Source organism: Brachypodium distachyon, chromosome 1, assembly GCF_000005505.3.
Source record: "Brachypodium distachyon strain Bd21 chromosome 1, Brachypodium_distachyon_v3.0, whole genome shotgun sequence".
NCBI classification, from domain to species: Eukaryota; Viridiplantae; Streptophyta; class Magnoliopsida; order Poales; family Poaceae; genus Brachypodium; species Brachypodium distachyon.
In genome coordinates this window covers 23,329,933-23,459,312 of record NC_016131.3, presented here as the reverse complement: position 1 = coordinate 23,459,312, position 129,380 = coordinate 23,329,933, and the positions used below count along the sequence as shown (strand labels likewise).

Genomic DNA, 129,380 nt, shown 5'->3' with positions numbered 1-129,380 from the left:
CTCAAGCACGGATCTCCCTGAGTACGTGCGTACGGTAACTCCAGCCAACACGAGCAAATGGTTGACGATTTGAACTTCGTCGAAGAGCTTCGATGCCGGGCTGCTGTGCGAGCTGCGCGCTACCAGCAGGGACTCCGTCATTACCACGACAGGCGAGTCCGTCCCTGGGGGCTCGAGAACAGAGACCTTGTCCTGCGCCGGATACAAGGAATGAAGGCCGGGAACAAGTTGACTCCGAAATGGGAGGGGCCCTTCCGGGTAGTACAGGTGACCAGACCGGGGGTTGTCCGGTTGGAAACCGAAGATGGCTTGCCAGTGCAAAATACCTGGAATATTGAGCACTTGCGCAAGTTCTACCCGTGGAGCAGCGGAGCCCGACCCTCAGGTGATGCCGCCGATGCATACCTCTCGAACTAGTGTAGCCGGGCAACCCCCGTGTGTAAACCACTGGTTATTGCGAATAAAGATAAGTGCTTTTTCCCTAAGTTTTAAGATTGCTTCGTTTATTTGCATGGTCCTTCTTCTTTTGTCCCCTGCTTTGGGTACACAGAAGTGTCTTTCCATACTTGGTTGTGACTAGGGGCTACTGGAGCCTCGGAAATACAAACCCGTTGCCGGGTTACCCCGACACGGGGCATGCAGTTGCCGGTCTTCCCGCAACGTGCATCACGGGACATGAGTTTCCGGGCTTCCCACAACGTGCATCAGTGACGTGCGGTTGCTGGGTTCCACGCAACGTGCACCACGCAGTCGCTGCGTCTGGGAATGAAGTGCTCACATCCAAGTTTGGCATCGACCCTTCTTTGCCCGGGGGCTGGGAGGCAGGAGATTATCCATGTTGCTTTGAGTTTTTCGTGAATTTTGAATTTTTTTTGCAGCATCTCGGGCTTGGTAAGAATCTAACCTGCAGGGTAAAAGTGGATTCTTGCACACTCTAATGCTTGTGGACCGCCCACGGGTCGCGGCTTGTAGCGGCGCCGGGTGGTGCGGAGCGACCGCGTCACGAGGGACTCGCCGCACTTCGAGGCCCCTGATTCAAGAGGGAGCCGCCACGTGTGTCACAGCAACTTGGCGTGCGGAGTGGCGAAGACTGTACCGCACTTCAAGGGGCGGGGCGCCACGTATGCTGTGTTGACCCGGCGTGTGTGGTGGCAAGCCCCCCCCCCCCTCCGCGCCTATAAAAGGAGCATCCTAGCCATGGAACGGCTCAGAGCACAGCCAAGAGGCTGCAAAGGCGGGTGGTGCCGCAGAGACGCGATGGTAGTGCATGCCATCAGCGCCCAGCGTCGACGGGTGCACTGCCGTCGCGCCCTTGCCGCATTACCCCACCGAGCCCACTCCGAGGGGCGTCACAGAGACACGGTGGGGGTGCATCCCACCAGCGCTCGGCGCCGGCGGGTGCACGGCCGCCGTGTCCTTGCCACGTCTCCTCTAGCGAGCGGCTCCGGGGCAGGGCTGTCGCAGTGTCCCTGCCGCACGCTCCAGAGGCGAGGGTCGTAGCGAGGACGCTGTGATGGCGCCGGCGCCGGCGTTCGCCGTTTGCTCCGGCCCATCGCAACGTCCCTGCTGCGTCCCTCAGACAGATTTTTCCCCAAGCAGCGAGGGCTAGGGCGTCTTCGCCACCCGCGCTCGCCGGTGGCGGCGAGGAAGCCACGACGTCCCCGCCACACCCCTCGAGACAGGTTCCCCCGAAAGCAAGGGCTTTTCCAAAGACGAGGGTTGTTGTGGAGGCGCGGTGGGAGCATCGTCGTTGGCGCTTGTCACCGGCGACGATCCTGCCACGGCGTCTCCACCACATTCCTCCAGTAGGCTCTCTCAAGGGCAGTGTACCAGGCGCACATCACCGGCAAGCGTGCCGAGCACGAGACTGAACGAGAAGCTAAGTGCTTGAACCTGAATGATAAAATCTTTAAGAATTGAACATAACTGAACGCTGCCTCGCCAAGGGTGTCCCCGGAACCTGCGTGTGGCCAGGGTGTTAGAAGGACGCTTGCAGGGGGAGTGCGCTCCCCGTGCAGCTTCTGGGTCCGTCCCGGGAGGGCATGGCCTGGAGTAGTTACCCCGCAAGTGGAGTGGCTCGCTACTGCTGCTTGACCCCAGGTCGGCACCGTGGGTCCGTCCCGGGTCCCTAGTCTGGTCAAGAGTGAGGTGCGCGAGTCCCCGGCAACACAAAGCATAGTACACAAAGGCTAAGGAATCCACCCAGTGAGGCAGCCCTGGGAACAAGGAGCAAGCATTAAGCAGAACTAAAATGCTTGATTAATTAAGCAGCGAATGATTACATGGACTAATGAAAATGTAATTGTTCAAACGGCGCCAAGCGCCACACTTGCAGGGCGAAAACAAAAGAAGATAAACGGAAAGCAGCAGGGACCGGCAGGAGGCCACGGTAGCTAGTGGCCGGAGTCTTCCGCCGGGGGCTCCGGGGACGGCTCAGGGTCTGGCTTTCGCTACATCCGCTTGACCACCTCGTTGACGAACCCACGCACCGCCTTAGTGTGGGTGGGTTCGTTCTCGCTGTCCGACTAGGCGTCCAGCAGCGTCTCGAAGGGAAATGCCGGGTCCCGGAGGTGTATCCTCGGAAGGATCGTCCCGGCAACCTCACAGGCGCAGTTGGCAACCTCATTGGCGCCGTACAGGGTGATCCATACGTCGAGTGCCCCGAGCTTCCCCACCAGATCGTAAAAGAAGGGGATCAGCGTCGAGACATCCGTACCATCCACCGCCGCGGCTTGCAACTCGAACCGGGGCAGCAAGCCGCGCAACGCCTGGGCGATCTTGAGCAGCTTCTCGGTCTCTATCTGCAGCTGCGCGATCAGCGTGCCATGGTGGAGCCGGGCATCATGCGCAGCCTTCTTGGCCTTACGGAGGTTGTTCTCAAGCGTCACGAGCTTTGCTGTCTTCACCGCGTTGTCGTTGCCGGCCTTGGCGAGCTCCTCCCGGACGGTGGCCAGCTCGGTCTCAAGCTTGGCTGCTCTGTCCTTGGCAGAGCCGAGCTGGATCTCATGCCGGGCCGCCACTTCCACCGCGCTCTCGGTGGCCTTTACCTGCACCTCCAGCTTGACACGCAGGCCCTGGATCTCACCGCGGTAGTTGGCGATCAGATCGCTCTTGTCGTCAAGCCGGGCCTGGGCTGCCGCGAGCACCCCGGCGTGCTCCTTCTTGGTTTCCTCGAGGGTCGTCGCCAGTGAGTCCAGCGCCCCCTGGAGTTCGGCGCGCTGGGCTTCCAGCCACCGGTAGAGCTCTACTTCCGGGACGACCGGTTCGTTGGCGTCCTCTAGGGCTTCCCGGGCAAGGCGCGCCTCCTCTCTGGCGAGGCGCGTCTCCTCCCGCAGCCGGGAGAGCTCTTGCCGCTCCTTCTCCATGGCTTCCTGCACCTCACCAAGCTGGCTCTTGGCGATTGCATGGTGCTCCCTCACCTCGTTGAAAGATGTGACGAAGGCCAGTTGCTGGTCCTTGACGGCATCCAGGAACCGGTGCCCTCGCTCGAAGACGCTCGGATTCTAAGCCACCCCGGCAAGGGTGCTGAGGTCGGTGTCGAGGGAGGCGGCCGATGACGACGAAGCCCCCGCCGCCATTGTAGAGCTCAGCGGGGGGTCGTCTGCATGTGCCGGGGCATCCTGTCGCCCTTCACCCGTGCCCGGGGACTGCGGGGCTGGTGAGGCTAACGCGCCCCTGGCAGGGGCCGTCCCCTGCTGGGCAGCAGATGAATCCGCGCCAGCTTTGTCCGCGGCTGCTGGCGCGTCGCTGGGTGCCGTCCTGGCGGCGGCGACGGTCACCGCGCCACCGTGGCCGCCGTGGCAGGGCTTGGTGTGGGAGCCACTGCCGGCTGATCCGCTACCCCCGTGATCTCTACGTCGGAGTCGAGATCAACCACGGTAGCACCCGTTCCCGGGCGGGTGCACTTGGGCCTGTAGCGGCAAGAAGCGTGAGATGCCGCAAGCGAAAAAGTAGCCCAGAGGCAGACAAGGGGGCTGAGGGCGGTTACCGTGCAAGGCCGTCGGACTTGCGGGGGGAGCCTCCCCCTCCTCGTCCGCCCCGGCAGGGGGCTCCAAGAGGCTTCCCGCGGGTGAGGTGCCACCTACGGAAAAGGAAGGTACGGTTGTGTGATTAACTGACAATTGAAAATACAGCGAAGGAGGAAGGAAAGAGCCATACCTGTCGCCGGCGCCACCTCCGTTCGGGCTGGGTCGTCGGCAGGTGCGATGACGGCGCTGCTAGCCCCTGTGCCGGTCGAGTTGGCGGCGCCGCTGGCGTCCGCCCGTGCCCTCTTGCTCGGCGTGGCGGGCGGAGAGTCGCCCCTCCCCGTCTTGCTGGTGCTCGCAGGTGAATCGGTCCTCGGGGGGTTGCGCCGGAGCGCGAAGCCCTGAAAGACCCCCCGAGCAGGCGGCACCGTGGGCACCCGTGGGGTTGCCACAGCTTGGGGCGCCGCGGGAACCGACGATGAGGCTTCCGAGGTGTCGGAGGCTGCCCCCGGTGTAGATGCCGCCGCGGCCCCGGCAACTGCTGTTGAGGCAGCCGCCGCCGTGTCGCTGGCGGTCGCCGCCGGGTTGATCGTCGCCATGGCTCCGGTGAGCCCCACGGGTGTGGTCGCCGCCGAGGTACCGGCGGACGCCCCTAAGGCGGCTGCCACCGCAGAGCTGGTGGCCGCCGCTAGGGCGGGTGCCGCCGCAGCCGCCGTGGAGGTAGCCGCGGCCGCTGCGTACGCCCTTGATCTCCGCACGATCAGGGGCGCGTCATCACTCTTCTCATCGTCGTCGTCCACAGGGACGACTTCGTGGGACGCCGCAAGCTGGCCCGCCTCGTCATCTAGAGACTGGAGGGAGGGCCAGCTGATCTCTGACTCGCCCCCGCTCTCCTCAAGCACCTGCTTCCCGTGAGGTGCCGGCAGAGGAGCGCGCGGGGTCCGAGTGGGGGTATCGTCCATCAATCCCCACTCGTTGCAGGGTGGGAAGGCGCCGACGATGTCGTTGAGCCCCGCAACACCGGCATGGAGGGAGATGACTCCCGGCGGGAACCCCGTTGCGGGGAGGTCCTCACCGGAGATCCCCCTCACTCACACCTGGAGGGATTCCGAATCCACGCCTTCGCGGTGGAGGCGTGTCCTGTCCCCGGAACCCGTGTACATCCACGCAGGCCAGGAGCGCAGTTGGAGCGGCGCGACACGCCGGGTGATGATGGTACGCGCCATGTCGACGTCGGTAAGCCCCGCCAGCTGCAGAGCCTTGATCTTCTCCACGATGGGGAGGAGATCGGCGTCGTGGTGGTACCGGTCCCGCCAGCCGGCGTGGGGTTGTGGCAGCTCGATGGGCGGGAGGATGAACTCCTCGGGGTCTTCTACGCGGACCCAGTACCAGTCCCCGCGCCACTCCTTCTCGATCTTCTTCTCCGACCGGATGATGAACTCAGATTTCATCCGGTCGCGGGCACGGAACACCACCCCTGACGACATCGCATTCGCGTTATCGATCCGGGGGAAGAAGTAATGGCGGAAGAGCGCCACCAACGGCATCACCCCTACGAACGCTTCGCAGAGGAATTGGAAGATGGCGACGAGGTAGAGCGACGTGGGGTGGAGCTGCGCCACCCGCAGCAGGTATGACTCCATCAGCGCATGGAGGAACAGCGAGAATGGCGGCACCAGCCCGGTGAGGAGGAAGCACCCGAACACCCGGAAGTCATTTTCCTGGTGATCGGCGCCCGCGGGGAGGATCTGGGTCTCCCCGTGCTCGTTGAATCAGGAGGCGACGGCGTGCTGGATCTTGGCCAGCGCCTCGCCATTGTAGCCGGGCCGGTAGAAGGCTAGTGAGGCCCTCATCTCCCGCTTGCCGGAAGGAGAGGTTCCCGGGCGCAGGCTCCCGCCGTAAGGGCGGGGCCAAGCGAGCAGAGCAGCGGCGCCACGTGGGCCTGCGCTAGACGCCCCAATATGCAGACTTGCCAGAGCAACGAGTGAAGCGCACGGCGCATTAAATGAGCCGACGGGAGGGGAGTTACCCGTCTAGTCAGGCAAATAGTGGCTGTCCAATCATACTTGTTAGGCTCTAGACCCCTAGCAGCGGAGTTGGCATTCATGCATGCATACCAGCGCAACGAGGAGGAGTTGCCCTAGCTCCTTGCTCGCCACTTGTAAATCATGCACCATGGCCCCTGTGGTATCCCCTTGGCTATAAAAGGAGGACCCCCGCCCACGGTCAAAGGTTTCAGTTCTGGTTCCGGTTCAGTTCGGGTTCCCGTTCAGTTCGGGTTCCGGTTTCAGTTCGGGTTCCAGTTGAGTTCGGGTTCCCGTTCAGTCTAGGGTTGATTTCAGTGGTAGCCCAAAGTAGAAAAAAGCACTTAGCCAAAAAGAGATCGCCCCGGGGCTTTCCTCGGCAACCCTGTAAACAGCCGATTGCTCGGTAATATAAGCTCAGACAAGCAGGACGTAGGGTTTTACACCGCAAGGTGGCCCGAACCTGGGTAAAAAGCGTGTGCGTGTGCCCGTGAGTAGTGTCTAGGGTGCGTTTTTGCGCTTTGCATTGGTCCCGCCGGCGATCGCCAGAGCGATCCCCGTAGCCCACTGCCGAACCTAAAAAGGGGGTGCCGGCGCACCCCCGGTGTCGGAGCCCCGTGCGATGACACCTGCAGGCACTGGCACATCCTATGCAACTCGTCTTTGTACAGGTCCTTCCGTGCATTGGGTCCATCTTTCGTCTTCTCTGGAATGTTCATCAGCAACCCCAGCACGCTGTCGCATACAGTTTTCTCCACATGCATGACATCTAAGCTGTCGCGGCAATCTAATTGTGCCCAGTACTCTAGGTCCCAGAATATGGACCTCCTTTTCCACACGACGCCTTCAGGTTCTTTATATTTCTTCGCAGCAATCTTTCCGGCGAGCATTGATTCTTTCCGTGGCGTACATCCAAGAACGGTCCTTTGATCTACAACACAATCCATAAGAAAACACAAAGCAAAATAGTTAACAAGGGGATTAAGGTGTTAATTAACCAGGGTTAAGGGGCTAACTAAAAATTTGAAATTGGGGACATTCGGAGAGAAATTGGAGGCCGGCGAGAAAGATCAGGAGGGAGAGAGAGCTCGCAAGGGAGAGGAAAGTTTGGGGCTCGAAAAATGGAGCTCACCGGCCGCCGGCGGCCGGAGCTCCAGAAATGGAGCTCACCGGAGGCCGGCGGCAGAATCTGGAGATAGGGGCCAGCCGAGGGAGAGAGGAAGAAGGGAGAGGGAGGAAGGGGATACCTACAGCTGGGCTCGTCGGCCGCCATGGCAAAATTCGGCAGGGCTCCGCCGGATTTGGAGTAGGGGCCGCAGCTAGTCGGTGAAGACGCGCAGCACGACCAGCTGCGGCTCCGTCCAGCGTATTTAAACCGCGAAGGTCATCAGTGTTGGTCGTGACACCTGCGAGCGTTACTGATAACATGGGCGACATCAGTGACGGTCGCTGAATATCCGCCCGTTAGTGATGTACCACTCATCAGTAACGGTCGGGCCGCAAACGACCGTTACTGATATGCTCTGTGCATCAGTGGCGGGCCCGTTCGGGCGACCGTTACTGATGTATCACTCATCAGTAACGGTCGGCCATTCATCGACCGCCACTGATGACTCTTGCGGGGAATGATGGTACATCAGGGGCGGACGCCTCGCGCGACTGTCGCTGATGTATGGCTGGACGGGGACGGACAGACCCCCGTCTGTTCATCAGTGACGGTCGGGGCAGCGACCGACACTGATGTTATTCATCAGTAACGGTCGCGCCCGACCCGTTACTGATGGGCCGTGAGATATAAACCGTTTTGTAGCAATGTGGTAAGGAAAAATAGGACAATCCACTAGTACTTCAACTAATTAACCACGTCAACCTATAATAGGCTAGAGACCTTCGGACTATTCTTGATCTGATCTGAAGATATACATGTACTCTCTCCGTTCCAAATTAACTGACCTGAATCTGCATAAGAATCTATACAAATCCACGTCAGTTAATTTGGGACGGAGGGAATATAATTTTCCCGTGGTTTGCCGCGCAAATACCTTTTTTACCGTAGTTTACTATAGCTAGTTAGTGCACTCTAGCGCCTGTTTTTATTTATTTTTGCCGGTACTCTACCGTATGTCAGTTAAAGCTTATCAACAGTTAGCACTGAACCCATCGAGTCCCCTGACGTCGATAAGTGGCAGACTCAACTAGCTAGTGGGGGTTGACTTTGTTACAGTTACTTGTTTGATTGGCATGCTGAAAATATAACACTGCCAAGTCAACTACAATATATAGCTAGAAGATCGTGCTAATGCATGACGATTACCCCACCTGTCGATTGGCGTGCTGGCTTTCCATGTCTTTGGTCTTGACGAAGTTTGCTCTAAACACAGCTGAACTAGCTAGGCTGAGCTCAATTATTGGCATTTCGACGCAAAGTCAAAATACGAATTGTCAAATTTTGAAATGATAAGGAAAACTTTCACTCTCTTGGGCATGAAACCAATCAAAAGCACTAGGTTTGACACACATCAAATTGACCCCTCTACTAGTGGGACTAGAGAAGAGATAGAGAAAAGGTTTAGCTTTTGGATTAATTGATCACGCGCGGTTAGTGGCGTGCCGTACATAGTTGAGGTACTCACTACATCCACAAATAAATGTAATTATAGGTTCTGTTCTAAATCAAAGATATTAAATTTTGACAGATTTTATTGAAAAACATAACAACATTTATGACACTAAATTATTATCATTAGATCCGTTTTGATATTTAGTTCCATAATATACCGATTTGATGTCATATGTGTTGCTACTTTCTTTCAACTAAGTGGTCAAAACCTAATTTTTTTTGACTGAGGACAAAACTTAGAAGTACACTTATTTTTGGACGGAGTGAGTAGGAATGAGCCTCCATGCACACTGCATTGTCATCTACCAAAACACTATTACAGAAAACCCCATCCGTGATCCCCCTCTAGTGGCGGTTAAAACGGACCAAAAAACACACCGCCACTGGAGACCTCTCGAGGCATCCACGAGCGCCACCAATGGCGGTGATTATCACCGCCACTGGTGCCCCACCACCAATGGCGGTGAAATTTGTCCCGAAACAAGTCACCGCCACTGGTGGTCCATCACCAGTGGCGGTGTTTGTCACTGCCACTGGAAATAGCCATGGAAACCCTAACAACCACCAGTGGCGGCCGTAAAAAAGACCCGTCACTGGTAGGCCACCCGATACATGATGGTACTACTCAGTCTCAGTGACATTTCCTGAACCCCTTAAGCACCGCCCGATCATTCGTTTAGTACTCAACCGGAACGGGGAACGCACTGAGCACTGAGTAGTAACCACCGGTAAGTGGGGCGGCGGAATCCTTTTTATGCTGGTCGGAACTCATGTAAACTAGCGAGGTGGGACTAAAGAGGGGAAACTGGTGGGAGAGCACCAGTGGCGGGCCTCAGGTTACCCGCCACTGCTGAGGCCTCCAGTGGCAGTTTATTTTTTGGCCCGCCACTGGAGGTCACCAGTGGCGGTTTATCCGTACACCCGCCACTGGTGACCTTCCTATATATAAATACTGTGCGAGCCCGAAGTTGTTCGATCTCACGCGTCTGTCTTGGACCAGCTGCGGCTCTGGTCCTCACCGGCGGCGAAGCCCTGCCAAAATTGATGACGACGGCTCGAAGGTAGCTCTCCCCCCATCTCCTTCTTCTTTCTCTCCCTTCTTCCTCCGCTTCTTCTTCTTCAATTTGGCCAAAAAGCCATTAATGGCGCGGTGGCCGGTGGTAGCAAATCCGGCCCCGATCTCTCTCCGGCGGCTCTCTCGGGCTGCCCCCACTGTCTCTGGAGCTCCCCCTCACCCTAGTGAGGGCCCTCCCTCCCGGATCCCTCTCTCTCTCTCTCGCTTTAATTTTGCTCTGATAAGCTCCCTCTCTCTAGCTCTCTCTCTCTCTGCAGCTCTCTCTCTAGCTCTCTCTCTCTGCAGCTCTCTCTCTAGCTCTCTCTCTCTGGAGTCCATGGCCGCTGCTGCTTATGGGGGAGCTTAGCCCATGGGGGTTAGCCCTAGGGTAAAGCTTAACCTCGGGACCGATGAACGTGCATGTTAAGCATATTAAATGTGTGTTGACACCGGCCTTTGTGCCGTGTATTTCTTATGTGATGTGATACTGGCCGTCATGCCGATGTGGGTGGGGGTAATTTGTTTTTGATGCAGGCATTGAATTTCGTAGTGCAAAATGCTAAATTGTTTTAGCAAAGGTCACGCCGAAATTTTCCATTTTTGTCGATCAAGCTGATTTGTTTATTTTAAAAAAAAATTGTGTTGTAGCTCGATGCGCCATGCTTGGATGTACGAGGACAGGTTACGTGTTGAGTGGATAGAGCGGCTGAAGACTTTTGTCGATGCCGGCGTGGAAGATATGCATATGAAAAGGTGATAAGATGTGTTGTCCCTGTGTGAGATGTCGGAACAGCAAGCTGTACGAGCCAGAGGATGTCGAGATGCACTTGCTCAAGCGAGGATTTGTGTCTGGTTATTGAAGGTGGACTTCTCATGGGGAGGATGGCATTGAAATCGATGACGGCATTGAGATTGAAAACATGGAGTCTGATGACCAGCCTGGTGAAGAAGCATACCGTGGCGAGGATCCAGTACAGGACGTTCCAACTGGTAGGATGGTTGAAATGCTGGACGATCAGCATCTGCAGAATCAGTTGGATGACCCCGAGGATGAGAGGGTGTCCCGTAAGTTTGAGAAGCTGAGGGAGGATGCCGAGACACCGTTATATGAAAATGTCGGCGTGGATAACAGTGTGCTAGAAGTAACGCTCGAGCTTTTGCGTATAAAGGCAAAATACAACATCGTGGACTTGGAATTCACGGAGATTCAGAGTTACCTACGTACGGTACTTCCTCCGGGCAACAAGTTGCCTAAGAGCACGTATGAGGCGAAGAAAGTTGCATGCCCCCTCGGGTTAGAGGTCATCAGATACCATGTTTGTCCGCTGGACTGCATCATATATATAAGGGCGACTACAAAGACATGCACAGCTGTCCAGTATGCAAAACATCCCGATACAGGAAGAAAGACCCCAATCCTGACGGTGGCGAGGAGGAAGAATTGAAGCATGGTGCGGTGGCAAAGATGGTCTGGTATCTCCCGTGTGGCACCAGGCTGGAGCGTTGGTTCCAGAACAAGAAGGAGGCCAAGTGGTTCATCTACCACGATGCGACTCAGGCGGATATCGATCGTGAGGGCATGTACCGCAATGATGATGGACTCCTCGGACACCCCGCAGATGCGGCTCAATGGAGGACTCTGGACGACGAATTCCCCGAGTTCGGCACAGAGCCCAGGAACATCAGGTTTGGGATGAGTACGGATGGGATCAATACGTTCGAAAACTTGAGCAGCAAATACAGCACATGGCCGGTGATCCTGTTCATATTTGTCATGAAGAGGAAGTTCATCCACCTATCAATGCTCATACAGGGCCCTAAGCAGTTTGGAGCTGATGTAAACGTGTATCTGGAGCTGCTGAAGGATAAGCTCAAGGAGCTTTGGGAGAAGGGTTGAAAGGTTTAGGACGCTCATAAGGAGGAGTTCACCCTTCGAGCAGCTCTCCTGACATGTGTGCATGACTTCCTGACGAAAGGGAACTCATCGTGCCAGTCAACACATGGGTTCAAAGCATGCACAAAGTGCGGGGACGAGACAGAAGGGTTGTTCCTGCCAGAATCAAAAAAGATTGTGTACATGGGACACCGTAAGTGGCTGGAGAGGAAGGACCCGTGGAGGGATGATAAGAAAAACTTCAACGGGAGGGCAGAGAGGCGGCACAAACCGAGGGAACTGACTGGACACGAAGTATACGAAATTGTCAGGGACCTTTAAGTCATGGCCGGGAAAGCACAGCCAGCTGCTGGTCCAGATGGCGACCTTACGTACAAGAGGAGGTCCGTGTTCTGGGACCTGCCTTACTGGAGGTTCTTATAGAGCCGTCACACCATAGACGTCATGCATGTCGAGAAGAATGTGTGCGACAGCCTGTTGGGCTAGATGATGCACCACGCGGACAAGTCAAAAGATGGACCAAAGGCACGGAAGGACCTGCAGTGGATGGGGATAAGGGAGAAGCTGTGGCCGATAGAGGAAGAGGCACTGCAGGAAAACAAGGATGGTGAACGCACGATATATACGCGATGCAAACCTGCGTGTTACAGTTTGAGCAAAGCCGAGCTGCATAGAATGTGTGAGTGTCTCCATGGCATCAAAGTTCCATCGAACTACTCATCCAGCATCAAGAAACTCGTTGACATGAAGAGCCACAAGCTGGTTGGCATGAAGTCTCATGACTGTCACGTGATTCTCACGCAGCTACATCCGGTTGCAATAAGAGGCTGCATGGAGCCATGGGTGAGAGAGACGGTCATGAAGCTCTGTGACTTCTTCGACACGATCGGCCAGAAGTCCATCACGGTGGACCGTTGCTTGCAACTGAGGGACGCAATGATACATATATTGTGAGAATGTGAGATGTTCTTTCCCCCAACATTCTTCGACATTATGGTCCATCTGATGGTCCACGTCGCCGATGAGATCTTGTTGTTAGGGCCATCGTTCCTGCACAACATGTTTGGGCCCGAACAATACAACAGGGTGCTGAAATGATGTTCGTAACAGAGGGCGTCCTGAACGAAGCATCATGGAAGGCTATCATGCAGAAGAGTGCGTTGAGTTCTGCACTGATTGGTTGGCAGACCGCAAACCCATAGGGGTCCTCGAATCACGACATAAGGGGAAGCTAGAAGGTGAAGGTGGGCTTGGCCGGAAGGATCTTGATGTGCATGCCCGCCAAAGAATGGACAACTTTATAAGAGCACACACAATGGTGCTGCAACTCACGACAGAGGTCGAGCCGTTCATCGACATGCACATCGAAGAAATTCGAAACCTCAACCCTAACAGGAATGATGATTGGATCCAGCGAAAACACAATTCTACATTCGCCATGTGGCTCAAGAATCTTTGGTATCCGAGGTCTACGGCGAATGAAGATGAGAAGATTGTACAGAAGTTGTCACGGCTTCCCGACCGCAACGTCGTCACATACCAGTCGTACGCAATGAATGGGTATACGTACTACACCAAGGCTCAAGACCGTAAGAGTACGTACCAAAAAAGCTGTACAGTGCTCGTAGTTGAGACGGGGACCGACAGCGAAGGCCAGACAGAAGCGTACTACGGCGTGGTCGAAGAGATCTAGGAGCTTGACTACACCTTCACCACCATCGCCATGTTTCGCAACAGATGGGCACGCGATGTCAGGCATGAAGATCATAGGTTCACAACAATGATTCTGCCAAAAGAGGTTCCCCGTCATCAGGTGAACGTCAAAAGAATCTCGGCACTGCTTGAACCATGGCAGTTTGCTTCCAAATGCAAACAAGTCTTCCTCATAGAAGACCCGATAGCGAAAAACCGCGTAGTCGTGTGGAGAGGTAAAAGGAGCATTGTTGGGGTCGACGGAGTAACTTCACAACAAGACTATCAAAGTTTTCCCGATCCCATGACCAGGAAAGAAGAAGAGGTGGCAAGACGAACGATCCAGACAAGAAAAAAGTCAAAATTTTACCCACACAAGACGGGGCCTACGCCAGAAGCAGCCATGATGAGGTCCAAACGTATAAGAGGAAAGAGAAGACAACAAAGAAAAAAGACAAGATTGTCCAATAGTTCACTATTTCTGTAATTTTGATAAATATGCCCTTTGATGATTTTCAATGTAATTTAAATTCTAACGAGGTTCGAATTTTAACTTGTTCAAATTTGAAAACAAATGCCGTAAATTTGTTCGCAATATTTTTCTACTATGAATGCATATTTTATTTGCTTGTTTCAATTTCGAAAACAATTAAGAGATATGGATTTTTTTTAAATCTTATTACATGTTATTTTCAGCCCGTCCGGGTCAATTGAGCGTTTTGGGTTCGGGCCCAGCCAGGCGAACCCGGAAGCAGCCTACTACCTACTAGGCAAGAGCAGACATGGGCCCACGGGGCTGTAATCCGAGCCCACAAAAAATAGTACAGGTACTGGGCCCACGGCCCAGGTGAGGAGCACAGGAGACAGGCGAGAGGAATATTCGGAAGCTGAAGAGAGAAGGGAGGAAAGCCTTATATGCTGGTCGAATAGCTTGTAAACTAGCGAAGTGGGACTAAACTCCCACCTCGCCTCGCGCGGCAGCCCGTAGAAGGCCACCAGTGGCGGTGATTTCCTGAAACCCACCACTGGAAGGGGTACCAGTGGCGGTGATTACAGGGAAACCCGCCACCTGAAGCGGGCACCAGTGGCGGTGATTTTTGTGACACCCGCCACTGGTGTGTGCTACCAGAAAAGAAGGGAGAATAGTTTTTTTAGCCCGCCCGAGCAACTAGGCTGTTTCGGGTTCAGGCCCAGCCAGGCGAGAACCCGGGAGCTGCCTACTACCTATTAGGCCAGAAGAGCACGGGCCCACAGGGCATCCAAGCCCACCAGTGCACACATAGGGTACCGGGCCCACAGGCCAGGCGAACGGGAGTGGACGAGAGAGCGGCATTTGATTTTATTCAGAATCTGCAATGGGAGGGGAAGGAAGCTATTTATGCTGGTCGAAACGCTTGTAAACTAGCGAGGTGGGACTAAACTTCCACCTCGCCTCGCGCGGCAGCCCGCAGAAGGCCACCAGTGGTGGTGACGTCAGAGGAACCCGCCACTGGTGCCTTAAAGCATCAGTGGCGGTGATTACAGGGAAACCCGCCACCGGAAGTTGGCACCAGTGGCGGTGATTTTCCTGAAACCTACCCCTGGTGAATGCTATAGGACTTAGGGATTTCCCAAATCTTGTCCAACTCACCAGTGGCGGTGAGTTGTATGAAACCCGCCATTGGGAATGATTTCAGAATGCATTATTATAATCCTATTATATTCCCTACGTTTCCAAAAAATATAGCAGTTGTACTTTTGGGTGTATAATAATATTGTTTGTTCCCAATACAAGTTTTAGACATTAATTCACAGTATTTCACACAAATTTCTATGATTATGTGTGGCTTTGGTCCTAGTTTAATTCCATAAAATTCAATTTTCATCAAAATGAGCTGAAACTTGGCATGGGAACACCTCTCAGTCTAATGAAGCCACATGGAAAAAATCAAACCCAAGGTTGTTATAATGTTACAATTTGGATGTTGGCTTAGAAGGTATCAGAGATATCTACCAAATGATCTCAACTCCTGTTCCAATTACCAGTGGCGGGGTTTTCATATACCCGCCACTGGTGGGTCACCAATGGCGGGTATCCGGAAATCCCCGCCACCGGTGGTCTCCTGTACAAATAACCCTAGGAGGGGTCGCCAGTGGCGGGTATCCACGTAATACCCGCCACTGGTGATGTTCCCTATATATATTACAGAGCGGTACTTAGCCAAAAATTTCGTATCCGAAGCGCGAGTCTTCTCGATCAGCAGCGCTTCCTCGACCTCCCAAACGGTGAAGCGTTGCCCAAATCTCGCGCCGCCGCCGCCGCTGCCCTTCTCCCTCACCTCCCCTCCCCTCCCCTCCCTCGTGCCTCCCTCGCCGCCCCCCTTCTCCTCGCCTCCTCGCTGAAACACTAACCCTAGCCGCCGAGGGGGGGAGGGTCGCAACAGACGACGAGGAGCGGGAAGCCCTCGCCCCGCAGGCCCCGCCGCCGGCCGCCGGATCCGGATCCAGCGGCCCCGCCTTGCCGCCGCCCAGCCCGCATCGCCGGGGGCATGGCCCGGCCGCCTCGACGCCGCCGCCTCCCCCGGCCGCCCCGGCCCCGTCCACGACCTCGGCCCCGACCCCGACCCCGGCCCCGGCCCCGGCCCCGACCCTGGTACGCTATCTCTTTCTATCTCTCTCTCTCCCTTGCTCTTAGGTTAGGGTTAGGGTAGAATTTTTGAATTTCGAAGTTGAATCTTGCTGTTTAGCGTCCAATTAGGGTTTAATCTTGTTGTTTATGGTTAGTTGTAGTTAATTAGGGTTTAATCTAGCTATTTAGGGTTTAAATATTGTTGTTTAGGGTTTAATATTGCTGTTTAGGGTTTAGTATTGCTGTTTAGGATTTAAATCTTGTTGTTTAGGGTTTAATATTGCTGTTTATGGTTTCATTTGCCATTTAGGGTTTAAATCTTTATATTGCTGCTCTTGTTTAAATATTGTTGTTATTGCTGCTCTTGGTGCAAAGATTGATACATGCATGTGATTCCGACCATTGTGTCGGTTAATATGAGGAATGTGGGCCCGGCCATCGTGCCGGGTCGTTGAGAAGGGTCCGGCCATTGTGCCAAGAGGGTATATGTGGGTGGGAGTTTTTTTTATGCTGGTATAAAATTCTGGTAGACTCATTTGTTATTTTACAGCAATGGTCATGCCAAAATTTTCTTATTTTACAACATAGGTCATGCCAAATTTTTCCCATTTTTTTAAATTACTTTTATAAGTGTTGGATAGGAACCTCAAGCTCGCGTTGAAGAGGTGCCTGAGCAGCCACCGGTTGTGGAGGGAGAAGTCAAAGAAGAAGCGGAAATTGCCATGAGCGATGGCTTCGAGCATGGCGAAGAAGGAGCCGGGGAGCAGTTGTTCCTTGAAGGAGCCGAGGAGCAGCTAATGAGGAAGAAGCCCAGGGTGCGACGTCTCAGGCTACGGAGTCAACTACTCAGTCAAAGTCCAAGCGGGGAGCAAACAAGGTGCCAACGGAGTCGTGGGTCGTCACCAAGCTAAATAAAGAAAGCTACCTGGAGGAACCGGTGGAGGCTGCAGAAAGATTCTCGAACACATGCAACGCCATAGTACGGGTACGCGCTCGGATCTATCAAAGATGGAGCGACGTCCTGAAAGCTGTGATGCAGGACTGTTACGAGGCGGCATGGAAGCGGTTCGTGCCTGCCAATGATGAGATCAGGAGACGGTTGGAGTGGCGGATGCACCAAGTCATGAGGAAGGGCCAGAGCACGTGGCAATATAACTGCAGGAAGCTCATCGGCAAAGACTGGAAGACGGTGGTTAACAAGCACTGGAAGGGGATCTCGGAGGAGGACTGAGAGAGGTTCAAGGTGTGGGTCAGGTCAGATGAATTCAAGGCCAGCCAAAAATGGTACAAGGAGCTCCGTGAGAAAAAGCCATTCGACCACCGCCTCGGCAGTCGTGGACGCCCTGGAAAGGAGAAGGTATGGGCGAAGGAGGACGCGGCATTGGACCAAGCCGGTATACAGCCGAGGGTCCCAATTTTGCTTCGCGGTGAGCGCTCCAGCAAATGGCTGCGGTCGTCCATGACCGCAAATCAGTGGGCGGGCCTGGAGCCTATGTCAGAGAAGCAAGAGGCTGCACTCGTAAGGCCTCGTCCTGACATCTTCTTTTATCGGTTGGGCTTCTTATACTCACATATAAGATTAACACCGAGCATGTTGTTTTTTGTATACAGGGTACAATGGCAGAGTGGGAGTCGGATGGCTCCCACTCCTCTATCAACCAACAGTGGGATGATGCCATCAGCTACGCTCTGCAACAAAGTGAGCACGGGGGCCATATGCAAGGTGTCGGTTCCGGGCCCTTTCGCAGGCAGATGGCGAAAGAGCAAGGTTCCCGCAAACGCAGAAGGGCGTCCAGCAAAGAACAGAGCTCAGAGGAATTAGATGAGAAGATCCGGGTGTTGGCGAGGGAGGAGCTCAAGAAGCTCATGCGGCATGCAAGGGACCAGCGTGACGTCGACAACTTCTTTGATCACGATGTTTTCCCGCCGGCGCCCATCCAACCAACCCCGCCCACACCGGATCCGTCCCCGCTACCCAATAAGAGCACCTCATGCTCTGGCACCGAGTGCCAGCTTGACCTGCTTGGGCCACCCGACGAGAACCTCACGGTAAGCGTCTCCCCGCGCTACGAAACATAGTGAAATACCACTATCATGCTCCAATCTATTAATGATGTTGCCATGTTTGTCATGCGCAGAAGGGCATCAAATGCCAGCTACACATGCCGACGGTGGGGAATCCTCTGGGCGCATGCGGGTTGCTGATGCCGCGTACGGCCGTGGTGCACCACGTGACACTGCGAGACGACATGGTCAGGGTGCAGGTGGACTCCGTGCTCAAGGGCTTCGAGGACGAACCGGTCCCTTATCCACCGCACGAAGAGGCGACGACCCTAAGGGATTGCGTCAACTCCTACCTCATCTGGCCTAGGAGGTTGGTGGTCCTCGCTATGGAGCCTTCTCCGTCTCCATCTCCATCGCCCCGCCTCGGTCGTCTCCACCCGCCCGGCGCCTGACGTCTCCGTCGCCGCTTGGCGCCTCACCCGATCCTTTGGACTACGAGCCTGCAGAACGAGACTTCTCACCTGCGGCGGAGTGCAGCGACGACAATGGAGGCTAAAATCCTCCGTCGTTGCCCAAACCCGGAGCCCCGAAGCCATCCGCACCAAGACCCGTCCCTCAGATAGCCGCAGCACAATCGGCCCCGTTAGAGCCCCGTCCAAGTGCCCCATCTGGGATGCAGGTCCCCCATAAACCGGACAGTTCCGATTTCCTGAGACGCAGGAAAAACAAGAGGGGGACAGGCAGCTAGGCAAGCAAGGGCTCCTCCAAGGAGGGGAAAGAGTCGTCTTCTACGAGAAGACAACCAAAGACCGCGCCGCAGATAGAAGGGATTTGGGAAGAGCGACCAGACATTCTGAAGATGCCCACCCACCCCCGTGTTGGAGATAGATTGCCTGATGGATCTTATTTCGTGGACAGGTGATTCTTCCAATTTGGAAATGTGGCATCATCAGGCGTAGACCTAACAAATTTGGAAATTAGGGTTCGAGTGCCAAAGCACTATGGCTTCTTCGACTCCAATACGGGGGAAATCTAGAGAGAAAACGACGTTACCTTCGGCATTGACTTCCTCAACTTGTTTCACCTCTTCAACCGCAAGTGCCTCAACAACGTCATATTAAGATTGTGGTGTGTACACTACACGATGGGAGGCCTATAGGGTGAAGCAATACGGGATGGCCGTCGCCGACCCCCTTCTCTTCAACGCCACTTTGCTTGGTCCAGACCCATTGTTGGTCGAAAGTAGAACGTTGGCCATTGAATACCTCACTCAATTCATGTTGAAGCACAAAGACCGCCGTTTTGTATTGATATTGTACCATCTACAGTAAGTTGTTTTCAATTCGCGTGAATACATAAATCCTTTTCCGTCGGAAGACTTGCTTGTTATATTATTTGGCTAATACAATGTGCGTACTTTTGTGAAACAGCGGCCATTGGGTGACAATCGCCATCTGCCTCGATATGGGAGGGGCCACATATTTTGATCCACTGCGACGCAAGGGGAATGAACCACAACGCGACTTTGAGCCGATCAAATATGTCATCGACGCAGCCTATCGCGATGCGGTGAAATGGTACGGGATGCCTAGCTTCAGCCGCAATCATGACGCTCCCCTCAGGCACACTTTCAACTTCCCCTACGAGCAACAGCCTGAAGGATCCGTCTACTGTGGTTACTACTGTGTGCACACTATTCAGCAGATGATCAACGACTTCCAGTCGAAGGGGAAGAAGACCTTCGAAGAAGTGAGGAATTGGTTTCTAGCAAACGCCGAGTTAGGGCACAACTCATAAATTCTCGTGTACGAGATCCAGAAGGACATCGGCGAAATCCTCAACAAGGAGGTCCTCAAATCGAGCGGGGATTACTACGGCGGCGGGATTATCGCCAAAAGTGGCTAATTTGTATGGAACACTTCTATTTGTGGCTCATTCTTTCAAACACTTTGTATACATGCATGTGACTTGAATGTTTAACTCGTGTGGAACTTTGTAATATATTTCCTGCTATTCTGTTTCTTTGGTGCTGTATACTGTGCTACTGTATTTCTGCTATGTGCTGTATTCCTGCTATTTCTGTGCTACAGGAATATTTATTTTTATAAATAATTCATTTATTTATTTTGGGAAAAAACAGTACCAGTGATGGTTATACACCATCGCCACTGGAAAAGGTTCCAGTGGCGGTGGCAAAAGACCGCCACTAGAAATGTCCAGTGGCGGATAATTTGCCCGCCACTGATGTACTCCACGCACTTTTCGGGTGGTGCCGGAGGGATTTACAGTGGCGGTTTGTAGGTCTTCGGTGGCGGGTATTTAACCCACCATTGGTGATCTCGGTGCAACAGTGGTGGGTATTTTACCCGCCACCGATGCTAAAACCTCCGGTGACGATGTCAACGTGTTCATCGATCTAAACTTTTATTTCAGTGGTAGCCTAAAGCAGCATTTTAAAAACTTTGAGGTTAATTTAGCTCATGCAAGTTTGGTTTTCTGTACTTTTCTCGTCGGAACTTTGGAGAAATGTCGAGATGTAAAAGATCAGCCAGAGGCGATGACTTGAAATATTTTTTATGCAACTTTTAGTTTTATCATAAAGTTTATTGCTTGTGTGTGTTTCAGTTTCAATAAATCGGATCATTTGCTAAAAAAATAAAACTAAATTTGGTTAACCTAATGTAAACGGTAGACTGAGATTGCCATCCTATATATATCAAAAAGACACAAACTAAGACAAAATTTGGTACGGGGTGTCTTTCGTATACCTAATTAAAGGTATTTGGGGAGTTAATTTTGAGGTCAATAATTGGTACTATCCATGCATGTTTCGTACATCTATGAATATATATTGAAGTGTCAATTATCTAAAATTATATACTGAAATTTCAGAGGAGGATGCAAAATAAAGCATGCTTCATCCTAAAGGCCACAGCGACATGCGCGTATTGTTGTAGACAGGGAGAATTAATTGGTGTGAGACGGTGGTTAACGATGGGCAGAAAGTGATCATCAACGTTAAGATCAGGAGAGAAGAGAGGGAAACTAAAAGCCGGACTTGCAAAGCTAGCGATGATATACTGAAAAGCAAGTTCAAGCAAGTAGTGGAAAGAGATGTCACACGATTGCCTAATGGGCTAAGGTTGAGGTTGTGGGGAGCCACCACTCCCCATCACAATCCCATCTGGTCTCCTCAAGCAAAATGCCAAGTTTTTTTTTTGGCAAGATCAGTGATCGAGAGGGAGCTTATGATAATCCAAACTAACGGAGGTGTTAATTAATTATAACATGCACTAGCTATAAATTATTGGGAGGTGAACTCCTAGCAAGCATGCATTAAATTAATTAAGCGTGCCACTTTAATTAGGAGAGGGGTACGTCGGCCTTATGTGCATTGCGATTCACATTATTCAATTCAGGTGTTGACAAATTAGTCATGATTGTGTTGTGGTGGTTACATCATAGGAGTATGTATTATGTATTTAAGTTCGGCCACTTGTGAACCTAACCTATGATTGGTGCAGAAGGAATGTTCTTGACTTCTCGGTGTCTGGGAGAAGAACAATTTGGCGCTAGACCTAGCTATAGCCGGTTGTGGATGGAAACAAATTAAAAATGGTCATTATCTCTCACAGACCCCAACGATCTGAGTCTAATAACTAGCAACAAAGTAGATTAATTAACTAGTCAATGCATGCTCAAGTGATATAATCATCAACCCTGCGTACTCCCTCCGTCACTCTTTGCCAGGCGTTTTATTTGAGCAGCCTGGTCCATTTATAAAAAGCGTATTGATCTCTTGACATTAAAGTATCCAGCTTTCTCTCACACAACCTCATGCGATTGGCAGTGACTTGGGTGGGCACACTTCATTGGGTAGTTTGGTCAAAAAGCAGACTCCCGTGGCTCCCTTGGTATCGGTGACAAAACCAAAGCACCCCATAAAAATGGACAGAGGGAGTAGGGACTAGCTAGGCTAAGTTTTTTTCCCAAAAGGGGTGGAAACCCCAGCCTCTGCATTAATCGATGCACACAGTCATTTTTCTTGCAAAGTTATAAGGAGTAGGTCTTACAAGTCACCGACAAGCGCCGTGGATACAAAAATAAGCCAGCTAAAAATATCAATCATGACGAATTTATAATTGAAGGCGTCTAGTACACTGCCAGCTAGCCCAGTTGAAGATATCCCGAGATACCGTCTCCTTCCGGTTGCATCCAATATCCAGAAGTCCCCGCAGGTGCATAGGAAGCAGGAAAACTCAAAGACGGATCTAGTGCGTAGCTTTGAAGATAACCTGCAAAAAGTTGTAAACTCTGGATCGATTAAAAACCACATCATTCTTGCAATTCCAGATAGCCCAACAGAAAGCCGAAACTCCCATCCGCATATGAGCTTTAAGTTTTTTCTCTACCCCATAAAGCCAGTTACCAAACAAATTAGTAATTGATGTCAGGGGTGGAAGTTAAAAGTAATAAAAATGATACGGCAGATAATACGAGCAAGAGGACAGGAGAGAAAAAGATGTTGAATGCTCTCATCAGCATCACAGAAGCAACATTTTAAACTCCCTTGCCAATTCCGCTTCGCAAGATTGTCTTTAGTTAAAATAACATGCCGATCTAGGAACCACATAAGTATCACTATCGATCTCCATAACTACTCTAAGCATTGATCATTTTGTTTTTCTTCTTAACTTGGGAGGGCAGTCCGGCCACGAAATTGCCCTTGCAATCTAGAGATATACTGTATATGTGTAAGTATGCAATATATAACTGCTACAGAATAAGCTACAGATATATTGGTAAAACCTCTATGTTCCCTGAAAAAAAAAGCCTCATTTGTGATGATTTGACAAGAAATCTGTAGACTTTTGTCTGTGATATATATCAAGGTCATCATAGGACGAGAAACACCCATCACTGATGGAACTCGTCAAAGCCAGGTGTAGGATCAAAACCTTTGTCTCCTCCAAGCACCCTGTATATCGGAGCCCCCTAAAAATGTGGATCAGAAGCCCTAGGGTGCGAAACCTAGCGCGTTCTCACCATCGAGCCCCTGGCGACCACTCTGCGAATGTTGCCTCTATTTGGGGACCTTTCCTCGTCACCCTTCTTCTCCTATACCATTGCCACACATTCTGTACTCGGCATCGCTAGCTTGCTACCACCAATCTTGGTATGTCTTCACAAATCTATGACTTCCAAGCACTATTAGGCGGTTAGGAGGAGCACACACTCCAATAGTAACAAGAACTTGGCCTTGTCTTTGCCGAAGATATCTCGCTTGAGTTCTCGATGGGAATCCAACCCAATTTCCAAGAATCCCTCCATCAATATGAAATCACAAACACAAGAGGAAAGTTTACTAATTTAAGAGGCATGAAGTCAAAGACGGCCACAAGAGAGATGGAAGCACAAGCAAAACCAAGGGCCGGAGCTGTAATATATACGTAGGAGTCTCCAAAATGCTACATTACATTGTCAAAAGGACTATAATTCGGAGATATTGTACCAACACTAGTGGGGTACCGAAGTTTGAATCCAATAGCTACTTTCTTGAAATGCAGTACTTCAAGGTCCTTGTTCAGTGGTATTGAACAGTTCGGTCCTTTTCAAAATCAGCACCTAGAGGTGGTATGTATTTGAATTCATTTGGAGGTAATAAACTCTAAAAAAAGCTTCACCACCTCTATGTTGGAGCAAGTGTTTACTCAGAGGAACCACCGATAATTCACTCGCGTGACTATAATGGCCAAAGGCTTAATAAAAATGAGATTCTACGGTACCCCGAAATTAATTTAGACCGTTCCTTTTTTTTGATCCAAGGGCACAGATTAGTTGCTACTCCTAAATACTCCAATTTAGATCTATGGAGTATCCTGTCAGAACAAACGGAGTATTAAGAAAACAAGGGTAAAAATGTAACGGGGAGAAAAACGGCAACCGTGACTGGGAGGAGCGTGTGCGGGGGGCGGCCGGCTTGGGCGAGGACGGCGGCGGCCACGCCAGCGTGGGGAGGCGCATGGCCGCGTGTGCTCGGTGGCGGCCGGCACGGGCGAGGACGGCAGCGGCACTGCCAGCGCGGGGAGGAGCGTGTGCGGGGGGGGAGGGGGGGGGGAGGATGGGCGCGCATGGCCTCTTGTGCTCGGTGGTGGCCGGCGCGGGCGAGGACGGCGACGGCCCTGCCGGCGCGGGAGCGCGGGCGAGGGCAGCGGCGGCCACGCGGCCTGCTCGGTGGCAGCTGGCGCGGGGAGGCTCGTGGCCGCGTGTGCTCGGTGGCGGCCGTCGGGGGCGTGGACGGCGCTGACCCTGCCGGCGCCGGGAGGCACATGTGCTGGTGGCGGCCAACATGGGTGAGGACGGCGGCGGCCCTGGGTATTTTTTGTTTTAATTTTTACTAATCGTGAAAAGTCCATGACGCCCTTCTCTAATACTCCATCTAGTCCAAGGAAGTATTGGGTACCGTAGAATCTGCCTAATAAAATTGATAGACTACTAATTAATACCAACAAAATGCACCTTCTTTTTGGTAGCTCATCACCAAGCATGCTGAGAAGACCAGTCTTGGTAGTTGGAGACAATCTTGAGCCTAGAGGAGCCGATCGACATGAGGAATTACTACCCGGGCAGGGGATGGCTGGGGTGTTACAAATAAGTACCAGAGTTGACCCTTGCGGTTACACATGTTTGTGCGGGTTAGCAGCAGACATGGGGGACATGTGCCAAGAGGGTAAACATTCCTGGTTGATGTCAGCCCTCTAAGAGGGGGGTATGTAACAGCCTGACCCAAGTCTTAATATGATTTGTAGACTACCCATCCAATAAGATGTATTTTCTTTTCGGACAACCTTGAGCCTAAAGAGCTGCAAGGAGTAGCTACTACGTACCGGTGAAGGGGAGGATGGGTGTTACAGTAACCGAACAACAATCGAGAGAAACCCAATTTCTTTCGACGGTTCCGACGTAAATCTATCGGAGGAAGCCAGAGAACTTGTCCGACTCAGAAGTTCAAACACTACGGACTCCCAGTTCTGCACTGAAAAGGTCACCGCCTACGGACATTTCTCGTCAGGCCCGTCAACGGTGAGTGGTCACAAGTGTTGACCGGAGTCACCAAGCATGACAAATTAATGACTAATACCTCACGCGTCATATGTGAAGGTTCAAGACCCGTCGGTAATACATACATATGTAGTAGCGACTTCTGCCGTGCTATATGTAACTTTCCGCTTCTCCTTGCGACCTCGCGCTAATTTTTTTTTTCTGTTATGAATGTTTGGTAATCTGCGCCCTTTTTTCTATTTTTCTAGGTGGTTATGTACATACGTGCACTCTTAGTTAGTCCAGATAAAGCTTCTATTTGGTTACCAATAAACATGATCGATATGGCTCATTTGTTTTCACTTTATTGATCATCTCGGCCTGCAGCAGTAAGCAAAAACTCTTTCCTACGAAGACTTCAACCTCAGTAAAATCAGGTCGGAAAGAAGCCCGCTTGACACGTCCAGTCAAGCCGTTATGTGTCGCCCGCGCCAGAGTTTTTCAAACGCCAAATGAGATCGATCTCGTCTCGCTGCACGGAGGCTCGTAGCTAGCGCACGCGCCAACCAGAAAACCCGGCGGGGGAGCTAGCGAACCGTGGCTAGTGCTGGGTTGCTACGTCTGTCTCGACTTGAGCAAACAGTGAGGGGTCCGGAAAAGACTGTGACGAGATTCCATGGGATTTGCTGCTGCCGTTGCGGTTGGTGATTTTGACACTAGCAGCAGCAGCAGCTAGCGAGGGCAGATGGCCTTTCGTGTGCGTACATATCTGGGTCATGGACACTGACGCTGATGTGCTCCACCATAAAGAAACAAAGTTTTTTTTCTTTTCTTTTGAGAGATCCATAAAGAAACAAAGCTAACAGCACACCTTATATATTCACCCATCAGGGGCACGGGCTTTGTTTCTACGTGCTGCCGCTAGCTCGAGCGTGTTCCTTTTTTCTTCTCCATATGAATATGTAGTACTAGTTCGGTTGGCTTTGTTTGTTGTTACACATGATTCATATATATGCGTACTTCCTTCCTATGGTAACAGGAAAATTGCATTATTTGTGAGCGTGTAACCGAGATTTGCTTTCTAAGATTCTGATCCAGGCTTGCATCAAGGAAAAAGGTGGTCCTTTGGATCGTTGTAGGGGGGGGGGCGCAGTGTCGAGATGTTGTCAAACAGTGTGATGATTGATACACCACACGGACTCGCTTATTCAAGCGATTAACCACATTTTGAGTATTGGTTTATAAAGAGTTTTAATGTTCCAACGTTGACCACATATTTTTTGTCACGACGTGATGATTTTACACCACGTTTTAGAGATTTGACCGCTCTGCACCCTATTTCAGATTCTTATACAAATTCACGTCACTTATTTCGGAACGAAGGGAGCTAGTTCCGATCTATAAAATATGTACTTGGAGATTGGAATTCAGCTTTTAAACTACGGTGTAAACTGTAAAGTGATCAAAATTTCTAAATGTGCCGTGAACTGCCAACTCGTTACAAATAGGCCGATCACAAAATGGGAGTTAACTCGTTTACAGATACCGGTGTAAGCTATACACGCATACTTACATGACAACATGTATACATATGCACAGTGTTAACTGAAAACATCTCAAAACCTTATTCACAGGACCTATTAAAAACGAAAATATCTTTGCGACAACAGTAAGTCAACATGGAAATTTCTCGGGCCGGCGAATTTGCTTTTGGTGCATAGGACTTGAGTATACGTAAAGATTAATCTTGGATGTTAGCGTATAAGGTCAGATTTGACAGATTTTCTCCATCGCCACACAGCATTTTGAAGCCCCACATACACACTGAATATCGATATGGGTGGCTGCGCTGTGGTCGCTTTCAGATCATACTGCACATGTTTGCTACTTTGACATTCTTTGTCTGTGGTCTTACCCTTTAGTCAAAATCGCATCCATAGCACCCAAGACTTTTAGCCTGCAAAGATATAAAACACACCAAATATTTGCCAGCACACACATGTACGCACATCTAATTTCCTTGCGGAAGAAACATGTACATTAACTGTAAAATCACAAATACTAACTGTAAACAAATTGAGCAGTTCAGCTGTTGCATTAATAGGTTAAAAGAATTCTAACTAAGAGAAGCATCCTTTAAAGAAAATTAATTCACAAAAATTAATCGTGCATTGTGATAAAAAGGAGAACGGAAATGTCACGTGTACTTTTTTTTCCGAAAAGGGGGAGCTGCCCCTCTGCATGAAGCGCTTCACACAGCCATTGTCGGTCACTTGTACACTTAGCCATGCATTCTGTCCTTTAAGAAAAGAGGGGATTGGCAGGTTTCTTTGTATTTAAGGACATACCGTTTAACTACTGACACTTAAAAAGAAAATTAATTTCTCGGAGCAGAGAAATATTATGTATTACGGTTTTCTGATAATTATTCGAATTGACACACGACAGCGATATTTTCGGGTGACACACACAAATGCCAAACTGATCAAGGGAGATCGGCGGCTTTGTAAGACTTACTCGAAAACGCGTCTGAATTATTGGAGAACACACGATGACAAGCAATAGATGGCAATGTTGAAAAACCTTGTTAAGCTTGAAGTCTCCACTTGAGCCACTACCACACCAAGCAAAGCATGCATGCATGCTTCAACTCGATCACTTACCTTTCTTTTTCCTCTGCGCCTTTCACACTCCACTATAAGTTGATCCCCACAAAGGGAGGAAGAGAGGTCAAAATTTAGGTAAGTGTTCAAAACTTGAATAATCAGATTTCCGAAATCAGAGTAGATCCAAATCCAAATGCCTCTGCCTTGTGATGTGGACCACCACCATATGTTTTGACACGGTAAAGGGAAACTAAAAAGATATGTATGCTCACTGACTACCTAGCTAGCTGCTGAAGGAGATATTTACACGGATGGGTGGACCAAAGTTTACTCGCACTCGCATGATTGGCTCCATGACCAGCTTGTCTCTCAGGGAAGAAGTACGGAGGATGCATGGCTCCAGCCTTTGCATTATCGTACTGCTTTTTTATTTGGGTTCTGTTAGTTCAGGGTGCTAATTAATCCCTTTGAAATGGAAAACAGAGGTTAAAAAATCTTCTTCTGCAATTTTTTATTAAAAGAAAGGGTTCAGTAAAAGAAAAGGATAAAGTTAATTAATTACAAGTAGATGAAGAGATCTATCTAGCATTGTAGCATAATACAGGATAGCTAATTGGTCATAAGATAGTCTTAGGTTGACAGGCACATATATGGATTCCTCGAACAGTCAAATGCACATGATCGAGCAGGAGAAATTAAGCACGTGCACACAGGAAGGATAGCACCAAAAATCCTAGAATTATTAGTGATCTCTCTCTCTCTCTCTCTCTCTCAGACGTCACTTCGTGTATATCCCGGTGCAAGTTCAAAACTTATCTTTTGACATACGTACCCGATCCTTCAAAGTTGAGTACAACTGACAACTTATTAGCTCTTAATTTCTATGGAAATTGCTTTTAGAGATCAAGCTCCATGGAGCCCAAAATTTTGAAAAATTCAAAACCATATTTATCAGTGTCAAAAGATCTAAAAACAATATAAATTTAGATGATATGAATGTATATTATATTCCCATAAAACTTTATTGAAGAACACTTTCATTCGTACGCTACACAAAAACAGACAAACTCATAGATTTAAATTTATGAAAATTAAATAACCATAGGGGGAACTTTTTGGAAAGTAAAAATAAGTGTCCTACTTTCTTAAATAAATAAAAAAAATTATTTTTTTTGAAAAGTATACAAGAAAGATATGACTAATGGAGAAGTAGGGTCACCTTGAATTTTTATTTATTTGTGCCTCTTGAACCTTCGCAAATCTTTCATCATTAAAAAATTTCACTCCAAAAACAAGTTTATCTTTTGTTTGTTTTATGGGTTTTGTAATTAAGAAATTTACTTTAGCAAAAAAAAATGCCAGTTGGTTGGCTTTTGTCAATATCTGCTAGTGTTAGAATTTTGGCCTCTCACTGGAACGTGAGAAAATTTTAAAACTTTTACACAATGTGCATGTATGCGTCTTCTATTTCTACAAAAAAAAAATCAGATTTTTCAGACAAGTGCAGGTTCTGTTTTAAAATCAAGTTCTATCTAAAAACAGATATTATTTTGCGTGTTATTTCTTTTCTTTCATGGTTTATCCAACTGAAGTTTTTCTGTGGTACAAATACTGATTTTATATGCAAACCACTGCATCCCCCTTCTTCATCAACAATCTCCGATTTGATTATCTTAATTTGACCTAGAATGAGTTTTTCTTGTTTTCACTCTTGCTTCTTTTCTTGGTTTGAATTTAGCTTCCCTCTTTTTCTTGGTTTTTGCTTTAATTGGTTTTTGGTTTTAAATTAAGAACGAGGAAAATTGTTTTTGTTTTAAAATGTCTTCTGTTTTCTTTGGTTTTTGATTTAAAATATGGTGCCTAGTTTTACCCTTGACGTTTGTTTGATGTATGTGTTGCGCTTTCAAAAGTCATTGTATTTATTATCCTACATACTCGAGGACTAGTATGGATTAAGCATGGGGAGGATGATACAAATCAAACAAATCTATTACTCTTAAATTTTTAATCTTATAATCATTGAGTTTTTTTTACCATATTTTATCAAGTTTTAAGACTAAATTGCTATTGACCACTATTATAGATTTTCTCTATTTTTGTTTCCTGATTTCAAGAAGGGTAAAATGCACCTCTAGGGTCCTAATTCTTTTGAGAAGATGCCCATTTTGTTCTAAATGTTTGGAAATGTACGTCTAGGTCCTAAAACATTTTTTAGTAGTTCACTGTAGGTCCCAAATGTGTTTGCGCTTCCTAACTAGTTGGCGTGGTAGTTTGACTTATACCATGTAGGCCTAGACCCACCCGTCGGGTAAACTTTTGAAACGTAAACTTGCACATACCCATCGAGAAGGAGAGAGACATGACCGGGGAATGAAAGGTGGAGAAGGAGGAAGGGTCCTTTTAAATTAAGTTTCAGCCTGTTAACAGCCATGTGGGCCCAATGCGACGTGACGTCAGTCAAACCGCCACGCAAGCGGGTGGACCGCGTAGAAACGCACTTAGGACCTGCGATGAACCACTAATCAAAGGTTTAGGACCTAGACATATACATTTGAAAGAACGGCCATATTTTAAATAGAATTAGCTAGGACCGCAGATGTTTTTGTTTTCATAACCTTCCGAACCCATGGGCCAATGCACGTAATTCACAAATAAACCGAGCTCAAATAACTTGGCGAACCTGAGCCATGTTTTCCAGCCTTAGGGCATCTCCAAGGGAACCCCAAAATTCTCTCCATTTGTCCAAATCTGTACATAAGAACAAAATACACAACCCAATGGAAACCCTCATTTGTCCAAAAGTGGTCCACACTCTCATTTTTTCCCAAATTTGGGAAGAGTATGGGGACTCTTCATTTGTGCAAAACTCATCCAAACTTGTCTACTTGTTTTTTTCGCCCACATGTCAAAAACTCATGAAGAGATAAATGTGGTTTTACCATTAGATAACTTAATATTTTACACATCCTCATTTGTCCAAAGACCCCTCAAATGGACAACCCTTAACCCGCCTTGGTAGTTCGTACCATGCAGCACCACTTGCTACCAGCTAGCTATACAAACGGGGACGCTCGATCGTTGCTTAACGAGGTCCTGAAAAGGACGGAGGTGTCCAAAGACAGGGACTATTCGACCGAGAGCACGTGACATCACCCAAACGTAGCCCCATCCCATTCCCCTTTAAAAAGCTAGCTCCCGGCAGACACCCACGAACTCCTATCACCTCTCCTGAGAGAGCCGAGACAAAGCCAAATTCCTCTTCCCCCGGCCGCCACACGCCAAATTAAGATCGATCGAATTCCGCTCGCTCGCTTGCTTAATTGCTAGCCCTAGCTAGCCTTGCATGCGGTGCATGGCCCAGGAGGGCTCCGAGGCCTCCGTCGCGAGCTCGCCGCCGCCGCCGCACCCGCCCTCGTCTTCTTCCTCGGCGTCGGCGGGCGCCTCCTGGTGGCGCGGCGACATGCACCCTAATTACTCCTCCGCCACCCCGGCCTGGCCTCCGCCCTCTGCCGCCGCCGCCGGGCCACGCTGGCCACCGCTGCCGCTCGCCCACCACCAGCAACAACACCAGCAAAGGACGTCGTCCTCTGGCGCCGACGACGACATGTCGGCCTCCAACGCCACCATGCAGACCTCCTTCACCAGCCACCACTCCGGGATCAGCATCGACGAATCCTCCGCCGCCGCCGCCGCGGCAGCCGAGAGCCACCTCTGGAACCAAGTCCTCATGTGAGCATACTACCACCATACATGCAACAACAACACTCATGATCATACATCATACGAGCTAGCTAGACTAGCAATAGTACATGCATATTTGCATATTCGAGAGGTCGGGGAAGTGAAAAGACGGCATGCGTCCACTACCCCTTGTCCCAAAGATAAAGAAAGCGGCCTCGCTTTGCCTAGATTCTAATAATCTCGCCACGAATATATATTGTCTACCTCTATACCTTACGTAGCTAGCGCGCGCGTGACAAGTATAGATTTCGATTCATGCATCTAATCCTGCTGCTTAATTCTCATCGCTACGCTACCTAGCTAGACCTACATGCATGTACACAGCAAGGAATTGAAGAATTAAAAAATGGAACAAGAATATATGTGCAAAAGCATATATATCTTCTTTGTATGAATATGAATATATTGCATATATGAATATGCTAGGTTCTAGTAGTCTAGAGTACTCTAGCTAGAGACTCAGTGGCAGCACGCAGGGGAAAGTAGCACACAAGGGAGGAACAAAAGCAAAGGAGAGAGAGTAAAGAAGAGGACATAGCTTTTCAAACAGTGTGTGATATATCAAAGAGAGTTCTGACAATGCAAATCTAGATGCGACTTTCGGTGTAGGACATGGGTGCCTGGCGACAATTTTTTGTAGATATTGGAGATCATTGCCGGAATCTGCATTATGCGATGTGCACACCAGTTTTATTCAGACTGCCGATCGATATCAAAGCTAGCATTGGTGGTAAAATGTGCATAAAAGTTAGCAACAAATTAATGTCATTCTATCGCCAACATCGGCCTGAAATTCTGCCATCCCCAGCACGTACGATCATCTTTGTTACTGCTGCAATCTGCAATGGCAGCTGGGCCGGGTTACATGTGTATAGGCATCTACTGTGATTCTTCGGACACAAGGTTCTTCTGTCGCTTTCTTCGCTGGTAGCCACCGGCTAAGCTATATAGCTAGCTAGGTTCTTGCAGATTTAATTAATTTTAAGTAGACTTGCAAGTGAGGCTACTGGAATTCGAATCAGCATATAAGTAATTAAGATTGCTTGCTTGAAACAAAATTTTGTTTGTTCTTTACAGAATAAATTCCATGGTGTAATATATGCGTGCTTGCATAGTTTGCTAGGCTTTCGTTGGACCTAGGTAGATAACAATGCCAAGCTAGATAGGCCACCATTAGCACTTTACTAAGTGGATCAAGATGCAAGTAATTACTAAGATTTTCTTGTTTGGTACGGATCGCCAAAAAGTGGAACCATATCAAGCATCCATGTCCCTTTGCATGCTAGTAGTATACTTTAGTGTGTCCAATTCTCAAAGATGATCCCTCTTTACATTCTCTTCATCTCAAAGAGGCTTTCCACTGCACGCTTTAATCGATTGCCTAATGATAGACGACAAATATATAAGCAGGGGAGCTGCACTGCATCCATAAACTAAATAAATTAGCATGATTCCATGAATGCATGATTTGCTCTGTACATGTACAAGTCTTGTGTTGTTGGCCTCTTAATTAATTAAATCACCCCCTGTTAACTAATTGGAGCTTAATTAACTCAGGGGCGCCGGGGGCGCTGAGGTGGCGAGGAGCATGCAGGCGGTGCACGACGCTCACGGCGACGACGACAGCGAGAACTTCCTGGAGCTGCTTAACTCGCGGACGCTCGCCCCGGAGCTCTTCGCGGAGCCGCCGGCCTGCGACTACCTCAAGAAGATGGAGTACGGCGCATCATGGGCGCCGCCTCCGGACCACCAGTTCACGGCAGCGGCCACCAACATGGAGAAGCACCACCAGATGGACTACATTAACGCGCTCGCTCACCAGCAGCAGCAGCAGCAGCAGGAGCGTGGGCTGACGACGGCGAACCTGTCGGACCTGGTGAGCAACTGGTCCATCGCGCCGCCCAGCCCGTGCCACGGCGGCGGCGGCGGCGCCAAGGCCCTCTTCCTCGACTCCGGCGGCAACGTCAAGCACGAGATGGGCCACGGCCATGGCGCCGGGCCCGGGATGCTGCAACAGCAGGAAGCGGCTGGTGGGCCAGGGAGCAGCGGCCAGGACTTCGTGAGGCCCGTCGGTGGGATAGGGTCGTACAGCCCCATGCTAGGGCTCAGCAGCAGGATGTACGGCGGCTCCGGCGATTCCATGGTGGACGTGCAGTGGGCTGGGCCTGGGAGCAATGGTGACAGGACGACGAGCCTGTCGGACTTGATATCGTTCGGCGGGGCCATGGGGAAACCGGCCCCGGCTGCTGCGTCGCCGGGGAAGACTAGTTCGTCGGGGGAGTACAAGAAGATGTCGTCGCCGGTACGTGTAAGAAAAGCATTCAAGAATACTCATGGCCAGAGACGATCATCCATGGATCGATCCCTAATGCTTGCATGCATGTGCATTAATTCATTCACGGTATATAGCAGCTGTTATATAATTTGTGTGCGTATAGGCCAAGACGAGCAGTGGCGGCGGGGGCGGCAAGGGGAGCAGTGCGTCGTCAGGCGAGGGGAAGAAGAAGAGATCGGAGGAGCAGCAGCAGGGGTCAGAGGGGAGCGTGAAGAAGTCCAAGCAGCAGCAGCAGGAAGCCTCCTCGCCCACCTCGTCCCTCAAAGCGGTATGTGTATATATATGGCCGGTGTTGCACAGTTTGCATGCAAGCACTTGAATTAATCCGCATGCAATTCTCTCCTAAATAGATCAGCGCATGCTCAAATGCATGTTTGATTTCTTCTAATGAAGTAACTAATTTTTCAAACTCAAAGAAAACAAATATGCATGCATGCATGGATACTAGTTTGGTTAGTCTAAAACTCTAGAGAGTACGAGCATTTGAAATCCCAGGTGATTCTCTGTTTCCTTCACATGCATGTGCGAATTAAATCCTTGGAGAAATGAAGCATTAATTTACAAAAAAACTAGTTTAAGCTGTCAATTACATCAACTTCTACATTCGGTAATTAGCTCTTATATTATGACTTTTGAAAATATGAGCTCATGAACTATTCACCTCATGCATGCCGCCATATCACCCATATGTATATCAGTATATGCATGCTGCAACACAACGGAAAGAGGGAGTATATATAACTTCCTGTAATCAAGTTAAGATACCAATTTCCTCGGCCCAATCGAAACTAATTCTAGGTTCCTCCCAAAAAATTTTAATCAACAATCAGTTATATTGAATTTACTTGTGCTATTGGATAATTGATGTGCCTTAATTATGTAATACTTTCTCCATTCCTCAATATAAGAAGTACTAACTTTGTGCTAAGTCCAATTTTTTGATAAGTTTATAGAAAAATCTACTGAGATCTATAATATCGAACAAGTATACTATGAAAATATAATATAACATGATAATAATCATGGATTTAGTGAAACTTATTTGGAGTTGTAGATGTTTTTTTTAACAAACTTAGTCAAACTTGAAAAAGTTTGACTTAGAACAAAGGTAGGACTTTGGAGGTAGCATTTCGCAGCTTCTCTAAACCCTACCATCCAAATAGCGTGTTTTGTTTCCGATTGTTCCACATTTGTAATCCTTTTGGTTTGATTCTTTCCAACCATCTGTTTCATTAGAAAGAAAGAAAAAATAAGTACCCTTCTACTGCCTTCACGCATGCATGAGGGTAACATTGTTTTTAACAGGCGCAGGTGCCGAAAGTAAAACTAGGAGACAAGATAAACGCGCTGCAGCAGATCGTTTCACCGTTTGGGAAGGTACATCCAAACATATATAAGTGTATTTGATTGTTTCATTGCTTTTCTTTTTCATTTATACTTAATTACAGCCCAATGACAAAAGGCATGCTGCCATTGTTCCTCTTATGCATGATACAGACTGATACGGCATCAGTTCTATATGAGGCCATAAATTACATTAAGTGGTTGCATGAACAAGTGCAGGTAACTTGCTTAACATTTGTTTTCCCTCTTAAACACTATCAATTTTTAAGACGCATCGATCTTCTTTTAAAACCTTGTAAGCTAGAAATCCTAATCCTAAAAAAAGAGTATATAAGCTGTTTTAATTAGCTAATCTGGGGAATAATTTGGATAAGCATTAGAGTATGTCTCCCTTCATATAATGCATATGTTGTTGAGGGATTATTATTCAATCAACATGAGAAAAGGAATGTGGAAACCTTTCTGTCCTTATAGCACATTTTCATAATGGAGAGCTTTTTACAATCTTTTTCTGACTTTTTTGCAACATAACCAATGCAATTATTGATCTGTCAAAAAGGATGTTTTGCAAAAGGTGCTAATATTTATTTCGGGGCAAAAGCCAATCCTTAAGATATCAATTAGTTAGAAGGGAATGATACAGCAATTTATCCAACTACCGTGCGACACGTGTTGCCTGTTGGAGGGTCCCAGAGTAGGCTTCCTTTTGTTCGTATTTTGCACAACATGAGAGTCACTAGTGCTGCTGCTTTTGTGTAATGGAATGCATGGTCATGGCCCCGTAGCAGCCTCCTTTTGTAGTTTGGCTCTATCAGTTCATGATATGCGACATGGAAAACTTTCTCCCAATCTATCTGGGAAACCCACACTTTTTTTGTTTAATTTGACTCACTGTTTCTTGCCTGTTCCATATGCAGCTGCTGAGTGATCCTTACATGAAGTCAAGTAGTAGCAAGGTAAACCACAAAATTAAACTACATATAATGGAACTTCTTCGGATCCAATTACCATGCTAAAATTACAAGCTTATTCATCCGATCGACTTGCATATAACAAGCACATGGGTATATGTTGTTGTTGTTATCCTTGTCAGGATTACAACCCATGGGGAGGGTTGGATAGGAAGGAGAAGGCGGAGGCAGAGGCTGACCTGAGGAGTAGAGGGCTGTGCCTGGTGCCGGTCTCCTGCACGCCACAGGTGTACAGGGATAGCAACGGCCCGGATTACTGGACCCCGCCCTACAGGAGCTGCTTATACCGATGAATTCCATTGCCACGTGTTATTATTTCATTATTATAATATCATTATTGTTTACTGCACGGTGAATAATTTGTGGTGAAGATACATGTGGTTAGAGAAAAGACAAATGATAAGGTTAAATTTAGAGTTGTATTTGTGTGTGTACCTTAGGACCACAACTTATGTAACACCAACATGAAGTACTTTTAACTGTGCTGATTCTTTCTACTCCAGAGAACAGAGCTATAAGATCAGTTTTATCGAGGTGGTGATTTCATATGTACTGAATTTCTGCCCCGTCAGTTATTTATCGTCATCCTTTTTTTTGCGGGTAATTTATGGTCATCCTGACGCCACTTACACATATTGCGTTTCATCAGTTTCAGAAAACATCACAAGTCAAGAATGTAAAAGTGGATAATTGTTCATCCACTCGTAATTTGGAAAGGAGACAAGAAAGAGTTGCTACATCAAAGCACATTTAATTATTCTTATTCAATATTCATAGTGGAATTCCGTGGACCACAGAACACAGTTTGAATAATGACATTCCATTGTAAAATATCAATGCAATACAGTACCTCGTAAAAATCTTTACGTGGCCTTGCAACAACGAAAGCAGCGGCTGCTGCTTCTAATCTCACTTTTCCTGTACTTTAGAGTCGACCAGGGGTGGAGACAGGCCCAGGCAGCCAGGGCTGTGGCCTGGGGTGTGAGAAGTTTTTCCTTGGTATATTTGGAAGGATTTTGATTTTGGCCTGGGGCTTTCATATGTAATTTGTTATTTTTCAGGCTATTATGAATATTTGGCCTTGGTCTTCATCACATCTCGGCTCCGCCACTTGAGTCGACCCAACTCACGTTCTCGCAGCCAAATGAATATATAGACAACAACCCCTCAGGCCTCAGAATATTTCAAATAAAAACAAACACTCTACTTGAAGAAAAAGACACATAATTACTGGCTAATACTATATGAATAAGCTAATACTATGTATCCAAATGCCAAGGTTGATGAAAGCACCACCACCTCTGCCTTTATGCTCTTCTGAGGCGCCTATATATAGTTATCTTGATATCAGAACAACTTTAACAGCTCAAGCTGATTTGGAGAACCAAGATCCCTCCCAAGATTAAGATCACGTCTTGGTTCACTTGTCTTGGCAGATGTCTCACCGCGGATCGCTTGGCAGTCCGTAATATCCAACATAATCCAACATGTCAGCTTTCTTTCTGCCACCCAGAGACGGCCATCCATATTTTCTCGACTTGCACCTTCGCAAAGCAGGTGTGGAGCCTCTTACAACATCACCTCTCGCCTGCTCCTCTGATTGCCAATGCTTTGCCGGCCTGTTCGTTGCTTCAGTGGTGGAGCTCCTTGACTGACTCACTCATATCTAATGCCGACAAGGAGAACCTAAACAGGCTGATCATGATCTCTTGGTGGTTCATCTGGATTGAAAGAAATAACCATGTCTTCAATGCTACCGCGATGATCCCAACAAAATCGCCGATGCAATCTATGATGAAGTGAGGCTTTGCCAAGATGCCGGTCTCAAGGGTGTCATAAGACTATAATGGATCAAATCCGTTGGTTTCACTCGGTTCCTTTATGCTTTCTTCTAATTTCTTCTAGTCGCTCTAGCCTCTATATTCTACTCTCTTCTTGATGTTCTCCTCCTGTACTCGTCTTGTTTTTTTTTTCTGCACTTTCCAACCCTTAATTAATTGAATCGGCGCTGCCATTTTCGTCAAAAAAAACTTTGGCAACTTGTTTGGCATCCATCATTTGGGCCTAAAATTCAGGAATTCATTTTGAATTCCAGAAACCAACTTGTTTGGTTGGCACGACATTGGCCACAAGAATTTAAGCTCAAATTTCATGAAATCACAATATAATTAACCTTAATTCCTTTTTAAAATCCGTCATTTCTCTGGAATTGTCTCTCACTCTGCAAATTCACGTGGTAAACAAACATGACTTTTAAATCTAGAATTCAAATTCAACCGAATAAAATCCTATCACAAATTGGATTTCATTTCATTTCATTTCTACCAAATGTTGGATGCCAAACGAGCTGTAAGAGAGAAGCAGGCCACAACCCACAGCAACTTGCATTACCAACATGAATGAAATTGTTCGTTGATCGGTGTTGGTTGTTCATCACAAGTGAGTACTACTCCTATGTGAAAAGTTCAAGATACTCTGTAACGATGGAGCTGACTGCATGATGTATCAAAAGATTCCAGTGCAACGGGTGGAGCCAGGAGGGAAGTTGAGAGGGGGAACTTAAACATTCTTAAAAGGCTATAACTTAAATTAGAAGGGTCATCAATGATGAAAATCTAATATTTGTATCGGTATATCAAAATTAGGCAGGGGCATTGACCCTCATAGAGTGAGGGCTGGATCTGCCCACTAGCAAGGAAGACCAAAAGCAAGTAAGATCTGGAAGCAATTAAGGAAGAGAGAATAAAGGAAATCCCAAAATATATGCGCTTGGTAGTTGGCCAACTGATTATAAGACTAGGTTCCCGCTCCCATCTTTCCTGTTTTCTTGGTTACGGAGTGGCTGATTCTGTCCAAGTTTGGCTTATTGGACTTGATTGGAAGAAGCAAAGAGGGTCAGCTTCGGGCGGTCACCGACGGAAAATTGGAATCGCGTCAATTTTAGTAATTTGGTTATAATCGAAACCGAACATAAATTAAATGGTTATAACCGAAACCGAACATAAATTAAATGGTTATAACCGAAACCGAACACGATTTTTATACGAAACCGTATTAACTGAAGTATAAAACCAAACGCACACCCTGTGGTCTGCCCACTGAATACTGATCATAGGTAGATAACCATGGGTCAGGGTGGGCGTTCGGGTATACCCGAAAGTTCGGTTCGGTTCTTCGGGTTTTCATGAAATTCGGTTCTTCAAAATTGAGAACCGAAATCACCTTTTAATTTTTGAGAACAGAAATTTCGGTTAACCGAAAGTTCGGTTCGGTTCTCGATTCTGAACCGAACTAACCGAACATAATTGGTTGAGTAAAAATAGTACTGAAAACAGATTTAGCAAAATCACATAGGTTTAAGTCTTCCGTGACACAGACACACATAAATGGCATTAGCCAGCAAGTAACATCTAACATGCAATGAACACATAAATTTTGAAGATGGCAGCATGCCCCGACTGTAGGCGGTAGGTCTGCAGTGCACCAGTCCAACTCCAAGGTTCCAAGTTGTCTAGACTCCAGAAAATCGAAGACTCAAAAGCCAGCATCAAATCGCCAAAATGCTATAGCCTACAGGAAATAACTTGTCTAGACTAAAGCGTAGAACTAAATTTATAACCATGCAATTCTCACCATATAGTTTAAGAAGTAGGCTTGCTGGTCGTGGATTTGGTGGCAGGCTTGCTAGGCAGCCTAGCCTTGCTAGACTCAGAAGCTTTACCATCAATTTTTGCTTTGTCACGAAATTCCTTAATAAGTTCTGAAATACAATGAAGACAACATGAGACAAACAATTTATTTAATGAAACAACAAACAGTTACAAAATCTATATTTTTACCTTCTTTTAGCTTTGCCAATTCTTCGGTGTTCTCTTCAATGTTGATGGGAATTGTTCTCCTTAGCCAATCTTGAGTGCACACTAGTGCCTCAACCATGAAGGGGGTTAGAGAAGTTTTGAAATCGTCTAGCACATGCCCACCAGTACTGAACGCAGACTCGGAGGCCACCGAGGTTATTTGAATTGCTAGGACATCTCTAGCCAAGCACGACAAGATTGGAAACCTACTGGAGTTGGCCTTCACCAATTTAGGATGTCCAGCTTCTTGCCGTCATCTTCACAATCTTTTGCTAGGTACTTATCAAGTTCAGATTTACTGTTGCTACTCGCCGCCCCGCTATTTAGTTTCAACTTTTTAGCAATGAGAGACTTCATCAAGCTTGCATGGCCACCTCCACCTGATTCTTTACTTAGACGTTCATCAGTTGATTGAGGATTTGGTGTTCTGGGAGCATACAAAACCATGTACTCTTCAAACAAGTCCCGAACACAAGTGTTGACAGCAGACCACACTCTCCGTCCTGTTTCTTCACCAAACATTTCTTCAATTGCAAGCTGAGTGTAGTCAGATAACTTGTAACTTGGGTCAAGAGCAACAGCCACAAATATCAGCAAGTTCATGTTCTCCTTGGCCCTCCAAGTGCCCCAATATTTGTCATATTTTTCCTTCATCCTTGTGCCCATTGCAACCTGCAACTGATCATCACTTTGCATCCAATTTTTAATCAGCAAATTCACCTCTCCAATCGCATGGAAAAAATTGTGAACTGCGACCTGTTGTGAGGTCGATATGCAAACAGTAAGATCAGCAAAATGACCTAGGAAATCTGTTAGCTTTTTTGTATTTTCCCAATCAAACTCCTCTGGGACTCCAGTGCCTGGTACTCCAGGACTTTTCTCGCTAAGCAAATCAATAGAAAAGTTTAGTTCCTCCTCTGCATACCTTGCGAAAACCTTCTCATAACTGATAGCAGCCTTTAACATACGATGAACGGAGTTCCACCTAGTTGGGACATCAAGGGTCAAGAATGCTTTGCTATCTACCTCCTCTAACTCAGCACACTCCTTGAATTTAACCAATCTAGATGTACCATTCTTGACATATCGAACAGCAGCACGCACACGCCTAACCGAATTATCTACTTCCTTTAGCTCATCAGAAACTATCAAATTGACAATATGAGCAACACACCTCATATGAATAAATTTGCCTTCACTTATACTAGTTTTGGAGCTATTCAGTTGCTTTTTCATGTAAGCAATACCCCCATCATTAGAGCTAGCATTGTCAACTGTTATGATCATAACTTTATCTATTCCCCAATCCAGCAAGACTCTATGCAAGTGTTTACCAATATCATCCCCCTTATGTCCTTTCACCTTGAAAAAGCTAATGATTTTCTTGTGAAAATTTCACTCCTTATCAATAAAGTGTGCAGTTACAGTCATGTAGCTATCTTGCTGCTAGCTAGTCCAACAATCTGTTGTAAGAGAAACTCTCTGACATGATTCCTTGAAAACCTGTTTAAGTTTAGCTTTCTGCTCAAAGTAAATTCTCACAACATCTCTATGAAGCGATCCTCCCCCTTACTAGGGTTCGATCTCTGTGCTTACAGTGCTAGTCCCTGGATCGACTCGCTAGCACACACAGTTTCAAGATGTAATATCAAGATACAAAGGTCAAAAGTATATTACATCGCATTGATCCAGAACCTTACATATTGCATAACCTCGTGGGTTAACTCGGAAGAAGATAAAATCTTGCAGCGGAAAGCAGAAGATGTAGGAGCACCATAACAACTCCACAGTCGAAACATGTTGGAATGTAAACTCGCAACCCTAACAATTCGTACCTCACTCTTCACCTGGTTCACCTGTAACATTTAAACGTTGCAACCACTAGGGGGTCAATACATTTTATGTATTGGCAAGTTCACAAAAGGGTTATAACAGATCCTGTCAATTATATGCAGTATTTGGCTAGGTGGGGTTTGGCTAATTGCATAAAAGCATCAATGTAACATTCTATCATTTCATTAAATAGTTTTATCACTATTGGACATGGGGTAGAAACACCCATGCTCCTATTAACCTAGGCACATTGAGTAGAAACATCAATGCTCCTACCCAGTTCAAACCATTCATTTTATTAGGAAATTGGAATGAGTGAGACCTTCCTTACAGCCCCAATATCTACTTGCTCATAATTGTCCGTAACCGGGGACACGACTAAGTACTTAGTTTGACACTCTCGAGAGGTTGTACACTTTCCCCACAGAAATCGACGGGTTAATCCCTTGCTGTCCTCAGGGTAGAGTAGCAACGGCATCGATTACAGGAATTTTCAGACCATAATCACCCGGACCACCTGAGGGACCTACGTTCCCACCTAAACGGCTACATCTGCACAATCCCTCGGATCCAGGATCATATGTCTTACATCCATCCTGGTAGAGCCCATATTACCATGTGGTTGTACTGGAAGCTACTAAACAGGAAACTAGTACAGTCTCTAGTTACCCCGGGTGGCATCGCACATTGTGACGCAGGCGTTCTCCGAATCGCACGGGGAGACGACCATGGACACTCCCGAATCACACGGAGAGACGACTCAGCAGGCCCCATAGAAATGGACCTAACGTCACGACATCCGAATACTCAAAGCAGCCCACCCAGGACGGTTCATTGAATTACTTGTTTTGACATACACCAGGAAAATCATAAGATAATTCAATAGTATCACATTGTAATAACACCACCCTCGTATATTCTCATAGCATAGCATTTTACTACTACGATGGCAATTGGTGCTAAGGTCATGACAAAAGGTATCCTATACTACTAGGACAGATCATAGCTAGTATAGATACAGTAATAAATCCTAACAATGCAACTAATAAAAATCCAGTGCATAATAAAATAATGGAATGATGGTCAAAGTGAACTTGCCTTGATAGTAGTTGGTATTCAGACACTCTTCACAGTCACACAGTTCGCTCTCCGAGAAAATTATACAATCAGGCAAACATACACATACATAAACACACCATACAAGCAAAAGAATATGTATGCCATGATGCAATGCAAAACATGTGACATGAGTTTGGTTTATTTTATTTGGGTGATCTACTGATCCAAGGCCTTGAGAATTAAGCACATGCAATTAGGGTTTTTAAGCAAAAGCAAGGGTTAGGATTTAAATCCTAAAATGAGATTTTATTGGCATCAACCAAATAAATTAATTCAAAATATTTATTTATCTGTCTCATTGGACAGAGGACAATAAAAAATAATTTGGGCACTGGTTTCAATTAAAAAGGACTTCTAAATAATTAGTTATGAATTAAATGGCATAAAACTCTATTCTGCAATTTGAATGTGATTCAAATATTCAAATTTGAAATTGAACAGTGCCAAAAGGTTCTACATTTCGTAAGGATTCCAGAAAGGTGTGGTTCAATTTTTTTGGTCAAACGGTTTGAAAGTTATGATCATTTGAAAAGACGGGGGCTTTTCTGCAAAAGTGCTATTTGTATTTCGGCCGAAAAAGAAAAAGGAAAAAGCTCTGCCACGTGGCGCGTTGTGGTTGGTCGGGGGCTAGGGTTAGGGTTTTGTTTTTTTTTTTTACCAGGGAGCTGCCGGTCTTGGGGAAGATGACCGGTGGCGGCGGCGGTTGGCGGCGGCTCGGGCTCGGGCTCGCGGAGGCGGGCGGACGGCGGGGGCGGGTGCTCGGGGCAGCGGGCGTCGGGCGCGACGCGTGCCGTGCGGGGCGGAGGCGGGTCGCGGGTGGCGGCGCGACGCGGGGCGCGCGGGGCGGCGGGGAGCAGCTCGGGGTGGCGGGCGGCTCGGGGGCGCGAGGCGGAGACGGCTCCGCGGTCGGCGACGGACGGGCGGCGGGCGGCGGCGCGGATCCTTCACCGGAGCGGCGGTGACGGCGCGAGATCGGCGGCGACGCGAAGGAGCTCCGGCGAGCAATTCCGTGGCCTGGAGGCGAAATCGGGAGCGGGGAGAAGGGGAAAAGAGAAGAGGGGAGCGAGGGCTTTTAAGGGACGCGCTCGGGCTCCCGTTTAAAGGACAGGGCGAGGAGTTCTCGGCGGTGAATGCGCGGCTGGCGAGCATGGCAGGCGCGGGATCTTCGGCCGGAATTGGGGAAGGAGATGCTGACGCGTGGGCCCCGCGCGTCAGTGGCTCGGGCGCGCATGCGGCTGGTCGGGCCGGTCCGGCTCGGTCGGTTCGTGCGGGACGGGGCCGGTTCGGCCCAAAATGGCCGGTCGGGTCCGGTTTCCGCTTTTTTTTTTCTTTTTCCCTTTTTCTCATTTCTTCCATAACTTTTGATTTTGAACTCCAAATTGGTCCAAATAAATTCCAGAAAATTTGTAAAATCATGTTTTACCATGATTCAACTTTTGGGAGTAATTTCCCCTCAAAATAAAATACATAAAAATACATTTGACCTATAAATGCCTTTAGGGCTATATAACTATTTAAATAAAATACTTTTTCAACTCCAAATAATTATCCAAAAATTATGGGATAGCTTATACATGCACTAAACCCCTTTTATGCATAATCCCTATTGGTTTGAAAATCCAAAGCTCAAAACGGTGTAAACCAAATCTTTTAAAGCCTTTTGAGATTCAAAATTTGAATTCAAATATGCAATTGTGGCATGATGCTCATGGATGCAATGTACATGTAAAAGTTTGAAATTTTGGAATGTTACACTCTAGTAACTGTTCTCCTAGATGGGATATTAAAGCGTGGGCAAGCTTTAGACATGAATTTCTTAAAACCCGATTTCTCACCGAATGCAAATGGCAACTCATCCTCTATTATCATTTCAACAAATGCATTCCTAAGTGCTTCGGGATCAAACTTCCAAGTATTAGGATTATCACCCTTAGTTAATTGCAGAGTTCCTTGTTTGTTGTCCTTACTATTCTTATTGGGATTTTTCTTGCATGAATTAAAGTGCCTGTGTAAGGCAGACGTACCATTGTGAACAGGATGCGCTAGGATCTCAGTGCTGCAGTAGTTGCACTTCCCTCTCCGCAAGATACCATCGACCTTAATCTTCTCAAAGTATTGCCACACATCTGATCTTGCAGCTATGTCCTTCCTTGCATCCTTCTTCTCATCCTTTTTGTCACCGTCCTTGTCCTTCCCCTCATTAGCAGCAGCAGCGTCCTTGTCCTTCCCATTTGTAGCAGCAGCATCGTCCTTGTCCTTCCCCTCTGTAGCAGCAGCATCATCATCCTTCTCTCCATCCCCCTTGTCACTCTGCATGAGGTTCATCGATCCCGTGTTCTCTTCTAGTTCGGACATCTAACACAAGGAAGAGCCAAGAAGAAAATAAAAATAAGCAAAAAGACTTGAAGAATCCGATAGCAGTACAGAGATTCATAGTTCATAGAGTAGACTCAGTAGAGATTTACTTCGCAAAAAGAAAGACTCAGTAAAGATTTAGAGAGATTGAATACACTGGCAAGTTCGGTACAGTCACCTGGTTGCTAACTTGCTCTTGCTCGTTGTTATCGCGCCGCCGTCGTTGGCTTCTCAGTGCGCAAGGCAGACCAGGTCAGGATGAAGGCGTCAGCGGCCAGAAGAGGAGAACGGCTGTCGGACGCTCGCCGTCGGCCGGTGCGATGTGATGGGCTATGGCCGCCGAGCGTGGCGAGGGTTTGGGAGATAAAACGACGGAGTCGTGGAAGCCTGGAAGGCTATAACTTATCAGGACTAAGGAGGAGACAAAGTGTCTCGACTCGAAACTCGAGGTCTCGAGGAGACGAGGAGTCGGCCTGATGGTTTAGACGAGGAGATTAATTAGGAATCATGGGTAACGGTTGGGCTAGGGGCGGCCATTCGTGAATACTTCGGTTTTTTCAGGTGTCTGGCCGAAGTTTAATATGGTTCTTTGGTTTCGGTCTAATCGGCTTCGGTTCTCGGTTTTTCGGTGATCGGTCCCGGTTTCTCGGTTTTTTGGCCCACCCTGAACCATGGGAGGCATTTTCGGGTATTGCACAATGCACATCGGTTGATTTTAGGGAAACAAATCCGTCAGCAGGGGGCTCCGCAGGCGTTAAACCCCTCGTCACTCGTCTCCTTCCTTCCCTTCTGCTTTCGCTTGCTCGGGGCCAGCATGACTCTCACCCCTGCCTGCCCTCCGGCCGCCGGCTCCGCCGTCACCGGAGCCGGGAAGCTTCCGACTACCGGATCACACGCCAAGCTCCTCCCTCCTCACTCCGCAGCCGCGTGCCGTCTCCACCTTCCCCGTCTGGCCCCGCCGTCTCCCCTGTCGTGCAACAACCTTGCCCCCGTCCCCGCTACCACCTCCTCCACCGCTTCCAGGAACCCCACCAGCGCCGCCCTCTACCCCTCCCATCAGACCCTCGCGTCCATGTCCGTTCGCGAGCAGACAGCGCTCCTTTCGCGGCAGCGCCACTGGCGCCGCGCCCGCGACCTGTTCGACCGCGTGCGCGCGCTCCCGGGCTACGCCCCCAACCCCGTACACTACAGCGTACTCCTCCGCCACCTCGCCCGCGCCCGCAGGTGGTCCGAGCTCCGCCGCACCTGGCTCAGGATGGTCCGAGACGACGCTCTCACACCCACCAATCCGGCATACACCGCCCTCGCCGATGCGCTCGCCAAGGCCGGCTTGGCACAGGAATCCCTTCTGCTTCTCCTGCACATGCGCGCACAAGGTGTCGCCCCTGACGAGGTGTCCATGAACACCTTTGTCCGCATCCTCAAGGACGACGGCCGCTACTCAGACGCCCTCGCCCTCTTCAATAATTGGTGCGACGGCAGGTTTGATGTTGAATTTCTTCATCTTGACTACACAACGGTTTCTTGCCATGGACAGATGCAATTCTTGTTGGCTGACCTGTGTCATGACAAACTTGATTCTGCTGGCCCCTCTGGCGTTGAGGAAGTTCCTAGGAAGCCAAAGCTTGTTGTTACCTATAACACGTTGATCGCCCTTTATGGGAAGGCTGGGAGGCTCAAGGACGCGATGGAAATGTTTGTTGATATGCTGGTTTATCAGGTTGTGCCAGACATATATACTTTCAATACGATGATCAATGTATTTGGGTTGCATGGCCGCATGGAGGTGGCAGAGGCGCTGCTTGCTAACATGGTCATCAGGGGTGTCACTCCGGACATTAAGACGTACAATGTGATGATGACGGTGTTTGCTTCAATGGGAGATGTGGAGGGAGTTTTGAAGTACTACCATCAAATTGGGAGGACAGGGTTGTGTGCTGATGTCGTGAGCTATAGGGTTGTGTTGCAAGTGCTATGCGAGAGGAAAATGGTGCGAGAAGCAGAAGATGTGATCGAAGAGATTATGCAGTCTGGAACTTGTGTTCTTGGACAGTTCTTGCCAGTTGTCATGAAGATGTATATTGATCAAGGATTTCTTGATAAGGCACATGTGTTCTTTGAAAGGCATTTCAGAGCTCTGGAGGTTTCATCCAAGATTGTTGCTGCTATCATTGATGCTTTTGCAGAGAGGTGTCTATGGGAAGAAGCCGAGCATGTTTTCCACTATGCTAGGGGAGTTGGGGGCAAGAGGGACATTGTGGAATATAATGTGATGGTCAAGGCTTATGGTTTAGCCAAACGATATGACAGAGTCACTTCTCTACTTGAGAACATGAAGGAGTCTGGTATTTCACCAGATGAGTGTACTTACAATTCGTTAATACAAATGTTTTCTGCTGGTGGATTTCCACAGAGAGCTAACAAGCTGTTACGTAAAATGAAAGAGACAGGATTGAAACCATCGTGTGAGACATACTCTGCTATTATTAGAACTTACTCCCACAGTTTCTTGGCATCTGAAGCCATAGATCTGTACAATGAAATGAAGGCCTCAGATGTGGAGCCAAATGTTGTTGTTTACGGATTGCTGATTGATATGTTTGCAGAGACAGGACAAGTAGAAAAGGCACTTCACTATAGCAACTTGATGGAAGAATCTGGAATCACTCCAAACCATATTGTGTTAACTTCACTTATCAAGGCCTACAGCAAGGTTAACTGCTGGAAGGAAGCACAGGGTTTGTATGCAAGGATGGGGAACATGGATGGTGGCCCTGATACAATTGCCTCGAATTCCATGCTAAACCTTTATGCAAAACTTGGGTTGGTCATTGAAGCTAAGGCAATCTTTGACAATTTGAGGAGAAATAATCAGGCCGATCATGTTTCATACATAACCATGATGTTCCTCTACAGTAACATGTGCATGCTTAATGAGTCCATTAAGATAGCTCATGAATTACAAAATTCAAGTTTAATATCTGACCATGATTCATATAATGCTGTTATGGCATGTTATATGGCCAAGGGAAACTTAAGAGAATGTGCAGAATTGGTGCAGAAAATGTTGGAAGATAAAACCTTCCCAAATGCCTCAACTTTTAGAATGATATTTTCTGCAGTGAAAAATATCAATATTTTATCAGAGGAAGTTTTGCAGTTAGAATCAGCATATAGTGATGGCAGGAATTCTGCCAAGCAAGCTATAATTGCATTCTTGTTTTCCACGGCTGGCATGCATGCTGCTGCATTAAATATTTGTGAGCATTTTTTAAAGCCTGAGTTGACAATTGATCCCTGTGCATACAATGTTGCCTTCAAGGTGTACGCGTCCTGTGGAGAGGTGGACAAAGCTTTCAGTTTGTTCACTAAGATGCATGCTTCAGGGTTCAAACCGGACCCAGTAACCTACATCCATTTGTCAACTTGTTATGGGATATCTGGAATGTCAGAAGGCATGAGAAGGATAAACGGCCTTCTTGCATACAGAAACAACGAGTTTAGTAAATATTTGCATAAAACACAGGTTTCCTATAGAGAAACTGGAAGCAATAATCTTGCTGCTCAGTTAGTCAAGGAATGAGATGTTGAAATAGTTCACTCTGATAAGCTCCCGAAGAGATGATGACTTTGTTGTGGAATTTGAAGCTGGAGGTAATGTAATTGGTTATCTGAGATGAGTCATGCTTGCTTGAAGATAGAGAATGGGGATTGGAAATATTAGTGTCATCGATGATTGTTGAAGGTGAGTCCAATGCTCCAGTCAATCTTTTATACTGGTGGTTATTAGTGTTCTGTTTTCTCTATTGATTATTTATTTTTCAGCTGTATAATTCACTTATTATTCAGTGTATATGTGTGGGGCAAGGGGAGGAATATTTTCCATGTCATACTTTAAACAGGAGCCGCAACCCCTGTTTGTATAGCTGATACTGGCACAGTACCTCCTCTGTGGCTGCTGCCAGTTTCTGGTGCTGAATGGCCCAATAATGAAGTGTAACCACCTCCAGTCTGCTGTGCATTTCAGTGAGACCATTTCCTTAAAATATTTTGTATAGTTCCTTGAAATCTTTTCACAGTAATACTTTCATGCAGTTTCCTGTCCATACTGGTGGGACATCAAGGTGACTCATGTGTAACATGATAATTTCCTTCTGTGCAGTAAAGGGGTTGGGCATGCCCATGGCTCCATGTGAAGTGTGCACAGCTGCTGCTTGGAGACTGCAGCTATGTGGATCAAAATTCTGGCAGGTGATGGTTTTAGAGTATTTTTAACCAGTTTGTCTCTGGAGTCTGATAAGGGATTAGTAAATTTTGAGCAGCAAAAGCATCATTTTTTCCTTGACACGGTTATAATGTTCATTATGTGATCCATTATGACAGAACATCAAGATATGCTCACAATCGAGCTAAAGCTACTTGAAAGGTCAGGCGACCCTACCTGTGTGTCGGCCAACTTTCGGAGTGCCACTTGAGGTATGTTGACCTCCTTCGTCAAATTTCAAACCGATGTGCGGGTTTAGTCAAGAGCAGGGATGTCGCTCCCCCGGGTGTTCTAGTCCATCCCTACTTAACTGGAAGGGCGTAGCTATATCAGGGGCGGACCCAGAAAACAAAGTTAGGGGGCAAAAATGGATAAATGGGCTGAGTGGGGGCATATACATGGGCTGAGTAGGCCATTTTACTTGTAAATGGGCCATATGCTGCTGGGCCAAAAAACTCAAGTGGGGGCAGATGCCCCCATGGGCCATGACGTGGGTCCGCCCATGGCTATATCTCAGGCGCCTGATTTTTAAGAAAAAAATCTTAAATATCAGTCGACGCATCAGATCCGTTGGATTAAGATATAGATGCCATCCTCCCTCTTTCCTGTCACATATACTGCGGTAGATCCAATGGTCAAGCGTGTCGATTGATCTCTAACTAAAAAATAGGCGATTTTTCAATAGCAAAACCGTAATTGGAAATACTTTCTTCATCCTCACCTCTGTCGGGTTCGGAGCGTTAAAAATCTGAACACACATGATATTGTCAGAATCTTGTAATGTTACTTTTTTTTTACACATAACAAATATTTTCTTTGTATAACATATTGTGATAAAAGATAATAAAGTAGTTTCTACGATAAATGTATTATTAGTACATATCACGCTGCTAGACACATATGCTATCTTATACTCCCTCCGTCCCATATTAAGTGACTCAGATTTGTCTAAATATGAACGTATCTATATACTAAAATACGTCTAGATACATGTAATATTTCAGCACTTAATATGGGACGGAGGGAGTATATGAAATCATGCCAATTTTTAAGCATACAAGAGTATAACGGGTTATAGCTCCTCATATTAGCCGGCGGGATTATAATACCCCATACCCATCTCCTAATATATGAATTCCCCACGGATTTCCAGGGGCCCATTGCCATCCCTAGTCAAGAGAAAACCCCTGCGAAAATACTCTTCCAGTTTGACATCCAGTCACTTGCCACATCAGTCTAATAGGTTGGCCCATCATGTCTGAGCTGAGCAAATTAGTCAAATAGTGATAAAGATTGTAACAAGTTTGCAAAGGGGTAAAAGCATATTTAAAATGGGATAAACATTGTCATAAATTTACAAGTACGGCGTAAAATGTGATATTTGCAACTTCGAGACATCTCATGAACAACATTCTTGCTAAGCTATACATGGATAGATTCATAACTAAGCATATTTACAAGTATGCCATGTCGGATATTTGCAACTTCAAGACATCTCATGAACAACATTCTTGCTAAGCTATACATGGATAGATTCATAACTAAAATCACATAAGAATTTGTCCTAGTCTTAAGATTTAACGCTAGCTAGGCTAGTTGCTGGTTATTGGATGAGAACTAATATCCAATATTGTCGAGTCTACATGACTGAAAGAATCTGTGTGTATTCCATCGTGGCAAACAATCACATGCCCACTTATCTCTGATGTTTTGCTTTGTCTAAGTTTGCTTTCCTCCACTAAATGCAAACTTGACATAGTTGTCTCACTGGAAGCAACCTTAGTCCTTGATGGTGAACACCCTTCTTCCATGCTTGCTTCAGCATCAAAAGTACAACCATTACCTGCTTCATAATACTATGCTATTTGAAAATGAAGGAAATGTTATCTGCAGAGTTAAATGAAGTTATTTCAGTTACTAGTTACCTCCTTGCAGGAAAAATGCATTAACCGTTGAATCCGTTGTCGAATGCTTATCACTTCCCGATGGACTTGTATCATACACTGGATCAGCAATCTGGGTGTCATCAATGATCTCTAGTTCCTTGCCTAGAAAGAAGGAAATTATTGCTCAATAGTACTTGAGATCCATGACATAAATTCATAGAAATAAGTGATATTTCTGAGATTACCTGGTTCTTCATTTTTTTGAACTTCAAAAGGGTTAGTGCTTTCTGTTGATGATGACAGTAACTCAGGATCATCTGAATGCGGGGACATTTGATGGAAATCGTTGCTTGTCATCTCCATTTCTTGTGGGTATTCCATAACGCTAAGATCTTCCAACGGTATACTATGTGATGAATTCAAATTCTCGGTGTCTTGAGCTTCCTCCCAATCATTTATATGTCCACCAGGTAGTGACATGTCATCATCTGATGAATCGCTAATTAGTACCGGTGGCTCGATGTCAAGAGGACAAGGAATCTCTCTCATATTTTGGTCCAAAGGAGGTTCTTCATCTGTTTGACTGAATGAAGACACATGTCCTTGGTTTCGGCTATCCTCCAATAGCTCTTTCTGGACTCCTTGATCAGTAACTGAAGAAGTACTTTCCGAGTCATGAACAGAGCTATTTTCACTATTTTCTCCTTCAAGATTGGGAACCGCATGTCCGTCACTTGCCCTCTTTTCCATAACAAAATGTGGTCTAAACCGAGATGGCTGTAAATCTTGCCAGAAGTCACTGAGGAATGGTGCTCCTTCTGTGAAGCTCTCATGCCTCCTAAGTGCCATGCTTATATGTGGTTGAGATGGAACAAGAATAGGCTCGACATTACTTGAGTTATCTCCTGTAGTGGAGCTACCCTCATCTTCTTGCTCACATGTCTGATCAAACGTGCTTCTCATTTTCAACGGTGCGGATGGAGCAGAATCCGGGAAGTTTTCTTCATTGTAGGGAAGGTCAAAAGGATTTCTCCTAGGTGCAAAAACAGTTGGAATTTGAACATTGAACTTTGATAACTCCTCCACTGTTGGGATGGAATCACCACTACCAAAATCTATCAAGTTCCTATCTACGTCTTTCCTAACCCTATGCCTAGCAATCAACATCTCCAACCTTTGGTTTCTCTCTATCTCCAAACATCCAATTTTTAGTATGTTCTTCTGATCATCAGCGCTCCATGCCACAACTTTAACACCTTCCTCGTCATGTTCATTGTCAGCATTGACCTCTTCCTTCTCAGTTTCATCGTCAGTGCTACGTTCATTGGAATCGCCATCTTGAGATGACACTGATGAACTGGTGCCTGACCTAAGCTGATGAAATGTGTGGAGCATTGGATGGGTATCGGTTTCTGAGCCATCTGATGCAGCTGATCCTGATTCAGAAGAAGAGCATCCACCTTGAACTCCCTTCTGGATTTTCTGCTCTCTGTTGTTGTGTTTGGCCTCCTCACTAGATAGAATTCTTTGAAGAGATACACCCCCAGCTGATTTACCATTATCATGGATATTCCGACTTTTAACTTTTTGTATCTTTTTGTAGACATGATCATTTTCTGGATTGTTTGGTTCACCATAAGCTAGAATGATTCCAAGGAAGAAGCCAGTGAATAGGAAGATAGGTGATGCGGCCAAAAGGAGGGTAAACCAGCTGAAGAAGTACTTGTACAATATTACAAGAAAAAACAATAAGCAGAGAACTGAAGGATGGCGTTGAAGAAATCGGCCTGCAGGCCGTAAGGTTAATGCCTCCTTTAAAACCTTTCGCCATTTTGTTGCAAGATTTCCCATACTCTACGTGCAAGTCTGATAAGAATAAGAAACATAATGTAGGACAATCATCTTGTTATTGTAAATCCCAGATGTTGTGATTATGTACGAAGATAATAACTAATAAGCACCATTTGTTTTGGAAGAATCGATCTATATGCATTTTACTTAGCACTCCAACTTTCAAGAGATAATGGGCTTTAGACCCGAGTGGCCACATTCTTGTTGATTTTAAAGAGAGCACATTCCTGATTTTCATCCGAAACAATTTAGGTTATAGGTACATAAAGATATATTCAAGATTGCAACTCCCAGAAAATAATTGAGGTAGATTCTCTCTCCAATGAATTTCCTTTATCTATGATTTATGTCAACTTTCAACAATAGCAGGCCATGACTAGTCATGAAATCCAAATTGATATTAAATAAATATAAATTTTCCCTGGACCTCGAAACAAATTGGTACTTGTCATAAAAAGGAATATACATGAACGCAGGATCGCCATCTCCCCAAGACCGTCTTATGGATGTCTACTATTGGAACTTTGGAAGAACAACTCACATCCAGTAATTAGTTATTAGCCCATTCCTCTCCCCATAAAAATAAGACAACCCTCGTTGAAAGATAATAAGTGAGAATGTTCCAAAGAGGAGATAAACCGAGTACCTGAACGGGGATTAGGGGTTGCAATTTCTCTCCTCTTCTCTTCCTCGTTCTTCTCCTTGGATGGTGCTCCTCCCGCCTCTCCTTGCGAACAGAAACAAGAGCAAACCGATGTGATGGAGAAATAGGAGTGGCGGGTCTGGACCTATCACAGTTTTGATGAACGAGAATTTGGGAAATCTAATATGGGCACATGCCCAGATTAGCTTATTGTGTGGCATCTGCTTGCGCCAGATGATTTTCTCATCAAGGGTCAAGATAAACAAAAGGATATTACTTTCGCTCGCAACAAGATACCGCACAATGAATAAAGCGACGTATTAGGATATTACTGTCATCACATCTCAAACAAACCGAATTTTATGGACAAAAAAACTTGACCTCTAATCATGAGCTTCACCTAATGGGGATTTTTGATAAAATAAGTTTAAGTGCTTAGAAATTCCATCTCTCATCTGATCTGTTTTCAAGTTTTTACCGAATATAGATTTTCACATGATACATCCTCGATAATATGTTTGTTTGTTCAGGAATGGGAATGGCATTGATGCTAGATGACCTGCGAACCGCACCGTCGGTGCCTAAGGAGTTGGCAGTTGGTTTTGTTCCTCAATACTCGGTCAGCTCTCCAATTTTACTGTTTCATTTCATGAGCCCTCTCATTATTAAATAGCTTTATTTTCTTAATTTAGTATTTATCGCTTTCAGATTTCAACAACTCTATTTGCTCCAAAAGTCCCATTGGGGTTGTATTTATGTACAGGTGATGCCGCCGCCAGGATTTCTTTCATGCAACCTGCTGAACCTTCCAAATTCATTATGCTGCTGGATTGATTTTGGTTTCCTTTTGTCCTCGAGGTCTGCTTGCAATTCTTTCCTTTTGTTTAGAGATTGTCTAGCAGTTGAACTGAAAGGGAAATACTCGCTGCAGGCACAGAAAGAAACATTGTTACCTAGTCCCTCGGTACCATAACGAAATCACTATGCGTAAGACACTTCCGTGTCCGAACTTGGTACGACACAACGATGGATGGTTGTAGCCAGCCCAACTGATGCGATGGATGGCTAGTACTGATTGTCGTATGAAAATCGTACGCATGATGTCGGTACGTGTAGCAGTGTCGGTGCCATAATATGAGGCACGCACGTATTACTAGATCATCAATTTGATCAATTTGATCTATTAAATACGTATTTTTCTTAGCAAAAAATAAATCGTTAGATTCGGTATCGAAAGAACTTTCTAATGATATTTTTTTTAATTATTTAACTTATATTTAATTAGCTAAATCGACGATTTAGGAATACATGCGTGTCTCGTGTTATGGGACGGAGGAAGTAATCCTTTGCAGAAGTATTTAGCAAGCTAACTAGAAAAACATGTAACGTTAAGCTGGTCATATAGCAATCTGCATAGTGATTTGACGCTTTATTACATTACATATACATATGGTCAGTCACCGACGGACAGGATTAGCAGACCAGGCATGCAGGATCATGCTGCGATTTTGAAAAATCCTTAAAGCCCACATCTCCTAGTAGTTGTTAGTGGTAAAGGCACTGTCCATCGGACGAATTTTGGGGACAAAAACACTAAAATCGTCCACTCTATTGCCATTAAAACCTTCAGGCGCCATGCCCAGCCCCCAGCTCAGAGGCCCGAATGGTGTTCTAGACAATAGCCATGCCAGCAAGGCGGATATACTCTTGTAATTTTTAGATTATATCATTCACTGAGAACACGATTACTCTATTCTCCGAATGACTAAACTGCACTTGCCATATATGCATGAAGAACAAACAAGACCTTATATTTATTTCTAAGAGCAACATAAAAGCCCTAAGCGTTGATATAAATTAAGGGTGGTACATAAAGGGTAACAACGAGTGGCATGCTACTGTTTCAAAATAGCACACAACCAAGTCCGATTTATTAACATGATGAAAAAAGGGAAAATAATGGACCAAAACAAAATGGCCTGCACACGGGTACAACATGAGCAACTTAATTAATACCAATTCTTCATATATTGCGATCATCTCAACCAAACCGACATCTCCTTTGTATACCTCTCCATTGCTGGTTTTGGCAGTAAGAGAGATACAACAGTTGAGTCCTCACCGTCTTCATTCTTGCATCGTGTATGATAGCTTATTAATTTTGAAACAAGGTCCCCCGCAAGGGGTGTACCGGCAGCGATCAGCTCAGCCTTCCCGAGCCGAAGTGCATTGCCGCCCCCAATCCATTTCGTATCACTAACCTCATACACTCTGTCCATGCCAAAAGGTGGTTGCTCTCTCCATAATGCCATCAGATCCACCATAGACTCCATGCAATCCATCGTGGTGTCCAACTTAGCTTTGCGCATAAGCTCAAGTATATGAGCGAGTGGCTTTCCAGTCAACTCATCAACCGTGGCTTCAACCATAGGAGAGAAATGTGCATTCCCATAGTAACCACGTGGTAAGGGGGTATCACTATTTATGCTTCTTCCACGGGAATTTAGAGTAAACATGACACGCACTTTCTGACAAGACCCATAACCCAGTGCCAATGTGCGGCAACGCCACATGACAGCTGTAATCAGCTCAAACGTTGTGGCGGATTTGGAGAGTTGTCCTTGGATGTGGCTTCTTAGAGTTTCTATTTCTCTTGGACCAAAGAAGAAATATTGCACTACCATGTTTTCTGGTTGAGTTGATAGCATTACATCATCCCCCGTACGGTCCAACCCACAAAGAAAGGGTTTATATGCCGGGTAGATATGGTCCATGGATGGTGGGATTCGTGCTGTGTAAACATCTCTTTTCCACACCGGTAAAGTGGTAGGAACCAATTCACCACAAGCAAAATCAGCTATAGATTTGATAAATTGAAGAATACCAAATCCATCAGCAATGCAATGGCACATGTGAAGTCCAATGACAAATCCTCCACATTTGAGTTGTGTCACCTGGAAACATATATATGAAGTAAGTCACAAATCATAATGACATGCTGCCGCGATGATGATTTATGTATAGTTCAAATATTGATAGGCGACAAAAGGAACTAGAATAATTAAGATGATCAGATATAAGATTGGTTCACACCTCACCCCCTCTTTTCTTAATAAGTGTCTGACATTCTTCAGCGTCAAAGAGAACATATTGACACTTTTGTGCTAATTGAACTAATGAATATATGGAACAATAATAATAGGCAAGACTATTATGCATCACTTTTAACAACAATTGTATAATTTTGCAACTAGAAAGCTAGTTCAATTATCATTTTAGGTGCATCCAATCGAAGCACCAAATTTTGTAAAAAAAATCGAAGCTACTTATTAATTAATTTGAAGCAGGTTGAATACAATGTTAAACTGATGATTCCTTTTTTTTTGGTGAGAAACAGAAAACTGATCTGTGTAAAGTATGGAATGGAAAAGTTAGGGGTAAAAGTCTCAATTACCACTTACCTAACAAACTTGTCTTTATGATATGCGTCGCAATTTTAAGAAAATCTATATACTTCCTCCGTCTAACAAAAGATGTCTCAAGATTGTCAAAATTTGTATGTATGTAGACTAACTTAGTATATAGATGCATTCAAATTCGATCAAAGTTGAGACATTCTTTGTTGGATGGAGGGAGTATGTAATTTGGTGGTGAAACAATCATAAGTAAATCGGAGTGCATATATGATAATCCACAAGCCAAAAAAGGGGGGAAAAGGAAGTGAAATTAAAAACACTAGCTACCTGCATGTAGAGCAAAGGCTTGCCAACAACGTCTCTAGGGTCGCCAGCGTCTCCAAGGAACTCCTCGACGCACGGGTACGGCGGCAGCAACGGCTCGCCGAGCTCCTCCAGCCGCACGTCCGCGGCCGCCTCCACAAACACCACGCCTTCCGCAGTGCAGTCCACCGCCAGCTTGTTTCCTCCGGGGAGCTTCCGCAGGCGACCGGCGATGGGGTAATAGTGCGTCAGAGCCCCCGCAAGAGCCGCCTTGAGAGCCTTGGCCACGTTGTTGCCGCCGCCGGCGCCGGCTCTGTTTTCTTTTCCCGGTGGTGGGCTGCGGAAGAAGCCGACGACGGACTCGTAGAAGCGCAGCGTCCACTGGTCATCGAGGTCGGAGAGGAGCTTGGTCTCGCGTGGCGTCGGCCGTGCCGGTGCCACCAGCTCCGGCTCACTCCGGCGTGCCGTGAAACTCACCATGGCTTGCAGAAATGAGAGAGTATGTAGTTTTGTGTGTATGTGTGTATAGTGCTGAATTAAGGTGATGGAAACTCGAAGGTGCAGTGGTTTGCCGGAGCTGATGGAAATGTTTCTGTATATATAGGCATGCAACTGCTGCTAGGCGGGCGCGCCATGCAGGAAGCTGACTAGCTGAGAGTCGTTGAAAGATGGCAAATACGTACGCAGGTTTTGAGGCAACGGCAAAGCATTCGCCCGTTGTACAGAGTTGAAGGAGTGGGGCGGAGGATCGGACCGCTTGAAGGAACAAGCTAGTCGTGTGCAATCGGCCCATCAACTTTGATTCATTTATTGACGGTTAGCACATACCAGTCTGCAGCAGCTAGCACAAGCGTTGGTCTCCGTCTCCCCTGGCGGGCAGTTGCCATGATGCATCACCCGCCCTAAATTCCCTTTCCACAGGAATCAAAATCCTAGCTAGGTTTTCTTTTCCATTTGGTACGTCATCCGCTTCGGTCATTTCGTTTACGATCCGTGCTTTCTGTCTCTCATCGATCCAGCAGTGCTCCAAGCGAAAACCAACACGGCAAGGCGGAACGCTACCAGCCCGGTAGGACCATTTACGAAGGAAGAGACAACTAAAGCTCCCAGCCCTCTTTCTCTGAAAGACCAAATGGAACATTATCTGTCGCCTCAAAGATCAAGGCGGACTAGGCATTGAGCTTCTGGAGATAAAAAACAAATGCCTCTTTAGTAAATGGCTGTTTAAACTCCTTAACAAGGATGTAATGTGGCAAGAGCTGCTTCATAATAAGTATCTTAAAAATAGCACCCTTTCTCAGACAGAGGCTAAGCCAACTGATTCTTAGTTTTGGAAGGATCTTATGCGGGTTCACTACAACAAATGTGTTGATTTATGACATTTTCTTAGTGATGGTTGCTGAAATGGTCATAAAGTTATGACCATTCCGCATCAAATGGTCATAGACTGTTCGGAAGACCCCATATCCTAAATACTTATGACCATTTGCTTCAAAAAGGTCATAATTTCATCACACAAAATGGTCATAAAACAACAACGCGGTTTACGATGTTATTTCTAATTGATTGTGACCAATTTAAACCGTCATAACCTCATAAACTATGATGCATTAGTATGACTGGACCAGCCAACTCAGCAATTTCGTCCACTTGTCGCGTCTATGTGTCAATCCATGCTTGTTTGTCCAGCCTAGTGTTCCAATGACACGTGGGACCCATGGTCAAGAACCAACTATTGACATGTAGAGAAAAATTTGCCGACGACAGAACTCGAACGCAAGACCTAAATTGCATATCTCTACGACCAAGCCATTAGACCAACTAAATGTTAGTGTCTTGTACTACCGCGGGTACATTTTATCTTTACTTTGTCAGAACTACAGATGGGCTGGTTTAGCAATCCGCCAAGTTGGGCTGCCCTCCGGCCCGTTCGGGGTGGCAGGACCTAGCTATGTAAGCATCGTCCTAACCCTAACCCTTGGACACACCCTCTCATCTCCAGCCTCCTCTCCCCACCGCCATCTGCCTCCCTCCTCCATTCAACCTCACCGTCGTTTCTCCTCCCCGAACAACAGCATCACCTCCGACCTCCGTTTCTCCTCCCGACGCTCTCCCTTAACCATCTCTTTGTCCACCTGCAACTACGAGACACCCGACGGCGGAGGCGAGATTGTACTGCCGTCCATGGCCTCGTTGCCGCCGGATCCGGCCTCCCCTTACCTCGCTGCTGATCCAGCCATCCCCTGCCTCGCTGCGGCCGGATCCAGCCTCACTGCAGCTCGTCGACCTTCCCTCTCCCGTGGATTCATTCCGCTCCCCTAACGACGCGCCGGATCCGTGCCCGCCTCCTCAGACGCAGTGGTACATGAGCTCCAAGGAGCAGCAGGTCGGTCGCCGTTGAGGACCGCCCGTCTGACAGCAGAGCAGAGTATAGGGCTGTAGCTTTTCTCCACTCCCATGTCCTCGGCAGCATCTTCTCTTACCAACAGTATTTCACGGCTATGGTCCTCTGATCCCATCCCATGATTTTCGTGTTTTATCCTAATGAAGTACGTTGCAGGACGATGTGGATAATGGGTGGTTGGTTGGTTGCTGCAAGGGTGGAACGGCCGAGTATTCATAGTAGAAGGTAACGATACATTAACACATGTCCATGCTTTAATGTTACGAGCTGAAATCTATGGATGAACCAGCTGCTTGGGTTCAGTTTATAGTAAGTTCTCATTCCAAGATGGCTCAGTGTATGGTAGAAATAAGTAGTCACACAGTAGTGTCTTGTAATGTTTAGATGCCTAGAGATGCAGAGGAGAATTTATTGATTTTTTTTTATTTTTGTTAAATTGTTATAGAAGAATCGTTATGCCTGAAGCTGCTCAGTGTATGGTAGAAATAAGTAGCCAAGCAATTTTACAGATTACCTGTATTGATTTTTGATGCGTTAAAAGCTGTGTAACTTAACTATCTTCTTTATTGTCAAATTGTTATAGAAGAATCCTTATGCCTGAAGCATTTAACAGATGCTTGATCGAGCATTTTTTATGTGTTAAAAGTTATAATGGCTACAATTTCAATTTGTGCGCTGGACTCTTAAATAACATGCGCATTCAATAATTTGTGTTTTCTAGTGTGTTTTATCCTAGCATAGGTGTCTGGTTCTTTAGCAATCGCTGTTTTGAATTCCATCGGTCTTCTTTGTGTATCTTGAGAATCTTAGTTTATGCTCTCAAGAAACATTTCGCACTAACTCACCATCATCCTCTGTACTCCGCATACTCCTGGGTGTAGGCACCACCATCTGTTATTCTTATATTAGTTCTTATTTAATTCCATTTTGAAGTGAATATTAGAAATACTCTGCTGTTGGAGATACAAGGCAGAATTTTGAAAACTACATTAATGTTGGATAGCATTGTCATTATGTCATTATATTGTCTTTAGCAGGCAGATTAATTTACTTGAGTTGTCATAATAGAATATCATTATTTGCATCCAATGAACTATTAGAAATATGTCAGTTCTACTTCTGCATGATAAGTTTGATATAACATACTGTATAAGCACACATAATATTATGTGCATGAGGGCTTGATTGTTTTTTTTGTCATTTTTGTTTATTTTCATGTAAGTATACATGAGATTTTGTTTACATGTACACTTAGTCCACCTGAGCTTTATGCTTCATAAGTTTATACAACTAACTCTAATGCCAACATCATGCAGGAGGAATGTTGTACATGCGAGGGCGCCAAAATGATTTGTTGTAATCGAGCATTAAGAAGCGCAACGTCAGTCTTAGGCAGCCATCCTTGCAAGTCTTGCTACCAAGATATGCTAATAATATATATCAACTAAGACCATTCGAATTCTATGTCTGATGTACTTTGTCTCTGTGTACTTTGTCTGATGGGCTGAATCAACTGGATGTATATATTGGTTGAATGCATGTATTGGGCTAAAAGCGGGAGAGGCCCAAACATTATAGTACTAGGCTGATGTTTTTGCTGGAAGAATCAAGAATTTTAATACGTTTAATAACAAACAAAGTTTACTCGACCGATAAAAGGCCGTGTCCCAATTAATATTTGACTGAAATTGGAAAACAATGGCCGAAATCCAAAATTACGAAAAGATCTAGAGAAATAGATTTCTCGATTGTAAAAAGGCCGTGGCCCAAATGAAGTGTTGTGCTAGGCCCATTAACATGATCCGTATGGACTGGGCTGATTTCATATTATGACCATTTGATATCGTCACAAAGTTTGCCATGTCAGATTTCCAAGTAGGATCTGACGTGTCCAGGCCGGGTTGTTTGTGAAGAAATAAATTCGTCATAAATTTTATGACGATCCAATTTGGTCATAACCGTTTATGACCATTTAACCAAAAAGATCATAAAGTATCGTTAGTGACGGTCGCTTTTTGACGATTTGATTTTGGTCATACGAAGGTCATAAATGAAAACTAGTGACGATTTAGTGACGAAAATTGGGGGTCATAAATCAGCATATTTCTTGTAGTGGTTAAAGATGACTTTTTTAATCGCGGTAATTTTATCCTTGGGGATGGGACCGGAATTCGTTTCCAGGAAGATACCTGGCTTGGAGATTCGCCGCTTGCTCATCAATATCCATCCTTATTCCATATTGTGCAACATAAAAACGTTTTTGTTGCCATGGCTTTTGCGATGGTTCCTCTAAATATTCGTTTTGGACGGAATCTAACTGGTGCCAATTGGACGATATGGTTACATTTGGTACAATGCTTAATGATGGTTGATTTAACGACTGAACCCGATAGATTTGTCTGAAGTCTTACTTCCTCGGGCGTCTTTTTTGGAAAGTCTATGTATGCTGACTTTATGGAGGGGCAAACGGTTTTTCATCGGAAATACATTTGGAAGTTAAAAGTCCCATCCAAAGTCATTTTAACTAAGGATAATCTTGTAAAACGAAATTGGGTAGGGAGCCTAAAGTGTTGTTTTTGTGATGCTGATGAGAGCGTTCAACATCTTTTTCTCTTTTGCCCTCTCGCTCGTATTATTTGCTGCATCATTTTTGTTTCTTTCAACCTTCCACCTCCGAGTTCAGTCACTAATATGTTTGGTAACTGGCTTAATGGGATGGAAAAAAATTTTAAAAGCTCATGTTCGAATGGGAGTTTCGGCTTTCTGTTGGGCTATCTGGAATTGCAAAAATGATGTTATTTTTAATCAATCCAGAGTTCCTCATTTTTGCAGGTTATCTTCAAAGCCACACACTGGATTAGACTATGGGCTTTTCTGCTCCCTGCGCACCTGCGGGATCTTTTGGCTACTGGATGCAACCGGCTGGAGATGGTATCTCGGGATATCTTCAACCGGGCTGGCTGGCAGTGTACTAGACGCCTTGTAGCATAGAGTCGCTATGTTTATTTTTTTTTCGCTGGCTTATTCTTGTATCCACGATTGCCGATCGGTGACTTGAGATTTTAAACTCTGCAATAAAAGTTGGCTGTGTGCATCGATTGATGCAGAGGCCGGGGATCTTTTCCCCTTTTCAAAAAAAAAAAATCTGCAGACGTCCGATCGATTGTTCAGGAAATCGTTGGCTGTTCAATTCGCCTGGGCCTCACGCTAGCATTTTTATTTTTGCTGGGCCGGGCGCCGGTTGGTTAGCTGGGCCGGTTTCGCAGCCCACAACCCACAAGTATCCTGTGTACTTTCTAAAAAAATCAAGTATTCTGCATACTGACATAAAACAATAGTCTTTTTTTCGAAAAGGGGTTCTCCCCAGCATCTGCATCGAAACGATGCACACAGCCAATTTTATTGCAAAGTTATATCATCTTAGTACACAAATCAAGGATCACACAAAGTTGAAACAAAAATAAGACAAATAAAGCAAAGATCCTAAAAAAAATATCTATGCATCTTGCAATCTAGCAACAGGAAGCCATGGCTGACCGTATTCCGTGGGTATGGGACTTGTATTCCGCCATAGTAACAGTCACTTAGCCTAGAATCAAACAATTGGCCCATGTATTGCTATAGAGCAAGGAGCACATGACCTCCTTAACCATGGATTTCAATTGTACATCACCAAACAAGGACAGCAGCATTTATTATCTCCTCTCCCACCGGTCTTGTCCCAGTGAAATTGAGCGCGGCATCCTCCCTCCGTGCTCGTGCACGCATGCCGTATGCCCTGTGCCCTCAAGGGTGTGTAGATGCGGTGCTCCTGGTGCCACCTCCTCCACCTTCGGCACCAGTGCTCAATCAACTTCCTCGCTGGCTCGGAGGGGAGCGAAGGCTACGGCAACGGCCATGGCGTCGCGCTACCCTCGTCACGGCATCCGTTCTTACTCCAGCTCTGCCGCCGTTATCGCAAGGAGGATGCTCGATATCACCCATGAAGACTACCTGCAGCCCCCTCGGCTAGAGCAGCTGACCTCCTACACAGCGCCAACGAGTCCTCGTCTACGTCATCGTGCGGCCATTGAATGCGGTGGGGATGCCATCCCCGGCTTCTTCGACCTCATTGATTAGATCGTGTTAATTTTGTTGATTGGATCTTCGACCTCGACCGTCCGCATTTGTTATGTTCCTATCTTCGTGTTTCATGAGACCTGTTTTTGTAATTTAGTTCCTAATTCATCAATGTGCGCATGCAAAGCATGTTCTTGGTTTCATGAAGTGTTTTCTTAATTTATTTCCTAATTGATCCATGTCCGCATGCAAAGCATGTTCTTGGGTTTCGGTGTATTGTTGAGAACTTTTGAGGATTAGTTTTTGTTGGATAGGTTAACACAAGATTTGATTAATTCTGATCAACGGCAATTGTACCTGGATGTATCAACCTGTGCTCGAGTTTTTTGGTTTGTTTTCGACACAAATTTTGGGTTAGTTTTTGACAGAAGTTTTGATTAATTAGGATAAGTTGATATGAACAACTACGTCGCCAGTGCCATTTTTGAAATTCTTGCAAATGGCACATCTTACATCTCAATTGCCTAGTATAAACTACATAAATACCTCTACATGAACCAAAACAATACACATCATATGGACAGGGGATATCTAAAAACACAACACCCATGTAAAGCCCTCATCAGCCACCACTTTCAAAATAGTCGCGGGCCATTCTTCGGCGTAATTCGCTTTAGTGTTGGTCCTCCAGTCGCTTGTTATCCCAGACGAGTGCTCACCTAGGAATGCCCCCGTTTGGGCCCATGACTAACTGTATTATGTAGTTATTGAACTCGTAATACGCGCCCAGAACTAAACATTTGGCCAATGTGGTACTGCTATCCAGCAAGGACCATATGACTTCATTCAAGCCATCGATTTGGCCGAAGTGGACACCACTGAACAAGGACCGCACCATTTATTATCTCCCCTCCCAATTCCCCTCCCCGCTCCCCTCCCCATTCTTCCAGATCCACCGGGCGAGATTGAGCTCGGCGTCCTCCCTCCGCCGCTCGTGCTCACGCCATCCGCCGCACGCACTTGAGGGCGCGTAGATCCAGCGTGTCCCACGCCACCTCCTCCGTCTCTGGCTCCAACCGCCTTATCAACTTCCTCACCGGCTCGGAGGGGGGACGGGGACTAGGGAAACGGCCGCAGCGGTGCCCCGCCCTTGTTGCTGCATCTGTGCTCTTTCATCGTCGTCGTTGTCTTTAGGTGAGGAGGTTGCTCGACTTAACCACGACGACTAGCTGCATCCGCATCCTTCGGCTGGAGCAGCTGATCACTCGTCTGTGGCACCCGACGATTCCTCGTCTACATTGTCGTGGGCCCACTGAATGACGCTCTGTGTCTTCGGACTCATTGGTTAGATCGCCTCGACCTCAACCGTCCGCATTTGTTTTGTTTCATGTTCCATGAGATTTGTTTTATAATTTAATTCTTTAAGATCCATGTGCGTTACAAAGCATGTTCTTGGTTTCTTGATGTGGTTTCCTAATTTCATTCCTAATTGATCCATGCGTGTGTGCTTGGGTTTCTGTTATTGTCGAGAACCTTTAAGGATTAGTTTTTGTTGCAAAGGTTATAGATAATCGCACTATTGGCCCAACGAGTTGAGAGGTGGGAGCATTTTTGTCCATCTTCTTGTAAAATAAGAAAACCTTGTCCTAGTACCGGTTTAGGTGTGCACAGTAAGCCGGAGTGGTCCGAATTGGACTCGTGTTGTTCCCTCTGGCATTCCAGCTGGGTGCGGGGCAATTTTGTCGAAAAGCCTCTTGATCTATAATATTTCACGCTTAGGTCAGGCTGGTCTATGTGATTTTCTCAAAAGAGCCCTTGGAAACCGCGAGCTCTTCATTTCCACCCTCTCGAACACAATGTTTTTCTTGCTTATGATTCCTTTCAATCATCACGATACATAATTCTTTTCTATCCCTGGCTCTAATCTCTGGCCTACGACTCCTTTCAATCATTTTCTTCTCTTGCTTCCTCTTCTTGATCACCACTTTCAATTCAACCACTGTCTGCAGTAGCCTCAGATTCTCTTTCCAAAGCAGAAATCATGTTGCTGTACCGCCTCAAATTCAAAGTCAAATACTTCTTCACTTTATCAATCTGACCACTAACATTGCCCTAAAACATATCTTCAGTCCACTGAGCATTGCCAAGAACAGAGGACCCTCAAATTATTGCAAAACAAAGGGGAAGATTGTACCTTTTTGAAGATGCTCTAGGGTCCCAGTACGCCTTGCAGGTGACCTTAGCGCAAGCGCCGCCGCCCATTCACCTGCACTGCTCCTGCCACTCCGTCCCGCGCATCTACTACCTCTACCTTGTCCTTCCCTTCCTCTAGCTCTCACGCGCCGCTGCCTCTAGCCCTCGCTCGCCGGCTAGGGTTTAGGTCACTTGGGCATGGCGAAGAGTGGGGAGTGGAATGGATTTCATATGAAGGTGATGGATTGAAGAAATAGATTAGTTATCTATTTAGGGTTTTTTTTTGCAAATATGTCGAACCCCCATGTGTCAACATATTACTGGTCTGTATACGGTACGTTTTTTTGCAAGTACGTACTACTAACCAATTTGTATTACAAGTTTAGGACTAGTTTTTCCGGTTTTACAATAAGATGGACTAAAATGTTCCCACCTCTCAACTTGTTGGACCAGTGGTGCAATTACTTTCAAAGGGTTAGTATGAGATTTGATTAATTCTAATCCACGGCAATTGTACCTGGATGTATCAACCCGTACTTGAGTTTTTTGGTTAATTTTTTTAGAGAAATTTTGGGTTAGTTTTTGACAGAAGTTTTGATGTCACTAATTCCTCTGTAGTTTTGTTTTTAAGATATCAGAAAGTTTCGTCACATAAGCTTTGATTAATTGGGATAAGTTGATATGACCAGCTACGTTGACATCACTTGTGTCATTTTGAAATTCTTGTAAATGGCTCATCGTACCATCTCAATTGGCCTAGTATAAAACTACATAAATACCTTTACCTGGACCAAGACAATACACAAATCATCTGGACTGGGATTTCTAAAAACACACACCCATGTAAGGCCCGATATTCAACAGCCACGGCTTTCAAAATAGTCGCTAGGGATAGGTGTGGAGCACGAAACATGATGCATGATCCAATTGTTAGCATTGGTCTACCGAGATTTCCTGATTCTTAGTTCAGTGAGGCCTAGATAGACCCTAGAGTTTAATTATGGAATAAAGTTGGACGCTTTCCCTCTAAGAAAACAGAGTGATTTCCGTAATCTTTATCTTGTTAGGATTAATTTGGATTTGGTCGTCTCCTCGTCAGACTAGGACTAGAAGCCCGCAGGGTGATTTTTTTTTCTCTTTGCTAAATTATGAAGGAATTCAAATTTGGCCTGGGGTTTTCTTCTTAATTTCTTCAATTCAACTTTTGTAGAGTAAATTGGCCTGTTCTTCACTAAATCTTGTCTCCGACATTGGCTGCATCGGCATGGGCTTGTACTAATACAAGCTTACGTATTTCACGCTCCTCAGGTGTCCAATAGGTACTAGTGCAATGGTGAAGACGCGGAGTATGGCGGCGAAGAAGAGGAACTCAGGGCTTGACGCCGTGCTTCCTACTGAGCTCGTCGTCGAAATCGTCGGGATTGTCGCCGCAAGCTCTACGCAGCCCATGGCTGACCTCTGCAGCCTACGGTCCACGTAAGTCCGCATATACTCTGCTTAACTATTAACTAACGCAATACTCGTACTACATCGGTGGTAGAGACTACAAAGAACAGTATTTCACAGTACCTTAGAATTACTACGAGACGTTCATTTTCTTTGATCTGAAGGTTCAGATTAATCGATACTCTTTGATACAGTTCAGAAAACAAAAAAGTATTTTTTTTGGAAGGAAAAACAAAGGAGTATTAGAAAAACAAGGGTATAATCTTAATCTAATACAAAGATATTTAATAAGTAATCCGATCCAAATTAATCGTCGCAATTTTGTCTAGATACACATGTATCGAGACACATTTCTTTTTGGCGGAACAGAGAGCTTTTATTGGTTGGTGAATAACAGTGTTTACAGACAGCAAGCATGCAAGCAATTGCCGGTGGCACATGCCCCAACTAGAAATGATTTTGACCCAACACTCAAGCTACAACAGCTAACTCATGAGCTGCTTTGTTGCCCTCTCTCTCTCTTTCAATTTTTTCAACCTTGAAGAGGAGACATCTTTCCTGTATCGAGACGCATTTCAGTGTATAGATACATGCATATCTTGACAAAGTTGCGACAAGTAATTTAGATAGAAGGGAATATAGTTTTTGAGTATAGTAATAGTCGTATTCACATCGTACTAATTGGATTACAAGAAAAATCCCCATTAAAGATGTAAATTGCCTAAAACAATCCTACTTGATACTCCCTTCTAACTAGGAGTACTGGCACTTCAACTAAATCATGCGGTTTAAAGATGAAGGATCACCACCACCAGTTGAATCTATTGTATGAGTAGAGACGGTGGTGGACGCATCGCTATGGCAAGGTCCGGCATCCGCCACACCTAAAGGTGCAACATGGTGATCCTCAGGGTACCTTTTGATCCTCCTTAGTTTAAACAAATGAATTATTTTAAAAAAAAATCATGTCATTTTAAAACTTTAGTTCATTTGGTTGAACTAAGGAGGGTCAAAGGTACCCTGAGGGTCACAAAGTTGCTGCTCTAGCCACACCTAAAAAGTTGCAAAAAATCTCAACATATGTAGATATAATCCATATAACTTATGCCAATATTTTAATTTTTGAATTTTTACCCTATTTTAGTACACACAACAACATAGTATCTGGTGAGGTTCCAATGTATATGGTTTTCTCCTTATGTAAACACCGCCACGCCCAAGCTTTTTACCTGTCTCCGCTACTGAGTAAAGATATGTGTAACAAAACAAGATTTACCGCATCAGCATCCATTCTGAATAATATAGTAGATCGAGTAAATTATTACCGCTTGTCCGCAAAAAAACAAGAGAGAGAGTAAATTATTACTGCTGTTGGGACTATATTTGCTCTGTTTCATACTGCAGTTGCAAGACCATGTATGGTGTGTCCAAGGAACGACATGTCGGCAGACGCTTGGCATTGGAGAAGGAGGAGGGGATGATGTGGCATGACAACGAGCGCTACCTGGCTCTGCTCAAGCACCTGGACAACGCGGACAACCCGGAGGCCAACTTCATCGTCGGGCTCAAGCACATCTTCGCACACCACAACATAGAGCAAGGCCGCGAGTGCCTCGGCCGTGCGGCAGACGGCGGCCACAAGACGGCGGCTTACGTTCTCAGCGTGGTCCTGCATACACTCAACGACAAGCCAGACCTCGTGAAGCGGTACATCAGCCAGGTCGAGGGTGATGCTGTTGAGGACACAAAGAGGGCCAACAAGGAGTGCCAACAGCATCGACGGCTCGCCGCAAAGGCAATCCAAGACGCGACGTGGAAGCGAATGGGTGGCACCGGGCCGCTGGGCTGGGTGCCGGTGCTGCCACAGGACGGCGGTGGCCAGTGCACGAGCGCCGGCTGCGGCATGTCGGTTGGGTGGGCGGGGTATGACATCTTTTGTAGTGATGAATGCATGATTCGGCATGAGCGTGTCCAACTATTTGGCCAGGTGCTGCCTAACTACCACCCTTGACTGCATGTAGTAGCAACAGAGTAAATTTTTGTATGTCGGCTTCGTTTCGGTACAAGATGTATTGAAAACGAACTTCATAAATAATTTTAGACATTGTATTCTAGAAATAAATAAATAAATTGAGACATGGTGTTGCAACTTGAAAGCAATGGATAGAGTGAAACACACCCACGCTCCTCAAAGTTTTTGGCGTTGTCCGAACCCTGCACCCACATACCGTCACTATACGGGGTCAGACAGGAAGATTACGGAAACTAGGGAACCAGCACCCCATTCCTTAAATACGATGCATCACCAACTTGATCGCCTGATGCCCTGATCGCTCCTTGCTTTAATACCTCGACCCTTTTTGTATGTTGCACCAAGTATAGGAGATCCCTCCCTAAGCATCGCCTGGAACAGATCGATTGTCGGGAAATATCTAGCCTTCAGGACTAGCACACAGAGAATCTGGCACATTAATGAACCGAGCCTAACTTAGATGGTGTGGTTTCTTGTGGCGGAAACAACCCAATCATGTTCAAGTCATGTACTTAACATGGGTTTCACATTTTTTTTGGATTATTATTTCAGAATTTATCCGGCGCTTTTTTTTCAGTGACAGAGGACATACCTGTAAACAGGCGTCTGCCGGCTCAGTTTTTTGGAGGTGCTCGTTGGGTAGAGTGTGTGCGCGTGTTTACAAGTGTGAGTGTAAGCGAATGCCGTAAGCGTTTGCGTTGTACTGTGTTACTAAAAAAAATCTGGGACATCAAGGAGATACCAACCCTTGCAAGCATCAAATCCCGCTTCAACCATTGCATCTTATTCTCTTTTTCTTACTGCGCCCACCAATACAGACAAATATTCATGCTCATATCGTCGTCTTCGTTGGATCAAAACAAGACATAGCGAAAGTCGGGATAGCTTTTATAGCCTCGTAGAACAGCTGTCCATTCCAACCTTGTATTTCCTGGATCCTATCCTTCGGATAGCTGAAAGTTTTAGTTTTCGATCTTCCCACATGCACCAGAACCCGCAAGTACCACTCACTTCAGGACTCTCCCCTAAGTCTAAGAGCAACTCTAACGGTTACCGAAAAATCTGACCCGAAAAAAAGCTGATTCGGTCTACCAAATCGGTGTTTTTCGGATCCGCGTTTCCGCGGCCAGAACAGAATCCGAAAACTAACCCGAAAACGAGGTATGCGGTATCTGTTCTGCCCGAGTCCGCAATAAACCGAAATAGGTACCGAAATGTAAATCGATAGTTCGTCAGATAGAAATCGTCAGTTCGTAAGAAACTGGAAACCACAGTTCGACAGATACAATCCTCCAAATTGCGCAACAAAATAGTAAGGATAAATCAATCAAGGATGTAATTCATCGCCTTGGCCATCCTCATTCGCGACGGCATCTCCATTTCCACCATCGCCGCCATGTCTGGCTCCGGCAGCGGCTGCCGCTGCCGCCTTCTACTTCTCGGCAGTAGCTTCACGATGATGCTAGAAGATGTCCTTTTTTGGAGCTCCCACCACTCCTTTGCAAGTGGATCAAGGCCGGTCGGATCTATGAGCATTATCTTGTTCTCCTCCGCAAGCACTAGCTCCGCTGCCTTTTCCTCCTCAATTTTGGCCTTGCGCGCGTCGACATTGCTCTTTTAGAGCTCCACCTCATGAATAGCTTACAGTTTTTGTCCATGCTTCTTCTCGGCATTGATCTTTTTGACCTCCAATTTGGCAGCCGAAGCGATCTCTTTGGACTTCGTCAATTCATCAAACTTGGAATTCAAACTTGAGGACTCGGCTGTCTTCTTAATCTTCTCTTTCTCCTTCTTCCTTCCATCCGGCTTCTTGCGGTCACGCCCACCCTTCGGTGCATCATTTTCTTCATCATCATCATCATCATCATTATCATCATCCAATTGGACGAATGCCCCTTTCTTCGGTGCTGCTTCTTTGTCCCTCAAACGCCATTTCTCACTAAACTCCAACACCTTCCAACAATGTTGAAGTGTAAATGGCCTTTCCTTGGAACCCGGCATGGCTTTGTACCTTTCCATTGCAACAATGAACAATTGAATCGACAATTGAACCAAGTAGACTTGCAATTTCAGCCTAATTGAACTCACATAATCATAATGGTGCATCCACTCGGCGAGGCATTCCTCACTTGCTCCAAACATCCACTCCAACAGCTACACCAAGATTTGATCGTCTCGAATCTACCTTGTACTGACCTTAAAGTGCACGAGGAAAAATTTGGCGGCATCAGCCGGAAAAATTTGTCCTCAGTTCGCTTCCAATACTTCTTTCCGGTCTGATCATTGCCGGTCACGGCATCGAGTGAGACGCTCTCTCATGCCCGGACCAAAGTGACGTCTTCTAGGTCACTGTAACTGGTTCCCTTCTTGGTTATTTTTTTGGGATCCATTGAACACGCCCTTATCAATTTCTTCCAAACTGTTTTATTCTTCCCCCTCCGCACCCATGCCGGCATCAAAATCCTCTAGCGGTGTCGAATCAATGTTGGCCGCATTCTCGGCCAACAATTCTGCATACAATGAGGGAAGCAAATCATAATCAAAGCTACAAGAATGGAAGGGAAAGCAATTTCATCAAACCATCCTAAATTTCGCCGGAATCGAGTCTGAGGGCTGAAAATTTAACCTCTCGAGCGTATCGTCGAATAGTTGTGGGGCGACCGACTGCTAGGTCGGAATGGCGGCCGCCGGAGCAGGTGGACGAGGGGGTGCGCCTCGGGCTGCCGCCATCTTCCTTTGCCGCCTGACCGTCATCTTCACCCGCCCTTCGTTCGCCTCGGGCATGGCAGAGGGAGCAGCGGCAGCTGCAGGCGCTTGACACGGGACGGAAGGTGCCCTTGCGGTCGGGGCTTGTCCCTGGCCCGTCTGGTTTCCCTACCTCTTCCGTTTGGAAGCAACCAACACACGGTTGCCAACAGAGGAGGAGGGAAGGCGCCGCGCCGCCGCAGGAAGCCGCGGGATGAAGATTAGCCGTGGGAGGGTTGGCACCGCCGTGGTACCGCAGTAGGACGCTTTGGGGTACTCCATGCCGGACTTTGTGGGACGGTGCTTGGCCGGATGGAGCTCGGGAGAGTAGATCGGTGGCAGCGACGGCGGGTGGTGGAGCTCGAGCGTGCAGCGGAAATTTCCCTCCCGCCAACGATTTCAGCTGAGTTTCAGTTCCGCGACAATCCGATCTCCGCCCCGCGTATATTGGTATTTCTCGCCAGGGAGATCGGATCCCTGAATATTTTTTTTCGGCTCAGGGTCCTATTTTGGTATCTAGTTGATCCTTTTTTTCCCACCGAATCCGTAAAGCTGCAGTTATTTTTTGGATCTGGGGTGTGTTCTGTATCTGCTAGAGTTGTTCGAAGCTTTGCATCATCACCTCCTTATCTACATTGTTTGTATTCTGGTTAAACATAATGGAGGACATATCAGCATTGATAGTCTGGCCCGAGCAATTCTCACAAAGGTTTAGAACAATAGCATGCATGGAAGAGAATGGTATCACTTCACATAGACACCACATATCACACCTTATAAATAATGTCTTCTCTCATATTGATTAGTTAGAGTCATCATTCACAAAAATAACTATTCGTCATGACAAATGTTTGGTTTGAGCCTTTTGTCGTTCGGGATAATTATTTTGTGTCTTGGAATATGTTGGAGATTATATGAATTGTGTGCATGTTTACTCGTTGAATATTTTTGAAAGATATTATATATTGTCTGTCGTGTATGTAACTATACATAAACAAAGGAGATTCTGCCAAAATTATCAGTTTTTCCTAGAGATTATTTTTATTTGGATTAGAGTGGTAATACCTCCGGATAGGGCTGATACCCGAGGTGATACGCTTTGAATGACGTGAGCCAGCATGCTGCGGAGCCCACGTGTCTCAGTTGCCCAAAGTCACGTGATGTAAAATCATAAAATCCTCATCTGAGAGGTGATGCAGTGGCATTTTTTGTGTAAATACACATCAATAGAGGGTATTTTTTAGCGAAAACAAGCGGGCCAGACATGGATTGCTTGGGAGCGCTTACCGGCCTAGTTTCTCTGATTCATATTACCTGTCGCACGCATCTACTATCTAGACAAAGATGTGACGAGTAATATAGTTCGGAGGGAGTAATATTATTTTATATCTCTAACAGCTCAACAAAATTCAGAAGAAAAATAAGAAATAAAGGAAAAGGCATTTTACACTTGTTAATCTTTTGCTGTTAATTACGAGGGTGCTCGCATTTTCCTGGATTTATTTCAGGATGTAAACTGCGTTGTGCTTTCAGTGGGAGTGATGTATCCGTCAACTACGAGACGCCTGTGGTGACTTTGTCAATCTCAAGATGATATGCCGGCAGTCTAGTCTCTGAGAGGTGCTCATAGGGATAGTGTTATACCCGTGCCTACGAAGTATTGGGCTGTAAGTGAATGGGCCGTGGGCCAAGTTGGCTTTTGTCTGAGGGCTGAAGTCTGAGGGCTGGAGCCGTGACTAGAAAATTCAGAGGCATCACACAGAGGAGGCATCGAAGAAATGAGAGGAAACCTAAGTTCTTCGTTCTGCTGTCCATGCCGCCGCCGCCGAGCTTGACGCATGCGCCGGTCTCCGGCTACAGCCTCACCGGAGCTTTGCGTAGGGTGATTCTGGTGGATACCTAGCCTCGCTCCTTTGGGTCCTCTTGTATCCATTTACTTTTTCTTGTATCTGTGAACCTAGTCCGGTGATTATGGCATACATCTTGGAACACTTTATGCTCTAATTAGTACAATGCCCGTGTGTTGTCCCGGCCTCTGAATATCTTTTGTTTTCCCATTAAACATAATACATGCGAAAATTCTCGGGTATTGAGAAGACAACTACATATTTTGACATTTAATTGAAATGAGATTTATTATAAATAATAATAGTAAAAGCAAGAAAAGACTTGGTCCCCAAAACCACAACAAGCAAACCGGTAAAAAAATTGTTCTCTTCTCACCACTCTTGCTTATTGTACACCCTCCCCTGATACAAACAATTTCTCACCCTACCACTTCTCTGCAACACATGTGCTGGAAGATAAGAAAATTGGCAGGGAAACGATGAATTCTTCGTAGCAGCATCTGCCGTAACATTTATTTCAACAATATTTCAACTTAAATATCTATACTTAATAATAAAGAGAGCAATGCTTAAATCACCAGGCGAGAGATACATAGCTGGTAGCTGTTGGCTTCATCCACATTGGGAAAGCTGGTAATTGATTGCTGGAATGATGGGCAATAAATCTAGGAATCAGAGATATTGAACTTGACATCCACAGATGGGGGCAGAGGGCGAAATGAATATATCCTACTTCTGCTGCAACCAATCTAGGTGACCAGGTCGAATGGTCATGCATTCAATCAACCTGCACTATCAGAAAAAAGTGGAACCTTTGGCATCAGTAGCAAAATCGTTCTGACCATGAACTAATTACTGGTATGATCAAAACAAATCAGACTGCACCCTACCCTAAAACATACTGTGCACCCCATCTTTGTGTGTTTCCCTGATCTCTTCTTCTCCCGAGAGGCCCAACCTCCCTCGCAGTATCCACCTGCGATTCAGAGATGCCCGCAATGTGATAGAGAAAGCAGTTGTTAATCCCGTTATTTGTTCAAAATGAGGCTAACTCAATGTGAGTAAAACAGGAGGCAGGACGCCGCACCGGTGACGCCCCGGTGAGGTCTTTGCTGAGGTAGAGCAGCAGCGCGTGCACGAATCACGCGGCGGCCATAGTAAGCAGTAGCACCAAATCAGGGGCCCAAACTGCAGCGCACCTCATGACCAGGCCCGGCATGGGTTTGAAGGCGTTGGGGAAGTAGCGGAGGACGGATCCCAGGCCGGCGTCAGACAGGACAGGTCCGGCGTGAGCTTGGGCCGCGTCGTTCTCTCCTTCCTCTTCTTCTCACCGCCTTCCTGCACCGCCGCCAACGATGATGCGGGCTTAGGGTTGTGCCTCGGCTGGGACAAAGCAAAGCTGGAGGTGCCGGCGACGTTGGGATTGGCGAAGAGAAGTCGGCAGACCAGACCTGAGCGCTCTTGGGGAGGCTTCGGTGGGGAAGGAGCGGACGCGCTGCAGGGCAGCAAGCGGTGGAGGAGGAAGCAGATGTGATCGAGCAGAGGCAGCAAAGCTGCAGCGTCAAGCAGATGCGAGCGGGCGACGGCAGCGGCAAGCAGCGGCGCGTAGAGGTACTAGAACGATAAGGAGGAAGGGGAAAATTGCAGAGAAGCCCAATTCCATCCGAATTTTAGACTTCGGGTTGATTATTGAAAAGTGAAAGGGGTAACGCACAAATTTAGCCGACGGACGACGAAGTAAGCATTGCTCCCATTATTATTAGGGTAGATAGATAGATTTTTGCTATTCGTGTATCCATCGTTGTATCCCTCACTGGGATATAACAGATAGAACATGTGTACGTGCGTGCGTTCATAGGGATGAGTGCGTGTGAATGCTTCCGTCTGTATCATGTTTCTTTTAAAAAAAATTAGCCCCGCCCGGTCCTCTCACACCTTCCCCATCTGCAGCCGTTTTTATAAAGGAGTCATCTGCAGCCGTTTGATCGATTGTTCAGAACATCGTTGGCCGTTCAATTCGCGTGGGCCTCGCTCTATCTGTCCGGCCGCTCGTTCCGGTAGAAAATTAGGAAGGTGCTGATTAGTTGGGCCGGTTTTGCAGCCCACATTCCCACAATCCACGTTCGCAGCAGTCGAATTCCCCTTCATCTTCGTCCCGACTCCCGGGCACGTGAAAAAAAAAACTAACGCCCCGCCGCCGTTCTCACCCGCTTGCGCCGTCAATAACCCCACACGCTGTCGCCGACCTGAGGGCTGAGGCTGCAGCCCCTTCCGGCTGCTTCGCTGATGCGGTGAGATCGGAGCCGCCGTCAGTGGCGGAGATGACGGCCGCGCATAGGCGCCGTTCCCTCCCGCTTGCGCCGTCAACCACCCCACGCGCTCTCGCGACGACCTAGGGCATACCCTCGGTCGCCAGCTCGCCGTCGTCGACCTGAGGTTGGAGCCCCTTCCGGCTGCTTCGCCGGTGCGGTGAGATCGAAGCCGCCGTCGGTGGCGGAGAGCCGGAGATAACGCCCACGCATACGAGCAGCACTGCTGCTACTACGTCGGCACCCGTGTGTAGGAGACGGAGACGGAGACGTAAGCCGGAAGAAGGACGGGAAAAGCCGTGGTTGCCGAGAGAAGGTTAATTAGCTCCATGTGATTCTCTATTCTCCCTGCTAATTTATCTTTGCTTACTGTTTTTGCAGGGGTCGTTGGGGTGGGAGGGTTCTAGATGATCTGCTTATGCATTTGCCCATTTGTCCTAATCCGTTGTTTACCTGACATGTGTTTTCTATATCACTACGCATAGCAATTTGCAAATTTGAGTTCTGATGAGTTCTGCTACCCATTTTAGCAGTCTGTATGTTTGTCATAAAGTTCAATAGAGCCAAGTAAATTGCAGGGAATTAACTTTATGTCTTGTTTTCATATTATCCAGCTTTTACCCTACCTTTTACTTATGAGCTGCTTGTCTGCTCCGTTGAAAACAAGCTACTGCCTCTGGAACGCAGAAAAGGTGAATCTTATCTTGCTTTTTTTTCTGACATTTCAAATAAATGGCAGGCCTGCATATAGGAACAGTTGTAGCCTGTCTTTACTCAGTGCGTACTGCAAAAATAGCTCAAGCCGACTTGGATTCACCTATCACCTCTTTCAGTGAATAAATGAAATGCAAACACATCTATGATTCTTAACATATTTCTTAGTTCAGGTGATGGCAATTGTCAGGTTTGTGATTTTCTTAAGGCAGAATTATATTCACTTGATCTTGTGAAGTTTGTACCCGTATGTTCATGTAACATATGGTTATTTGTTGTCTTGTAGTTTCGTGCACTCAGAAAAGCTATATCGTTCACCCGAGTATCACCAGCTTGTTCGTAAAGAGAGAGTGAACCAGGTATATTGATCACCTGGCCACATCAGAAGTACCACTCTTTAGTTTACGTTACTGTGCTCGTAATGCTAAACTGCAACTTTCTTATGTCTCAACACATGCATTTTAACCTTTTGATGAATTTCACCTTGTCTTATTCACTAAACTAATTTGTTGTTGTGTGCTGTACAACAACAATAAGCAGGTTTTCCATTATTTCTTTTAGGGAATATTTTTCATTATTAGGCTATTTCCCCTTGTCTTATTTACTAAACTCCTTGTATGAAGGTCATGTCCCAATGAAATATAAACATTATTGTAAGATATGAAAAAGTATGCATTTACGGCAGATCTAATTTTGCTGCTGACTATTTTGATGAAAACAGTCAATATCTTGTGCTTTTGTATTTAATTTTATAAGTGTCTGAAATCTTATCTTCCTCAGATCTGGTGGATGGGAAGACCATGTCACATTCAAGCAGCTGCTGATAAGGTTAACTCTCCTTTACACTGCAATGTTTTCATCATTTCCTTGTTTATTCAACTTCTTGCACCACTGTACGTTGACAAAAAAAACATGTCTGTTGTGTGAACAAAAGCACAAGTATTCTGCATATTGACATAAAAAAATAGTACTGAACAGCTCGAGAACATATTATTGCCCTTGTCGCATGGAATTTGCAAAAGATGAATAAATATCTGTTGTGTGCAGGTACTGACAAAAGCACAAGTATTCTGCATATTGACATAAAAAAATAGTAGTGAACAGCTCAACAACATATTATTGCCCTTGTCGAATGCCGGGTCCAGCCACTGAAGGCTTGGGCCTACCCGATGTGCAGTTGCCTGTTTGCCAAGGACGTCACTCGGGAATCAAGTGTAGAACCAAGGGATGAGGCGGTGAAAACCGGGTGGCTCTACTGGTCATCACCGGGACCAGCATGGACACCTCTACTCACCGCTCCCCTTAAGCATGACATTCGAGCCCAATCTGGTGAGTCATAAATGCTACAATAGTTTTATTTCTTTATGCCAAGTCTTCCATATTATGCTGGCCATTGGGTGATTTTTTAGCAGGGCATCAACATGTACAACTCTCCCGCTCCCCTTGAGAACGAGCCATGGAACCGTCCAGGGTACGGTGTTTCCATTCGGCTCCCGAATAGCGCCCGGTCTTGGTGTGCCGGGCCAGCCAACAAGGATGACGACCTGGCCATCGCCGACCCAAAGCAGAAGGCCCCATATGTGGGCCCTGAGGGTGGGTGAATTGGACGATGACGAGTTGCCTTTGAGTATGACGAAGTGTTGAAATGAAAGGATTAAAACAATGAGAAAGAGACAAAAATAAAGAAGATCAAAGAGTCACATTTATAAACAAACAATAGTGATAACAGATTAAATGTTTTTCCGGTGGAAATATATCGTGACCCAGATATATGAAAGACCTTTTACTGATCTAATAAAAGTTGTTACTATTTTGTTATGATACTTTTGTTACTGTAATTTCCTTTTAGGGCATGGCTACACTGCATATGTATAAAGTCAGGTTCAAAATCGGTCGGAAAGAAATCGCCTCGGCTACCTGCCGCCGGCATGAGGTGCGGCGGGGTTTGGCGAAAGGACCGGATCCGGTGAGGCGGTGGCGTGAGGTGCGATCTAACAAGGCCACGAAGACGCAACATGAGCGGGGTGAACAACGTGTTGTGCTGCCAGTCCCGGTGGCGGTGAGTGAACTGATGCATCCTCACCACTTATTTCTCGCCCACTGACCCCCACATGCCGTCCACTACGTCTCTAGGTTCAGAAAATCAACTTCCTCATTCTCTCTGAATCAATCAATCATATCGGTGGTGCTGGTGTTTTCATTCGGACTGATGCATATTTGTGTATGTGCATGTATGGTAGCCTAGTCGATATTCTTTAGAAAATTTGGTCATCCTCTATGTTTGATAGAAAATTGATATCTTGCATTTGTGGATGTTGAATAGCAAATTGGCATTTTAATGCAATTTGCTTCTGTTCGTGCAAACAAAGAACAGAATGAGCATGCATGCAGTACCATATATGCCACTTGTAAGTTGGTTGCAGGTCGGTTCCTCTTTAGGATCTCTATTACTTAACGCTTGTAGTTATAGACCTGACTTTTTTGGCCCAATCTAGAGATCCAATGTGATGAGACTTCCCCATATGAATTTCAGTACCAAGGTGGCTACGTTGTTCACTGACTAGAGTTGGGCAATTCATCTTGGTGAAGAGTGAGTGAAGGCTGGTAGCTAGACAGTTTCTTGACAGTATAGATTAGTCCAGATTTCATAGTTGCATGTTGGAGTTTGATAGGATTTTTTTCTTATATAGCCGGAAGAATACTGGCCACTGCACCATTTTTGTACAGCTGGGAGAAGACAACTATACAAATCTTGAGTCCAGTGCTTACTGGCTGGTGCATCTTAGGACTTAACATTGCTTACAGGCTACTGTGCCGTAAGACTTAAAACCTGAATAATTTCAATTGCTAAGTACCTTTTTTCTCCACATGTGCCGGTTCTGAATGTTTTACAATTGTTTTACAAGGCTGGTAGCTAGACAGTCATCGGATCTTGCCTCGCCTCGTGCCAGCGACGAGTAGCCGAGGCGGTTTCTTTCCTGTTCTCCATTGTCGCCCTTCTTCCTTTCCTCCCTGCCTCGATTTCTTTATAGACCTCCTGATTCTCCTAACCTTTTTCAGGTGGAATGTGCCAAAATTAGGCAGAAAAAACAAAACAAAAACGGCCAACAAATTCAATTTTAGACCTTGGTCAAACTTTTGCTGCTTTTGACTAATATGCCGGTATTGGGCCAGAAAACAGCCAATCAAGCAGGTCTTAGGGGTTTTGTTTCTTTTTATAATTTTGCATGTTTGGGGATTTGAGATAGGTCTTTATGAAGGGAAACTAGATTTTGAGATGGAACTTAGGTGATGTTTCGAATGAATGACATTACCACACCATGTCGGTGTTTTGATGTGGCTATATTAATTATAGGGCAGTGTGCAATAGCTGATCTAGATGGCCGCACATGATTTCATCTATTTGGTGCTTCAATTTTGTTCATATGAAACACGTCCTAGATTCCATCTCAAAATCTATTTTCTATTCATAAAGACTTATCCCAAACTCCCAAACATGCAAAGTCGTAAAAACAAAAACCCCAAGGCCCCGCTTCGTTGGCCGTTTGTTGGCCACTAGTGTTGTATTATTCTAAGCTAGAGAAAATTCGAGCAAGTCCCGAAAATGCAATTGGTTCCGTTTTTGTTTGTTTTCCACGTGTTTTTGTCCCATTAGACCCAATAAAAACTTACGGGCCACGGGAGGTCCCATAATAAATTGGGACAGAGGAGGAAGAAAGGAAGATGGGCGTAGAGAAGAGAAGAAATCGCCTCGGGCTACCTGTCGCCGTCGTGAGGTGAGACGGTGTTTGGCGACTGGAGCGGGAGTCGGTGAGGTGGTGGAGTGAGGCGGGTGGGATCCGACGAGGCGGCGATGTGAGGTCGGATCTAACAAGGCCATGACGACGCGACAAGAGCGGGATCAACAACGTGTTGTGCTGCCAGTTCCGGTGGCGGTGAGTGGACTGATGCATCCTCAGCCCTTATTTCCCGCCCACTGACCCCCATAAGTTCGCTTCCGTCCACCACGTCTCTTGGTTCACAAAATCAACTCGCTCGTTCTCTCTAAATCAATCGATCATACCAGTGGTGCTACTGTTTTCATTTGGACTGATATGCATATTTATGTGTACGTACATGTATAGTAGCCTAGTCGATTTCCTTCAAAATTTTGGTCATTCTCTATGCTTGTTAAAGTTGATAGGAAATTGACATCTTGCATTTGTGGATGTTGAATAGCAAATTGATATTTTAATAGACAATCCAAATTGCTTCTATGTTCTTACACACAAAGAACGGAATGAGCATGCATGCAGTACCATAGATGCCATATATGCCACTTGTAAGTTGGTTGCAGGTCGGTTCCTCTTTAGGATCTCAATTACTTACGGCTTGTAGTTATAGACCTGACATTTTTGGCCCAATCTAGAGACCCATGTGATGAGACTTCCCCATATGAATTTCAGTACCAAGGTGGCTATGTTGTTCACTGACTAGATTTGGGCAATTCGTCTTGGTGAAGAGTGAGTGAAGGCTGGTAGATAGACAGTTTCTTGACAGTATAGATTAGTCCAGATTTCATAGTTGCCTGTTGGAGTTTGATAGGAATTTCGCCATTTCTTATATACCTGAAGAATACTGGCCACCGCACCATTTTTTGTATAGCCGGGAGAAGACAACTATACAAATCTTGAGTCCATTGCTTACTGCTACTGCACCATAGGACTTTCAGTGCTTACGGGCTACTGCGCCGCAAGACTTAAAACCCGAATAAATTCAAGTGCTAAGTACCTTTTTCCCCTCATGTGGCGGTTTCTGAATTTTGCACAATTATTAGAGATATTTCAAAAGATTAGATAAAGATGGAAACCCACACAACTGTAAAATACCTTCTTCTTTTCCTCTTTTTCTTCTGAATTTTTCACAGCTATTACAGTTATAGGAAAAGATTAGTATAAATCTAGGTCCTAAGGCTGTCAGAATTCTTGGCCTCCCAAGCGTTCCATGCCGCTCCATGGCACGGGGGGCTTGTTCCCAAGTTAAGAAATTGACCTTTATTTTGCTGTGTATTTACACCTGAAATGTGCCACCTCTCCCGAGGCATCCTCCTCTATTTATGTCATGTGACTTTGGGTGGCACACATGTGGGTCAGACAACAAACTGGCCACATACGGTAACTGTTAGGATTAATCTTGAGTGTGGTCATGTTCTGGTTGTAATCGGACTTTGCTTGCTGGCTGTGTCCGACTAGTAGTAGTCTTAGGTGCTTGCTGTGTACACAAGGGTGCGTTTGTATTCGAGTAGGATAGCAGTCCGAGTCAGTTTCTTATAGCTAAGGTATGTGCGTGTATAAGTACGCAGGTAGCGGGCCTAGCTTGTGATCAAGTTGTAATGTGAGATTTGAGAAGAGAAATAAAGAAAAGCAAGGCCCAACAGGTGCCTTTGGTCCTAAAGATTTTGTGACCATGTGTGCAAGTGTGTCTTCATGTTATTGATCCTTAGGGCAAACCAAACTAGGGTCATTTGTTTGGGCTTCTAGCAGCAATTCCAACAGCTTCTTCGCTATGGAAATCGGAGCCCAAACAAACAGATGTTCATGAAACAGGTATCAAAGGCTGCATCGTTATTTATCAGCTCTAAGGACTGTAGCAGTCCAGTAACTAATTGAAGCTCACATTCAAGTCATTGTTGACAAGGCGTGTAATCTTGGGCTCCTTCGACTTCCTATCCCGGTGCATGATCATCATTCCCCCATCATCCAATATGCGGACGACACTTCGATGGTTATGGAGACGTCCAGTCTGCAGCTTCTTTGTTTAAAGGGCCTTCTTGAAATCTTTGGTCAATCTACTGGTCTCGGAGTTAATTACTCTAAATCTTGCTTGGTCCCTATTAATATCTCCAATGATCAGGCTAAGGATCTTGCGGGTGTTTGGGGATGTCAAGTCAGTAGGCTCCAATTGGTCAAATCTGTTCTGTCTGCTCTTCCTATCTACACTATGGGAATTCACGGGACGCTGCTAGGCTCTGTGGCTAATTGGGACATGGTATGTACTCTGAAGAGTAAGGGTAGCTTGGGCATCATGAACCTCTCGATGATCAACCGGGCTCTTCTGCTCAAGCTTCTTTACAAGTTTTATAATCAATAGGATGTTCCCTGGGTTCGCTTAGTGTGGAACTCGTACTATGATCGTTTGGTTCCTCATGGTGGGAGTGCTAGGGGCTCTTTTTGGTGGCGTGACGTTCTTTGGCTCAGCAGTGTGTTCAGGGAATTTGCTTCTGTTCAAATCAAAGATGGTAGGTCTGCTCTTTTCTGGGGAGCCGATTGTGGCCATGGTATTCTCGCCACCCATTTTTCCCATTGCTTCTCATTTATCAAATCTGACCGCCTCTCTGTTAGGAATGTCAAAACTGTGGATGACATTTGTCTCTCTTCAACCTGCCACTTTCTGTTGAGGCCTTCCATGAGTTCGAGGATATCAACATCATTCACTTCCTTGATCTGGTTGATTCGGAGATGGATTCTTGAAGTTGCAGCTCGGAGTGCTGGCTGGTACTCCTCGCAAAAGTTTTACAATTTATGTTTCCTTAATCTTCCTCACGACAGAGCTCTGGGTGTATTTGGAGGGGCAATTGTGTCCCGAAGCTCAAAGTTTTCACTTGGCTGCTTCGGAATGATAGGCTCAACACCTTTGACATGATGGAGAAGGCACTGCAATAGGTCCATGTCTCTACCTGCCGCCTCTGTTCCATTGGTATGCTTGAGGACTGCAACCATCTTTTCTTTAGTTGCCCCTTAAGCGCATGTTGCTGGAACAAGATTGGGATTCAATGGGAGCTTGCTATGGATTTAAAGGACAGAATTATTCATGCAAGAAATTCATTCAGAGGGCCGGCTTTCATGTTGATCTTTACCTGTGCCGCTTGGCATATTTGGAAGCAGCACGATGATCTTGTCTTCGATAGGGAGCCTTATTCTTTTAGATGTTGGTTCATTTGTTTTAGGCAAGAACTTGTGTATCATTATCCTAGGCTTAAAGAGACTATCCGGCTTGCCTCTCAGATTGGCTAAACCTCATAGATAATGTAACTTAGGCTTCTCTTCCTGTATCTTGGGGCTCTCCCCCTAGTTTTGTACTTTGTATATATATTTATTTAATATATTACTGTCAGAGCCTCTCCTGCAGTTTCTGTCAAAAAAAAATCTCACATGTTTCAATCTCGTCAGGTGCTAGCTATTACTATAGTGAACAGGCAGAGTATGGCGGCGAAAAAGAAGAAGTAGACGCTTGACGTCACTCTTCCCACCGAGCTCATCGTCGACATACGCAAGCTCTATGCAGCCCATGGCTGACCTCTGCAGCCTACGATCCACGTACGTCCGCATATACCCTGCTCAATTATTAACTAGGAATACTCCTGCGTTGCTAGAGACTAAAAACACATGTTTCAAAAGTATAAAGTGCTATTTTTAGATAAACAGGGATCACTCCCCGGCCCCATATTTATTTATTAAAAGTGAACCAATCTCAGCCATAGGTCTCAATTTTCAAGTCTGAAAGCCAGAAACAAAACATTACAGAACCTAACAAACTACTAGAAGGAACATCCATAGAAAAGCACTGGCCATCGAACACTCTGGGAGTACGACCTCAATAGAACATGCCAACAGGCTTGAACAGCGTAGTTTACTTTAAGAGCTCCAGGCGCAGCCAGTCGCCTTCTAGGACAGCAGCTAAGGGCCGTCTCATATACGCCAGGATCAGAATTACAACTTGGGATAGTAGTGCCTCCCGAGCAGGTGATTTTAGAAGGACGATCTAGACTTGATGTTTCAAAGAATTTGACCCAACACCTGTTTGATTAAGCCAAATGCCATTTTTAAATATAATGTCATTTCTGCATTTCGACAGCCTCCACAGGACTGCTACTGACACAGAATTAAACATAGCAATCGTCTTATGATTAATCCAGTGTCTAACTAATGAGGTAAAATCAGAGACATGCTGGTTAAACATAACAGCAATTTCAGACCAAATACATTTAGCTACTGTGCCGTCAAAAGTGATTGACCGATTCTTTTTCACTTCAGAACACACAATCTGTTGGTTTCCCCATTTTTCTTTTATCCATATTATCTCTGGTAAGGATTCTGTTTTGTGTGAACAGCCACAAGAAAGTATGAATTCTAGGGGGGACCTTAAGTCCTTAACCTTCCACACCACATGCAAATAAACTGGCAAAACCCTTTGATGATTCACTATTTCGTAGCGAGAATATGGAGTCTTCCTCCTCAGAAACCTACTGCTCCTAGCTATTGAAACCAGGTTCTCCTGAAGACTATTATCTAGTATTATCTTATATCTTATTTTATATATATTTATTTTTATCTTAATGTGCCAAATTAACAAGCCACAAAAAATTCATGCAGTTCAAAGGTGACGGACACCAATTTATTCCGTTATAGCAGTAAAGATTCGTTTAACAAAACAAGATTTACCACATCTGCATCCCTACCGAATAATACTAGATCGAGTAAATTATTACTACTGCTGAGATTATTTCCTCTCTTGTATATTGCAGTTGAAAGACCATGTATGATGTGTCCAAGGAACAACATTGGAGAGGGAGGAGGAGATGGAGTGGCATCAACTGGCGCTACCTGGCTTTGCTCAAGCACCTGGACAAAGCGGACAACCCGGAGGCCAACTTCATCGTCGGCCTCAAGCACATCTTCACGCAACACAACATAGAGCAAGGCTGCGAGTGCCTCGGCCATGCGGCTGACAGTGGCCACAAGACGGTGGCTTATGTTCTCAGCGTGGTCCTATATACTCTCAAAGACAAGCCAGACCTCGTGAAGCGGTACATCAGCCAGGTCGAGGGTGATGTTATTGAGGTCACAAAAGAGGACCAACCAGGAGTGCAAACAGCACCGACAGCTCGCTGCAAATGCTATCCGCGATGCGACGTGGAAGCGAATGGGTGGCACCGGGCCGCTGGGCTGGGTGCCGGTACTGCCACACGACGGCGGTGGCCAGTGCACGAGCGCCGGCTGCGGCATGTCAGTTGGGTGGGCGGGGTATGACATCTTTTTGTAGTGATGAATGCATGATTATGCACGAGTGTGTCGAATTATTTGGGCAGGTGCTTAATGGATGTAGAAACAGAGAAAAAAAATTGATGGATGCTTCGTTTCAATACAATATGTAACTGTTCGTGATCACATCAAAAAGGAAAAAGAGCTTCGTAATAATATGAGACATGGTGTTGCAAGATATTGCGGATATGCAGAACATACACCTCTTGGAAATCTAGGGGGCACGAGAATACACGATTCAGGTGTAAAAACAGGCTCCGGCGGATTTTCTACATGGTTTTTAATCCCTAATTTTGACGCTGAAAATCATCCTCGACACTGGACAATCAGGTCACTGATGCTTCAGATTACACAAGAGACATACTCAGCTTAGGACATCTATGATGTTCACTCCTAGAGACAATAATGATGTGGCTCATTAAAAGACAAACAGCAGCATACCTACCGTCTCCTGTACTAATAGAAACCATAGGTCTCTTCAGAACATTTGACCAGCAAAGCCTTGACATGTTCAGGCTATCGTCTGTAATGTGTAGCTCTCAAAAAAAAATCTTCCTACTTACAAAAAAAATCCCCATTTTTTTTAGCGAAGGAACCAACACCATGTCTCCTAAATCCACCTCCGACAGAATTAAGAACGATTTTCAGTAGTAGAGCCTGTATACTTCCTCGTACTAAGTGTCGCAACTTTATCTACACATTTATTTTGTTTTCACTATACTTTCATTATAAATATGTGACCCTTCGATTTTTTCTATTTTCGTCCGTGCTTTGCTTCTAAATCGAACACCAATAACGAGTGCACGTCAAAAATTATGTCATTAGATAACTCTATCACGTTGCCACGTATGAAGCATCTTGGCATTCTCATGCTCTTTGGGCTTCCATCCAAAATGGGTCACAAGTCTTTTGTTAAAACCAAGTATCTCTTTATTCTTTATTCAATAACTATAATGGTTACATCTTGCGAAAGAAGAGGTTCAATACTATAGGCGTGGATCGGCGACCGCGCGTGTGCGATGCTGCTTGTGTAGGGCCAATCTGAGAAAGGCGGCCTGGAGGTGGGGGCAGGGCTCCCCGTGGCGGTGATTCATATGTCGGCAACGCAGGTGGTCCTAATTCTGACTATGGCGCTGGCGCCGGTGGTGATGAGGTTGGCTATGGCGGGGGTGCAGAGGATGAGATTGGATTTGCTGCTGGCGGCATGCTCCGGCGGGTTTGCGGTTTGTTCTCTGTGATTTGTTGGGGCGGCGATGGCTGATCTCGGCTTTTGGCGATGGCAAGATGTTTGCTTGCTTTCGTTGAGGGCAGGGACTGTCAGGAACAGGTGCTACGCCCACAATGACTCATGGTGAGGAGTCAAGTCATGTTTGTTGCTACCGGTCCAAAGGCGGTGATATGATGATGATACAACCAATTCGATGACAAGTCTGCACCTTTCGTTGGAAACACTTGATCGCAGATCACACAATGTCGATGCGCGCCTGCGTCATGAGCTTGTTGAAGGACAGTGGCTCAAATGTTGTCATCATTAGCGCACCTGCAACATTTCTTCTTAAAGACTTTGCCTTGCCTTGAAATTGTGTTTCTTTTCGTTTTGCGACCATCATATTCGCTTCACAGGAACATGTATGAAGGAGATACATGATCACCAAAACAAGTATTCTCATTTTACAGTCCGCATGGTGAAAGAGGGTAGGAAAAGGTGAGAAACATCTCATTTCAAAACAGGTGACCTGAGACGAGAGAGCGAAACACTGGTGGCTGAAGATGCAATACATCAAAAATAGGAGGAGCGGCCCGGGAAACCTCGCCGCGTCCTGCACGCCTCCACGGCTTCCTTCCCTCCCTCCCCTGAAAAAGCAAAGAACGCAACAACAACCACCCCCACCACCACCTCGATCGCCTCCTTTCTCCCCGCGATTCCCGACCCAACCCAGGAGGAAACCACCCGTATCAATCAACCAGCTTTGCCAGCGATCACGACGGCTCCCCGTCGCCGCTGCCGGTGATCGTGGTGGGCCCCGCAGGCGCCGGATCTCGGGATGTCGAGGGCGGCGCTGTCTCCGTCGTCGTCGGGGGACGAGGAGGAGGAGGAGGAGGACGAGGGCGTCGACGGGTACCGCAAGGGCGGCTACCACGCCGTGCGCCCCGGGGACCAGTTCGCCGCCGGCCGCTACGTCGCCCAGCGCAAGCTCGGCTGGGGCAACTTCTCCACCGTCTGGCTCGCTTTCGACATCGAGTCCCAGGTCCGTCCGCCCTCTCCTCAATCTTGAAAGATCTTGTCTGATCCTTCCATCCCGACGGACCGGAGATCGAGGAGCGATGGCGATCCTCCGGTAATGCATGCTTGCCTGCTTGGAGTAGATCTCGTGCTTTTGTCGATTAGGGGGGATTGAAATGGAACTCGATTGGGCCGTAAGGCGTATGCTGCCATCTCACGGCTCAGGTCAGCTCGTGGCTGCGGTCGCGCAACCTACGTACGGGTGGTCCCCCGCAAGGGAAAGGGACGGAGGCTAGCTGTATGTATATAGGTTTTCGATTCACTAGAGTGCGGATTTAGTTTTTGTCCTTTTATCTTTTGTGGCCAATCCGTTTATCCATTTCTGCTGCTATTGTGGAAAACTACCTAACATTCTGATGATGAACTCTGGATTTATACCGTTAGAAGTTCCATGGCCAATTAAGGCGTGGAAAAATTTCAGTTACTCTTTTGAGGAAGAAAAGGGGTTACCTTTTGTGCTTGTCTTTCACAGTTGTTTTAATGCATTAAATAATGGGTGACCATATTAATTATTACTCTGGAAATCATGGGTAGGGAGGTCATTTTATCAAAGGTTGTGTTGGTCAACATGAAGTGAATTCAGATTAGAGCTTTTGAACTTAGCTGCATTTCTGGAGTTGCTGGTCTGGGATTATAGCATCTAAATTTGAAAGTGGTTAATGCTATTGCATCACTTGTGGGTAGGGATGTCATGATCATGATTCTGCTCTCACTGTTGCAGAAATTTGTGGCTCTGAAGATCCAGAAGAGTGCGCCGGAGTTTGCTCAAGCGGCTCTTCATGAAATTGAGTTTCTGTCGGAGATCACTAATAGAGATCCGTCAAACTGTAAACACACCATCCAGTTGATAGATCACTTCAAGCATGCAGGGCCAAATGGGCAGCATATCTGCCTCGTCTTTGAATTCCTTGGAGACAGCTTACTTAAGCTAGTACAATACAACCGCTACAAAGGCATTGGATTGAGTAGAGTGAGGGAAATATGCAGGTCGATTTTGGTAGGTCTTGATTACTTGCATGGAGAGCTCGGAATCATCCATTCAGATTTGAAGCTTGAGAATGTCCTACTTGTTTCAACAATTGACCCCTCCAAGGACCCTATACGCTCCGGGCTTAAACCTAATCTTGAGAGGCCTGAGGTAAATCCTAACGCAGAAGCTGTTCATAACCCAATTGATAAGAAACTGAAGATGAGAGCAAGGAGGGTGCTTGCAAAGCTTGCTGAGAAAAAAAAGACAGCTGCTGAATTTGCACGCGCAGAAAGAAACTTGGATGGGATTGATATGACATGTAAGATTGTGGATTTTGGAAATGCTTGTTGGGCTGACAAGCAATTTACAGATTTTATTCAGACAAGGCAGTACCGGGCACCTGAGGTTATTCTTGGCGCAGGATACTCATTTCCTGTTGATATGTGGTCGTTTGCGTGCATTGCTTTTGAGCTTGCAACAGGTGAAATGCTGTTCACACCGAAGGAAGGGCATGGTTACAGTGAAGATGAGGTATTGTCACATTCCTCATGAACCTAACTCATGATGTTTTATGTTTCCCTTTTAATGGCCTCAAATTATGCTGTGCATTTGCAAGGTAGACAGATCTAGAGGAATATGTAGAAGCTATGGTGTTGACACATACCATATAATCTGTACCATTTAATGTTATGTTTGAAGAGTCAATCATCCAAAGTACTCCCTCCGTTTCATAGTTCTTGTCGTTTGAACTAAAACCATGACAAGAATTATGGAACGGAGGGAGTACCATTAATTCAACGCATGAGTTATTTTGATAATCCAAGGCAATACTGGAAGACCTTTTCAGATAACATCAGGATGTTCGCTATTTTAATTCCTATCCCATAGAGTCTTGTGTTTTGAACTTTTGTTCCAACATGAGATGAGACTAATGCACAATGCTCTGAACCACATGAACATGTGCAGTTAAAAATTTATTTGCATTTGGCATGCTAGTGTTGTGCTGCTGTCATGAATTCTAGGAGAGTGATTGTTATTTGTTTTGCTGAAACAAGTGGGTAGTAATAAGAAATATGTGCCAACATGAAACATTCTCTTATGTGTGATTTGTCCCTAGTTTGTGTTAAGTGATCATGCTGTAATATTATGTGATTCTAGCGGCGCAGTAAAAAATCTGCTTATATGTTGGGCAATCTTCGCAAAATAAAGGATACCTACTCTAAACTAGTATGATCTGGAAATATATTTTCTGTCTGAATTAATACTTGTAGACTTCAGATACATCTTTTAGGTTACACTTGGCAGTTGATTATCTTCTTTATATATCTTATGCATTTAATTAAGGGCTAATGGACTGTTATTGCAGGATCACCTGGCTCTAATGATGGAGGTCCTCGGAAAGGTGCCCAAAAAGGTACATGTATTTTTATTCTGGTCAAACCTTTTTGTTACAATCATCAAACTCACCAGCATAATTTTTGCAATGAGTTCAGATTGCTACCATGGGAACAAAATCAAAGGAGTATTTTGACCGCCATGGAGATCTTAAGCGGATAAGAAGACTGAAATTCTCATCTATTGAACGTGTCCTAGTTGACAAATATAAAATCCCTCAGTCAGATGCCCGGGAATTTGCTGACTTTCTGTGCCCTTTACTCGATTTTGCCCCAGAGAAGCGCCCAACAGCTGCACAGTGCCTACAGAATAAATGGCTTCAGTGTAATGATGGGAAGACTAATGCCAGCATTGGTTCTAAGAGCGTTGATGTAACACGGAACACCGGAAGCATGCCTGACAGTTGTGCCAAGAGAAATGATGCAAAGGGCAACACTACAAACAATGTCAACAGTAACACTGAGAATGCTGATGTACGACCCACTGAAAGTATTGACAACAGAAATGCTAAAAGCAGTGATGTAAATCCCAACACTGGAAGAATCATGAATAAGGTTGGAAATAACTCTGATGTGAAGCCCCAAACTGAGAGCATCACAAACAGAAATGCCAAAAGCTTAGATGTAAAGCCTTTTGCTGGAAGCATCACCAACAAAGACGACAAAACCATTGATATAAAGCCCAGCACCGGTAGCAACGGCAGTAAGGATGACAAGAGTGGTGACACAAAGAGCAGCATCGGAAGCATTGCCAACAAAGATGCCAAGAACACTGAAGGAAAGCGAAACATTCGAAGTGTTGTGAACAGTTATATGAAGAACTTTGATTCAAAGTGGAACGTTGGAAGCATTGCCAATAGCGAGGTAAAGGACTTGGATGTGAATCCCATCAGTAGTGGTAATGTGAATCCCATCAGTAGTGGTAATGTGAATGCCATCAGTAGTGGTATTGCTAATGTTGACGCCAACAGTAGTAATGTTAAGCCCAGCACTGTCAGTGTTGAGAACAGTGATGCCGCAGATACTAGCATGACGGAAACTACTGATGATGTTGCCAACAGTGGTGGCAAGTTACAAACTAACAGTGGAGACGTTGATGAGGATGACACTGATTCAAAGCCAAACATTGGACGTGTTGCGGCGCGCATACAGAGGTTGGAGAGCACCATGAGTAAGGTGCCAAGTGGAAGATTTCGGTGAGAAAACTCTGGATCTGTTTATTGTGGATCAAATACCTGTTTTCACCAAAGCTTGGATCTGTTTATTGTGGAGAGGCATATTCTTTTTCGTTAGATTTGTATGATTGATTTGATTACTGAGGTTAATAACCATGTGGAGCCAACCTTCATCAAGATTAACGACATTGCGAGCACCAACTGGCACTTGATACATCTATATTCCCGCTAACTGTAAACAGTTTTTGTATTTTTACCCACAGAATGTACATGGAGAGGCACATATTTCTTATATATATACCCCTGGACAAATTGTATTAATGCTCACAGATTATTGTCAATCAAGGTACACAACATTCTTTTGGACTTTTGGTGGGAACTTTACTTCTCATTTTCAGTAATGTATGCATGTATTTGCTATACAAACCAGGAAGTAGATAAGATCTTTATGATCTGACTGGTCACACAACATTAGTTTCTGCTGATGATCTGTAAGGACCATCGTTGTGTATCTGAGCAGAAGATTTTTGGGTGAAGGGTTGACTTGTTGGCATGAAATATTAATTTCTTGTAAAAACCTGAACAATGTGATGTATAAAATTGTTCTTTGATGCTCTTGTAGTAGCTCGTGGATAACAACACATAATTTGTGTTGATCACTTCGGGTACACTAACAACGGTATGGCTCTGCTAGGCATTCTGGGTATTCTTTTGTCTGAAATTAATCTATTGCTGAGGAGCCATAGCTGCAGGCAAACAATGCAAATATATCTTTCAAACTATTTGTAGCCAGCAGTCCAGCACTGCAAAATTTTCAACCCCGTCAAATAATCTCCCTTGCGGATCGAGGAATGGACTCCTGAGGCTCATGCGCTTCATCGCAGCGCCAAGTAGAGAGAGCCCCCTCAAACAAAGCATCTCATGAACTGTCCCACAGGTAGGACAGGTGAGGTGACCAACGAGATCAATCAGTTTCGGAATAAAGAAAAATCAGACCAGCCTGCCAATGACCAATCGACACTGTGGCCAGTCGATGCCAATGCGGTCCTTCAGATTCCTCTTGCAAGATTTGATTTGGAAGACTTTGTAGCTTGGCGGCTTACCAAGACGGGCTGTTTCACTGTCCGGTCTGCTTACCACCTTACCTGGGAATGTCAGTTTGGGTCAAGGGGAAGTACCACTGCGGATCAGAATATGGTGCTGGGGAATTATATTTGGGCGGGCCTTTGGGAACTGAAAGTCCCAGCAAAAATCAAAATCTTCCTTTGGAAGGCCTTGCATGGCGCAATTCCTTGTAGGGCTGTTCTGGCTAACAGACATTTCAAAGTCAGTGGCCAGTGCCCTATGTGCAACGCAGGCATGGAGGATATTCGCCATATGCTGTTTCTATGTCCTAGAGCTTGCGAGGTGTAGAATCATACGGGTCTGCTTCCGGAAGTTCAGAGAGCTTGTTTATTGGACAGGGCGGGCTCGTCTGTCCTCGAATTCCTCCTCTCTTGGTCCCCGAACGAGAGGCCAAATCTGGACTGGAATATGGCGGAAACTGTCGCTGTTACGTGCTGGTTCATCTGGTGGGATCGCAGGCAGCTGGTTTTTGAACAGAAATCTCAGAATCCGGGGTGCTCGGCGAATTCAATTAGAGCTCTCCTTTCGGCTTTCTCAACGGCCAGTCACCCCCAAGCTCAGCTCAAGCGGGGTGGATGGACCAAGCCCCCTCCAGGAATGGTGAAGATTAATGTCGATGCTTCTTTCGACGCGGATAGCCTCTCGGGGTCCATGGGGGCGGTAATCCGTGATGATGCTGGCCTGTTTATTGTTGGAGCGAATAAACGGATTCCCTGGTGTGCGGATGCCCACGTAGCTGAAGCGGAAGCCTTACGTATGGGGCTTGATCTTGCTTGTTCTGTCGGTTGTCATCGGATAATGGTCAACTCCGATTACCAAGATGTTATGAATGATGGGGGTCGCTCCTCCACTTTGGCGGCGGCAATTGTTGAGGATTGCTACCAGCTGAGTACCGATTTTGTGAAGATTGTTTTCGAGCACTGCCCCAGAGAAGCAAACTGTGTTGCTCACGAGCTTGCGAAGCTAGCGAAATTCTCTCCCCCGAGTGTGTGGTGGGATGTACCCCCTAGTTGTGTTTTTTCTTTGTTAGCAGCAGATGTTTCTCCCATTTCTATTAAATAAAGTGGCTCGTTAAGTTTCGTTAATTCTAATACAGCACAGATGCAATGCGAGAGGAACCGGGGGATGATCACATGTTTTAGTACTGATTACCCCAGTATTTAACTTGGCAAATCGTGGCTAGTTGCCGCGCTGCCCGGCATTGATTAAAATTCCCAAGCACACGAGAAGCAGCAGCAGCTAGCGAGCCATGGTGGAAACCACAGGAGGATGTGCTGCTGCTTCTCTCCATGTCGTGGTGTTCCCATGGCTGGCCGCCGAGGAGCACCAGGTGATATCTCCCAACGATATCTCCCAATTTAATCGATTGAATTTGTTTCTTACTGGACTAATCTGCAAGCTATAGGTGCCGTGCGCCATGTTGCTGACCTTCCCGGCGTCCCTGGTGGCGTTCGTGGGGCCGCGGCACGAGAACGCCCAGGACGACGAAGGAGGACTACATGGTGCCTCCGCCGTGGATCCCCTTCCCTTCCGTCCTCGCCTACCGCCGCCACGAGGCCGAGCGCATCGCGGCCGTGTTCCGGCCCAACAACGCGTCAGGGGTGGCCGACGCGGACCGCTTCTGGGAGATGCTGCAGCGGCCCTGCTGCCGCCTCGTCGTCTACCGCAGCTGCCCCGAGGCCGAGGAGCCGCGGCTGTTCCCGCTCCTCGCCGAGCTCTTCTCCAAGCCCGCCGTCCCCGCCGGCCTCCTCCTGCCAGAGCCCGACGACATTAACGGCGCCGCTCATAATCACGATTCATCGTCCTTCGCGTCCGCCATGGCGTGGCTCGACGAGCAGCCGAGGGGGTCGGTCGTGTACGTGGCGCTGGGGAGCGAGGAGGCACCAGCGCTGACGGCGGAACTCCTGGGCGAGCTCGCGCTCGGGCTGGAGCTCTCGGGCGTTCGCTTCCTCTGGGCACTCCGGCGCCGTCCGGGGGAGCTCCCGGAGGGGTTCGAGGCGCGCGTGGCGGCGGCGGGGCGCGGGGTGGTGCACTGGGGCTGGGCGCCGCAGGTGCGCGCGCTGGCGCACGGCGCCGTGGGCGCGTTCCTGACCCACTGCGGGTGGGGGTCCACCGGGGAGGGCGTCTTCCGGTTCGGGCACCCGCTGGTGATGCTGCCCTTGGCCGGCGACCAAGGGCTCGTCGCGCGGGCGATGGCGCCGAGGGGCGTCGGCGTCGAGGTGCAGGGACGACCATGGCGGCGACGGGGCGTTCCGAAGGGACGCCGTCGCGGCGGCGGTGCGGCGGGTCATGGTGGATGAGGAGCTCAAGCGCAACGCGGAGGCGCTGCGGGGCGTCTTCGCGGACACGGCGCGGCAGGAGCGGTACCTCGATGAGTTTGTCCAGCATTTGGAGCGGTACCTCGATGAGTTTGTCCAGCATTTGCAGCGGTACGAGTAAACATATATGGTACGCGTGTTCCCCATTGATCGGAAGGTTGTGTTTGAAAATTTTCAGTTTCCTGGAACGTTGTAGTGCGTCAGACGCTGTCTACAAGTCATATGCTGTTTCATCGCAACAAAATAAAGTCGCATCCCCGCAAGCTACTCAATTTCTAAGCTATCCCAAATGTCTTCTTTAGGACAAACGGATATCTAAGCACGAAAATCAACTCCCACTGGGTAGTCCAAACAGACAATTTGCTTTTTTTGTCCGGACACATCCCCAAACTTGCCCCAAATTTGGAAGAGATTTGGGGTGTCCGTCAGGTGTTTTTGTCCGTGTCCGTGTACTTTCTGACCCACAAGACAGTCAGAGTCTCTCTCTGCTCTCTCTCTCACACACACATTTCCCTCCTCTCGTCGCGCCACCCTCCCTCTCCCTGATCTCTCTCGCGCAGCCCACAGTGGCCGCCGCCGGTCGTCTCCTCGTCCTCCCGCGACCAGCTTTGCTGCCCCCAAGAGCTCCACGAGCAAACTCCCGGAGGCGCGTGGGGTGAAGACGAAGGCGGGGCAGGGGATCGAGGCGCCCGTCACTGGCTGCTGCTTGTCGGGCTTCTTCTCCGACGACAGTGGCGTTGGGCAATCTCCATCATCACCAGGCAGAGCAAGAGACCCCTGCCCAGCTCCTCCTCTGCGCAACCAAATGGAGGAGTTCGTCACCACGCAGAGCAAGGGGCTATGTGGAGGATCACGCCACCACCAACACCGGCCCACCCCCAGAGTGCCGTCGTCCTGTTGCGTGAGATGTGGAGGAGATGGGGAGTTGTGGATGGAGAGGTGGGAGATGGGGAGGAGATGGGATGGGGAGCACCACGGGTAGGAGATGGGATGGAGACATTGGGCATGAGAGAGATGGGAAAAAAAGAATTAGGGACAGAAATTTGGGGGACTTCGTGAGGAGGGCGGACATCGAGCGGACGGATGTCCAGTTGCTCCCCCAAACAGACAAGAAAGGGACATTTAGGGGCAAAATTTGAGGGATGTCATTGGAGATGCTCTAAGTAGATCAGGCCGGTGGCTCGATTAAAGTTACACAGAAATACAAAATAAGATATTTCCAGTTTAGTTAGAAATGATCCTGCTCTATGCTTACGCTATAATTATGTGATATAAGATACTCTCTCCATCCAACAAAGGATGTCTCAACTTTGATTAAACTTGAATGCATCTATACACTAAGTCATGTCTAGATACATTCAAATTTTAAAAAACTTGAGACATTTTTTGTTGGACGGAGGGAGTAGATTTTTTTTTGGCGACGAGTATATGATGGATTTTGCTAACAACAAATGTGAAGAGGTTTCTTTCTGGGCATATGTAGACGCATTTTAAGTTGAGGAAATTGCACTTCGGAACGAAGCGACGCAAGTGGTGATCGTTTGTGAGCAAGGGCAAGGCGACTGCTAAGGGATGCTCTCTGTTGGGGAACACAGTAGGCTACGCGAGCACAAAATAAATTTTCTACCAATTCCGCCCGGATCAATACTGTAGATAATGGATCACGAGATTACCACTAGATGCGCAGACCCGTAGCGGAAGTAAAGTCGGTGATGCGTGTCGATGCCGAGTAGTCGATCGGCATGTTCCTCCTCGCCGATCCCACGAACAGTTCGTCCAAGTGCCGCAGGTGCAGCGCCTCCAAGGTATCCACACGTACATAGAGAAACTCCGTGCGGCGGACTGCTAGATCCAATCGCAAGGTTTGGGCGTGGAGATGTGACGGGCGAGTCTGACTCGTGCCACAAAATTGGGGTAACCCTGACCGGGTATGTCTCCTCCACTTCTATAGACCTCCCTGGTGGGGTTCAACACTTGAGGCCCGTTAGGAGTGTAAGCCCGATACGAGTTGGATCCGATCCAATTCGGTCCCATCCCCTTAAGTGTGCGACCCAGGTTCACAGTCAAACGGACACGACTACGAGTCCGAACACAGGTTCCGACCCAAGTCAATAGTCAGTAGCGGCGCCTAGTAGCACGTGCTGACTCCCGAATAACCACAAAGTATATTGACGAACCATACAATGTGTCCACATGCAACATTCCTTTTGCCTCACGATATGTGTGTCGAGCTCAAGGCGAGTACTTGTCATCGTTGTGTATAACTCGACTTTCTTCTCGATCTCGTGAATTCAGATTTCCTAACGAGGTAACGCTTAACCCAAGTCGCATGGCCATGCTTTCTGAATCTGATCACTCGAGAGGGCTTAGAGATATCTCTCCCAAAAGGAGGGGCAAATCCTATCTTGATCAACCATGACTTGCAACATGCTTTTCAGCAAACCCGAAAGCTACTTTTATAACTACCCAGTTACGGAGTAGCGTTTGGTAACCCCTAAGTAAGCCGATTCACATCCCAAGCTCATGCGATGACCTCAGGTCTAGGACTGGCATAAACATCGTACTTGAGACTAACAAATGACAATCATCTCGTTGTGTCTCAGTGCGGGTCTGTCCGACTCGACAATCTCATTGTCGAGTCCAATGCTAAGGAATATAGCTCTTTTGTAAACAAGTTTCATATTAAGTTTGTTTTGTCAATTGTGTTGAGGCACAGGTTTATAGGAATTTTGTAGAAACACTAGAGCATTTCTAATCCTAAGGAATATATCCTATTATCTTCTTTTGATCATATGATTGCGCCGGAGGAAATTCATCATAGGATAGTAATTTTTTCTCAGAATTTTGGAGGATTATAAGTACGAGGTCTAACGGGCTTATTCGGTTAATAATATTTTGAAATCATAGGATCGTGAAAAGTAGAGAATTGAGATGTTGTGGACACTGAAATTTCTAGGAAAGAATTTAACATCTCTATTGCTATGAAAAGAATAATACACATAAGAAAAAAAAATCCTAAGATTTGAAATATTGTAAAGGTCCTTTAGAAATCTTTCGACTTGAATGAGACGATTATTTCTTTTTTGAAAATTTCAATGCATCTTGTGTGTGTGTCTCTCGTATCTTGCACCAATTAAGTATCATATGACCTCAAAATTCCTATATTTTTCAAGTGTAGCATCCAGACACCTGTTGTAAGCATGTTCCATTCCTACGTTTTTCCTGTTCTTTGTCTTGGCTCCGTGTGATCCAAAGTAAGCCCTTGTCGTGAAAAGAAGTCGTTATGGCCGGGTGTCGTGTCAAACGGAAACATCTCCGGAAGCTCGCCACGCCTCTGCAAGCTGACGGTGGAGTTGACCTTGGGATTCACCCTAGTCAGCTCGCTACGCCTCGCTTTGCCTCCCAGCGTAACTCACCCTTTCTCCTGGACCCACCCGTCAGTGCTATCTCTCTTCCCCGCCCCCCGCCCCCTCCCTCAATCTTTGCCACCGACGGCGAAACCACCCATCTGCCCCCCGCCCAGTGGAGATCCGGATTTGGCTTCCCTCGTAAACCCTAATCTAACCCCACTCCTCGCTAATCCAGTCCACTCCTTCGACGGTCGCCTTCTCCCTCCGATCTCGACCGATGCCACGTCCACGCGGGCGCAGATCCGGTTCGGCGAGGACGGATCCCAAAGAGGGCACCGCGCCACCGGCGCCGGAACAGGCGGCTGGTCCGCCGCCACAGGAAGAGTCCGCTGCGCCGGTGGAGGAAGAGAGCGCGGTGCCAGTGGCGGAAGAGAGCGCGGGGCCAGTGGAGGAAGAGAGCGCGGCGCCGGTGCCGGTAGACGAAGAGAGTGCGGCGCCGGCGCCGGCGGACGAAGATAATGCGGCACCGGCGCCGGTGGACGAAGCGAGAAAAGACGTGGACGTTGAACTGGATGCGGCAGCGGGGGAAGAGGAAGGGGCGCGTGTGGGCGAGCCGGAGCGGACGCGCGAAGAGCTCGAGCGGATGGTCATGGAGCTCAGCCTCCAGAACGAGAACCTAAAGTCCCAGATCGCCGTCGCTCAGCAGCCGGCGAGCAACGAGGAGACCGGAGGAGACAAGGGGAAGGAGGAGGACTCAGAGCTCGTTAGAAGCTTGAAGGAGCAGGTCGAGAAGCTGAATAAGGAGGTTCAGGAGCAGAAGCAGACGCAGAAGGTCGCGGAGGCAGCCCTCGAGCACGTCAATGTGGCCTACGCCGAGGCGGATGGCAAGTTGCAGGAGCTCACGGTGAAGCTCACAGAAGGTTAGTTGCTACTCTCCCCGACCCTTCAATGTTGTGTAGCTACCGTTGTTGGAATCGACAAACCTGGAATGCCTGGTGTGTTCCACTGTAAAATCTAGCTGCTTTAGCCTCTAGGACAGGAACAAAGTGTGGTAATTTTTGTACATCTGCTTGTTTGCCAGCTGAATACTCAGACAGAACTGAGAAACCACTGTCTGTATACTAGCAAGCACACACGTCCTCCTGGTTTATCTCTCGGTTCTTCCGGGTTCTCTCTGCTTCCTGTCACCTCTTGTTCTTGTTCTGTACTTTCGCTTGAATGAAGACACGCTATCCGCCCAACTTTCCATATGCCATCTACTGGCCCATACTATGCAATGCATACATGCCGATCTCATTGACTTAGTATTGTTTCTAAATCATCATGCTTCTATGAAATTTGGCAAAAGTTGACTTCTGAACCTTTTTAGCATAATTAGAATGCACCTTTTTATGTAATGTGACCAGCTCACTTTTGATTCCGTATCTTCTACACATTTTTAAATCTAAATCATCATTAGTTCCATGTATGTAGCTCAACAGAAAATGGAAAAAGAGCTAAAAGAACGAGATGAAAAATATGTTGAGCTGGATACCAAGTTCCAGAGGCTTCACAAGCGTGCAAAACAACGTATACAAGATATACAGAAGGTAACCCCTTTGAGCTGTGCTATTTGTAGTTTCTCATTCTAGCCTAAGAATAATATGTCTATTATGTTCCAATTTGTATTTTATGCCATCAGTTTGGAATCACTCACCGTCTGCTCAATTTTTTTGTGTTTTAAAATTTGATTCAGAATTTGGTCTGGTGGAATTAGCTTGTTGCTGCCTGCTTTCTGTAGAATGTCCCGAATCAATACATATCATTTTTGTACACTAGAAAATTAGGAGTTTATGATAAATCAAATATTAAATCCTTTTTAAACGATAAGCAATTAATTTTAGTGTTTATCTGACACAGTTTTCCATTCCTGTCAGGAAAAAGATGATCTGGAAGCCCGGTTTAATGAAATTAATCAGAAGGCTGAGCAAGCTGCTTCTCTGCAACTAGCGGCACAGCAGGAACTGGAACGTGCTCGTCACCAGGCCAGTGAGGCTTTACGTGCAATGGATGCTGAAAGACAGCAATTGCGGACTGTGAACAGCAAGTGAGTACATGTACTGATCTCACTGTAGAATGTTGTCTGGTACATGATTTGATTAAGGTGCAATGGTGCTAGACGCTACGCTAGGGAAGGAGGCCACCTATTGGAGGAGGATCGGATGTAGAATAGTCAGCCAAAGAGCACAGACACGGTAGGGACTAGGGATATTGACTCAACTCATCTTTTGCTTAATCCCAATGACAACGTTGCAATTTCTTATACAGTGCCCCTGGAACAATCCAATTTAAACCTACCAAGTATGGCATTTCAACTGCTAGAGGATTGGGATGAAATTGGGTAGACCTACTGGCCCAGTTCACTCAAGTAGTGGATCAATTGCAATTCAATTGTTACTTCACTTTGTTCAGAAAACTCTTGCATTTGTGAAGCAAACAACTTGGGTGGATCGTCCCAACCAGTCTAACTTGGACCCTTAGATAAGTTACTATCCTTTGAAGCTGAAACACGCCAATGCCCAATGGTCCTTCAACTTGCTTGGTGGGCCCATTTTAACCCATCTCTTAAGATGCACATTTCGGTCCCCAAACTGTGTAAATGAGTCCAGTTTTATCTAAAACTTGCTAGGCTGGCAAATTAATAAGACACAGCATCCATTGTGGTACTCCCAAATTCTGTCTCCCAGGTGGTGTCAGAGGTTGAAGCTCACCTCTCAAATCAGTTACTCCTCTGGTGATTGTACTCCACCCCTGCACCGTACGGCCACCGTGTCAGGTGCCAAGCGAGCATGTCCTCAAGGCATTCCAGGGGAAGAGGAAACTGTGGTGGCAGCCTATTGAAATAAGGAGGTGGTGGTGCTGCGTTGGTGGATAGGTTGGATCGGGAGAAGTGGTTGTCTGCGACAAGCTGTGCTACTCCTCCAGCAATGTCACACTTGGTTTCGCTTCCTCTGTGCTCTCGCTTCGGAATTTGGTCGCTGGAGTCCACATCCTCTCTGACCCTGGATTTTATAGGGTTGGTGGTGACCTACATGACACCATGAAGCAAGAAGGGAACACGCTAAGATTGATGGGTAAAGGAGCCTCGCTAACAGTCAGTGGTTAGTGGTGGTAATTAACATGGGTGACAAACTGAGTCCATACAGATACAGATCAAAGGAAACGGCATCTAAGTAGTAGGCTTTCTAGAGCCTTGACCTTGTTTGTAGTGATGAGGAAGTATGTAGTACTGCCCGGCCTAGCTGTTGAGAACGACAAGCTCGCCGCTGCCCCTAGCCGCCGAGTTGTGGCAATGACGCGTCACACTACCCTGACCCTGTGACCTCACAGCTGGCCATGCATGTGCACACGATTGAGTTGGACAGTCCGGACAAGCAGGTGTCAAAACTGGCCATGACAGAACATATCACCTCGCCGTTGGTTTCTATGAGATGGCATTGTAACCATGTCATCTCATAACTCACGCCGATGTTGATAGCGCAGTGCTTGTTCGCATCCGCTTCCTGTACATCATTGGAAGCGTGCCACCAAGTGTGCTGTGCCGTGGTCCTGAAAGAGAGCTCCGTCTAGACCTGTATGTGCCAGCATCGACACTCGCCATGAGCTCACCTCGGTGCTTTTTTGGCCATGTAAACACCGCGATTAACTTTACCTTTCATCTCCCGTCCCATTTTGCACATCTCCTGTGGCTCTACATGGCATTCTTCTCTAGCTCCCCGTCGCCTCCCCTGGCTACATGGCTCTGCTATATCTGTTCTCACCAACATCATAGACCAACATTAAGTAGTACCCTTCACAGAGTTTAGGGAGTCAAATGTGCATTTTGAGAGTTGGGGACTAAACTGAGTTCACAATAGAAGTTAAGGCACCGTGCTTGCATATCACTTAACCTTTAGTAGTAATAACTCGGATAACTTACTGCTGCTGGTGCTTATTCTTGGGTTCATACAGTTGGCAGGATTGTGCACATAACAATGTGCATACCATCTTTTCTTAACATCTTCTGTAGTTAACAAAACTATCTTCCTATGTTTTGTCCCTTTCGAGGGGTGGGGTGAAAGAGTGGTCCAACCACATGAAACTTGAGGTGGATTGGAGGGTGGCTCTCCAATATTGTTACAGTCATATGATATCTGGTAGACGTAACTTTATACGAAAGCTGATGCTTATCTTCTGCAACCAACATGTTAATTCTACATTGTTAATTTCTTATTAACGTATGCCAATTATGTGTAGGTTGAGATCTAACTTTGATGACACACGTCTTGCTTTGGAGGCCAGGAATAATGCCCTTGAAAAGTTGCAACAGTCAATACTTGAAAAAGAGCAGGTATGTACATGTATAAAAAAGGTTTAGCTGTTTTTTATTGTTTGAATTGTAGGATATATATGATCACAATTTAAAAGAACAAGAGAACTAAAAGAGCCACACAGCACATGATCATGAAAGATAAAAGAGTTTCAGGGTACATACTTCAATTTCTCAAATTGTATGGTTACTTCATAGGAATAACTGAGCAAGTGCCAACTGCCCTCCTATGTTCTGGTGCTCTCATGGAATGTGTAAAAGGGGGACAGGTCTTTTTAGCATGATGCTGATCGAGTGAAATTAGGTGCATATTTTGTTGTGTTGCTCAGATATCTTTATTGTCTCTCACACTCTTGTTGTTATGTAACACTTGGAGTAAGCTGAAATAACCAAACAAGATGTCCGTGTTCATTTAAACAGTCTAATTTATGCATAGCCTTGGATGTGTGTAGTTGATATTCATGATCAGAACTCACAATTTGTTATTTTTATGCGAAAATAATCTGAAATCGAGCAGTCTTTTGGCATTAACACTTACAACTCAAATGGACTGACGCCATGTTTATTTTATAAAGATGCTAGAACAAATCCAAGGATCAATGCAATCTGCGGAAGAAAAGAGGCATGCATCAGTTTCAGAGCTTGCTGCTAAGCACCAGAAGGTAAGGAAAAAAAGTAGATAGGCGATTTTGTAAGTTCCAGTTTACAAAGATATAGTATTTGGCGTAATCGAACCTGGCTTCTTGTCTTGTCTTAAGCAATTAGAGAGCTTGGAGGCACAGCTAGCTGAGGTTTCTGCAGAGAGGACAAAGGCATCTGAAACGATTCAATCACTACAGGTATTAGTTTCCAGTGGGAAGTTCCCTTCGTGCATCTTTGTATCACAAACTATATGTTGTGTTATGTGTCTTAAGATAGGCCACACAAACTCTTTCAACCATTACCGCTTTTTATGAGGTTTATTGTTGTGAAAGTATGCACTAGCTGAAGAAGATTAATCTCATTATGCTGGAATGATTAGATGAAACATCCATGGTCTATTGAAATATTTTATTTATAATTTTAAAAACTGTTCCAGATGCTACTCACAGAGAAAGATTCAGAAATAACTGAAATTGAAGCAGCATCAACTGGTGAAGCTGCCCGGCTTAGAGCTACCTTGGAGGAGGTTAAAGGCGAACTTGCTCATTTAAAGGGCCAACATGTATGTCACCCTATCTTGTGCCAGTTCTTTCGATGTTAATAGTTTAGACTTTAGACACCAAAATTCTCGACATCTTCAACATCTGACTATAATTCATATGCTGGTTAGTAATTTGTGGAAATAGTGAGGACTGAGGAGTTCAATCATCCTGTAATTAGACCAGTGAAAATACTATTTATTCATGTTTAGGGATGACATTAGAATGCTGAATAAAAATGATATCTCCTGTGACCTTGAAACCATTCTGGGTGAACCAAACCTGTGATCATGTTTGACTGGTTGGCCTCAAGTTAAAATTTTGAAACAGCTAAAGTTCACAACTTCATATAGTATTTACTCCATTACACGATGTTCCATCCATGCAAACTTAAGAGTATGCCTGCCGTCCTTGCTTGATTTAGTTTTTGCCTTGTGGATTGAAGTAAGTTTGTATTCAGTCACTTAATTTGGCAAGTGACTGATTAAAGGAATTAAATTTATTTATTTTTACTTTTAGTTGGAAACTTTCTTTTGAACAGCTTGTACTGCTGTTTGGTTAGCACATCTTTTATGAAGTGTTGGAATTAGAGGCAATAAATAAAATTGTTCCAACTCATAATCACTCAGGAAAAAGAAAGGCAAAGCTGGGAAGCAACATGTGAATCCCTTAGGGCAAAATTGGAAGCATCAGAAAGTGCATGCCTTAGATCTGAGGTAGAAGCTGCCAAATCTAGAAGTAAGTCTTCCCAAAACTCTCTACTTTAATTCTGGAGTAACAATAGTTCATTTATAAACTTGTTTGGATATTCTGCAGGTCAATTGGAGTTAGAATTGTCAACACAAAATCAATTGCTACAAACCAAAGATTGTGATCTAATGGCTGCAAAGGACGAGGTATCTTTATGTTGAGTTAAATCTTAGTGAATTAAGTAGCCTATCCAAATATTTGCATAAAAATTGGCAAACTCATATATGCATAAGGCATAAGCATATTTGTTTTGTAGTCCATTTAGTTTACTTCTCAGTGCCACTATTTATCTATAAGTTCAAACAGTTTTATTTGTTGAGCCCTGCTTGCTGTATAAAGGACAGCTTACATATCCAGACAATCTATCAAACTATTGTATTCTTGTCCTAGGTAGCACATTTGTATGAGATGATAACCATTAGCCTAGATACTAATTGTTTCTACTGTTGAACTGCAAACACATCCTTCAGATGCCTGTTACGTGTAAAATGTAGGGTAAAAAAGCCCTTCCATTTTTAGAACTTGTTGTCCCTGGAATTCCAAGGTACTGAGACCACATGTCCTAGTTCCTGGCACTGCCTTTGGTTTTTAAAGTTCATGAATGTGATACTTCATCTGTTGCTTAGATTTGCTGTCAAAGTCATGAATAATTTATTTGAGGACAGGGATGTCTAGTTTCGCGAGATAAAACTGGGTGGAGGGATTGTACATCAACTCCTGCACCCAAGTGAACATGGGATTTATTGCTACTTTCCTTGAGAATACAAGGCCGATTCTTTCATGGATCTAGGATGCAACAAATATACTGGCCTATTTGACACATTCAAACTTCTATTATATGGAGTTCTAGCAATGAATTTGTTGACTTAGTTCTTTTTCCAACTGGACTCCTCTTGACTCCTAATTCCTAATCCTTGTCCTGGATAATGGTTGCACTAGCTAACTCTCCTTGTCCGGGTGTGCCTATCTATGGTCTGTTCCTTTTCTTGGTAGGTTTCCATGCTGACCATTCCTTCCTTGTCAATACCGAGTCACTGTGCTTTCGACTGATCACCGGTTCCTTCTCTGACAATCTCAGCCCCCATATGAGTTCTAAACAATATCACTGCAGATCTCTGTATCATTGGCTCATTGCATTGCATGTAGGTTGTGTTCCACATGCGTCGATCTGAGGATCTGATTTAGGGTGAGTATGGAGGCAGGGACAAATAAATAACTGTTAGTTCCGTTGAACTCATCAAACAAACACTGGATCAATAGTATATAATTGTATATGTATTATTTCTGTTTGCACCATAGATGGTAACTCCTTTAACAGGCAACAAGACTTGATGGTGCCTCTTTTTAAGTCAAAGAAAGGCATTTCATATGATATTGGGAGCGCTAACTACTGAGGAACCACTGAGTAAATTATCCTAATTGTTGTCCTTGGTGCACAATGCTTTTTTTAAGCCTAAAATGCATTTGATATGATATTAAATTAATTATTATGGCACTGCCTAGACTAACTTCATTGACATTTTAGAGGCTCCATGTACATGGGTGCTGTAAGCCTGTAAACTAGCACTTATGATGGGAACTCTAAATTTAGCCTTTCCAACTTTGCAGATTAGTCGACTGGAAAGTGATTTTTCTGCGTACAAGATCCGTGCACATGCACTTCTGCAAAAGAAGGATGCTGAGCTGACCGCAGCTCAAAACTCAGATTTTCTTAAAGCACATGAAGAGGCAATAAAGGTATGACATCCATTTCTGGTACATGTATAATGTAACAAATATTTCACCTTGTTTGATCAGTCACTGTTGCTGTAATCCAGGAAGTTGAAAAGGAGGTGACAGCTGCCCTGGAAGAACGGGATGAAGCCATCCAGGCCCTTCAAGCTGCTCAATCCAGACACAGTGAAGAGATCGAGGCGAGGTATAGCAGCTTAACTTCTTACTCACAGCCGAATAATATTTCTTGATATTTTTTACGTGACCTCCATGACTAAAATGGTTCATTATCTGAAATTCTTTTAAGATATTACTAGTAGGTTACTGCACTATTAATTTATTGTTTAGAAATGAATTAACTGCATAGCCTGGATACAGCAGCAGTATGTGATGTTTGCAATACTAACATAACATAGGTCTCCAAATCTTCGTACTCTGCTGATTATTGTTAAGTATGCACAGCACTACTAAGAGTTGCTTGACTGGACATCTCGATTAGAGTGGTTTGACTAGTCGAGCACTTGTTGAGTTGTGGACCAGTCGCCAATTTGTTTAACTATTCAGAGTGTGCTCATCTCAGATTGAGCCCACTCTGAAGGAGGGATCAACCCTGGTATCTTCAGAAGTATTGCCTCTTTCCAAAAAGTGTTGTTTTGCAATTATCCCTAGCACCACGGTTGTGCAACCTGTCGGGAGTTGCTATTAGTACCACTGAGAATAGCACTACCTCTCATCGGTACACTCCGTGCTAGCATCGACGGAGCCAAAAATTGGAGATTGGGGGGCGGGGAGCTAAAAGTAGGAGCATAAAAAATTCAGAACCATCGAAGACAATCAAATACTTCCTGATTTTTTAGGTTTCTAGTTCCTACTTCTATAATTTTTAGGGCACCAGTTTAAAGAAATTAGAGATTACAACATGAAAGGACTAAACATGCGTCCGTGGTCTGTGCGCCTGTGAAGTAGCCACCTGCAAAATTGGGGGACTGCCAGTGGCTAGGCGTCCAGGGAACCCCTGCTTTACACCGTTTGGGCCTTTTTGGGAAGTTGCTTGACACGAAAATGAGCCATGCATGCATGTGCTACTACGCCATGGACGCGGCTTGCCTGCTTCCTCAGGCTGCTCCCATCCGTGCTTCCAGACGAAGCGTTGCCTATCCCACAGTCAGAAACATTTTGTGGCTACCGCTTCCTTTTCCCCTCAGAGAAAAACAAAATAAATTCGGTTCCTCCCAGCCCCGATCAAATCTCATCTGGATCAGAGCACTAGTGCCCTCCGAAACACCGGCCGGAGCTACCTCGACGGCGTCCGGTGCAGCGTGAATCTGCAGAGGAGGTCAGCGAGCTTGTGAGATGAATGATGAACAAATCAACTCCGACTCATTGTCCTAGGAATCGCACGGTCGTTCTTCCCCGACTCCGATCGCCGCGCCGCTGCCACAATCTGCCGGAGCTCAACTCGATCCTCCGATATGATGTCCCTCTCTGTCTCTTGGCCCTTTCCCCTTGGTAATTTGACAGTTCCATAGTTTTAGATTCACCTGCACGAGCAATCCCCAATCCCTGCCGTCATGGTTGACATCATCGTCGATGGTCATCTAAGATACTCTCCAAAAGCCGTTCTGGCGGCCATCTCTGGCTGCAGCCATGGCCGTGCCTTACTCGAACAAACACTTCTATTTTTCTGAAGATCCGTGAAGCTGCGCGCAGAGACCACGAGAGGCGCGTGGTCCCGGGCGGCGAGAGGTACGTCGGTCGCGCGCTCCATATCGTGCTCAGCAAAATCCATCTCTCCGCCATCGGCCCTGCGCCTGCCGCTCTGGTGTAGTTAGAAGGAGAAGAAACGGGGATTAAAAGAAGGTGGGCCTAAAACAAACGCACACAGCCGCTGGATGCTTAGTGAACGGTGGGGGACCACGGATCGGAGCACACGGGGGGAACAGGCAAGCCGCGTCCCTACGCCATGGAACCTGCATGCATGCGAACGAGTAATGGTCCACGGAAACTGAAGCAAATGCATGCATTCAGGACTTAGTCACCTCTAAAACGACCTATTCTCCAGGAAAAAGAAAAAAACTAAAACAACCTACTTTTTGGGAAGGTGGTATTAGGTGTATCTAGTATGTAGCAGTATTGACTTGTAGTTGTATTAGGTGCGAATTAGTTTGAGTTATGAGTAGTATCTATTATGTGCAGTATGTCCTTGTACTTTGTTACATGTGCCTCTGATAATCTGATAGCAAGATGTTGCACTTCTAGTTCAGCATGTAGCCATACCTTTGCCACCCTCCCTCCACATTTTGTCTTGTAGCAGTGTGTTATTTGTACAAGGTGTAGCCAGCCTGGCAGTCGACTAGTTGAGTACTAGCCATGGCTACTCTATGAGTCAGTACCCCAGCGACTCGACTTGACTATTAGACTTGTATACCTTAGCAGACTGGCAGTATTCCTGTAAGCTGATGCAATATATGTTCTATCATCGACTTATTTCCAGTAAGCAGTTCTTCATTTGAGAAATATTTCACCTTTACTTTTCCAGGGATTTGGCTCTTGCTGATGTGGACAAAAAACTAAAGGATGTCATAAAAAAATTAGATTCTGTTAGTTCTCAATTTCTCTCAGAAAAAGAATCATGGGAGAAAAACTTGGCAAGTGTAGAGGAAAACTGGAGATGTAAGATTGACTGCAATGTACTACAGAATTTGTTCCCCTTCTCATTTATTGGTGTTTGATGACAAAAACTATTAACATAAATATTGCAGTAAAATGCGAGTCTATGAAGGATCAGAGTAATGGTCATGCTGAAGACCACCTTCAAAAGAACATAGGGGCACTAACATTGAAATATGAAAAATTGAAGGTTTCTTCCTATCCTATGGCATTGGCATGACTCTATTATCACATGTTTTCTTTGGTCAAGTATTTTATTTTTTATTTTGATGTTTTAGGAAGAGCATGAATCGTTCCGTGATATTTCTGATAGAATGATTGAAGAGAAGGAACATGAGATAGCTAAACTCCTCAAGGAAAACAAGGATCTTCGGCATTCTTTAGATGATAAAGCAGCAGTGAGTTGTTTTACTAAATCCTACTAATTGAAATCTTTGTTTCCTGCACTGAGGCAGCAAAAAACACGAGTGGTAGGCGCTCACAACTAAGTACCATGGGCGTGCAGAATGAAACTGTTATGTTATTGCATTAGTTTTTCTTAGACAATATGTTTTCTTGTTTCTGTCGGTTGAAAATTCATGTGTAACAACTAACAAAATTCATGTTTAAATAACGGAAATAGTCTTTTTACTCCAATCAACACTTTTCTGGTTCACTTTGCACTTATCAAATTTTATACCGTTCTCTTTAACCCCTCAGGCTTGTTTTACAATCTGATTTTGCTGGGGTGGACCATAGTTTTGCACACATGTGGCATACAAGTCTCTCATCCCACAAGCACACATATATAAGCTGAACCACAGAAGATCTTCTGAATCGCCCAAATAAACATATCAATCATCGTATCTCACTGATTGGATCTTCATCCTACACACCTCCCATCGCACCCGTCGGCGAGCTCGTTGTGTGAAATGTATGCAATTTCATCCTGTCACTGGGAATCTCGGACAGCAATACATTCACCCCAATAAAACACTAAAGAGAATCGTGGAGATTCAAAGTCATGTAACTGCCAACTGACCATTTCATTTAATATTATGATAACCAAAATGCATGTAACATTCCATCCTGATACTTTGATTGCATTACTTGCAAATATGGTGTTATGGTTTCAAATTTGTTGATGAGGGTATTGCATTGTGATACAGGTCAGCAACAATGATAGTCAAAGTCCAGGTTGGTTCTGGTTGTTTCGTTTTTTAGTCTCTCCTATGTTCTTCCCATCAATTGAAGGGCTAACTTTTTCGTGCTCCTAACACTAATTTGTATGTGTAGGGCATGTTAAACAGGATGTACTTAGTATTGAATTAGCTGAGCAGCAAATTCTGGTAACTTCTATGTTTCAGATAAGCTATTTTCCATTTCTCCTAAATAAATTACTAAAAAAAATCCTATAAATGTTGCAAGAACTAATGGATAACAATGTACTAATTTTGTGATCTCAATTCCTGTATATGTTAAAATAGTTACATGTATTTAATTGGACATTTAAGCTGTATTTTTTGTGCCCCTGGGATGGCGTTCTCTACTGTTGTACGAATTTTGTTTCAATTACTCATTCAAGTTAGGACGCTCTGGCTGATCAGCAATATTACAATAAAAGAAGTAACTACGTGGATGAGACATCTCATGATTCTCAGTTTATAATTGCCTACATTTCAGCTTCTTGCACGACAGCAAGCACAAAGGGAAGAAGAATTGGGTCAGTCACAGAGGCATATCTTGGCACTTCAAGTCAGTTTCAGCTTACCAGGCATTTGTTCTTTCTTGTTTCTTTCCATTTTGGTTTTTAGTGATTATTTTTTTCTTTGCTTTGTTCAGCAAGAAATTGAGGAGCTTGAGCGTGAAAACCGTCTTCATGATCAACAGGTGGGTACTCTAAACTTTTGTCTTTTGACACCTACTTTAGTGTCATAACCTCGCTTGGATGTGCTGACTAATGTGATTTATTATGCATTGGGAATCCAAATGTACAGATATTTTGAGAAAACTTGCCTATGCTACATGTACCGATAAAAAGAAACAGAGGGAGCATACAATTTTTATATTAGCCGTGTAATATCCCCAATGCATAATGTGTTTCCTGCATATTTATGACACATGTATGTTTATATATACTGGCCTATGTCCTCGTAGGAATAGAAGTTGTGTTTCCCATTTGGATACTGACCTCAACATGGGATCAAAGCATAGGTTTATGGCTTCTATCTTTCTCCTCCAAACTTCTTTCTGGATGCTTCAACTAGTGTCCACCCACAATTCTTTGGATCAATGTTTTCAGTGATCTCAATCGCTGCCTACAGATTGGATTGCCGCCGCCCAAAATCTGGTGCAGACCCGTGCTGTCCCTCATCGATCCACTGCCTCAGGTCTGATACGTCGCCTCTTCCTGACAGCCCACTTCCCCTTTCCAGCAGCGTGCCTTGTCCCATGGATGTCGATCCATTGTATCAATCTCTGTTGCTGCTGGGTGCTGGCCCTCTGGTGGCTCCTCATTCCAGCGGCTGACTGCTCTGCTGCCCTGTGGCCATCACCTTATCATCACCGACCAGGCTTCTCCTCCTCATGCTGGGGAGCGTGAAGGCTCCTTTTCCTTTGGGAGGCATAGTACTAGACTGCTACTTACATTTGTTCATTCATAAATAAAAGAAGAATAAAGAAACACTTGTACAATGTCTTTGTCCACTGGTGATCTGCGACGGTCCCAATTTTTGGGACTGGGTCATGTGTATGCGCTCTGAGGGGACATGTCCTCTCAGCCCGCTCTTCTGAACACGCCTGAGCTTCTTGCTGGTAGTGCTGATGAAAAGGATGCTGAGAGTCTGAGAGTGTCCATAAGTAGGCGATCTGTTATGGTTAAGAGGACTTGAGCTGATATGCCTGATCTGTTGAAATTGTTTACGAGACTTGTTAAGAAGGATTAAGTTGGCATGTCTGATCTGTTGAAATATTGAATTTCAGGAGGCGATATTGAAGACTGAGCTCCGCAATATGGAGAGATCGCAAAAGCGAGAAGGAATAGATATGACATACCTAAAAAATGTGATCTTAAAGCTTCTTGAAACCGGTAATTGGTACTTCTTATTGTTTCTTTTCCCATTAATTGACAGGTGATGTTATAAACTGGTTCTGATTTCTTTCTATCACAGGGGAAGTGGGGGCCTTGCTGCCTGTGGTTGCGACGCTTCTACAGTTCAGCCCTGACGAGGTAAACTGGCACCTTCTTTTGTGTTCAACATTTTACTGCCGTGATGAACCGTTTACTACTTCTTTTCTTGCATGTAACCTCTGATATGGTTTTTAAATAATGTACAAAAAGTAACTCTGGGATGTCTTAGAACTGAGTTATGATAGTACATGATGAAGTTACCCAAGTTTGTGAAGGGTGGCAAGAAAATGCCATTACTCAATGGATAACACCATTAAGAATCATGTGAAAATGCACATTGTATAGAATATTGTACACGCAGCAGTCTGCAAATTCTGTAACATTAACAGGCACACCTATTCATTTAATAATTGCTAACTCAATCCTTCTCATAAACAAACTTCACCTTGCATTTTGAATTAATGTATGCAGTATAAGCGTTCACTTACTGTAAATATGATTATGGTAAGACTTGAATTTATGGATTACTACTGCAATCCTCCTGAGAAGGGGCCCAGTTTTGAGAGCAAATATCTTGCAAGAACTGTTAAGAATTTACCTTGATTAAAGTCAGCCTGTAGGGTCGATGCCTGCCTTGCCTGGTATAAAGTTTTCAATGATATCCTTAATTCGGTGGCTAGCTGTAAATTTTCTGTGCAATAGGAATCACTGTTATACCTTGATATTTAAACATGATACTGACTACCAATTATACCCTTCTGAACTTTATAATTTTATTAAATGTTTGAAACTTGGCAGCTCAATAAATGCCAAAATGGTGTCCTCTCAAATGTGGCTTCATCACCAGCTACTGCATTGCTGGATGGTGGATCCACACCAAACTCGTTCTTTGGACGATTCACATTCTAGTAGAGGTTCAGGACGTTGCTTTTGAAGATTCACATTGTAGCCAAGAGGTAGATTCACATTCGCAAGGTGATCCAGAACCCTAGCATGTCATTTTACTGATTCTAGAAGGTGATATTCATTTATTATTTGCAGGCTTCTCATCTCTTTCACCTTTTGTAAACTAGTGTATATAAACTATATAACTATATATACTTGTGCTACGAGAAATTTATGCTCAGAGTGAAACAGAAGTACTAGTAGGATCGGCAGCTCATGTTTTGTTCAAGGAAAATCACTGTAGAAACCGTTGTATGATTACATTGAACAACGTCGAGCATTCGAGAATCATACTACTGTGGAAAAAATGAGTTCGCCTCGGTGCAGTGTTTTCTTTGGTATACTGGATTTAATATTTTGTTGAAAATCAGTGATAGCCTTGTGTAATTGTCTGCGGGGCGTTGCCCGCAAATATTGGACATTTGAATATGTGGTCAAGAAAAAACTAGTTGTGAGCTTTCAATTCTGGTACTACAACTCGTAGTAGCATCCGGTAAAAATCATGAGGTTTGTATGAATTATATGGTGTTTGAGCAGGGTTTAGATAATGTCAAGAATAAATTATTTATGATCAATTAGGATTAATTATTAGTTAATTAATAGTTAATTAGGCAGTTAATTATGCCCAAAACTTGGGACACCAATGCATGTATTGGTGTCCCTTCCCTTTTAATAAATATAATCATCATTCAATGAAACAAGGCACAGATTTCATTCTAACACGTTATTAGCCACGTTTGTTCTACAATCACAAAGGTTAGAAACAATGTCAATCTACGATCTGCCCCTAGTTCTTGTCGCTCTCCTCCAGTTCTTTGGCCATGTAGGAGGCCGTTGGGGCACTTACCGTCGCCGGTGGGTCCCTCACCGTCGGTGGGCACCCTGCCGACGGACCCGCACGGGTGGCCACCGACGCCGCCGCGGAGAACCGCGCCGGATCACCCTCGGCCGCTCCGTTCGCTGCATCGCCGGCCTCGTCGGAGTACATTCCTTCAATGGAATGGATGCTTGTCGGACCGGCGCCGCCCATGGTTGATGAAGAAGATGATTTTGTCGTCGCACTCGTGCCTCCGCCACCGTCGCGGTTTTGCCCCGTCCATGGATTCGGGCCGTGCCCGGTGAGGGATGTCACGGCTCCTCTGCTCCCGTCACCAACTCCCTTCGCTTCGGTCGCCGACGAAGGACCTCCGGCCACCGGCTCCGCTCCACCTTCGGCCCCTGACCTCGCTCCTCCGGCCGACGAAGACGACGGCGAGCTCCTCGACGACGTTCACCCGGAGGCGAGGCGCCTCCTCCGCAAGTTTGCGGCCGCCATGGTCGCTCACCACGAATGGCCGACTGCCGGCGGATGGAATCCGGCCGCCCTCGGGTTCTCCTCCTCCAACGAGGGGGGGCTCCCCTCCTCCATCTAAGCGGGCTGGCAAGGGAGGCGGGCGGACGGCATATGGTGGTGGCGCCTCATCTACGAGGGCGGCGGTTTGGGCAGGGAAACCCTAACCCTAACCGCCTGCCCCACCCCCCTTTTATCCCCCCTGTCCGCGCCCCTCAGCCTGACCTAGGCCGGCCGAAAGTCCGCCGAGGCCCAGGCCCGCGCCCCTGCGCGCGCCCGCCCGCCCCGCCCCCACTGGTAAATGCCATTTTGCAGAAAAGCCCAATGTTTTCGACTATCTGCGATTTGGTCCATGTATCTATTTAACAGTAGTATTTTTACATACTTATAGGTCTCTGCACTTATATTTATTTAGATTCCAGTGGTTTTAGGATAGATTCCTATTAAATGACATATTCCTATGTAAATGTCAATGTAAATATTGTCGTATTCAATGTGTTTGTATGATATACATCCCCTATTACATGTGATATTTACACCTTGCAATTGAGATTTTTTTTCTATTGCATATTTGAGAGTTTTGCTTCAACGATTAAGTCCCAAAATGGCATTAAAAATGCCCAAACTAGACTTGATTCAAGAAAAATCTCCATTAGTGATAAGCAAAAATTATCACATGTGACTACTTCAATTTAATATATGCGAAACACAAGGTACTATAGACTTTCAATAACGGTAAAATGCTAAATGGCGTTGAATGTTCCGTGGGAACATACAACTTATTGAAGCAACGAATTATTTCGCGTAGTGCTGAGAGGTCTACATTGTGTCGAATACACACAATGACTACCTTCAACGTGCTCTTCCAGTATTAAATTAAAAAATAACACAAGGTGCTACAGTCTTTCAATAACGGTAAAATGTTAAATGGCGTTGAATGTTCCATGGGAACATACACCTTATTGAAAGTAGCGAATTTTTCGCGTAGAGCTGAGAGATCTACACCAATAAACCGGTGATTATCTTCAAAGTGTTATTTGAGGTCTACACTATATGAATTTAACATGGATTAAATCTCATGCATTTTCTTGCAATTTTATTACAACAATGACCACAATATTTTGGCTTTACCTACTAGTAATTGACAAAATCCATGGTTTTTCAACCCTATGTAGGACAAAATGACCGGGAAAGAGTTTGAGGAACTCGCCCTCGACGGTCGAAACTATCCAACTTGGGCAATGGACATAAAAGTGAGCCTTGCGTCACGCGGTCTTTCAGCGACCATACAACCTTGTCAAGAGGGACAACCGCCCATCGCAGATTTATACAAATATAATGCCTTATATACTATAAGGAACCACATCCATGCTGATCTCAAATTAGAGTATCTCATGGAAGAAGATTCATACACACTATGGCTTGCCCTTCAAACTAGATATGAACAGCAGAAGGCTGTGATTTTGCCTGAAGCCACACATGAATGGACTCAACTACGCCTACAAGATTTTAAATCCATTGGAGAGTTCAATCATGCCGTTCATAAAATTTGTTCAAAGTTGCAATTTTGCGAGAAGGAACCTTCTGAAGCGGAAAAGATTGAAAAGACCTTATCCACTATGCTTCCGGCCAATAGGATCCTCCAGCAACAGTATCATGCACGCCAATTCAATAGATATTCTGATTTTATCCATGTTTTACTGCAAGCTGAAAAGCATGACGAACTTCTAATGAGGAATCATCATCAGCGTCCCGTAGGCGCTGCACCTTTGCCTGAAGTACATGCTAATTTTCAGAAAAACAACAAGTTCAATGGATCGACTAATCGACCAAACAACTTCAAAGGCAAGCAAAAGAGCAACAAGAAAAACAAGCCACGTGTACAGAAAGAGGGGAAAAGCACTTTCAAACCACAATACGATAAATCTAAAGTTTGTCAGAAATGTGGGTGCTACAAGCATATTACAAAGAAATGCCGTACCCCTCGTCATTTGGTAGATCTGTACCTCCAATCCGTAGGACGCAAGCGACCTGCTCATCAAGGACCAAGATTTGAATCACACTTCAATTTCCAATCCGACAATTCCAAGGAAGCCGGTTGTTCGCATGCTATCAAGGAGGACCCAAGCAACAACCCGACAATCCGATCGTCTGAGGATCTAATGAGCACGGAGAACCTGATCATTGAATTCACTTCAAATGATATGTTTGGAGACCTAAATTAGTTCACCTATCTCCGAAATAGATATTATCTATATTTACGTTCTTAAGTATTGTTGTAAATAAATTATAGTGACCGTTGTCATCTATATTGTAATATTACATTATTGTATCAGCACTTTGGTACCTACCTATTTGACATATGTATTGTAAATTACGATATTGTATTATCAATTTAATACATAAATAAATTTGTATGTATTCTATATATCTATTAAGAATGATATTAAAATTCTTTCTTTTCCATATATAGTTTTCTACGGAAGTCAATCCAAAATGGACGAAGAATTTTGCCTTGTGGATAGCGCAACCACAAACACTATACTTAGGGAAACAAAATATTTTCAAACCTTTACTAAAATGCAAGGAAATAATTTGACAATCGCTGGACGCGATACATTAATTGTTGGCTCTGGACATGCCATCATCACACTTCCTATGGGTACACAAGTAATAATCGAGGACGCTTTATTGTATCCCGATTCAACTCGTACTCTAATAAGTTATAGGGATATGCATCAAAATGGGATTCATATTGAAACCCACGATGACAACAATGAGAAATTCTCCTATTTACAAAAAGTAATGGATATGGCAAACAAATTCTTGAAAAAATTCCTTCTTTATCGTTCGGATTGTACTATACATACATAAAACATGTAGCTCATGTTGCTTATAAAATAATTTTTCAGAATGTCAATACATTGCAGACTTGGCATGATCGCCTTGGTCACCCCGGTATCGGGATGATACGGAAAATTATTAATAATTCTGTTGGTCATAATCTTGGTAAAGAAAAATTTCCAAAATCTCAGGATTTTGTGTGCACAGCATGTGCACAAGGCAAGCTCATTTTAAGACCTCTTAAAATACAAGCGGAACCACTCCAATTCCTTGAACAAATTCAAGGAGATATTTGTTATCCTATCCAACCATTGTCTGGACCATTTAGGTATTTCATGGTTTAATCGATGCATCTACAAGATGGTCTAATGTGTGTCTACTTTCCACACGTAACCATGCATTTTCGCAAAGATAATGAGCCAAGTAATTAAACTAAAATCTCATTATCCAAAACATCGAATTAAAACAATTCGAATGGACAATGCCGCTGAATTCTCCTCACGCGCCTTCAATGATTATTGCATGGCATTAGGAATCGAAATTCAGCACTCAGTCCCATATGTCCACACACAAAATGGTTTAGATGAATCTTTTATTAAGAGAATTAAGTTTATTGCAAGACCTTTATTACAGAATTGTAATTTATCAATAACTTGTTGGGGTCATGCGGTAATTTACCAATAATTGTAATTTACCATCTGCGAAAATTCGGTTGCGCTACATACGTACCGATCTCACCACCACAGCGTACATCAATAGGACCACATAGAAAATTGGGGATCTATGTGGGGTATAAATCACCGTCAATTATCAAGTACCTAGAACCTCTCATAGGGATCTATTCACTGCCCGGTACGCTGATTGTATTTTTAATGAGGATCATTTCCCGGCATTAGGGGGAGAATTAAAGTACCAAAAAAAAATGCCAGGAAATCAACTGGAATGTCCAAGGCATTTCCGCCTCAGATCCACGTACTCAAGAAACTGAACAACAGGTTCAGAAAATTATAAATTTGCAACATGTTGCAAACAATTTACCAGACGCATTTGTTGATTACAAAGGTGTAACTAAATCCTATAATCCTGCACAGAACGTACCCGAAAGAGTGGAGGTACCTATAAAATCTACTCAACCTCCCGCACCTACCATTCAAAGGAAGAGGGGGAGAGGTACGACAACTAAAAAGGATCTAGCTTTCAGGAAGCAACAAAAGGAACAAACGAAGGAGCCGCGGCAAAGAAAACAGAAGAATAAACCTTTTGAACCTCTTTCTACAACAACAAATGTGAGTCAACATTTGATTGACCGAGATCAATTGGGTAATATACACCCAGTGGATAACCAACATCCACAACACAGCTCAATAGTGCACTCAATTACTGATGCTGGGACATTGGAAAACCCGGACTTAACCGCAACGGGAAATCGTGAACAGTCACCAAAGGTAAACGAAATTTTCACAAATTACTTAGACACTGAAGAAATATACAATAGAAAGACTACGTTTGTCGACATTTATTTCTCTACTAAGATTGCAAACAACCTTCTAAATGATCATGATACAAAGACCATAGCCGAGTGTGAAAAACGCTCCGACTTGCCTAAATGGAAGGATGGAATTCAAGCAGAAATAGCCTCGCTCAATAAAAGGAGCGGTATTTACATAAGTAATACCTACACCTCCAAATGTTTTCCTAGTGGGATTCAAATGAGTTTTTGTCCAGAAAAGGAACGAAAACAATGAGGCGGTGAGATACAAAGCGATACTAGTAGCACAAGGGTTCACGTAGAGACTCGGCATTGATTTCAATGAAACATATTCTCCGGTTATGAGTGGAATTACTTTCCGATATTTAATCTCATTGTCTGTTCAAAATCGTTTATCTATGCAGTTGATGGACGTCGTGACTGCATATCTTTATGGGTCATTAGATTCGGATATTTATATGAAGGTTCCCGGTGGAATCCAAATTCCGAATACTAACGCAGGACGCAACATGTACTGTGTAAAGTTGAATAAATCTTTATACGGTTTAAAACAGTCGGGTAGAATGTGGTACAACCGACTAAGTGAGTTTCTCATTAAAAAAGGTTACTGTAACAATGTTGACTGCCCATGTAAATTCATCAAGAAATCCAAAACAGGGTTTTCCATTATCTTTGTATGTGTTGATGATTTAAACATCATTGGCAACAAATAGGATATAGATGAAGCTCGTAATCATCTAATGACGGAATTTGAAATGAAAGATTTGGGTAAAACCAAGTTCTCCTTAGGTTTACAACTTAAGCACCTTCCTTCAGGAATATTGGTTCACCAAGCTACATATATACAGAAAATCTTGGAGAAATTTAACGTGGACAAATTCTATCCATGCAAAACACCTACGGTAGTTCGATCTCTAGACGTAGAGAAAGATCCATTCAGACCAAAAAGTGATGGAGAGGAAATTTTGGGATCTGAATTACCATATCTTAGTGCCATTCGAGCATTAATGTACCTAGCAAATTGCACCCGGCCGGATATTGCATTTGCGGTAAATTTACTAGCTAGACACAGCGCAGCTCTAACAAAACGCCATTGGGTAGGAGTCAAGCAAGTTTTTCGCTACCTACAAGGCACTAATGATCTAGGTCTATATTTCCAATAGGAAAACCAAGACTCTGAATTAATCGGATACACTGATGCTGGCTATTTATCTGATCCCCACAATGCCAGATCCCAGACCGGTTTCCTGTTCCTACACGGTGGGACAGCCATATCATGGAAGTCTTCTAAGCAGACTCTAGTGGCTACATCCACAAATCATTCGGAAATAATAGCTTTATACGAAGAATCTCGTGGAAGTGTATGGCTACGCAGAATGATTAACCACATACAACAATCATGTGGTATTGGTTCGATTGAATCACCAACAATTATCTATGAGGATAATTCTGCTTGTGTTGCTCAAATGCAAACAGGTTATATAAAAAGCAATATAACTAAACATATTGCACCTAAACTATTCTATCCTCATGAATTACAATAAAATGGGGAGATAAATATCTTGCAAACCAAATCATGTGAAAACCTCGCAGATTTGTTCATTAAGTTCTTACCCAACTCCACATTTCAGAAAGGTGTATATGTGATTGGTATGCGACGACTTAAAATTTTGCAAGCATTAGGGGGAGTATTCACCTGAGTTTAACCTGTTCATAACATCATATTGCACTCTTTTCCTATTATGAGTTTTACTCACTAGTTTCTCATAAAAGGTTTTTAATGAGACAATATTAGCATAAGATTATATGTCATATTTTTCTATTTTCCCCACTGGGGTTTTGTGGATAATATACAAGACATATTTATTGTTCACATAATTCAATATGAATTATCAAGAGACAATATTCAAAATATGTTATACCATTTTTCTCTTTATTTTTCCCATTGGGTTTTTAAAGGGAGTTTTCATAACATATCAATATTATTATTTTTTCCTCAATGTTTTTCCCATAGGGTTTTTGGAGAAAATTACAAGATTACAAGATTCCATGATGATTCAAGAATATACAAATCAACGGAGCAAATTGATCAAGGAGGAGTGTTGAGAATAAATTATTTATGATCAATTAGGATTAATTATTAGTTAATTAATAGTTAATTAGGCAGTTAATGTTGTAACTGTTCGTGTCCCAATTTTGGGAAAATTGGGACGCGAATGCCCAAAACTTGGGACACCAATGCATGTATTGGTGTCCCTTCCCCTTGTATAAATATAATCATCATTCAATGGAACAAGACACAGATTTCATTCTAACAGATAATACTCCCTCCCTCCAAAAATGAATTATATGGTGTTTGAGCAGGGTTTAGATAATACTCCCTCCTTCCAAAAATGCAAGGACAAATTGAAGTACCGAGAGAACTAAGGAAAAATTCCCCAAGTCTGAGTATTGCTCCAATTAATATGGAATGTGGAGACTACTCTTGGTAAAAATTTCCTAGACTAAACACAGAGCAACATTAAGTAGAGATACGATTAAGAACCAGTTTGACAACATAGGGATGTGTGATGGATCTCAAAGATCAATTTATTCTTGTATTTTTGGATTTCTTTGTATATTTTTGGATTGAGGGGCGCTCAAAAAGAGGTAACGGAAAGCAGTTGTCACATGGACACATGTTTATCTATTAAGTAGAACTATGAAATGACCAAACACACCCACTCCATGATAGCATGTTCACGTAATAAACGAAGTATTTTCGAGCTTCGGTGAGCCATCAACTCATGATAACTTTGCATTGACTTTCTACCAAATCGATGACACTGTGCTAAAGCCAACAGAGTGTCTGTCTGGATAGGCTACCGACGAATAGAATGAAACCAGCCCATCATGGTAGTGGCCCGACTCGGTATATGGTGTAGCCTTCAACCTCTTCTTCCGAGAACAATAAGATGACGATGTAAGCAGGCTATAAGGTAGGCTTTAAGTATTCCCTCCGTCCCATAATACGAGGCACTCACGTATTTTTAGATTTTTAATTTGATTAATTAAATATGTATGTTTCTTAACAAAAAATGCATCATTAATGATATAATCTTTTAATTATTTAATTTATATTTAGTTAGTTAAATTAACGATTTATGGGACGGAGGGAGTATTATACTTTTGGTTAGTTGGAGAGGAGAGAAAAAAGAGCGAAGAGAAGTGGACTACTAACTAACAGTCAGCAGCAGCACATGCTCGTAGAAACTATGTGAGACTGCAATAAATTATTGTTTGAACTAAAACCACGACCAGATTTTTTTTTTAGGCCTGTGGGAGGAAGAAATCCCCGAGCATCTTTGAAAGAAAGAAGATCTTCTCACACAGGTCTAAAAAATCATCGAACCTCATGCCCCACGCATACACAGTGGTACCATGGTCCACGTGAGATAAAGCCGGCCTTAGACCTGTGCTTTGGCGTGGGGCAAGAAGAGGGATTTTTTGAACCCTCCGTCCTAAAATTCGCCCCCAGCGGGAGTCGAATACAGGACCAAAAGGGTGCTATTAGAGCCTATAACCACCAGTCTGGAGACTGTTCATCACGACAAGAATTTAGAAACGGAGGGAGTAGTACATATTTATAACCAACTATTATATATGTTGGTTATTGCACTGGCTACAGATGACATGGCAAAAGCTTAAAGCCATCAACAGGCTCTTTCATTTATTTGCTCTAAAGCTTCAACGCCGCACTATAAGAGCTACTACTTTCGTTCCTAAATATAAAAGTCATAACTTTGTTATAAGTAAAGCTTCTTCAAATTTGACCAAGTATATAGAAATACCAACGTCTAGAACTTCAATTTAGTTTTATTAAATATTTCATTATATATATTTTCACAGTAATACTCATTTAACATTGTAGATCTTAGTAAAAAGAATGACCGTGAAGTCAGTGGTTACCGTGGCTCATATTTTGGTGTTTTTGGTCTTTTTTCTCGTTGATTCATCGATGAAGCAGCGGTTCAGAGCTTGCCTTGCCCAGCCATGATGCATTCAATGATCTTAAATTTCCAATGTATGAGGTAAGCGACTCATACGTTTCTCAAAACCTATAACGTTAGTCCAGCGTGCAAGGATGATATTCTGCAATTTCGTCACCGAATATCTATAGGAATATCAAGATGCGAATGATAGATCTAGCGGTGCTTATTTCGAAAAAAAATGTGATGAATCTTTTAATTTTATCAAGAATCTTTGTTACTTTGGTTCTTCTCAATTGTATCGATCTAATGTACTCCCTCCTACACGTATTATTTGTCTTGTACTAAATCGGTGAGAAGTAATTCAAGCTTTCTTTCTTTTATGAAATAAAGCCAGATCCTTATGAAATAAATCGGTGAGAAGTAAGACAATTTTGTGATATAGCCGGGGCTCATTTATCTCTTCCTTTTTAATTTCTTCTTATTTTGCTTGGCACCGCTCCCTCGCTCTGCCCATCTCGCTGCCGAGCGCCCCACGCCCGTCTTCCTCCTCGCGCGGGCGCCGTCACCCATCCCGCTGCCGAGCGCCCCAGCGCCCCTAGCTCTCGTCTTCCTCCTTGCGCGAGGGCCGCCACCGCAGGTTGATTTCGTCCTTCGAGTCTCTCGCTCCCGACCGTTTCTCCTCCCATCACCCCACGAACGGATTCCGCCCTTTAGCTCCCCGTTTCATCTCTAATATTCCCCAATTCGTAACTGAGGCAAAAATCAATTAAGTGCAGCCGCCCCCTGCTGGGTCCTCCGCCTGTGGGTACATAGATGCGGGGCGATTTTGATGATTGCGCCCCGTTCGAGCAGCCGTAGTGGGATTGATCCGCATTTCCGTGTTGTTGTTGATCGTTGCAGGTGTGTGTGAGCCGCATTGATTTGCCTGGCATCTGGTGGAGGTGTGAGGTGTGAAATGGTGGATTTCTTACGCCGGCTCGCTGGTCTCCTGCTCAAGTGCTGCGATCTTGACATTCCCAATCGCCCCAAGGGCCTCGAGGATCCTGAGCGACTAGCCAGGGAAACAGTTTGTATGTTCTGTTTGTTTCCCTTTTCGTATGACTCCTTTTGTGTGCGGGTATGCTAGTATTCGGTTGCCTTTTATTCAGCCGAAAGAAAATTTCCTTCTTGTTATGCAGTTAGCGTAAATGAGATCGAGGCATTGTATGAGTTGTTCAAGAAGATTAGCAGTGCTGTGGTTGACGATGGTGTGATTAATAAGGTCAGTAAGTTCTGCTCGTTTTGTTTGGTGAGGAGTTCGTTGTCTGACCACTTATGCCTCACCGTGTGCAATCTCAAACAGATGCCCTTGATTGTTTTGTCTGCAGGAAGAATTCCAACTGGCACTGTTTAAGACCAACAGGAAAGACAGCATGTTTGCTGACAGGGTATGTCTATCTGGCTTCTGTTTAGTGGAGTTCCTGTTGTCGCAAAACGTTCAATGTTGTTTTGTTCGTGGGTATTTGGTTTGTTCCTGTTCGTATGTTGTGTTCTTTTATGTTATTGGTCACCTTTTGCGTGACGTTTTGTACTTGAATACGTCATTGAAGCATCTTGGATGCAGTATGAACATTGGCACTGACGTAATGCTACATGGAGTTAGCTAAACCAGCATGGGCTTGAGGTCTTGAAGCTGTGATCGTGTGCCTGCTCAGGCACGTGTAATGTATACCCACATGCCTCCAAATGGCAGAACCAGGATTTCATCATCTCATGACGCACCGTCTGAGTTTTGTGTAGCTTTTGGCTCTTTAGTTATAACAACATAAACCAATACTGTTCTTTCCTATAATAATGATGCAGCAAAATAGGGAAAAAACTGCAAATCGGTAACAATGTAGCAGAATGGAGAAATACAAGCTGTGTATTTCAGTAAGGAAAGTTAGTCCATCTTAAGCTCTTATTTCTACATCAATAAGTTGACAAAAACCAGAATATGTAAAGGCTAAATAACACAATAAATCAGAACAGGGGTATAGATTACTCTTAAAATAGGGTAATATTTAAATACAAATGTACCAATATAGCTGGGGTGTTAGGTCCTACATGACCTGATCTGTTGAAAATGATGTAAAATTATTAGCCCCTACTGTTGTTTCAATTTATTACTTTCTGAACATGCAAATGTAAACACTTCTTATCCATGATGTGATGCCAGTACTTATGATGTTGTAACTTAATCTATTTAGGTGTTTGATTTGTTCGACACCAAGCACAATGGAATTCTCGAATTTGAAGAATTTGTGCGAGCTCTTTCTGTGTTCCATCCTAATGCACCAGTTGATGACAAAATTGATTGTAAGCCATAATGCTTACTTGCTTATTTAGTTACTGCAAAACTATGACATGGTTGAGTGAGAATTCAGTTTTTTTTGTCTTCTGCGCTATAATTGTTTGAGACATGGATCTATGGTTGTTCCTGCTTGCTAAAAGTTATGGAAAATTAGTTAGCTGTTGACTTCATTGGCAGATCCCTTGATGTTGACGTGGAGATGATGTGCAGCTGGAACTGCTATATGTTATTTCCACACAGGGGAACACACTATTGACAATCCATATACTCAACCCGGCATGTTAGGCGGACTGTCACTGATTCCTAGTAATTGCAACTGGGCATTCATTCTTCTTTGATTTAGTTGTATGCTGACAGTAGAGATCACCCTGTAAGTGTGGGAGAGTGGTGTGTAGCATATATGAATCGCAGTCTTAGGCAGTAGATACACTCGAATTTAACACTAATAGTTAGAATGTATGCATTCAATCATCTTTGGTTTCTGGCATTAAAGTAATAGCCTTATGTTTTTAATATCTTACTGTTAATAGCATTCTTTCCCTGTCAGAATTTATGCATATACTGTATCGACCATTCTTCTAATCTTATGCCACATACTATACCTGCAGTTGCTTTCAAACTGTATGATCTGAAACAACAAGGATTCATTGAAAAGCAAGAGGTACATTCATTTTGCCTATTGTTGAACCACTCCATCTCCTATGCTGTTTTGTTTAGTACTTGATTCATTAACCTGTGGAAGGTTTTATCTTTAATTCTTTATCCTATATGTGCTTCTGTACCCAGTATACTAGTCCATTCATCTTGTCAAGTCATGTTCTTGAAGTAAATTATTGTTCCACGAATGAAAAATTAAGAATGGTGATTAAGAAAACCGAAAGCCACATTTAACCCTAACCAAACAGGGCCAGTAAACCATGTTGAACACTTATGTGTAGAACTTGATGCCATTTTATATCCTTGTATGCCGATGTTATTTTATTTTATTTTTGCTTGGAAAAAGCATATCCAGTAAGTACAGCTATGAGCAGTTGCCTCGAGAGAAAGTCATTGTCTACATTCTTAATTGTCAGGTGAAGCAAATGGTGGTTGCCACACTTGCTGAATCAGGAATGAACCTTTCAGATGAGGTTATAGAAGGCATTATCGACAAGGTATACATAAGTACATGTGTCCGCACATGATGTATGTCTGTTGAATACTTATATGCTTAGTTCTTTACTGGACAAACTTCTTTTTTCTCCGTCCCTAGACATTTGAGGAAGCAGACACAAAACATGATGGTAAAATTGACAAAGAGGAATGGCGCAATCTTGTCTTGAGGCATCCATCTTTGTTGAAGAATATGACACTCCCATATCTCAGGTCAGTTGGCTCAATTGAGTCAACTTTTCTTCCTCAACATCTACTTTGGCACCACGTGATATATATGAAGTTCTGAATGCATTTCCTAATCTCAGAGAAAATAGGCCATCTAATCTTGAACTGGTATAACTTCATGTTTGAAATGGGGATATTATATTGGGACTGCATACCTATCATGATTGCAACTTGAACTGGGTCAAATTGCTGATGGGGTTGAAGATTAAACATTTAAAGTTAAAAAACACATAGAGGTCTCTTTACTTCTTTTCCTTATGATAAAATCATTGTATGGCAATGTTGTTCAATTATTATATATTTTATCAACAGGGATATCACCACAACATTTCCAAGCTTCGTCTTCAATTCTCAGGTTGAGGATGCTTGAGATTACAATTCCTAGGTTACCGTTGAAGCTTGTGGAGAGCACGTCAGACCAGATTGTAGGTGCAATTTGTGTGTTTTATTTGTTTATTCTCTTTTGGCAACATCCTTGTGCTTGGAACAACTCTTGTAATTTTTCGGCTCCTTCAAATGTGAATTCTTTGTAATCTCCTCGCGAGGGTCTTTCTTTTGTATATATCTGAGAGTATATTCTAGCGTGAACTCTTCCTCGTTATGTATAAATCCTCTCCAGGTACTTAGGTGCCTGTACGAGTAGTAACTGAGAACTTGTATAGTAATATTGTACGGTTTTTCTTCACCTTTTGGTTCTCGTGGTGTTGCTGGTGACTCGGTTCTCTTTATTTAAAAATGAAACCTACATTTTTTTTTTCGAACCCGGCTTTGACCCCTTTCCATCATTTAAAGGTGAAAGTGATGCCTTAAGAATGTGTGGGTACATGTAAACTTATGTTTTGAAACACAATAAATATTTGCACTTCCTCAGATCAATAATAGTTGTCTTGATTTTAGTAAAAGTTGTACTCCCCCGTTTGGGTTTATAAGGCTCCTATGAAGTTTGTGTCACACTTTGATCAACAATTATTTAAATTATATTTAGTATATGTATATATAAAAGTTATACCATTAGAAATAGTTTTTCAATATGAATCCAACAACATATCTTTTGTGTCGCAATAATCTCATATTACCAATGTAATTTTTGGTCAAATTTCGGCATAAAATTTCTCGTGTGACTTAATAAACCCAAACAGAGGGAGTACTAACTTTGCACTAAATCCAATACATTTATTATGGAGTGGAAAGAGTACTTTATAAGTGGTGTCTAGACATGGGAGCAAGGATACAGTATTTGATACTCCCTTCATTTCATAAATTTTCATGCAGCTTTATCTAGATACAGATGTATCTGGACGCGTTTCATTGTGTAGTCTCGTTCGTTTAAAAAAAAACTTGCGTCAAGAATTATAGAATGAAGGGATAGATAGAAAAGAGGAGTTGCGATTTGTTTAATTTCCTGCTTGGGTAAATAGTGAATGCCTGGCCGGTAGCACGGGGGATCTACACCACCTTCCTGTCCACAAGTTTGCTCCTCCACTCTCTCTCTTAGTTAATTAGAGAAAGTTTTTTGAGGGAATAATTAGAAAAAGTCGGTTAACAAGCAAAAGTAGTATTTGTGTCATGCATCTTTTTTTAACTCTCTTTTGTCAGTCCTTTCTCTTTTAGATGTGACCACTGACAACATTTTGTATTTTTCTTTGCTTCCCTTTCTGCTCTCTTGTTTTGTTGTTGAAATTCCGAAAGTGCACGTAATGTAGTCATCGGTATATATTTTAGTAAGTCACAGTACATTGATCGTTTATCTATGTACCCGTGGGTACTAACAAGAATACATGATGTTATTCAGATCGCAGTATTAACATATGCCAAAACAAGACGAGTACATAAAAATACGTAGTTGTACGTGATGGTACTCAAATCACAGTACATCAACTCATAATTGGACGTCATGTTCCAAGAAAAAAAAGCACAAACATTCATCAAAACTTAGTACCTTGTCGGTAAATACTGTGTACAGCAACTCATAATTGTACATCATGTACCAGGAGGAAAAAATAAGCACAAAGCTTAATCAAAACTTAGAACCTTCTCGTATACCTATTCATCAAATTAATACCTCGTCATGTACCCATGGTACATGATAACGATGTTTAGCTATCTCCTCGACCATGTACCCATGCGGAAGTCACGGAACTGCCGGCCCTAGCTAGCGCCTAGCTTTCAGGCGATCAACACGTGCAGCGCAGGGCGCAGCCGCAATCTCTCGACTCTCGGCCACACCATTGCAGAGACGCGGGAATCGGCGCGCGGCAGTCAGCAGCGGCGAGCCAGCAACTTGTTTTTTTGGCTTTTCTCGGATTCAAATTAAGGTTTGCTTGTTGCTCAAACTGAAATTGCTCTAAATTATTTCAAATGTTGAAATTCTCTATACATAACATATTAACATTCAAATGCCTCTTCATACCGCATCGAAGAAATACTTTGAAGTAATGTCTGAATTG

The 129,380-nt window shown here is 45.2% G+C and overlaps 11 protein-coding genes, 2 long non-coding RNA genes and 1 pseudogene across 40 annotated transcripts; 8 read left to right on the top strand and 6 right to left on the bottom strand.

Moving 5' to 3' along the window:
- The first annotated feature begins 30,681 nt into the window (after nucleotides 1-30,681).
- Nucleotides 30,682-36,456, top strand: LOC100841083 (transcription factor bHLH111). 3 transcript variants are annotated; one of them, XM_014899139.2, is made up of 7 exons: nucleotides 30,682-31,237; nucleotides 32,807-33,557; nucleotides 33,688-33,852; nucleotides 34,890-34,961; nucleotides 35,082-35,147; nucleotides 35,846-35,884; nucleotides 36,022-36,456. In XM_014899139.2, exons 1-7 carry the CDS (start codon nucleotides 30,852-30,854, stop codon nucleotides 36,190-36,192), a joined length of 1,650 nt encoding a protein of 549 aa, XP_014754625.1. In that variant the 5' UTR covers nucleotides 30,682-30,851; the 3' UTR covers nucleotides 36,193-36,456. The 3 variants fall into 3 exon arrangements, with proteins under 3 accessions (XP_014754625.1, XP_010238586.1, XP_024310306.1); XM_010240284.3 differs by having other exon boundaries at nucleotides 30,698-31,237; nucleotides 32,807-33,551; XM_024454538.1 differs by lacking the exon at nucleotides 30,682-31,237 and adding an exon at nucleotides 32,427-32,730.
- A 3,522-nt stretch (nucleotides 36,457-39,978) lies between these two features.
- LOC104582074 (zinc finger BED domain-containing protein RICESLEEPER 2-like) lies at nucleotides 39,979-41,043 on the bottom strand. The gene has a single exon (XM_010231376.1). The coding sequence runs from the start codon at nucleotides 41,041-41,043 to the stop codon at nucleotides 39,979-39,981; it is 1,065 nt and encodes a 354-aa protein (XP_010229678.1).
- A 535-nt stretch (nucleotides 41,044-41,578) lies between these two features.
- LOC104584746 lies at nucleotides 41,579-45,057 on the bottom strand. Its single transcript, XM_010240280.2, has 2 exons — nucleotides 44,733-45,057; nucleotides 41,579-41,612 (listed from the first exon to the last, which is right to left on the bottom strand). The coding sequence occupies exons 1-2, from the start codon at nucleotides 45,031-45,033 to the stop codon at nucleotides 41,593-41,595; spliced, it is 321 nt and encodes a 106-aa protein (XP_010238582.1). The 5' UTR covers nucleotides 45,034-45,057; the 3' UTR covers nucleotides 41,579-41,592.
- A 747-nt stretch (nucleotides 45,058-45,804) lies between these two features.
- On the top strand, nucleotides 45,805-54,712 carry LOC104584742 (pentatricopeptide repeat-containing protein At1g73710). Of its 9 annotated transcripts, none has more exons than XM_024454513.1 (8): nucleotides 45,805-48,808; nucleotides 48,913-49,089; nucleotides 49,226-49,314; nucleotides 49,447-49,539; nucleotides 51,263-53,014; nucleotides 54,238-54,326; nucleotides 54,471-54,565; nucleotides 54,639-54,712. In XM_024454513.1, the coding sequence occupies exon 1, from the start codon at nucleotides 45,878-45,880 to the stop codon at nucleotides 48,644-48,646; it is 2,769 nt and encodes a 922-aa protein (XP_024310281.1). In that variant the 5' UTR covers nucleotides 45,805-45,877; the 3' UTR covers nucleotides 48,647-48,808; nucleotides 48,913-49,089; nucleotides 49,226-49,314; nucleotides 49,447-49,539; nucleotides 51,263-53,014; nucleotides 54,238-54,326; nucleotides 54,471-54,565; nucleotides 54,639-54,712. The 9 variants fall into 9 exon arrangements, with proteins under 9 accessions (XP_024310281.1, XP_024310287.1, XP_014753257.1 ...); XM_024454519.1 differs by having other exon boundaries at nucleotides 54,416-54,565; XM_014897771.2 differs by having other exon boundaries at nucleotides 52,817-53,014; nucleotides 54,471-54,712.
- Nucleotides 50,814-53,156, bottom strand: LOC100840168. Its single transcript, XM_024457313.1, has 4 exons — nucleotides 51,459-53,156; nucleotides 51,253-51,375; nucleotides 51,016-51,170; nucleotides 50,814-50,846 (listed from the first exon to the last, which is right to left on the bottom strand). Exons 1-4 carry the CDS (start codon nucleotides 53,062-53,064, stop codon nucleotides 50,814-50,816), a joined length of 1,917 nt encoding a protein of 638 aa, XP_024313081.1. The 5' UTR covers nucleotides 53,065-53,156.
- A 1,031-nt stretch (nucleotides 54,713-55,743) lies between the features above and the next one.
- LOC100832842 (acyl transferase 1) lies at nucleotides 55,744-57,906 on the bottom strand. The gene is made up of 2 exons (XM_003563093.1): nucleotides 57,451-57,906; nucleotides 55,744-56,661 (listed from the first exon to the last, which is right to left on the bottom strand). The coding sequence occupies exons 1-2, from the start codon at nucleotides 57,904-57,906 to the stop codon at nucleotides 55,744-55,746; spliced, it is 1,374 nt and encodes a 457-aa protein (XP_003563141.1).
- Nucleotides 57,907-59,395: 1,489 nt separating this feature from the next.
- Nucleotides 59,396-61,413, top strand: LOC100833153. The gene is made up of 2 exons (XR_137909.4): nucleotides 59,396-60,055; nucleotides 61,147-61,413. It is a non-coding gene; the product is annotated as an uncharacterized LOC100833153 (long non-coding RNA).
- Nucleotides 61,414-70,858: 9,445 nt separating this feature from the next.
- On the bottom strand, nucleotides 70,859-72,092 carry LOC112268620. Its single transcript, XM_024454501.1, has 2 exons — nucleotides 71,649-72,092; nucleotides 70,859-71,571 (listed from the first exon to the last, which is right to left on the bottom strand). Exons 1-2 carry the CDS (start codon nucleotides 71,786-71,788, stop codon nucleotides 71,202-71,204), a joined length of 510 nt encoding a protein of 169 aa, XP_024310269.1. The 5' UTR covers nucleotides 71,789-72,092; the 3' UTR covers nucleotides 70,859-71,201.
- A 2,315-nt stretch (nucleotides 72,093-74,407) lies between these two features.
- Nucleotides 74,408-75,790, bottom strand: LOC100839869. Its single transcript, XR_732700.3, has 3 exons — nucleotides 75,240-75,790; nucleotides 75,043-75,128; nucleotides 74,408-74,939 (listed from the first exon to the last, which is right to left on the bottom strand). It is a non-coding gene; the product is annotated as an uncharacterized LOC100839869 (long non-coding RNA).
- A 451-nt stretch (nucleotides 75,791-76,241) lies between these two features.
- On the top strand, nucleotides 76,242-79,955 carry LOC104584737. 16 transcript variants are annotated; one of them, XR_001405997.2, is made up of 6 exons: nucleotides 76,244-76,777; nucleotides 77,076-77,153; nucleotides 77,462-77,534; nucleotides 77,956-78,003; nucleotides 78,223-78,768; nucleotides 79,025-79,573. XR_001405997.2 is itself a non-coding variant. In XM_014898690.2 (5 exons), the coding sequence occupies exons 1-5, from the start codon at nucleotides 77,352-77,354 to the stop codon at nucleotides 79,048-79,050; spliced, it is 345 nt and encodes a 114-aa protein (XP_014754176.1). In that variant the 5' UTR covers nucleotides 76,799-77,351; the 3' UTR covers nucleotides 79,051-79,573. The 16 variants fall into 16 exon arrangements, 2 of the variants coding, with proteins under 2 accessions (XP_014754176.1, XP_014754162.1); XR_001405999.2 differs by having other exon boundaries at nucleotides 76,245-76,792; nucleotides 78,321-78,768; XR_001406007.2 differs by having other exon boundaries at nucleotides 76,246-76,777; nucleotides 78,353-78,768.
- An 8,113-nt stretch (nucleotides 79,956-88,068) lies between these two features.
- LOC100832531 (serine/threonine-protein kinase SRPK) lies at nucleotides 88,069-92,449 on the top strand. The gene is made up of 4 exons (XM_003563092.4): nucleotides 88,069-88,504; nucleotides 89,261-90,040; nucleotides 90,876-90,923; nucleotides 91,003-92,449. Exons 1-4 carry the CDS (start codon nucleotides 88,301-88,303, stop codon nucleotides 92,101-92,103), a joined length of 2,133 nt encoding a protein of 710 aa, XP_003563140.1. The 5' UTR covers nucleotides 88,069-88,300; the 3' UTR covers nucleotides 92,104-92,449.
- Nucleotides 92,450-93,603: 1,154 nt separating this feature from the next.
- Nucleotides 93,604-95,793, top strand: LOC100839564 (annotated as a pseudogene).
- Nucleotides 95,794-98,973: 3,180 nt separating this feature from the next.
- LOC100839258 (protein GRIP) lies at nucleotides 98,974-113,928 on the top strand. 3 transcript variants are annotated; one of them, XM_010240228.3, is made up of 22 exons: nucleotides 98,974-99,791; nucleotides 100,345-100,460; nucleotides 100,788-100,957; nucleotides 103,147-103,240; nucleotides 103,795-103,881; nucleotides 103,978-104,058; nucleotides 104,298-104,423; nucleotides 105,030-105,138; nucleotides 105,217-105,296; nucleotides 106,759-106,887; nucleotides 106,968-107,068; nucleotides 109,403-109,536; nucleotides 109,626-109,723; nucleotides 109,812-109,931; nucleotides 110,682-110,709; nucleotides 110,809-110,861; nucleotides 111,196-111,267; nucleotides 111,355-111,402; nucleotides 112,495-112,600; nucleotides 112,683-112,741; nucleotides 113,441-113,598; nucleotides 113,684-113,928. In XM_010240228.3, exons 1-21 carry the CDS (start codon nucleotides 99,149-99,151, stop codon nucleotides 113,549-113,551), a joined length of 2,565 nt encoding a protein of 854 aa, XP_010238530.1. In that variant the 5' UTR covers nucleotides 98,974-99,148; the 3' UTR covers nucleotides 113,552-113,598; nucleotides 113,684-113,928. The 3 variants fall into 3 exon arrangements, with proteins under 3 accessions (XP_010238530.1, XP_003560227.1, XP_014752832.1); XM_003560179.4 differs by having other exon boundaries at nucleotides 113,441-113,924; XM_014897346.2 differs by having other exon boundaries at nucleotides 99,652-99,791; nucleotides 100,331-100,460; nucleotides 113,441-113,924.
- A 9,768-nt stretch (nucleotides 113,929-123,696) lies between these two features.
- On the top strand, nucleotides 123,697-127,618 carry LOC100832225 (calcineurin B-like protein 6). Its single transcript, XM_003563091.4, has 9 exons — nucleotides 123,697-123,858; nucleotides 124,122-124,291; nucleotides 124,400-124,482; nucleotides 124,589-124,648; nucleotides 125,450-125,558; nucleotides 126,162-126,214; nucleotides 126,627-126,707; nucleotides 126,806-126,918; nucleotides 127,246-127,618. The coding sequence occupies exons 2-9, from the start codon at nucleotides 124,177-124,179 to the stop codon at nucleotides 127,301-127,303; spliced, it is 672 nt and encodes a 223-aa protein (XP_003563139.1). The 5' UTR covers nucleotides 123,697-123,858; nucleotides 124,122-124,176; the 3' UTR covers nucleotides 127,304-127,618.
- Nucleotides 127,619-129,380: the final 1,762 nt, after the last annotated feature.

What these genes read in the sequence shown, in the direction of transcription:
- LOC100841083 (XM_014899139.2), top strand. Translation starts at nt 30,852, where the DNA reads ATGCGGTGCATGGCCCAGGAGGGCTCCGAGGCCTCCGTCGCGAGCTCG. An exon ending in TCGTTTCACCGTTTGGGAAG is followed by an intron (nt 34,962 to 35,081) that starts GTACATCCAAAC and finishes TGCATGATACAG; the next exon opens with ACTGATACGGCATCAGTTCT. An exon ending in TGAAGTCAAGTAGTAGCAAG is followed by an intron (nt 35,885 to 36,021) that starts GTAAACCACAAA and finishes TATCCTTGTCAG; the next exon opens with GATTACAACCCATGGGGAGG.
- LOC104582074 (XM_010231376.1), bottom strand. Translation starts at nt 41,043, where the DNA reads ATGATCATAACAGTTGACAATGCTAGCTCTAATGATGGGGGTATTGCT.
- LOC104584746 (XM_010240280.2), bottom strand. Translation starts at nt 45,033, where the DNA reads ATGAACCTCATGCAGAGTGACAAGGGGGATGGAGAGAAGGATGATGAT. An exon ending in AGCGCATCCTGTTCACAATG is followed by an intron (nt 41,613 to 44,732) that starts GTACGTCTGCCT and finishes TAAATGTTACAG; the next exon opens with GTGAACCAGGTGAAGAGTGA.
- LOC104584742 (XM_024454529.1), top strand. Translation starts at nt 45,878, where the DNA reads ATGACTCTCACCCCTGCCTGCCCTCCGGCCGCCGGCTCCGCCGTCACC.
- LOC100840168 (XM_024457313.1), bottom strand. Translation starts at nt 53,064, where the DNA reads ATGGGAAATCTTGCAACAAAATGGCGAAAGGTTTTAAAGGAGGCATTA. An exon ending in TCAAAAAAATGAAGAACCAG is followed by an intron (nt 51,376 to 51,458) that starts GTAATCTCAGAA and finishes CCTTCTTTCTAG; the next exon opens with GCAAGGAACTAGAGATCATT. An exon ending in CATCAGAGATAAGTGGGCAT is followed by an intron (nt 50,847 to 51,015) that starts GTGATTGTTTGC and finishes ATCCATGTATAG; the next exon opens with CTTAGCAAGAATGTTGTTCA.
- LOC100832842 (XM_003563093.1), bottom strand. Translation starts at nt 57,906, where the DNA reads ATGGTGAGTTTCACGGCACGCCGGAGTGAGCCGGAGCTGGTGGCACCG. An exon ending in AGCCTTTGCTCTACATGCAG is followed by an intron (nt 56,662 to 57,450) that starts GTAGCTAGTGTT and finishes ATATGTTTCCAG; the next exon opens with GTGACACAACTCAAATGTGG.
- LOC112268620 (XM_024454501.1), bottom strand. Translation starts at nt 71,788, where the DNA reads ATGCCGCCAAATTTTTCCTCGTGCACTTTAAGGTCAGTACAAGGTAGA. An exon ending in GGATGCACCATTATGATTAT is followed by an intron (nt 71,572 to 71,648) that starts GTGAGTTCAATT and finishes TGCAATGGAAAG; the next exon opens with GTACAAAGCCATGCCGGGTT.
- LOC104584737 (XM_014898676.2), top strand. An exon ending in GTAAAGAGAGAGTGAACCAG is followed by an intron (nt 77,535 to 77,955) that starts GTATATTGATCA and finishes TATCTTCCTCAG; the next exon opens with ATCTGGTGGATGGGAAGACC. An exon ending in TTCAAGCAGCTGCTGATAAG is followed by an intron (nt 78,004 to 78,320) that starts GTTAACTCTCCT and finishes TGCCGGGTCCAG; the next exon opens with CCACTGAAGGCTTGGGCCTA.
- LOC100832531 (XM_003563092.4), top strand. Translation starts at nt 88,301, where the DNA reads ATGTCGAGGGCGGCGCTGTCTCCGTCGTCGTCGGGGGACGAGGAGGAG. An exon ending in ATGGTTACAGTGAAGATGAG is followed by an intron (nt 90,041 to 90,875) that starts GTATTGTCACAT and finishes CTGTTATTGCAG; the next exon opens with GATCACCTGGCTCTAATGAT. An exon ending in TCGGAAAGGTGCCCAAAAAG is followed by an intron (nt 90,924 to 91,002) that starts GTACATGTATTT and finishes CAATGAGTTCAG; the next exon opens with ATTGCTACCATGGGAACAAA.
- LOC100839258 (XM_010240228.3), top strand. Translation starts at nt 99,149, where the DNA reads ATGCCACGTCCACGCGGGCGCAGATCCGGTTCGGCGAGGACGGATCCC. An exon ending in CAATACTTGAAAAAGAGCAG is followed by an intron (nt 103,241 to 103,794) that starts GTATGTACATGT and finishes TATTTTATAAAG; the next exon opens with ATGCTAGAACAAATCCAAGG. An exon ending in ACCGTCTTCATGATCAACAG is followed by an intron (nt 111,403 to 112,494) that starts GTGGGTACTCTA and finishes ATTGAATTTCAG; the next exon opens with GAGGCGATATTGAAGACTGA.
- LOC100832225 (XM_003563091.4), top strand. Translation starts at nt 124,177, where the DNA reads ATGGTGGATTTCTTACGCCGGCTCGCTGGTCTCCTGCTCAAGTGCTGC. An exon ending in ACTAGCCAGGGAAACAGTTT is followed by an intron (nt 124,292 to 124,399) that starts GTATGTTCTGTT and finishes CTTGTTATGCAG; the next exon opens with TTAGCGTAAATGAGATCGAG. An exon ending in AGTTGATGACAAAATTGATT is followed by an intron (nt 125,559 to 126,161) that starts GTAAGCCATAAT and finishes CTATACCTGCAG; the next exon opens with TTGCTTTCAAACTGTATGAT.